Source organism: Acipenser ruthenus, chromosome 13 (assembly GCF_902713425.1).
Source record: "Acipenser ruthenus chromosome 13, fAciRut3.2 maternal haplotype, whole genome shotgun sequence".
NCBI classification, from domain to species: domain Eukaryota; kingdom Metazoa; phylum Chordata; class Actinopteri; order Acipenseriformes; family Acipenseridae; genus Acipenser; species Acipenser ruthenus.
Genome location: NC_081201.1, coordinates 10598081 through 10742259, shown reverse-complemented (window position 1 = coordinate 10742259; position 144179 = coordinate 10598081). Strand labels below are relative to the sequence as shown.

General features: G+C 40.7%; 4 protein-coding genes across 17 annotated transcripts in view; 2 read left to right on the top strand and 2 right to left on the bottom strand.

Annotated features, from left to right (window-relative positions):
- LOC117417980 (C-Jun-amino-terminal kinase-interacting protein 3-like) overlaps positions 1-17580 on the bottom strand; it is a 119799-nt gene extending 102219 nt beyond the window's left edge. For all 9 annotated transcript variants that reach the window (XM_059035659.1, XM_059035665.1, XM_059035662.1 and 6 more), the window contains exons 1-4: positions 16562-17580; positions 5225-5345; positions 2696-2766; positions 2019-2107 (exon numbers count right to left, since the gene is read on the bottom strand). In XM_059035659.1, coding sequence (XP_058891642.1) covers positions 2019-2107; positions 2696-2766; positions 5225-5345; positions 16562-16867 — 587 coding nt within the window. In that variant the 5' untranslated portion in view covers positions 16868-17580. The remainder of the gene's footprint in view (positions 1-2018; positions 2108-2695; positions 2767-5224; positions 5346-16561) is intronic.
- Positions 17581-34744: 17164 nt separating this feature from the next.
- LOC117417609 (jupiter microtubule associated homolog 2-like) lies at positions 34745-46908 on the bottom strand. Of its 4 annotated transcripts, none has more exons than XM_034029748.3 (5): positions 46754-46908; positions 42929-43077; positions 37441-37640; positions 35760-35802; positions 34745-35639 (listed from the first exon to the last, which is right to left on the bottom strand). In XM_034029748.3, exons 1-5 carry the CDS (start codon positions 46807-46809, stop codon positions 35494-35496), a joined length of 594 nt encoding a protein of 197 aa, XP_033885639.2. In that variant the 5' UTR covers positions 46810-46908; the 3' UTR covers positions 34745-35493. The 4 variants fall into 4 exon arrangements, with proteins under 4 accessions (XP_033885639.2, XP_033885640.2, XP_033885641.1 ...); XM_034029749.3 differs by having other exon boundaries at positions 34745-35636; XM_034029750.3 differs by having other exon boundaries at positions 37498-37640.
- Positions 46909-57041: 10133 nt separating this feature from the next.
- Positions 57042-106414, top strand: LOC117418376 (protein cramped-like). Of its 3 annotated transcripts, none has more exons than XM_059035656.1 (21): positions 57042-57242; positions 59752-60107; positions 68493-68680; positions 69474-69627; positions 69740-69823; positions 70287-70335; positions 71105-71202; positions 72425-72548; positions 73158-73239; positions 73699-74631; positions 74712-74877; positions 83721-83902; positions 85747-85821; positions 86338-86419; positions 89030-89134; positions 89947-90239; positions 91731-91902; positions 92695-92835; positions 94999-95144; positions 102150-102343; positions 106202-106414. In XM_059035656.1, exons 2-21 carry the CDS (start codon positions 59753-59755, stop codon positions 106206-106208), a joined length of 3630 nt encoding a protein of 1209 aa, XP_058891639.1. In that variant the 5' UTR covers positions 57042-57242; position 59752; the 3' UTR covers positions 106209-106414. The 3 variants fall into 3 exon arrangements, with proteins under 3 accessions (XP_058891639.1, XP_033887231.3, XP_033887233.3); XM_034031340.3 differs by lacking the exon at positions 57042-57242 and adding an exon at positions 58764-59349; XM_034031342.3 differs by lacking the exon at positions 57042-57242 and adding an exon at positions 58766-59349 and having other exon boundaries at positions 71105-71190.
- An 11195-nt stretch (positions 106415-117609) lies between these two features.
- Positions 117610-125492, top strand: LOC117417849 (RNA-binding protein with serine-rich domain 1-like). Its single transcript, XM_034030235.3, has 7 exons — positions 117610-117696; positions 119508-119657; positions 122166-122351; positions 122647-122749; positions 123021-123174; positions 124271-124412; positions 124501-125492. Coding segments are annotated over exons 1-7 (843 nt in total). The 5' UTR covers positions 117610-117694; the 3' UTR covers positions 124607-125492.
- The last annotated feature ends 18687 nt before the right edge of the window (positions 125493-144179 follow it).

The following is a 144179-nucleotide window of genomic DNA, read 5'->3' as shown; positions in this document are numbered from 1 at the left end:
GGTTTCTCAAACCATTTCTATGCTGATGATGCTCAGATTTTCCTCTCCTTCCCCACCTCTGACTCCACCATCTCCTCCCGTATCTCTACCTGTCTGTCTGCTATTTCCTCCTGGATGCACTCGCATCACCTCAAACTCAACCTCTCTAAATCTGACCTCCTTTTCTTTCCCTCCTCCTCCCCCTCCTCTGATCTCTCTATCTCTGTTCCTCTGGAATCTACCACACTCTCTCCCTCTTCCTCCGCTAAGAACCTTGGAGTCACCCTGGACCCCTGCCTCTCTTATTCCCAGCACATCTCCACTCTGGCACGCACTTGCCGATTCTTCCTGAGCAACATCCGAAGAATCCAACCCTTCCTCACCAACTATGCTACCCAGCTCCAGGTCCAGGCCCTGGTACTCTCCCGCCTAGACTACTGCAACTCACTCCTGGCTGGCCTCCCTGCGTCCGCCACCCGTCCGCTCCAGCTCATCCAGAACTCTGCTGCCCGCCTGGTGTTCTCTCTGCCTCGCTTCGCCCATGCTACTCCACTACTCCGTTCACTCCACTGGCTCCTGATCACCGCTCGCATCCAGTTAAAGACTCTTGTACTAGCCTACAGATGCCTTGACCAGACTGCACCCAGCCACCTCCAGACCCTCATCTCTCCCTACACCCCCACTCGACCTCTCCGCTCCGCCTGCACTAGAAGACTGGCTCTACCTCCGCTACGCTCCCCTGCCTCCCGAGCCCGCTCCTTCTCCACCCTTGCTCCACAGTGGTGGAACGACCTTCCTACAGATGTCAGGACTGCCCAGTCCCTGACCACATTCCGGCGCCTCCTTAAGACCCACCTCTTCAAACAGCACCTATAGAACTCCTCTGTTGTATTCTGGGACACTATCACCCTTCATTTGAATATGCTTTATTTTGCTCTTATCTGCCCCCTATTTTACTACATTTAATCCTGTACTTCAGAATATTGTAATCTGCCAAGTGTTTAACCTGTAGTATTTTGTACTTAGTCATATCCTGATGTAACTACCACTATTTAATCATATCCTGATGTAACTTTCACTATTATCTGCTGTATTATTGAATTGTGGTTTGTCACACTTGAAAAAAATTACTGTATTTCTTGCTCTTATTATATGACTTGTATTGTAACACTTGAATGTATTTGTATTTGCTTGCGATTGTAAGTCTCCCTGGATAAGGGGGTCTGCTAAGAAATAAATAATAATAATAATAATAATAATAATAATAATAATAATAATAATAATAATAATAATAATAATTAGTATTTCATATATTAGCAGTGTTGAGTGTTGTATTGTGAATGAAATACAAGTGCTTATTTAATTATAATGAACTTGATCTGGGGGTTAATGAAGCATTGATCCCTCTGTATACACTAGATGGCCATGGTCATCCACTTTTGTTATTATTCATATTATTATTATTACTATTATAATTATTATTTATTTTGTTTATTTATATATTTGGCAGATGCCTTTATCCAAGGCGATTTATAGGTGCAGTAAAGGGTTATAATGCAAGACTCATATTTAAATACAGTGTAGTTTACAGTAAGTGCAAGTAATTGTTACAAATAGCTTTCATTGTGTATTTTCAGTCAAGGCATTAGCATTAGCAGCAGTCTGGCAGGTTAAATGGTCCAAACCACTGCAGCGAAGCTGAGCTATACACAGATTTTGTACCAGGAGGCATCAGCAATTTCTTTAATATTTGAAATATCTACCAGTTACAAGAGTGTATAACTCAAGCAACAATGTTCAATAGAAGAACTGAAGGATCATAGTATTAGTGTCAATTGCTAGTTAACTGGTTTTAAAACCTTGGTTAGCAGTCTGTATAGTAACCATCTGGTTACTGAAAGCCTTTAAATGCTAATGCTATAGGGAAATCACACTCTTAATTTCTTGTCAGAATGTATAGACCTGTTGTCAGGGTTTCTCCCACAAAAAGTCCAGAGAATACCAATAATGAAATAAGAATGAAAGCCCTTGTTTCTTACGTTCTTCCGCTGCCAACTCCGTCAGTCTGGCTGTTAGTTCCAACCTGCATCTTGGACCTCTCAATGTGTTCCACATACGTCTGGATCATCTGTGGAGAGAAGCATGGATACAATGTTGCAGAAGCATGAACTAAGACTTGGATATAGCTTGTTATAACATGTATTCTCACTTTGACAAATGACAACCGGTACTACTTTAAATAAAGTTCTCAGTTTCTGTTTACACTTCCTGGGTCGTTTCACTTGATAGAAGGAAAGAATCCTTGAAGGGGTGGGAACAATGTCATCCTCCAGGTGACCAAGTAAGTTCCACACTAACCTTAAGCATGGCTTGCAAACATGTTTTACTATATAAGAAAAAAAAGGTTTTTACTATCTATCTAAACAGCAAATCAGAGTAAATTAGAACATGTTGCTTAAAAGAAAACAAAAATACAATCTATGATAAAAGTATCAGAAATGTTCTCCAGCTAAATGTTATATGTTTTTGTGTTTCTTGATTTTCACATTGTCATATTGTACAGTTCTACAATGCAATCTGAACCTCTATGTATAGCTCTAACTATTCAAACCCTATGAATAGCCTCCCTATTGCAAATTAAACTACAACTTTCTATCGCAGTCCATAGCCTACTGTATAGCTCTGATTGCACTCTGAATCTGTACTGCCCCGGTACCTCGGTGTGTCTCTGGTGGAGGGTGTTGTAATCCTTCTTCATCTCCGACTCGCGCTCCTCCAGACGGGTCACTGGAAGAAAGAAACACAGCTTTTAACTGCAGGATGAACACAGCAAGGACCCTGCGCATGGCACTGGTCTGCTCATCTGAACCTGGCTTACTTAAGCTGGCTCTACTGTATGGGAACACCCAGAATTGCATTTAATTGCCATAATTTGCAAATAATTATTGTTTCTTTTAGTTTTTTTAAACACTTATAATGGACAGATTTACAACAAATTCATGCAGTACCATGTTGTGCAGGAACAAAAAAAAGTGAGGACAACCACACATGTTTTTTGAAGGTTAGTAATCTTTATTCAATATGTAAATCGTGCAGCAGCCCCTGTCATTGCTTTAAAGTGTTACAGAGCACCCCTTTTACAAGTGTGATTAAAAATGTCAGAAGAGTCGGCAATATGTTTAAAAATATAACGCTGTGATATGGACAACATGGGACATAGCAAAGGTAATGTAATGTGTTTCTTGTAAACCCTGAAATGCAGCTGCCAGCACTACAGGCTTGCAGGTGAAAGCACCAGTTTACTGAGAATGTGCTTCCATGTGCACATGTCTTTCTTCCCTCTTTCTGCAGTGACTTTCCAGCTTCATTCCACATCTAACACTGGGCTACAGTACAGTTTCACAACTTTACTGTTCTGGTAATGCAGCAAAATAACTGTTCATTGAAATATAACAGATGTTATAACATGATTATCAATTTTGCTGGAATTTACAGATGTAAAACTGACATTTTTTAAATGGGTGTCTGCTAAAACACATGGGGTGCCTGGCCAGCAGGGGGCATTGTGGTAAGTGAGGTTTTGCCCTGAATCACAGGAGCACCAAAGCCAATGCAATGCTGCCCTGAAGAATGAAGAATGAAGAATGAGAGCTTCATACAGCCAGGACACTCCCCAGCGCTCCCCTGCGCTCCCCTGCACTCCTCTGCGCCCTACGTGCTCCCCTGCGCTCCATTGCCTGTATGACTCTCCTCATGGTCGTGCCTCAGGGACACACTTTGAGTTTTAAACAGACTGTCAGCTGTAGTTCTTTTCTGAAGGGTTAATAAACATTAGGGATTCAAACCAGATTTTCCGTTCCGGTTCAGCTCTGAACCAAACCGGAATTTTCGGCTCCAAACGGAACAAAATGAAATACCGGTTAATACCGGCTGAATTTTTTTTCTAGTCAAGTAGGCTATTGTATTGGTGTTCATAGGTCTTCATATTCTCGAATTAAACAAAAAAAAATGAAATACAGAAAACTGCATATAACTCGGCAACCAAAGGGAAAACGGTGCGTCTGTATCGATAAATGCACTATATAGAAACAACAATGCCTATGTTGCAGCCTTAAAAGAAAATGACAGCAGTCTGCTTCATTTTTTCCTTTTATCCATTGTAACTTTCTTTTGCCTCAGTTCGAGATTACACTTTTTTTTTTTTAAAACACTTAAAAACAGCGACAATCTTGGTGGGTTAGCGTCTTACGTTCAACGTAATAACTTAATGCGATGTTTGTCTGAAATAAACTCTGCAGCTAATCGAGATCATGGCTCCATCAAATATGCCACTTGATTTTTTTTCTCTGTTCTGTTTCACCTTTCAACTCTGTGGTGTTTTTAACATAACAAAAATTTTCCAGGGCTCTACACATCTGCCGTATATTTGAAAGGTAATACCAAAAAAAAATGTGACAAAACATCTCTTCAAAGCCTTATATATTTACCATAGCCTACATATTTCTTATTGCATAGATACTCTGTTTTAAACAGAAGATAAGCACATTTCACAATAAGACATACAACAAATGTAACATGTAACTTCTTTTGGATATAACAATGAAAATGAAACACTGAACAATTAAATCATGAATCGTTAAATGATTGAGAATACAACAAAATAAATTAGTTATACGACAAACACTGCTGTTTTCTCAAGTCGACGGTAAAATGTCTTAACTCTTAACATGCAGAATATAACTAGCAAACCTCTGATTATTAACAAAGCGCTTCACTTGCCATACATACTTTTACAGCTTGTTTTCTGTGTACGTAACTTAAAAATAAGTTAATAACAATACCTGTTTATTCTGAGCGATGTAACATGGATCCAGCAAGGTGGAAGCCTGAACTAAAGACAAATATAGTGCTATTTGATTCACTGGCTGCTCCGAAAAAGCAAGCTAAATGTAATGTTGAATTTTATTAGCTTGCTGTGATATAATGCTTTATTGTTGACCACAGAGGTGTAAGACCATGGGAAGAGCACTTTTTTCAAATTATTGTATGTCTGAAAACAATGGGAAAGATACAGAGAGAACAGGCTGAAAGGGAACAAAAAATATATATATAATAACCGATGTTATAACGGATAATCAAAATCTTGAATATCGTTTTTGTTCCAGGACGTAATAAATTAATTTTGCTTCGTTTTTTTGTTTCTGTTCCGTTTCAAATCGCTGATAAAGAGTGTGGCGGTACTCACTCTGGTCAGCATAGTTCCTGGTCTTGAGTTCCAACTGCCTGGTCTGCAGCTCCAGCACCTCCACCTGGGTCTGCAAGTCCTTCTTCTCCACCTCCAGGGCATCCTCGAACTCAATGAACTTCTGCAGAGACAGAGACACTCAGGTTACTACAACACTGAGCAGAGGCCAGAGGAGCCAGGCCTGTGCTCAACTGTAGGTACTGGGGTAGTGCATTTACTGGAGACACTGATGTTTCTTCTGGCAAACAAGCCCAGGTAACAGTACAAAAAAATAATCCCCTATCTGACTTACCTATGATGTGTGAATAAAACAAATCAGGATTATGTTGAAAAATATACTGCTGCGATACGGACAAAACGGGATATAGCAAAGGCAAAGTAATCTGTTTCTTGTAAACACTACACTACATTTTCTGCAAAAATGGAATGTTAGCTAATTTATCAACAACAGAATAGTAAGAAGCAGCGAAAGACTTCTGTATATTAGGATAGATACAGTATATCTCCACACTCCACACAGTTGGAAATTAAGTGGAAATAGGGGTAGGAGACACCTCTTCACACAGATGATGAGGGTATGGAATGGTTTACCATGTCAGGATGTAGAATCACTGGGTTCCTTTAAAAGAGTAAGTAGCAGGGTTCCGGAAAATATAGCATTATACGTCCCCACGTGTTGCTACAAAATAACGTACCTGTAATTTTTCTTTTCATGGTTAACATCCTGACAACTTTTTACACTTATAACTTTAAAATCTGTTTCAAAGCTCTTTTCAAAATGCCCGATCTAGTGTACTGGGGTTTGAGATCTGTCCTCTAAATCAGTGGTTCTCAATCTGTGGTCCGTCGGCTCCCTTCAGGTGGTTAGTGGAAAAATTATGGAAGGAAGCAGCGGCATGGTTTATAGATCCCATTGCAAACCCAAAATTTTAGACCTTAAACTCAGCTACAGAAGCAGGAAGAAAATGCACAGAATATCTCCAAGTTAAAAAGGTCTAAACTCTAAATACAAACATACAGTTTTGGATTGTCTAAAACACACTCTTTAGTTTGTGCACTGCGTTCATGTGCACTCAACACAGCAGCTTGTAAAGTAAGGGATAACACATGACAGGGCATGCATTATGTTCCATTGAATACTCTTGACCAGCCAAATTACGCACCGAAGCATAGAATTATCGTAACAGACCATTTACATTTTCAAGACAAACTGTTTTTCGACTACCCTTTCTTTTTGTTTTTTATTATTATTTAGAATCTCCAATTATTTTACCCCCGGTTTTCTCCCAATTTGGAATGCCCAATTATTATTATCCCAGCTCACCCCTGCAACACCCATGCCGACTCGAGAAACGGCGGCAGACACACGCGTCCTCCGAAACGTGTCCCGCCAAGCTTTTTTTTGCACTGTAGGTCTACAGCGAAGCCATCAGACCCATAGTGCCGGAGGACAACACAGATCTGAGTGGCTTCTACAGCAGACCTGCAGGTGCCCTGTCGGCCACAGGAGTCGCTGGTGCACAGTGAACCGAGGATTACCCTGCCGAATTGAGCCCTCCCCACACAGGCAGCGCTCAGCCAATTGTGCACCTCCCCCGGCCACGATCGGCAATGGCATAACCTGGACTCGAACCAGCGATCTCCAGGCTATAGGGCGCATCCTGCACTCCACGCGGAGCACCTTTACTGGAAGCGCCACTCGGGAGCCCAACCATTTCTTTATGTTTTATCAAATCAATAAAAACACCAGCGGTTTTCTTCGATTTCATAAAGTTGTTGCTTGTTAAATCTTTGTCTCTCTTGCTTTTTTTTCTCAACTGAGGTTTTGCTTTTTGTAATTCTAGCCATTCTACTGTTATGCCTCTGAAAAGATCAAATGTGACGAAAGGAATGTCACTCATTTTTAAAAACTTTAAAAGACCTCTCACAAGAATGTGTATATTTATTGCGAGTTTAATATGTTGTTGTGGAAGGGTGGTGGGTAATTCACTGACACACGGGAGACACGGGTGATCTTGACAACACCGCACAAGTGCCCAGTTTTATTATTAGTGGGGCAGTTCCACGTTTTGGCCCGCAGAGGGCGCTGTTGTCTGTGGTCTGCCTATCAGCGATGATAAAACAGAGCCACAGAGATACCAGAGGCGGTACCATTACATAGTACAGGCGCACTCCCAGGTTCTCAAACCAAAAATAAGCAAAAGGAGAAAAGAACAAGGAAAATAAAATACAGTAATCAAAAAACTACAAATAAAAGGTGCTGCACTCGGCAGCCACACCCCGACCGTCGCTACCCGCACGGTCCGGGTCTCCGTCCTACCCTCGCCGCTCCCTCAGACTGCTAAAACAAATACTGATGGGGTCTGCCCACGGTTTTCCCCGCTAACCCTGTTTTCTTTCTGTTCTCATTTCTTTTGGGGTTTTCCTCCCCGGCCGTGTTCTGGATCGGGACCAGTGCGTCCGTACGTCTGTTCTCTCTCAAAGGGGCAGACCTGAGGGAACAGCAGAATGTTAATTTTATAGGGCCAGCAATTCCCCCCGACCCGCCTCTCAGCCATTCAGAGAGAAGGAAAGCCTGTACACCCACTCTCCCACCTCTCCGTGTCACTGCCATGAATGACAGGCGAATATTGACGGGCTGCTGCCCTCTCCCTGCAGCACTTCGAACACATCAGAAGAGTCAGTACAGGTCTCCCCCTGTTACAGTTGTGTATTGATAATTTATTAATTGAACTGTGCTTCTGCAAAAATAATTTCCGCCGTGCATTGTACTATTTAACTGCAGAGTAAAAATATCTTAACAGCCAAGCAGTGCAGCATCCAAACATTCCATTTTATAAATAAAGATTATAATTGGAGAGTCAATTATCTCACCACAAGTCCTTCAAATGCTCATCTATAAGCCATGAATGCTTGTTTGAGAACTTTGCAAGAATCCATTTTTAAAGACGGCAACAAAGAAGAAATAAGAGGTCAGCAGTACCTCTGTAGCCCCGTGACAAACCACTTGCATATAAAGAAGATTATACACATTTTATGGTTTTAGTTTTATGGATTTATTTATTTATACACATTTTATGGTTTGTCTTGGTTTAAACTCAAACTATTTGCTAATATTGTACAACATAACCCAAAACAACATAAATGTGTATTGTTCATGTTTGTACATTTATTAAGAAACCGTGAAGAAGACAGATTACCAAATCAATTATTTTATCACAAGTTCTTCAAATCTTCATCTATAAGCCCACCAAAGGTCAGTTTGTTAACTTGTATCCCACAAGGGGTCAAGTAAATTATGAGCACACCTAAGCAATCTGGCAGTGATATTTCTTCTACTTTAGAAGGAGCATGCACTTAAAAATCACTCAGGAATTTTACAATTGGACACTTTTTCAATTTTAAGGACCCCAGCAACACAGAAATACTAAAGCGGTGGTACTTATTTTGCATGAATTCTACAAAAACACCTACCTACTATCTGTACAGAAGCATTCATACGGCTACTGACATTCTAAATATCATTTTTAGATCCTCAAAATCACTCCAAAATGTGACGTGTTTCAAGTATGACCAAATAAGCTTTAAGTTGAAGTTTGTGGACGTTGATTTTCTCTTTGATAGAAGCCGTGATCTGTTGATCACTTTAAAATAAACAAATCCCGAGGGCCTGATGGAATCTGTCCAGGAGTCATCAGGAAAACCAGACAACAGATTTTTAAACCAATATGTTATATATTCACCAAATCTATAAATAAAGCAACCATCCAACTGGACTGGAAAATTGGCAATGTTGTTCCTATATTTAAAAAGGGAGATAAAAATAAGTTTAACAATCGATCATATGTAAAATCATGGAAACTATAATAAGGACCAAGATGGAGGAATATTTCTATAGCAACAACATTACAGGAGACAGCAAACATGGCTTTAAGAAGGGTAGATTTTGTTTAACAAAATTTACTACATTTCTTTCAGGAGGTGACTACTAGAGTGGACAAGGATAGCGCGTATGACATCATCTACTTAGATTTTCAAAATGCATTTAACAAAGTACAGCACGAAAGACTACATCTAAAGATTAAATCAGTAGGAATAAATGATAAAGTAGCAGCATGGATTCATAACTGGCTACAATATAGAAAGCAAGTTATAATTAGAGGCCCGGCATCAAACTGGAGTAACGTAACAAGTGGGGTACCACAGAGATTTACAAAGAGATTTAGACAAGATTCAAGCTTGGGCAGACACATGGGAGATGAAATTTAAAGTGAATAAATGCAAATTCTTGTACATAGGGTGCAAAAACATTAGAGGCAAGTACAACATGAACAATACCGAAATAGAGGAGGCTATGTATGAAAAGGACTTGGGGGTAGTAGTGGATGAATCTCTTAAGCCAACAAGACGATTAATATCGACATTTATTTTAGAAAGAATTTACCGTTTTTTTTATTTTTATTTTTCAATTCAAGCAGAGAATGGGTGAAATCGACCTTTTTATGCCATTGAGAAATGTCTCATTTCAAATAACGTTTAGTCACAGCAGTGGTTTATCTTGTAAAGATAAATATCCTACACAAATTAAAAAATTGTCTCAAATAAAGCATAGAAAACACAGCATATAAAAGTGTATTACACAGACTTTTATAGCATAAATTTACGAGTAAAAATAATATGCACAAAACAAAACATTAGTTGAAGAAAACTAACTTGCACTGGAAGGCAAGGCAGACGGGCCGCTTCGTCCTTCCGCGGAGACGTCTGTCAGGGGATTCTGCACAATACTCATTAAGTGTTTTCCCCCATTTTCAAATCAAACTAGTAACTGTCACAGTATCCCTAGCAAAAGCCTACCTACACCTTAACCCGCTAAGGAGGCTGTGTGGTCCAGTGGTTAAAGAAAAGGGCTTGTAACCAGGAGGTCCCTGGTTCAAATCCCACCTCAACCACTGACTCATTGTGTGACCCTGAGCAAGTCACTTAACCTCCTTGTGCTCCGTCTTTCAGGTGAGACGTAATTGTAAGTGTCTCTGCAGCTGATGCATAATTCACACACCCTAGTCTCTGTAAGTCGCCTTGGATAAAGGCGTCTGCTAAATAAACAAATAATAATAATAATAATAATTTCAAAAGTAGGCGCTTTGATGATTGACAGTAATTTAAACGAATGAGAGCATTCTGGTGCTGCTTCAGTTAACGAGATCCATCATAACTCAGTGAAATGACAGTGAAACTATATTAACAGATCTCTGAGATGATTGACAGCGACCCCTAGCCATTCAGAGTGGAACAGAGACGGGACAGACAGTAAGTATAAAAACTAAACAAACTATAGATGATTTCTAAATTGTTATTTTTGGTACGAAAATAAAAAAAAGCTAGTGGTTTTACCAACATTTATCCTGCAGTGGAGGAGAGTACAGAGGAGAGCAACACGATTAATCCCAGGATTAAAGGGTATGTCATACGAAGATAGACTGAAAGAGCTGAATCTGTATAGACTAGAACGAAGGAGAGCCAGAGGCAAATTAATAGTATTTAAAATGGGATCCTTCAAGAATAGACTGGATGCTGTCATGAACAATACTGTATAACCCTTTCTGTGACCACAATATGACCTTTAGTGAGCCGCCTGGAGGAAGGGCGGTCCGTTTGGCCACGGATTCCCAGAGGTTTCATTGCCCCTGCTAACTTGGTTAGGGTTTTTTTGTTTTTCCTCTACTGAGTGTTAACGGATCACACTTCCATCAAAGCGAGCGAGCATAGGTGGGTCGAATGTCCTTTTCTCATTCTAGAATTTCTTATGTTCTTATGTATTAACTCAGTCTAATCTATGGAGAATGGTAGAAATATCTGTGTGAATGTGAGAGCGTAAGAGAGTCAGTCGATGCAGGCAGTAGGTAAAGGACAAACACTTGTGGGTTCGGGTCAGTTTGCAGGTCTTATTAAAGCGGGTCGGGTAGGTCGTGGGTAATAAGACGGTGCTGCAGCTGGTTGGGTCGGGTCCTGTAGTAGCGGGTCCAGGTCAGAAACGGGTCATAAAAATCCCCCAGGACTGACGTACTGCATTCCTTGTAAACTTTACATCGTGTTCTGTAAGACTATCATTGGAGATATTGACAGCAGCTTTGTAAAATTACAGTCGGCAAAGGGTTCATTTGTACTAGGCATTACTAAAATTGATCTAGAGGATCACAAAATACAATTGTGTACCGAATATGAAGCTGGTATCTAAAAGTGTTTGTGTTTGGAAACCAAAAAGTCATATGACTGCAATAAGGCAACCATCTTACCATGTTAAAATAAAAGGTTATACTTTGACGAAGGAGTTTCCTTAAAATCTGAAATAAGGCATGTGAGCTGTTGAAAACCATATATGGCCCAATGCAGAGATGCTTAATTAACTAGGAAGGGTTCTAACACAAAGATAAATGATCTGACAGAACAGCAATCTCTCAGAGCTGTGTACCCACCTAAGGTTGAGGTCACAGGAAAGCAATACTCTGTTTAATTATGTATTGATTTAGCCTAGCAGATTTAGCTGATCACAGTCTCAGTTCCAAAATACAGCAATGCACAGTACAGCTTAAATATCCCGCAGTGCATGCACTATTATGTAAGCATCCCCGTGGAAACTCTGCTAAAGTCACTAGCCGCTGCGTTATCAATCCAGTACATTATACCAACACAATACTCACTACAGTTCAACAAACCTCTGTATCTCCTCTTATAACACAGAGTTTGAGGAGGTCAACTAAATTCATGAGACAAGGGAAATAGGGAGGGGAAACTAGCTTCATTTAATTGACGGAGCAAAAGTGGGGTATTCAATTAGCTCTGTTCCTGTTTGCCCCTTTTATCCAACAGCTTCCAGTGTGTCCCCTTTTTTTCTTCCATTCACTAAACCTAATATCTATAGTCTTGCATTATTAATAACAAAATGACTCATACTGCTTATATTGAAAACCACAATTGGCCAGTGCATCAGCACAGGAAAAGGAATATTCTGGGTTTGCTGTGTACATTGGATTAGTGTGGAGTAGTGGTTAGGGCTCTGGACTCTTGACCGTAGGGTCGTGGGTTCAATCCCAGGTGGGGGACACTGCTGCTGTACCCTTGAGCAAGGTACTTTACATAGATTGCGCCAGTAAAAATCCAACTGTATAAATGGGTAATTGTATGTAAAAATAATGTGTAAAAAAAAAATAATTTAATTGTATGTAACAATTGTAAGTCGACCTGGATAAGGGCGTCTGCTATGAAATAAATAATAATAATAATAATTGTGCTTTCTTGGTTTAATATTTGTATTCAGGGCTCCTAGGCAGCCACAGTGGTCATCAGTGAGCCAGCAGTGATCATATGCCTCAAATGATCTCAGAGTTGACGGCACCGTTTTTAAAAGAGATGATTTTTATGACTACAACAAGAGATAAAAACACGTTTTGTTTTGGGGTTTTTTAACAATGAAAACAAAAAAGCTGCTAATAACAATAATAATCAGTAAACAGTAATTATCAAATAAAAATCAAACATCAAAACATGAGCCATTATCGACTTGCTATGTGCCATTTATTGAAATGTTCAATACAACAGAACCTGGGGTTGCCTTCGCAACCACTGCACATTTTTCTTGTGTCTTTTGTTTTCATTTTCGTAGCAGACCCTGCACCTTTGTTGCAGTCTCTGCTTCGCTTGTGTTGGAGGGATAGTCACAAATGTGTGTACACAGCTACTTTGCGTAGGCATTGTAATGGATCTTGCTGCCGCATTGCCTGTACCCAGTGCTGTGTTTTGATAGTATTTCGTCACAGCACTGCCATTTCAAACCAAACAGCTTCCCGTTTGCAACTGGCTTACCTGTAAAGTAGCTGCATGTTCTTTTGTTTGTACAGTTTGTATTGTTCTTGACTCCACATCCTCTTCATCATCATCGCTGAGTGATAAATCAGCATTACTGTCGCTGGTATCAAAATCCTCAGAACCAACTTCACTCCCGTTGCTCATTATAGAAAGACAGCATACGTTGCCATGTTTAGCTTTTACTAAAAACTATATAAACTACAACTAAACAAGTAGAACTAATAATAAAACAAAAAACAATACATTTAAAACACTATATATATTAAAATGAATGGCTTCCCACAATATATCTCAGTCTTCTAAACACCCACAGCTAGATTGGAATCGCTACATGACACGCAATTGGATACAAATGTCACCTGACCCTCCCCCGACTTTCAATGCACATTCCACAGTACTAGCACTGCCTTAGAGAATGAAACCTGAAACACTAGACTGAGAAACCGATCATAGAATAGAATGGAAAACTTGACGTACACAGGTACGGCATGGTACTGTAAGTGGGTTTTCAATTGACGTACGTGCATACGTCATGGTGTTGAAGTGGTTAATAATAAAGCAGTATATAAAAGTTATAGGATGCAAACATATAGCCTAGTGTAAACCACTTTCAGCCTCACTCTGTTCTACTGGTGCCAATATTTCACTATACACAAAAGTTTTCTGTCCCATATCCCTAAAATAAAATAGCTGTAATTGTCGGGTAGGTTTCAAAATCGCCACGCCCACCTGAGTTCAAACACAAAGCAGGTACTAACTGACTTCAATGGTTTCTTTAATGTTTTAAATAAAACGCTTTTCCCTTTTGAGTAGATTTTCGCTCTGTTGCCTCTTCCAGCTGAAGAGTTGAAAAGTCCCACTATATCATTATGTAGCAAGCTATTTGCAATGGGACAACACAGCAGAGTGTGGCACAGCCCTGAGACTACGTCTGAGTCCCTAGCTCTAAAAACCTGTCCAATTACAGTAATAACCCTCAGCATTGATGTATTAACATTGCTGTTGCACAAGCACCTTCATTATAATACAGTGTTCTGTTAGTGCCCTTTTGATGCTTGTCAAACACAGTAGTTTTCAGTGAAATGATCCTACAGCCGAGCTGTATACAGACTAGGTAACCCATTCCATACCCTCACCGCTCTCTGTGTGAAGCAGTGTCTACTTCACCACCATGACTAGGTTACCCATTCCATACCCTCACCGCTCTCTGTGTGAAGCAGTGTCTACTTCACCACCATGACTAGGTTACCCATTCCATACCCTCACCGCTCTGTGTAAGGAAGTGTCTCCTTCAGCACCATGACTAGGTTACCCATTCCATTCCCTCACCACTCTCTGTGTGAAGAAGTGTCTCCTTCAGCAACATGACTCTCATGACACTTATGAGGCAGATTGTTTCAGACCCTGTTGAGACTGCTCATAAATGTTGCTTGTTTTTGCATTTTCTTTTGTCGACGTCGCCCCCCAGGAACGATGTTGGCCGGTAAAATGTCTGTGTGGCCGGTGGATTTTTCCATCCACTAGCCATGGTGGCTAGTGCATGGACAATTTCAAGCCCTGTGATGAGATTATCAATATTAATAACCCACCTCCGCTCAGCTTCCGTTTTACAGCTGCTGGCGGGCTTGACAAAAACACCTATGCTAGAGTACATGATAATAAAAAAGTACTCTCTAATTATCAGTGTAGACACAAATTAATGGATGCTCATGTTTATGTTAGCGGACAATTTTCCTTAAAAAAAACAAAAAAAAAACAGTGTATCGATAGAGGGATCAAGTATCGTATCGTCAAGAAAAATATCACGGTTCACTGTGTGAATCGATGAATCGGCACACTGCTATTTATCACTGGTCCCACTCTTTTGTGTTGAAGATCTTTAAGGTTTTTAGTTTTAAAAATGTTGAATCTGCAGGTATTCCAAATGTACCACTTTGCATCACAAGTTACAGCTGTGCCTGGTACAGTGTCAATATACAATACGATTATAAAATTACTGTCAGGTCATTTTCAAATAAGTATGTTACCGACTAGCCTTCATCTCTTTAGAATAGCTCACCTTTTTATAAGTGGTTTGACAATATTTGAAAAATTGTAAGAAGTGAACCTTCACTGAACTGTTATGTTAAGTAAGTTTTCCAAGTACAGTATTTGAGTAAATGGTAGCAACATTTGTTTGAAATAATGAAAATGACAATGCACTACAGTCAGCACTCGGATATCCATTACCCAAATACATGTCAGTCGCGTTTTACTGCCCTTGTACTAAGAATAAAATCAATCCCCATTATATATATAACAAATTAATGCACTTACCCGTCACACGCAATTTCCGACTCCGTCACCAGTAGAAGGGGATTTTTTTTATTATTATTCTATCCAAACAAAATGATTTTTCCTCTTGCAAATACTAGTATGGTAACACTTGACATGGAATATCATGTATCACCCAAAGTCTTTTGAACCATTGAAGGCACCTGCTATATTATATAACTGAAGGTTTCCTGAATGGCACACCAATATTCATCCTGCCCAGTCCTCTGTGCACTAGTTTCTTGTAAGTTTCATTAAATTTACTTGTAATTTATGACAACCCTCAGTCTTTATTGGCAGCGTACCGCATGTTGTTTGTCTCTGTCTGTAAAGAAATGCTGATGACCACATACATTACAGTACAGGCTGCTCAGCAATTGTTTTTTTGGAGGTTTGCCACTCCTTGAAGACGCAGGATACAACAGTCCCAAGCTGCAGTCCACAGAATTGATGCACCAACCAGATGGATAGAAAAACAGCATTCACCTCAGCTCAGGGTCTTATATACTCTCCACCTCATTACATGATGAAGCAACTTTGCATTAATCCAAACTGAATGGGCCCTGCATTATCAGGCCACACGGAGCGATCTATAAGAACAGTCCAAAGATGTACTAACAACCAATACAATTGTTATCCCTGCAGAAAATTCAATCAACTGCTAGTTAGCTGGTGACCTGAGTTGGGAATATATTCTGCTTTCTTACTGGGTAAACAGCAGGTATATAAAATCACAGACAAGGTTTAAAGCAAATACATTTAAGAGCCTAGAGCGCACACAGCTGCTTTGGGACTTTCCAGTTAAGGGATTTGTAATGGTTTTGCTCTTCTAGGACCACCTTAACCAGCTCAAACTAGCATACACCAGGGCAGCACACTGCTGGGTTTACCTCAGGGAGCGCTCTGATACCACCAGGCTGTACCAAGAGCGTTTAATGACATGGTGGGCAGAGAAGACCCCCACAACTTTATTTGCATCATTATTTTTAAAGGCCTACAGTGGTACATATCTATTTTCATCGCTCTAATTTCATTTTGTTAATTACAACCCTAATGTATTCCGCAAAAGATGCTCTTAGCTTTGAACAACAACCGCTATAACACTGAACTGGGGCATATCAAATGTATTCCTCGTTGTTATTGCAGTATAGCGCTTACCTCCTCCGCTTGCTTGCGCAGCGCCTTCTCCCTCTCGTACTGTGTGAGGAGCTGCTCGTTGTCCTCCTTCAGCAGCTCGAGCTCCACCTCGTGCTCCTGGTTCTCCGTCAGCACCGAGTCCAGGTTCTCGAGCACGTTCACCACCAGCGGCATGAGCTCCTTCACCACCTCCTCGTCATAGCAACAGATCAGCCGCTCGAACTCGCGGTAGATGCTGTTCGCCAGGCCCGACACTCGCTCCGACATCACCGACACAGAGCCGTAGTCATCCTGGTACACCACCTCGTCTATCTGAATCTCTATCATCTTGGCTGGCTTTTGTGGCGCTGCTTCCCACAGTACAGGCGGAGACAAACCCTGGGCTAGCTAGGAGAAAATACACGAACTAGAAATATGTTGTTTGTTTTTGTTTTTAAATGATTTATTATACAATTTTGTAATCAAGTATAGTTCGATTAAATATTTTATTTTGCTCGAATAATTACGAGAGGCAACGGTTTTTCCTGTACAAAATCTTCGAAATCTTAAAGCCACGCGTATTTATTTCGTATATGCAGTAGTTGTAATATATTTAGAATGAACGCATGGGCGGTGACAGCAGCTCCAGATTCCCAGCCCTGCCCTAACCAGGATGCTGCCTTCGTTGGATTTGCAAGATGCTTCCCGTTGCTACCCGTATCGTCTTACCCCAAACAAAACTCAATCTAATGCGGGACGCATTCTAATCAGTCTGTTTGTGTCCATTTTAATGACGATTAAAAAAAAAAAACTAAAGAAAACAATGAAACGTGTCCCCGGATCTATAACAACGCACCTGCCGCTCAACCATGCAATCAAAACATGGACAACAAAAGAAAGAAATAAAACGCTTTCCCGCTTCCCCCTGTCCGAGTGCTCGCCTTCATATGCATTTTGATTTGTATGTCTAGTAAAGCGCTGGGTCAGTGACGATGCCTGTGTATTGTGTGGAATAACAGGGACCCTCCCAGGTTGGCGAGCACTGCCAGCTGACCGCTGCGGTGACGTCACCGAGTCTGCAGAGAGCAAGCTCGAGCAGGGGATGTCTCATCCTGCCTCAACTCTTCTGCACACAAATCTCGACCAGCGAGCGGTTATAAATACAGATACATTTCTGGGTATAAATATGTTTGGTAAAGAACTGAAGAGATGTCAACTGGCAGATGACACCACTATCTTTTTGAAACAGAAAAATACATGTGTACACTGTTGTTTAAATCTGTTTTTTAAATGGTTTGACTGTGGCAGTTGTATGTGTGACATGCTGTACAAATGTGTTGTGGTTTGTTCTTTTTTTCTGCTATGTACTCTACAGTGCTTTGCGATACTTTTGGATAAAAAATGATATACAAATGCCATAAATAAATAATAAATAAATATATCTGAAGTTGCAAAAGCTATTGAGATTGTCTCTATTGTCAATCACAAATTACATGTTCTCTTAGTTTTCTCTATAATGGGATGAAAGTTTAATTTAAGTAAAAATATTGATTCCAAGATATGTAAAATCCTTTATTGGAATATGATTTATTTATTTTAATTCACAATTTTTTAATGCAAATAATTCTTTTTTTATATCATTTGTTTATTTCTTAGCAGATGCCCTTATCCAGGGTGACTTACAATTGTTACATTATTTTTACATACAATTACCCATTTATACAGTTGTTTTTTTTACTGGAGCAATCTAGGTAAAGTACCTTGCTCAAGGGTACAGCAGCAGTGTCCCCCACCTGGGATTGAACCCACAACCCTCTGATCAAAAGTCCAGAGCCCTAACCACTACTCCACACTGCTGCCCCTATATATTTAAGGTTAGTCCAGACAGAGGAAATTGTATTTATACTCTCAATAGCTTTTGCAACTTCACATTTATTTATTTATTATTTATTTATTGCCAAGAAGCACATGACAGCTCTATGTAGTGGTGCTGCAGTTCAATCTGCACATTCTTATTAGAGATCAATATTTGGTTATCTAGATTGGAAGAAAGTTTGGAAGAACCCTATTAGGTATTGTCTCACCAATAAGATTATAGAAGTATCTTTGAACATTGTTCACAGGATCTACCCTACAAAAAGTGTTTTGGCTAAATTTAAAATGTACATAGATTATAATTGTGTATTTTGTAACACTGAAAGAGAAACTGTGCTTCATCTATTTTATCGATGTGTTTACACAAGGATTTTTTGGAACGATACACAGCATTATTTACTGAGAATGTTTGGTAAACAAATGAGATTTGATGGTGTTGATATTTTGTTTTATTTTTCAAAGGAGCATGACATGAAACAGGAGATTACATATGTGATTAATCTTTTGATTATTTTGGGGCAATACCATATTCATGAAATTAAATGGTTAAAATATAAACCAAACTGTACCTTATTTAAAAAAAAGAAGCAGAGAATTCCATCAGCACCATCAAGATGCTTAAAAACAAAAAAGCAAAAAAAAAAAACCTGATATTTTTAGTTTATTTGATTTATTTTCCAATTAGTAATGGTACCCCTGGCGTTGCCTTTGTATTTTAGTTAATAGTTAATATATTGCATTCTGAGGTATTGGATTCCTCTTGTTTTGTATCCCAGCCCATCCAATTGAGCAACACACAAACACGTGACTAATGACCACATCTACAACACATGTACAGGTTATTTTTTATTGAATCAACCTAACAGCCCTTAAACCAGGGGTGCCTAATCCTGGTCCTGGAGGGCCGATGCCCTCCTGGTTTTTGTTCAAACTGTACACTAAATTGATTAATTGGACCAATTAAGCTTCTAATACGGGCTTGATTGGTCCAATTAAGTAATGTAGGGCACAGTTGCAACAAAAGCCAGGAGGGACATCAGCCCTCCAGGACCAGGATTGGGCACCCCTGCCTTAAAAGAAAAAAAACACAACCAGCTGTAGGCTGTGGAGTAGTGGTTAGGGCTCTGGACTCTTGATTGGAGGGTCATGGGTTCAATCCCAGGTGAGAGACACTGCTGCTGTACCCTTGAGCAAGGTACTTTATATAGATTGCTCCAGTAAAAACCCAACTGTATAAATGGGTAATTGTGTGTGAAATAATGTGTATAATGTGATATCTTGTAACAATTGTAAGTTGCCCTGGATAAGGGTGTCTGCTAAGAAATAAATAATAAAAATAACAGATTACCTCAAACCATTCAGGGATACATTGTGATAATCAGCCTGCTTCAGTTGCTGCATATACACGATTTAACACATTTACAAAAGTGTCCATTGTGTGCACAAAGCATGACATAGTCTATTAGATCTGTATACTACCTAAGCCAGGTATACAGTACCAAGCTGCTGAAAGGGCAGCAGTGTGGAGTAGTGGTTAGGGCTCTGGACTCTTGACCGGAGGGTTGTGGGTTCAATCCCCAGTGGGGGACACTGCTGCTGTACCCTTGAGCAAGGTACTTTACCTAGATTGCTCCAGTAAAAACCCTACTGTATAAATGGGTAATTGTATGTAAAAATAAATGTGATATCTTGTAACAATTGTAAGTCGCCCTGGATAAGGGCGTCTGCTAAGAAATAAATAATAATAATAATAATAATCTTTTAAAGGGCCTGTAGCTACTGTCATATCTAAACGCCTTTCATTCACTATATAGGTTGGTCTCCAATGTACAGTTTTGAAAGACATGTTGTAACAAACGTGCTTTCATTTAATTCTGTGCCTTATTCTCAGGATATCTGTTACACTTGGTCCTTTCACCGCAGCAGTGTCTTCTGGGTCATGATACTGGCTAATATCATAATATATAATAACGATTCAATTAGGACCATTATTAGCATGAGTCTACTGTTCATGTAGCAGGACACTAAAGCATGATTGAAAATTGACAAGTCAATTAATGTTTACAATAATAGTACCTAACAAATAATTCCATACATTCATTCATTATATAGGTATCAAATGTGCAGTTTTGAAAGAAACACATGTTCAAGTAAACATATATTTAAATTTTAAAACCTGATATCTGGTACTACACTTGCTTTTAGTAATACTGAAAGAAACTTAAGAAATTCAGTGACAAATGCTTATCATTGAATTGTCATTGAATTGAAATGACCAAGGAAGTAAAACAGCAACAGACTTCCTAGAAGGCAAGGTAAGCAAACTGAGAACTTTCTTTAACCTGTAGCAGCAGAAGTCTGTTTTACAATGAAGGTTCATGCTTTCTAGAACATGCTTTTCTTTCCAAACTGCACATGTTAGACCTCTGTAGCTCATGGAAGCTCAAGTTGGGTACATGTATGGGATTATTTCGTTTGCTACAATTACTTCAATAATAAAGAACCTTGTGTTAGAGCTTTATGAATCTAACACTACATACAAATTAGTAATTCATTGCTTTTAAATAATTTTCAGACCATGTAGCTGTTTTATACAGAGCCGGGGGGGGGGGGGGGGGGGGGGGGGGGGGGGGGGGGTCCCCTCCCAGGCTCCGTAGTTTTAACCTAGCAGTCATGCATTAGTTCCATTCCACTTAAATTAGTATACAAATATAGCACATTGCCTTTAGGGGGCAGTAAAGTAATACCTGGCCATATGAAAAAATAACTGTATCCAAATATACTGCAAATGTATTTCAGATGTAGATAGGAAAATATTCTTTATCCTTTAAAAAATATTTTAGTTTAATGTATGTGAAAAAATAGTGGGGAAGCTATATTTCTCAGTGTGGTCATATTTATTTACATGGATTTCTGGCAAATATTTTAAAGAGTGAAACTATTGATTCAATTAATAATTGCCATTAAAATAATGTATTTATTTTAGAAGGCAAAACCAGCCCCCCTCCTCCCCCAGCCAAAGCCCGACACCTTGTCTGTGGGAACCTGTCTCTGTCGGGTGTGATCCTGTTTTTAACACCTATGCCCTATATAGGGAAAATAGCACCTTGAAAACCAGGATCTTCCACCTGAGTTTTACTTCAGAGTAACTCGATAATTGATTATTTTGACCTGGACTATTTGACTCTGTCAAATAAGTAGTCTTTCTACCCCTGCCACATAGCCCACCTGCTCTGGATAGTATAGAATAAGAAACGGCAATTAATAGTTTAATGGAAATTAGATAAGTGGTATTTAAGTGTTATCATGATAAAGAATATGAAAATAACAGCTTTACAGTATGTGGAATAACTTCTTGTATTCTCAAGATAGATGCAGAAATGTAAGTGTGACATACAGGTAGATGTACAGACCCCATATATCCCCCAAATCTCCTGTCACAAAGACGGCTGGAGTGGGTGGCGTCAGACCAGAGCCAGGAAATAAATTAACAGAGAGATGTGGTTTGGTGAAGAACAGAAAATAAAAGGTTTTAAACACAAAAACACAAGCACAAAACAGGACACGGCACTTGCGCCAAAATAAATAGACAAACAAAACGTACTAAACACTCAACAAACGGTGCACGGAGAGACAAACAAACACGGTGAGTACAACACTTATATTTACGCTTTCTTTCACTATTTAGTTTCTCCTTCTCCACACCCGTTCTCCACTCTCGAACACCCAAAACCTGACTGAATGCTTCGTGTCTCTATATATACTGTTGTGCTGGGATTCAATTACTAATTAATTATTCACTTGAATCCCAGCACGTGAATTAATTCTGTGCAACCCCGTGCTCACATATTACATTTAACCAGCACGTGAAGTGATTTGTGCCCTCCTCGTGCCTAAATATAAATCTACCTTTTTAAATCACACGTGAAACACAGACCCGTTTATATCCCGTGTACCAATCTATACACCAACATTTACACACGCACGCAACATACAACACATAATATGCATACAGGGGCGGGGCACATTGCCACACTCCCCAAAAGCTTATGCTAAACAATGTTAAAACCAAGATTCATCTCAATTTATCCAGCAAGACTGCATCCGCAGCAAGGGATAATAATGCATCAACAGTGGGGGATAATAACGCATCCACAACAGGGATAATAAAAAAAAAAAACGCTCAAGCATTTTGGAAAGTAACCGAAAACACTAATTTCATACAGTATATCAAAAACTAAAGCCCCGAAAAAAACGATTTACATAAAACTCGAAAAAGCCTTACATATGATTCATCGTGCCGGGAAAGACCACCAAAATGCGGATTATTTTTCCCCGAGAGGGGGATGTAATGGGAAAAGTAGATTTAACCGAGTGTTCCTTCGGCTCCACTCTGAGCTGTGGGATATGTGACAGAGAAAGAATGAATCTTGTTTATAAATCTCGCTCCCGACCCTTGAGGGCGCTGTGTAAAGGGAACAGTGTGCCCCGGGTTGGATGGTTTGGCAGTTCATTCCAGGGTCAGTCTTCAAACCAAACAATACTGTAGGTTTGACCGTACAGGACCCTTCAACGTCGTCAGGTGAGCTTCATGAAAGAGGGTCAAGAGTACAGAAATACATTTAAATAGTTTAAATAGAAGGCAAAACCAGCCCCCCTCCACCAGGATCTTCCACCTGAGTTTTACTTCAGAGTAACCCGATAATTGATTATTTTGACCTGGACTATTTGACTCTGTCAAATAAGTAGTCTTTCTACCCCTGCCACATAGCCCACCTGCTCTGGACTTCAGCCATAAGCCAAGTGATGTGTTCTGACAATCTGCAATGTGATCCATGCATTACAATACATGTCATTTTTTAATATAACATAAGATATTCTATTTTTTTTTGTAAATGCAGCAAACAAGACACGCCTCCTCCAAGCACACCTGTTTTTTTATATTTATTTCAAGCTTTTCTTTGTTTGTAGACTGACTACAAGACAGAGATTGCAGTGATTGTGGATTTGTCAAGATGCAAACTCAGTGAAAGCCTAGTTGCTTATTTCTCAATGTACCTGGAGACATCAATCCTTCGTTTTGTTCCACAAATGCAGCTGGGGATATATCAGAAGGAAATATTGAATCTTGAAAGTAGTCATTTTGATTGGAATATGGCAAGCTGCACTCAGATGCACACAGCAAACTAAAATGACAGGTAGGATAACAACTTATGTGCCTAGTATGAAACGTATGTTATATATTCTTTTTTTTATATTACTATTAGAAAAAAAAAAACATTTTGGTTTTACAGGTTTGTATGTACCAGTTTACACATGTTTACACAATAGTGTTCAATGGAACTGTGTCTGTGTATACAACACAGCTCCTGGATGCAGGCACAGTCAGCTGGCAGATGCATACGCTCCTCCATAGAGTACAATGCAGCCGTCATAGCAGAAGTAATGTTATACAGTGGTTTGCAGAAGTATTCACTCCCCTGCAAAGTTTTCACATTTTGTTGGCACCTGAGCGTACTCCACAATGCTTTCAAAATAGACTTTACATGTAGAATCTATACAAACTACTCCACATTGATAAAGTTAAAAAATGCATATAGAGTATAAATATGTAAGATTTACAGAGAAAAACAGATTAATCTCATTTGCATAAGTATTCAACCCCTTTGTTACTGCAGCCCTAAATCAGCTCAGGTGCAATTAGTGAAATGGTTTCAGCCTGTGTGCACTCAAAGTGGTTTAACTTGTAAATAATTTCCCTCAGCTATCAGACTTTCAAGCTGCAAATCACATAGTGATCCAACAAAGCAACCATGAAGACCAAGGATCTTTCGAAACAAGTCAGGGATAACGTGGTAGAGAGGCACAGAGCAGGAGAAGGGTACAAAAAAATTTCAAAGGTGCTGATTATCCCTCTTAGCATAGTGAAGTCCATCATTAAGAAGTGCAGGAAGATGCATCATACCACCCAGACACTACCCAGATCAGGTCGCCCTCCCAAACTGAGCAACCGGGCAAACAGGAAACTGGATCGGAATGTCACTCTGAAGCCAAAAATGACCTTGAGAGATCTGCAAAATTCTTTGTCTGAGATGGGAGTCAGTGTTCACACATCAACAATAAGCCGGTCCCTACACAAAGCTGGCCTGTATGGATGGGTGGCAAGAAAGAAGCCATTACTCAAAAAGCCTCATCTTAAAGCACATATGGAGTTTGCAAAAAAATAATGTAGATGATACTGCAGACGTGGAAACAGGTTTTGTGGTCAGACAAGACAAAAATGTAACTTTTCGGTCTAAATTCCAAGTGTTACGTCAGGCGCAAGCCCAACACTGCACATCACCCAAGCAGGTGCAAAGTACAGACGAATCCTTGAGGAAAACCTGTTTGAGTCAGCCAAGACTCTGAAACTGGGGAGGAAATTTACATTTCAGCAGGACAATGAGCCAAAGCACAAAGCCAAAGCCACACTGGAGTGGTTGAACAAGAAGAGAATTAATGTTCTTGAGTGGCCCAGTCAAAGTCCTGACTTGAATCCAATCGAAAATTGATGGCGAGACTTGAAGATTGCAGTCCATTGGCGATCCCCAACAAACTTATCAGAACTGGAGAAATGTTCCCGTGAAGAATGGGCAAAAATGTCACCATCCTACTGTGCAAAGCTATCCAAAAAGACTCATAGCAGTAATTGCTGCAAAAGGTGCTTCTACCAAGTACTGACTTAAGGGGCTGAATACCAGTAAATTTCATTCTGTTAATTTTCTTTGCAAGTTTTGCTGACATTTAACCTCCTCCTCATATAACAGTGTTCAGTTTAACCACTACAGCTTTGAATAAAAAAAGTTTGTTTGAAAAACTGTGCATATATTATTTGTAATTCAACAAAATGTGACATTATTGGTAGGGGGTGAATACTTCTGTAAACCACTGTATTTTCTTTTTATGTAGTATTAGAAACAACGATTTCAGTTTTATAGTTTTGTGTGTACATGTACCCGTTTACACTTGTACACGGGTATATGTACATACCCGTTTCTTTTGAAATGTATATTTTATTATATTTTTTCACTGTTTGTAGTCATGCTTTGTATGCGTTCATTTTAAAAAATAAAGCCTTTATGTTTAATTTTCCAATTAAATATGGTGTTTCTGCGATGCAAATGTTAGATATGATGTTCATGAATAAAACTTCTCAGTTGTATCCAGTAGTATGTCTTTCATTTTTAAAAATGTATGGGTCACAGTGACCCACGTGGCGGTTCTAGGTAGTTAGAAAATCTGGCGGTTCAAATGTTAAAATACATCCTTAGACTATGTCATTAACACATTATTATTATTCTTATTATATTTCAAAATATATTATAAATCAAATGTAAACAAAATGGCATCACACTTGCATTGCAGTTTTATTAGCATGTCAATGCATTTCAATTTCAGTAATCACATTATTAATATACTTCAAAATATATTATAAATCAAGTATTAATACTATATAAACAAAATGACATCACACTTATATTGCAATTTCAGTAATCGCATTGTTCATAGAATTCTAATTACATTTTAAATCAAAGCAGCGATAGGGTGCCAGTGCAGAGAGTGGAGCAGCGGTGTAGTGTGAGAGAAACGAGGAAGGGAAAAGACAAGGTGAGCAGCAGAGTTTTGGGTGAGCTGGAGCGGACGGATAGCAGGGAGTTGCAGTAATCAAGGCGGGACAGTACCAGGGCCTGAACTTGGAGCTGAGTGGAGTAGCAGTGAGGAAGGGGTGTATTCTGGATATGTTGCTGAGGAAGAAGCGACAGGAGCGTGGCAGAGAAGAGATGTGCTGAGAGTAGGAGAGGGAGGGGTCGAGGGTGACACCGAGGTTCTTGGTGGGAGAGAGGGTGGTGGATTCAAGTGGAATAGAGATAGAGAGATCAGCGGTGGGGGGAGAAGAGAGGGGAGAAGAGGTCTGATTTGGAGAGTTACCAGGATGAGATGGCCAAGAGACAGGTAGAGATATGGGAGGAGATGTCAGAGTCAGATGGGTAAAAGGAGAGGAAGATCTGGGCAGAAATGTAGAAATGATACGAGAAGCCATAGGAGGAGATGAGGGGACCTAGGGAATGGGTGTCGAGAGAAAACAGGAGGGGTCCCAGGACTGAGCCTTGTGGGACACCTGTCAAAAAGAGAGCAAGAGCAAGAGGCAGAGGGTGAGCCAGGACAGGTGGTGGATGGGGAAGGAGGCGAGATATTGAAGTTTGTGGATGTCTGAGTTTGGAGAAGAAGAAGGAGACAAAGTCGTCAGCTGAGATAGAGGAAGGTGGAGGAGGGGGGGGGGGGGTGAAGGAGGGAGTTACAGGGATTATTAGTGGAAGGCTGAATGATAGAGTGGAAGTAGGAGCGTTTGGCAGAGGTGAGTGTAGAAGAGAAGGAAGAGAAGAGTGAGCGATAGAGATCCAAGGCAGCAGGAAGATTGGTTTTCTTCCATTTCGTTTCAGCAGAGTATGAGCCGAGCCGAGCACGGAGGAGAGCCAGGGCTGGGGCAGGGAGGGGAGGGAAGGGGAGTGGCGGACAGGTCAAGAGGTGAGGGGGCAAAGGGAGTGGAGTCGAGGCAAGAGGTGAGGGAGCAGAAGAGGGTGGCGGTAGCTAAGTCTACAGAGAGTTGGGAAAAGGAGTCGATAGAGGGGAGGTGCGAGAGAGTAGCAGAAGAAAAGACATCGGTCCGTCTGTGCTGCTGAAACAACTGGGTTCTGGAAACGAAGTGGCCCACTCTAACGGCGATCGAGTGGATATCCGAGGTTGGAATAGGGTGCACTGCCTGAACAACAGGGAGTTGGTTTCGGGATAGTAGATCCCACCCAGTATAGCAGACAGTTGTGGAAGCGGGACCTCTATTGTGTTAGTGGAGTAACGCAAACTGTTTTTCATGGCAACTTTATTTTTATAGTTTTTGTACATTGTTTGTTTTGGTTTTTGTACGCTGGACTGTATCGTCACGTGGGGTTTCTCTGTGTGTGTGTAAATAAACCTGCACGCCTGCGGGGCGTGTCAAGCCCAGACTTCTATCTCCATCTCCTGTCAATCAAGCAGTGAACATGCATGCACATTAAATCATATTAAAATAACATTTATTGGATTTAAATTGCAATTATAGCATGTACATTTCCAGTAGTTCTCAAAGAAGAGTCTGCTTGTGCTTCTGCTCTGGGTAGGAGGAGTTAGCTGCTCACTGTTGCTGCTGCTTGTAAAAACACAGGCAGATCCTTTGGCTTTTTCTGCCAGCAATTGAGCCACTTCAGCTCTTCTTTTTTTGCTTGCTCGTCAAAATCCAGGGAAGCCTGGAGGCCAAAACAACGAGCGACACTGACAAAAAACATCAGGACTGAGGTTCACACATTGTGATTAAGCCAGTCAAAATGTCAATATCAGCAGGTAATGCTTCAAAATTTTTAGTTAGGTATTTTCTGCTTAACAAAGGTGAGAGACAGCTCCGGGCCTCTCTCAAGTCGCACCTTTGTTCTTGATTATTATAATTATAATCCAATTAAAGTAATTGCAGCAGCATTGTTCCATTAATCTTGCCTATGTTGCACTTCCATTAGCTATATAGGTCTCAAATGTGCAGTTTTGAAAGAAACACATGCTGTAGCAAACCTTATTTCATTTTAAAACATGATATTTGCTACTACTTTAAGTTAAATACATTTTCTCTGTTCATTTCACCTTAGCAGTGTCTTCTGGGTCATGAGCAGATCAGTCAACAGGGGAAGCAGCTGATTGGTTATTGGCAGGAAAGAATTGAACAATTTCCAGGTGGAACAAACATGCAAAACTTTATCTACAAGCATTGATATCAAACAGGTTTCTTTAACCAAGTGTAGTCCCACATATCGTGTATGGTCCCTGGCATGACATATATTTGTGTTGGAGATTTTCAAAGTAAGTGTACATCAGTGTGGAGGAGGGGCTGGGAACAAGCCCCTAGTAGTACAACCTGCTCTATACTGTCTATGCATGCACGTGAGTCACGCACACACTACAATCTGCTCCATACTGTCCATGCATGGACGTGAGTCACACACACACTACAATCTGCTCCATACTGTCCATGCATGGACGTGAGTCACACACACACTACAATCTGCTCCATACTGTCCATGCATGGACGTGAGTCACGCACACACTTCAATGCTCTACAACCTGCTTTACACTCAATACTAAACACATTTTTGAAACATGGTATTCCAAAAAAAAGACATCTCATTTGCTTATGTAATGTCCATCAATATATAGACATGCGTAGGGATTTATCAGACCTCAACATAAATAGAATGGTGAATTCAACGTATTTTATTCACCTACTGCACGCAAAAATAAATGAAAAATAAAGGCTTATATCATCTCTTTCACTTCTGGGTTTTAAGAGACCAGTGTCCTTCAACTTAACATGAATATTATTGTACTGGATTGGTCAAATAGTCCTTATCTATTCCTGATAGTTTAAACCAGGGGTCTTGAACCCTGGTCCTGGAGAGCCCCAATCCAGCAGGTGTTCTAGGTGTCTTACATCATCAGTGGCTAAAGATCTGAAACACATGTTAATCTAGACTTAGTAAAACAATTAAGTAACCAGCATTAATGAAAACCAGCAGACCCAGTAGCTCTCCAGCGCTGGAGTTGGAGACCCCTGGCTTAAACTGTAGGTTATACATTATGTTTAAACAGTTAGACTATGCAAATACAATGGAAAAAAGCAAATACTTTGTAAAATACTAATGATTACATCCATTGAGAGATCACAGACATTTTAATTGAAACACAAATGGAGGGTGTGAAAAAAAGGCATTCCATTGCTTAGCAGTGCCCACTTTGGGATGGGGTATAGGCACAGGAAGTTTTTATTATTATTATTATTATTATTTATTTTAATATTATTTAACACAGTCCTATCTCAAACTGAGCTGTGGGTGAACACAAAATGAAAGACAGGTTGTTTATAATTAGGCTTGCTACTCTCTACCTGCCTTTAAAGCTGAAATTAACATTGTTAAACATTCTCCATTGCTTGATTACATCACGGATATCTGACGATGATGAAATGAGCCGAAACATGTTTCTAGTTATACATTCCCTGGACAGAACTGATGGCTTTACATCCTGACTTTAGAGTCACTGTTTTTAAGATTAGCAAAGGAACAATATAGGGGAATAATTACGTGTTTGAATTAAAAAGGGTGCTATGTAAATCTGGTGATATGGAGCAATGAACCTGTTAGAGCACCGAACTGGTCAATTAGCGCATCGCCTTTTGTGCTGTGCATCATTTGCTGGAGAGAAAAAAAAGGCTCATTAAGTCAATCTTGCTATTAATCGATTAGATTTTTTTAAATGACATTTGAAAGCAAGTAGTTTTGTTAGGAATATACGTCAAAAACTACCAAGCCTATTTATAATGTCAAGCTGTTTAGAATGCCAGGCATTTCCATCTGTGGACTATTAGAAGTATGTACTGCAACACAGTATCAATCTAGACAGGTATTAGGTGGCACAGGTTGATACATCCAACATGTGGCGTTCTATCAATATCAGGACTGCCTATGGATTGTTAGAAGTATCAACTACAACAAAGTATCAATCTAGGCATGAAGTGGGTCACACAGATTGATACAATTAACTTGTGTCATTCTATCACTCTTGTAGTTAACCCTTTTGTGGCCAGTGTAAATGTTTCCTTGTGGGAAGGACTGTACAGTAAATGGTTGAGGGGCACATTGTTACATGTCACTTGTACTTTGCACAAGACTGTCTAACCTTTCACTAGATGGAATCATAACTATTTATTTTTTTTCCATTGTAGTTGCATAGTCCAACTGTTTAAACCAGTGGTCTCCAATCCTGATCGTGGAGGGCCAGTGTTCCTCCTGCTTTTTGTTCCAACTCTGCCCTAAATTACTTTCATACTTGCATTGAGATCAAAAGTGCACGCAAATAGTTCTATTTTTGTAAAGCTGATATGGTTCTTCAGCCTGAAGTGGGTGTGTATGTGTTGAAGTGTACATGTATATCCATTGCTACAGCACCAGAGGACCATGATGATGGAAAGAGTTGCATGTGGTGTGTCTCACTCGATGACGCCAGTCTGCGCTTGTGTTGTCTGGTTCCTTTGGCTGCTTGTGTTGTCTGGTTCCTTTGGCTGCTTGTGTGGGGGTGGGAATGGTGAGTTAGGGTTAAAAACCCTAACGCCACATTTCCTTGCTTTTGTGGTGATGAGTTCAACCCTAACTGCTGCATTAATGTAATGTTTAATTATTTATTTATTTAATATATATATATATATATATATATATATATATATATATATATATATATATAAAATTACACACACACACACAGACAATAACCTTTGTATGAATGTACCATACAATGTAATTTGCCTACACAGCTAAGCATTAGCACTAAAGTGACTCTCAAGTATGAAAAATGTCAGCATTTAAAAAAAAGTTTATCAAAACACAGGAGTTTATTGAGATACACAGCACACATAACAAACAGGTTTTTCTTACTCTGTGCCAGCCAGGCACATTTGTATGTTATAAAAAGGCACACAAAGTAAAGGCTGGCACTTCGATAGACAGAGAACAGGAACTGCTATTGGACAAATAAACCCCCAACATAACTAAGGAACCACCCTACCACAAAGAATCATTTTTTTGCATTTAATTCTTTTTTTTTTAATTAACAAACAAACAGTGTTTACATTGTCCTATAGGTTTAATGTGTTTGCAGTTTAATTTCTAATACCACACTCTGTGTCTAACCAGCAATGGTAAACAAAACAAAAAAACTAAGAATAAAGTCCTTGCTTAGGGCTTCAATCCTTGAACAGACTACAAGAGAGGAATGAGATTGTTCAGACTGGAAGCATTGAGCCACTTCAGCTCTTCTTTTTTTGCTTGCTCGTCAAAATCCAGGGAAGCCTGGAGGCCAAAACAACGAGCGACACTGACAAAAAACATCAGGACTGAGGTTCACACATTGTGATTAAGCCAGTTAAAATGTCAATATCAGCAGGTAATGCTTCAAGATTTTTAGTGAGGTATTTTCTGCTTAACAAAGGTGAGAGACAGCTCCGGGCCTCTCTCAAGTCGCACCTTTGTTCTTGATTATTATAATTATAATCCAATTAAAGTAATTGCAGCAGCATTGTTCCATTAATCTTGTCTATGTTGCACTTCCATTAGCTATATAGGTCTCAAATGTGTAGTTTTGAAAGAAACACATGCTGTAGCAAACCTTATTTCATTTTAAAACATGATATTTGCTACTACTTTAAGTTAAATACATTTTCTCTGTTCATTTCACCTTAGCAGTGTCTTCTGGGTCATGAGCAGATCAGTCAACAGGGGAAGCAGCTGATTGGTTATTGGCAGGAAAGAATTGAACAATTTCCAGGTGGAACAAACATGCAAAACTTTATCTACAAGCATTGATATCAAACAGGTTTCTTTAACCAAGTGTAGTCCCACATATCGTGTATGGTCCCTGGCATGACATATATTTGTGTTGGAGATTTTCAAAGTAAGTGTACATCAGTGTGGAGGAGGGGCTGGGAATAAGCCCCTAGTAGTACAACCTGCTCTATACTGTCTATGCATGCACGTGAGTCACGCACACACTACAATCTGCTCTATACTGTCTGTGCATGGACGTGAGTCACGCACACACATTACAACCTGCTCTATACCGACTGCATGGACGTGAGTCACGCACACGCTACAACCTGCTCTATACTGACTGCATGGACGTGAGTCACGCACACGCTACAACCTGCTCTATACTGACTGCATGGACGTGAGTCACGCACACGCTACAACCTGCTCTATACCGACTGCATGGACGTGAGTCACGCACACACTACAACCTGCTCCATACTGTCTATGCATGGACGTGAGTCATGCATACACTACAATCTGCTCCATACTGTCCATGCATGGACGTGAGTCACACACACACTACAATCTGCTCCATACTGTCCATGCATGGACGTGAGTCACGCACACACTTCAATGCTCTACAACCTGCTTTACACTCAATACTAAACACATTTTTGAAACATGGTATTCCAAAAAAAAGACATCTCATTTGCTTATGTAATGTCCATCAATATATAGACATGCGTAGGGATTTATCAGACCTCAACATAAATAGAATGGTGAATTCAACGTATTTTATTCACCTACTGCACGCAAAAATAAATGAAAAATAAAGGCTTATATCATCTCTTTCACTTCTGGGTTTTAAGAGACCAGTGTCCTTCAACAACTTAACATGAATATTATTGTACTGGATTGGTCAAATAGTCCTTATCTATTCCTGATAGTTTAAACCAGGGGTCTTGAACCCTGGTCCTGGAGAGCCCCAATCCAGCAGGTGTTCTAGGTGTCTTACATCATCAGTGGCTAAAGATCTGAAACACATGTTAATCTAGACTTAGTAAAACAATTAAGTAACCAGCATTAATGAAAACCAGCAGACCCAGTAGCTCTCCAGCGCTGGAGTTGGAGACCCCTGGCTTAAACTGTAGGTTATACATTATGTTTAAACAGTTAGACTATGCAAATACAATGGAAAAAAGCAAATACTTTGTAAAATACTAATGATTACATCCATTGAGAGATCACAGACATTTTAATTGAAACACAAATGGAGGGTGTGAAAAAAAGGCATTCCATTGCTTAGCAGTGCCCACTTTGGGATGGGGTATAGGCACAGGAAGTTTTTATTATTATTATTATTATTATTTATTTTAATATTATTTAACACAGTCCTATCTCAAACTGAGCTGTGGGTGAACACAAAATGAAAGACAGGTTGTTTATAATTAGGCTTGCTACTCTCTACCTGCCTTTAAAGCTGAAATTAACATTGTTAAACATTCTCCATTGCTTGATTACATCACGGATATCTGACGATGATGAAATGAGCCGAAACATGTTTCTAGTTATACATTCCCTGGACAGAACTGATGGCTTTACATCCTGACTTTAGAGTCACTGTTTTTAAGATTAGCAAAGGAACAATACAGGGGAATATTTACGTGTTTGAATTAAAAAGGGTGCTATGTAAATCTGGTGATATGGAGCAATGAACCTGTTAGAGCACCGAACTGGTCAATTAGCGCATCGCCTTTTGTGCTGTGCATCATTTGCTGGAGAGAAAAAAAAGGCTCATTAAGTCAATCTTGCTATTAATCGATTAGATTTTTTTAAATGACATTTGAAAGCAAGTAGTTTTGTTAGGAATATACGTCAAAAACTACCAAGCCTATTTATAATGTCAAGCTGTTTAGAATGCCAGGCATTTCCATCTGTGGACTATTAGAAGTATGTACTGCAACACAGTATCAATCTAGACAGGTATTAGGTGGCACAGGTTGATACATCCAACATGTGGCGTTCTATCAATATCAGGACTGCCTATGGATTGTTAGAAGTATCAACTACAACAAAGTATCAATCTAGGCATGAAGTGGGTCACACAGATTGATACAATTAACTTGTGTCATTCTATCACTCTTGCAGTTAACCCTTTTGTGGCCAGTGTAAATGTTTCCTTGTGGGAAGGACTGTACAGTAAATGGTTGAGGGGCACATTGTTACATGTTACTTGTACTTTGCACAAGACTGTCTAACCTTTCACTAGATGGAATCATAACTATTTATTTTTTTTCCATTGTAGTTGCATAGTCCAACTGTTTAAACCAGTGGTCTCCAATCCTGATCGTGGAGGGCCAGTGTTCCTCCTGCTTTTTGTTCCAACTCTGCCCTAAATTACTTTCATACTTGCATTGAGATCAAAAGTGCACGCAAATAGTTCTATTTTTGTAAAGCTGATATGGTTCTTCAGCCTGAAGTGGGTGTGTATGTGTTGAAGTGTACATGTATATCCATTGCTACAGCACCAGAGGACCATGATGATGGAAAGAGTTGCATGTGGTGTGTCTCACTCGATGACGCCAGTCTGCGCTTGTGTTGTCTGGTTCCTTTGGCTGCTTGTGTTGTCTGGTTCCTTTGGCTGCTTGTGTGGGGGTGGGAATGGTGAGTTAGGGTTAAAAACCCTAACGCCACATTTCCTTGCTTTTGTGGTGATGAGTTCAACCCTAACTGCTGCATTAATGTAATGTTTGTTTATTTATTTATTTAAAATTATATATATATATATATATATATATATATATATAAAAATTACACACACAGACAGACAATAACCTTTGTATGAATGTACCATACAATGAAATTTGCCTACACAGCTAAGCATTAGCACTAAAGTGACTCTCAAGTATGAAAAATGTCAGCATTTAAAAAAATGTTTATCAAAACACAGGAGTTTATTGAGATACACAGCACACATAACAAACAGGTTTTTCTTACTCTGTGCCAGCCAGGCACATTTGTATGTTATAAAAAGGCACACAAAGTAAAGGCTGGCACTTCGATAGACAGAGAACAGGAACTGCTATTGGACAAATAAACCCCCAACATAACTAAGGAACCACCCTACCACAAAGAATCATTTTTTTGCGTTTAATTCTTTTTTTTTTTTTAATTAACAAACAAACAGTGTTTACATTGTCCTATGGGTTTAATGTGTTTGCAGTTTAATTTCTAATACCACACTCTGTGTCTAACCAGCAATGGTAAACAAAACAAAAAAACTAAGAATAAAGTCCTTGCTTAGGGCTTCAATCCTTGAACAGACTACAAGAGAGGAATGAGATTGTTCAGACTGGATTGTTCAGCGCTGGGGGGAAGATGAAGGAGACAGGGATGGCGATGCAGACTCCCTTCCAGCAGGGCTACAGCAGGTCCTTTCACTATAGAACATGACCTGAGGAACCTGCCTCCACCCTCCCGGGGTCACACGCAGGCAGGCAGAAACCAACTGCTTCACAAACCTGCTCTTTACATTACATTTATTAGGTCACACAGAACTAAAGAGAAGGCATAGGGATACAGAAACACAGTGAGAGAGAGAGAGAGAGAGAGAGAGAGAGAGAGAGAGAGAGAGAGAGAGAGAGAGAGAGAGAGAGAGCGAGCAAAGGCAGTGGCTGGTTCTCGTTAGTAGAAGACGACACTGGACTTTCCCCCAGGAGGCTGGATGACCTTGTTGTGAGCCCGGGGTCGAGGGCCCAGTCTGGGCTCGTGCTCATCTACACTAGGCTGAGGAGCTGCCTCCTGCTTCTTCTGCACCACACACTCCACTGCTGAAAAAGAAACAGTGCTCATGCTCAGGAACTCACTTGTGGTCCTATCAGAAGATCTAGAACATTAAAGAGACATGTATCCTTCGTCTACCTGTATAAAATAAGAGATATTGGTCTTACCTTTCTCCTTCTCGGCTGATTTTCCGGCAAAGATGTTGGTATCCTGTAAAAGCAGAGGTACAGTCATTGTGGCACCCATTTCTATTCCGCTGCTACAACTTCAAAATGACCCAATTTCACAAAGTGGAGACCCTCATTCATTTGAGCCAAACAATCCAATTGCTCACTGATCTCTTGAAATACATTTGATTCCTACCACAGTGCACAGATTTAACTAACAAGCTGCCCCTTGTAAACTAGTTACCGATGGGGATATCTTACGATTGTGATGTATCTCTGTTTGAGAGGATACCTTTGGTTTGAATGCATGTGTCTCGGTGTATGTAAATAGGTGAAAATATCTAAGGTTTCATCAGAAAAAAGGGTTTAAAAAGGGGTCCCTAAGGCAGGGGCTCTCAAAGTAGGGGTCAAGTGGGTTACTCTATTGCACAGGTTGCAGACATAGCATTTGGGAAATCTGTCTGTTGCAATATATTTTTTGTTTGTAGTTCTTGTTTATACAATACACACCTACATTTAGTTCTTTCTAGAATTTACAACTAAGGGTTGAATGTACGGATTAAATAAAACTCAGTTTAGTGCAGCGAGTTCAAGCATAAGAAAACATTACATTACATTAATTTTACTCATTATATACTATTTCTCTGCTCAGATGAGGTTTTAAATTCATTATGAAAAAGCGACAAAATAGGCCCCACATGGAGCCTGTGGCTTTCCTACAACTGTTAACCCGACCTCTAGTTATGCCGACCGGGTCGTCCTGCATTCATTCAGAATATCAATTAACTGCAAGAATAGCTTTGTTTTACTTTGCGTAAACTGTAAAATATATATTTTAGTGCGAAAGTGTTTATAGGCTACCTAAAGTAAAAGTCTAATATATTTTATTGTTGTACATTATGTTTCAAGACAAAAAAGCTACAAAGTTACAGAAAGTGTTAATTTATTGGTGACAATACATTTGGAGTGAGCATTAATTTAAGGCCACTAAAGTTTGTTAGTATGCAGGGGTTAATTTGTAGACATGTAAACCTGGATTAAAATTAGTGGTGCAATGTGATTATATTTTAATCTTGGATTAAGACATGTTTAACCTTGGATTCATTTTAAACAAGGATTACATATACAACCTGGTTTAAAGTTTTGTGCAACACGATTAAAATATAAACGTTGATTTAATCCAGGTTAGTGGCTGATCCACGTTGGTGAAATCGACCCTAACAATTGGGCCACAAATTTATTTTAAAAAGGAGTAATAAACTCTGCAGGGGCTGCACATTGCTTTGTCTTGGTAAATTCAAACTAATTTATAACGTCATAGGACTGCACTATGATATGAATAATGGAATATTGTGCAAAGTGTAACTTCGTATGCAGCCTGTTGTGAAGCACAGCCTTGATGGTACAGATATACAGAAGAGCATCACTTATTGCAGGATTTATTCCTCAAACACTAAAAGAAATCAAACATTTCAACTAGACTTTAGTGGAAACGTTTCACCTGTCATTGAGTTGTAGTACTTATTAAATCAGCACTATCGAGTGAGCGGATTCATTCCTGGCAGTCTCCCTGGCTCTTCTGTAGTATTGTATACTCTGTCACAATCAATGAAAATGCAGCAAACCAACCTTGCCAACTTCACACAAAAATCATTCCCAGCAGCGCCAGGGACCCACTTACAGCACTGGGAATTTGATAGCTTATGTGTGAGCGAGTGTGTTCTGCTGCTTGTCCCACCTTTGGCTTGTTGGGATGGATGGGTGCGGTGGAGCTGCTCACTGGATCTCCGAAGATGTTGCTGGTCTTTCCTGCGGAAGGACGGGGGTGCTGCGGAGGCTGGCTCGGCTGTGCCCCTCCGAATATCCCGCTATCTTTGCCGCCTGCAGACAGAGGTACGTTACTGACATCATTGCCACATGGCTAGTTTACCATTTAAAGTGAAACAAGTGAAGAAACAGCTGCTTGGATGTGTGTGGAGGCTGTTCTCTCAAGCAACAATCAACACATATCCATGCAGCTTTCAATTCCAACTGACAGGCACATGCAAATGTGATTTCAATATCTAGGAAGAGAGAAGGCATAACCAGGGAGATGACAGACCCACCAAACTCCAGCACATGTAAAATAATGCAATCAATCAGAAGGTCTAAACTACTATTTATTAGTTTCCCATGGTATATCGATACCTACGGAATATCATGATGCCAAAACCCTACAATACTTAATATCGGGGTAAAAGAAATATCGAAGTATCACAGTTTTTCAATACTCTTAATTGTGTGCTTTAAAAACAACATTAACTAAGCTTACTCATTTTCTCTTAGCGGAAGTGACCAACTACCCTGCGCCTTCTGGGAAACTACTGTAGAAGTAATGGCGAATGTCAGCGAAAAAAGCTTGGTGTGGAACTATTTTGGATTTCAGCCAGATGACAACGACAATCTGATTGAAGGCGGAGAGTCAAAATGTTGAAAGTGTTTTACAGAAGTGAAAAACAAGGGATTGCAATCTCTTTGCTGAAGTTGACTTTTTTCTTTTACTGTAGATTCTTCAGTTCTTTTAGTTTAAGTAAGTGAATCCCCAGTGTGTATTACAGCTTATAGCAAATGCACTGTAATGACGAAATAAACAAGCATCAACTCCCTTTTGATCAGCTTCTAGCGCATTCCTGTTTTACGTGTTTTTTTTTTTGCTGTGCCTTTTTTTATATAAGTTTATATAAACGTTTATAACTTGTTTATAGTATTGTTAAAGGGCTAAAGTTTTCTCAGTGTGGCTTAAAAATGTTGTTACTTTAGCCACAGTGGCTAACTAAATGAAAGTCTTAGAGGGAACGTAGAGAGGTGTAGTCACCAATTCCAGACACAACATTTGCAAAATGTTTAAAATATAAACATGCTGAGTTCATTGCAGTCATCAGCTGCATAGATTAACCATTGAGCAGAATGAGGCTACAAACAAGGGAGTACAGACATTCAGTTACTGTTTAAGTATTACATCGTTGCTATTTTTAAAGTAACAACATAATCATAGGAGACAGGAAACAGATTCAGAAAAGGAAGCAGTTACAGCAAGGAAGGATAAAAAGAGAAGGCCATCATGAGGCACATTTATTATTGTCGTCAAACAAAATGAAGCATTTCTTGCAAAAAGTAAAATAAAAAGGGCTGTGGTTCAAAGACCTTGTTAAATCCGGGCCAAAGTTAAATGCTCAGAAAGCTAAAGGGTTACATTCTAATCACAAAAACGTAGAATTGAAATATCAAAGGGGTAGTACAGAACTACAACAGGCCTGCCACTGCCTGAACCCTAATACTGTCCTGGAGATGGCCTGTAAATAGGAGGGTGATGATCAGCCAGTCTTACTCGTGAAGAACTCCACCAATATCTTATGGAGTTATTTTCCCAGGCAAAGGCAGCAATATAACAAGAAGCATTTGCAAGACCGCCACCCTGCTCTGTTGAAGCAAAAGCCTTCCACGTTTGTAATACGGTTCCAAGCTGAAATACTTGTGTCTTGTGATTTCTAAATTAATCTCAACGTGCAGTGTTCCTTTCGATTGTTCACCATTCTATCACTGTGGTGGTGTCGAGTTAACCACGGGTGCACGAGGCATGACATTAATATGCATACAAGTAACAGAACTCACACGTTTACAAGTTTATTTTCAGTTAAACGTCCTTATGAAAACGGTTGAAAACTGAAGTGAATGAATCAATTACAGTCAGTATACAGTACTGTACAAACTCAGAACAACTCATAGTTAAATTAAAATAAGAATTAATAAAATGTCTACAGTGTTGTTTTTACGAAAACAATCCAACCACAAATTGTGCACAAACCGTTGACTATACTTTTAGGTATTGGCTTGTACTGTCTAATTTGATGGCTTAAATAGCAAAGTTAACAAATGTACATTATACAGAATTAACTTGGTGAACAAAAACAATAATAAACAACTTAGTTTCACACAGAAATCAAGCATTGTCGATTTGTTTCACATGCAAAAACACGTGCTTTGAAAGTTCTGCTGACAAGTAGCTCTAGTATCTTCAATGCCCTCTTATTTATTTATTTAATTTATTTGGATTCGTATTTTCTCCCCAATTTGGTAAGCCCAATTATTGTTCATTTCAAACTGTCTCACCGCTGCCACCCCCGGTGGCGGACCAGAGTTGGCGGACCATGCAACTCTGGGCAACTTACAGGCAGGCCCGCAGGCGCCCGGCCAATCTACAGGGGTTGCTGGTGCGCGGTCAGCCGAGGACATCCTGGATGACCTACGCCCTCCCCCCCACGGTGGCGCTCGGCCAATTGTGCACCGCCCCCCGGGAACTTCCATCCACGGTCGGCAGTGGAACAGCATGGACGCAACCTCCAGGCTATAGGGCGCATCCTGTACTCCACACGGAGTGCCTTTACCAGGTGCACCCCTCAGGAGCCCTCTTCAATGCCCTCGAGCCAAAAACATCTGAACCGGGTCCAGGGCGGCAATGGCTTTGTAAGAGGTTCTGGAAGTTTACGGAAGGGAATTTGAAACATTTAAAACTGGTGCACTGTGTGTTCCTGCAGTAGTGGGCATGGTATAGTTCAGTACACACGGGGTAAGAAAAGCGTTTTTTCTGATTTGTAATATTTTTTATAAAATTGCATCTCTAAACAAAGGAACGAGGCAAAGCCACGTTTGGAATTATTTTGAGGAGCCGAACGAGAAAACCATGGTATGTAAATAATAAATGTCAAACAAAATTGCTGTACCACAAAAACACAAGTTCAATGCTTCACCATTTGAAATGAAAACATTCAGAATGACTGTGGATGGAGTTACTGAATGCAGTAGAAAGCAAACATCCATAATATTAATAAACAGCTCACTCTAGATGGCGACTGTGAATACGTAGAACACGATTTTAAAAGGAAGTTGTTTATCAATACTATTTCAGGAGAACGTGTAAGTGTAAATTAATTATGTTTAGGCTTTCAATTTACCAGTACACTTTTACACAAATCATTTGTTTAAAAAAAAAATGTCCTTGATATCTATGCAATTTGTAGAAGGGAATATTTAAAAAATAAATAAATAAATGGATTTCCTGTTTGTGGCACCGATCCCTGAACAGTAGTTAATATAACAATGTATTGGAATCTGTGCATTTGATAGATTTTGTAATCTGTGTTTTATATTGTGAATATAATTTTAAAAAAAGTTTTAGTTTAGTTTATTCACTTGTGCCCACAGGGCCAGCACAGGTACATCTCAATAGTGCAGTACAAACACAAAGAGAGCCATTTACTAAGATAAAAATAATAATACAAATGCTTTTAAAAAGACCAAATTCCCATTGGGCTTCTGTTTATTTTTTTTAGATTCTATTGATTGTTTCGTATTACATGCAGGACAGCCGCTATAAGAGCACTACCTCTACCGGTTAATCAACTAATCAAAAATTTGGTGTGTGCATTTTGTTTTTTTTTCCTTTTTAGTTAAGTCTTTACGATGTTAAAACGTTATTTGCTTATTTAGGGGTTCTTTACTTGGAAAATACTAACCAGGGCTGTCAGTATACATCAGAGTGTAATATAAAGAGTATGTGTAGATGTGGTTTAAACACTGACACTGCATAGCATTTAAACGTTCATAAAAATGTACTGAAATGCACGTCCTTTGGTACCAGTAATAAGTGTTGAGTTACAAGTAAAGCGTGGTGTCGAATTCAGTTAAGAGACAGGATGCATAAGTTTTGTATGGTGAAAATCATGTGTACAAATGATTTTTTCACAAGCAAACCCGCAACTAAGCTGTTACCCTATGGTCACAGCAATGCTAAAAGGTTAACTGATTTATACCAATTCTAATAATAAACACTATTAAAACAATAAATCATAACAAAAATAATAACAATCCTTTTCAGACCGTTGTCACTTGTGTAGCCTTCTCCCAAGTCAGCACCAATCCTACTGCTGATACAGATTCCTGGAAAGATTGTGAATGGCATTTCTGACCTGAACACATAGTATTTAATATCAAAAGGTTTGACGATTCAATCCTGTTGTCCAGCTTCCATGGGGCATATATGGGTATCCATCGGTGCACCTTTTTTTGCTACAATCACAGCAGACAAACACCTGCTACCTTGTGAACTATTGCTGTGAGACTGGATGTGAGGGCAACTAAATGTTGAATTTCCAACCAAAAAGCTTTTGTTTTATCTGCAGGTCTGGGAAACTGACGGCAAACAAGACAGAGCACAATATTTTTTTCACTGTCATCATGAAGCCAGATTACATCTTTCTTCCACGCCACTCTAAATTTGTTTCTTCATTTTTTTTATTTTTATAATTTCTTTATCATTGATTTCAACATTTTACTTTTGGCTTATTGGTGCAGTTGGTTGCTTAGTTGTAAAAAAAAAACCCTGAATTGTAAAAATGTGCCATGTCGTGGGAATGAGTTACCAATAGCACTTTGGTATGTAGTCTCAGATTCTGACTGTACAACAAATAACGTTCCGACTAGTTCAATTCCGCAGTTATCGGAGGGGGACTTGTAAAATGTTTTTTTCAGCTTTTTGGCACACTGGCACATTTTCCTGGGCTCATGAAACTGAAGCCATGTGCACTACACTTATACATTATACAGTTAAATGTTACTGGCCCAGGTGGGCCTGTAGTGCATCATAACTACCGTCCCCGGGCTGCTGGGCCATGGTTAATGTCAAACCCTGAACTACAATACCAGTATGTCTTCACTAGAATTCCCATTCAAAGGAGATATAATGGAAGCCATTTTCCATGTTTTAGAGAACTGTTATCCAATTTTAATGAAACTTGGTGTTACCATTACTTAGTATAAATTATTGAGAATATCAAATTCTAGGGATATATCAAATTGCGCGGAGAACGACCTCTCAAGCTGTGATTAAACATTTAATTGCCAATTCTCATTCTCTACTATCTGTACACACTGTTGATATAGTGCATGCCATAGCCGACACACTGATGGCTCTAGTTTTGAGTTTGCAGCTGTAACGATGGGGGATGTTTGTTACCGACAAACATGTTTGTCTATTTTCAGAGAACTAAGAAGTTGCCAAACCTTCATTAACACCACTTGAAACTCAAGAACGTGACTCACTGGACATGAAGGAATATAGAATCCACGCTCACCTGGTGGGTTGGTCTTTTTGGGGTGGCTCTGGGGCGCCTCCGGGGCTGCGAATATACTGGAGGCCATCTTGTGGGTTCTGTTTGGACTGGCGTTCTCCTCCGCACTCCCAAACAAGTTACTGGAGCCCCCTCCTGGCGGCCTCAGCACCCTGCAACAAAAAGAGTACAGTTTGCTTGCTGCATTGTGATTAAGGTGATTTTTATATAGACTATATATATTATATATATTTTGTTCTGACTTTGTTATGTGGAATGTAATAAACGAGAAACAAACAGTTTTTTCCCCCTTCACTTTACAATGACATTTCCAAGTTTGTTTTACTTGAAGTGTTTAAAGTTGAATTTCAGTTTTCATTTGCTTGTTCAGCTACAAAAAGGCACAAGTAAACCTCATGTTATTACTTTATGAAAACGTGTCGATGGCCACTGTTTACTGTGAAGAAACAGCGACGGCAAGGAATGAAAAAATAAAAGAAAATAAAAATGTGTGGTGTCAACTTTACGTACTATTTACTTTGGGAATAAACAAAACATTTAACTTGAACTGCTATTTGGCATCCTTTGTTTTGTAGTTAATTCACTGGAGTACAGTAAGTCCTACACAACGCATTCTTTACTCCTGGGATATTTTTCTATTTTAACGTGTTACATTTAAGAACATAAGAAAGTTTACAAACGAGGAGGAGGACATTCGGCCCATCTTGCTCGTTTGGTTGTTAGTAGCTTATTGTTCCCAGAATTTCAAGCAGCTTCTTGAAGGAACCCAGAGTGTCAGCTTCAACAACATTACTGGGGAGTTGGTTCCAGACATGCCTTTTAAACCCAGAATAATTCTGGTCTCTCTTCTTTGCACTCTTTCTAGAGCAGCAATATCCTTTTTGTAGCGAGGTGACCAAAACACAATATTCTAGATGAGGTCTTACTAATGCATTGTAAAGTTTTAACATTTCTTCCCTTGATTTAAATTCAACATTTTTCACTATATATCTGAGCATTTTGTTGGCCTTTTATAGCTTCCCCACATTGTCTAGATGAAGACATTTTTGAGTCAACATAAACTCCTAGGTCTTTTTCATGGATTCCTTCTGCAATTTCAGTATCTCCCTGTGTGCATTTGTGTGTTATATGTTGTATGTTACGTGTTGCATGTAAATGTTGGTGTATAGAGATGGTACACGGGATATAAACGGGTCTGTGTTTCACGTGGTATTTAAATTGTATAATTGTATTTAAGCACAAGGTTGCACGTAATTAATTCACGTGCTGGGATTCAAGTGAATAATTAATTAGTAATTGAATCCCAGCACAACAGTATAAATAAATGCACGTTTCATTCACTCGGGGTTGGGTGTTCGTGAGTGGAGAACGGGAGAGAGAGAGGAGATAAAAGGTTAGAAATAACAATTGCTACAGCGTGCTGGAAGTGCCAGCACGGTACTTGTTTAAACGTTCGTCCGTTTGTTTTGTGTGTTAGTACGTTTTGTTTGTCTCTTTATTTTGGCGTGAAGTGCCGTGTCCTGTTTTTGTGTTCGCTTATTTTGTTTATTAAATGCTAAGCACAACCAAGTGCTCAGCTTCCCCAACCTCACTGTGTGTCTGTTTCTTCCGGGTCTGACGTGTCACCACTCAGCCAGCATTGTGACACTCCCATATGATATTTATAATGCACATTTTTATTGCCTGCATGCAGTACCTTACACTTTTCTCTATTAAATGTAATTTGACACGTGTCTGCCCAGTTCTGAATCCTGTCTAGATCACTTTGAATGACCTTTGCTGCTGCAACGGTGTTTGCCACTCCTCTTTTTGTGTTGTCTGTAAATTTAACAAGTTTGCTTACTATACCAGAATCTAGGTCATTAATGTAGATTAGGAATAGCAGAGGACATAATACTGATCCCTGTGGTACACCACTGGTTACCTTGCTCCATTTTGAGGTTTCTCCTCTACTCAGTACTTTCTGTTTTCTACATGTTAACCACTCCCTAATCCATGTGCATGCATTTCCTTGAATCCCTACTGCGTTCAGTTGATAATTAATCTTTTATGCAGGACCTTGACAAAAGTTTCCTGAAAATCTAAATAAACCATGTCATATGCTTTGCAATTATCCATTGTCGATGTTGCATCCTCAAAGTCAATCAGGTTAGTTAGACACGAGCTCCCTTTCCTAAAACCATGCTGACTGTCTCCCTGCGTTCAGAGCAATATAATGGCTTTTATTACTTTTTCAAAGTGAACGAATATCCAAACAAATATTTAGATTATGAGCGAATATCCAAACATGAAAATCCTGCATTCATCCCAGCACTACAGTTTTGTATACCTTATTCTTAGGATATCTGTTACACCTCAGTCATTTCACCTCAGCAGTGATGTCTAGGTCAAAGCAAGTTACTTGCTGAAAGCATGCCTGTAAATAGGGGGAGCTACTGAAGGGTGGGGTCAGGTGAAATGACCAGGCAAGTACAACACAAACTGAAAGCATGACTTGGGAACAGATTCTTTAACAGTGTAGCACCAGATGTTTTAAAATACAAATACAGGACAGAAACAAATAACAAACGTAAGTGCACAGGAGATAGGGTTTATGGAATTATTTTGTACAATACATTTAAACTCACAGGCCATATAATAAGTCCTAAATTAAAGTGTTTTAATCTGCTCAAAAAAAATAAAAGGGTGCTTGTCAGTTTACATGGAATGGCTCAAAGTAGCTGTGTCCTTCAATCGTGTTCAAACTTACAGCACAGTATGAATCCTGAATGTTTGTTTAAGACAGTTCCTAGTTTACACATTCTTTTTATAATTTACATTACAAAAAAAAAGGTATTACATTTAGTAAGGGGCACTTTTCTGGGAGACTAAGCAAACCCCTTTGAGTGCATTCCAATATAAACTATGATGGCGACTCAATTAAAACATCTTGAGGCTAAAGAGGAGGAAGAAGAATTAGTGAACTGTTTGAGACGCTGCACTTTCTATTGAGAGATTCGTCCCGTCGCTGCGGAGACATGAACAGCGCTTTACTTCCAGAACTGCGCAGAAAGGGAGGTCACTGCACACACATCGCCATCTCAGCAGCACTACTAGCATAGCTGGAACACAGCTGTAAGTAGGGCAAGGCACAGCCTACACGTCTTGGCGCTCGGTTTCCTAGGTAGTCTCACATTCTTCACTGTTCTATGACATAAAGCAGTTTTTATTTTCAATATGTACCGTAGCTTGGACACACTACTCTACAACATGTCGGTTTCTAAACACAACTTTAAATTAAAACTACGCGTACAAGAAATAAGAACAATGAACACAACCCCCCCCCCAAAAAAAAACACCAGAACAAAAGGCCGTACACACCAAGCCGTAATGTTGTCGGTGTGAACAGCTAGCGAGTACTAGTTTCCTTAGAACAGAAACTTCCGCACGACTAAAGTATTACGTCACTGCTTTAATAAATCACAAAGTAATAAGGAAAAAAAAAAAAAAAAAAAAAAAAAAAAAAACGTTTTAAGACAATAAAAGCAGTCGGTGAATTAAAGATGACTGAGTAACTGCCCCGTACCATGTCGGTAATTATCGAACAATATTGAGATTATTGTAAGTCAGTTACGACAAAAAAAGTCACAAATCACACATCTTAATTCATTAAAAAAAAAAAAAAAACTCAAATATTGCCAGAAAGCTATACTGGATTGAACTTGACCAGGCCTGGAATGGGAAAGTAACATTGCCCCGTCCGCTTTGACGTGGTCTATTATATTAAGCTTAAGATCCTAAATAGCCATGTTTCCAAAATGTACAGGTGAGCTTTGGTGTTTCACTCACCTGGAACTGGATTTTGCGCTGGTATCCAAACCCTGAAACATATTAGTTGAAGTCATTATTGCTTTTTTCCCCCCCCCAACTCGAGCACTACCACAACGTCTCCCTTCTCCGCTCTGCTACCGAGATAACTGATTCTGCCTACTTGGCTACTCCCTTGAGCGAAACCATAACAACTGTCAATCACACTTTACTGTTACCTCATTTGTGAAACCCCGGACATGCACCGCCCATTGTCGTGAACAACGTTATGATTTGTTATTTGTGATGTCATTCACCCCCTTTCATTGCGCTGGAGTGAGCTGATCAGTAATATATTTCTGGGGCATTCCATGCTAAAGGCGTACGCTCTGCCTCAATGATACAACAGATAAAGTATGTTTCAATATATAGATGAACCTTACAGATTTACTAAACTTAGTATTATAGAAACATATAATCTAAAAATACAGTTATGCTATACATTAAGTATGCCCAGCATTTTCGATAGACTGGTAAATGGGACATTGTGCTGGAGTGACTCTTTAGACTCGCGTTTTGCAGTGCGGAGTTACACTGTGTATCCCTGACTTTATTTGTATTACTGGTCAAACTTTTCAGCAGCGATACGGGTCTGTCAGGATGTGAGTGGTGCGTGAGGGTTAATCAATTAATGTCCAGCCAGCACGTGCAATTATTAAACCCCTCGGTGTATTTTTATTCTGCCAGAAACAATCCACAAATAATAAAACACTCCTGTACCACCAATTGTAGGGAATGCTGCTCAGCTCATCTCTGCAATTATATCAGGGCGCCCTGTCTATCGACTCGCCGCGAACCCCACAGCTGATCCCAATGGATTTGTTTTGCAACCCTGTTGCTATGCGACCTCCCCAAGATGGCCGACTTTGGGTTTCTACCTCCTACCATCCTCTCTCCCATCAGTCCGACCTCATCCTTGGAAAGTGTACAACCAACCTTACACAGCGCCTTCTCTGGCCGGGAGGGAGATTTACAGTTCAGATCCCGTCTCTCTCTGTCACACTGTCCAACACAAATCACGTATTTAACACCATAGTTCCTGTGCATTTATTGAACAAATGGATTTGAAAGAGTCAGAATGCCACATGTATTACATACTTACACAGTAGTATGTGTGACAGCATAAAACAAGGACTTAGGGGTAGATGTAAGTATAGGCGCAGTGCAAATAATTGCCAATGCAAAATTCAAATTGCCTAGCGGCCAGGCATGGCTTCACTGATCACTTTGACAGGCTTGCTTAAGTCACGTTTGTAACGCAGACAGACACTGTGGCCCTGATATTAAAGGTCTTTCAACATTCAGAAACTCGCTGTCTCTGTCTGTTTTAACCCGACTCTTATCCCGAATGTTGTTTGCATCATTATTATTATTATTATTTATTTCTTAGCAGACGCCCTTTTCCAGGGCGACTTACAATCATAAGCAAATACATTTCAAGTGTTACAATACAAGTAATACAATAAGAGCAAGAAATACAATACCTTTTGTTCAAGTGTGACAAACCACAATTCAATAATACAGCAGATAATAGTGATAGTTACATCAGGATATGATTAAATAGTGATAGTTACATCAGGATATGATTAAATACAAAATACTACAGGTTAAACACTTGGCAGATTACAGTATTCTGAAGTACAGGATTAAATGCAGTAAAATAGGGGGCAGATAAGAGCAAAATAAAGCACATTTAAATGAAGGGTGATAGTGTCCCAGGATACAAACAGAGGAGTTCTACAGGTGCTGTTTGAAGAGGTGAGTCTTAAGGAGGCGCCGGAATGTGGTCAGGGACTGGGCAGTCCTGACATCTGTAGGAAGGTCGTTCCACCACTGCGGAGCAAGGGTGGAGAAGGAGCGGGCTCTGGAGGCAGGGGAGCGTAGCGGAGGTAGAGCTAGTCTTCTAGTGCAGGCGGAGCGGAGAGGTCGAGTGGGGGTGTAGGGAGAGATGAGGGTCTGGAGGTAGCTGGGTGCAGTCTGGTCAAGGCATCTGTAGGCTAGTACAAGAGTCTTGAACTGGATGCGAGCGGTGATCGGGAGCCAGTGGAGTGAGCAGAGTAGTGGAGTAGCGTGGGCGAAGCGAGGCAGAGAGAACACCAGGTGGGCAGCAGAGTTCTGGATGAGCTGGAGCGGACGGGTGGCGGATGCAGGGAGGCCAGCCAGGAGGGAGTTGCAGTAGTCTAGGCGGGAGAGTACCAGGGCCTGGACCAGGAGCTGGGTAGCATAGTTGGTGAGGAAGGGTCGGATTCTTCGGATGTTGCTCAGGAAGAATCGGCAAGTGCGTGCCAGAGTGGAGATGTGCTGGGAATAAGAGAGGCAGGGGTCCAGGGTGACTCCAAGGTTCTTAGCTGAGGAAGAGGGAGAGAGTGTGGTAGATTCCAGAGGAACAGAGATAGAGATCAGAGGAGGGGGAGGAGGAGGGAAAGAAAAGGAGGTCAGATTTAGAGAGGTTGAGTTTGAGGTGATGCCAGTGCATCCAGGAGGAAATAGCAGACAGACAGGTAGAGATACGGGAGGAGATGGTGGAGTCAGAGGTGGGGAAGGAGAGGAAAATCTGAGCATCTTCAGCATAGAAATGGTATGAGAAACCATAGGATGCGATGAGGGGGCCCAGGGAGCGGGTGTAGAGAGAGAACAGGAGAGGACCCAAGACTGACCCTTGGGGGACTCCACTTAAGAGAGGGTGAGGTGTGGAGGTTGCTCCACGCCAGGTTACCTGGTAAGTGCGGTTGGAGAGGTAGGAGGAGAACCAGGCCAGAGCAGTGCCAGATATCCTCAGGTCAGCAAGAGATGATAGTAGAATAGAGTGATCAACAGTGTCAAAGGCAGCAGAGAGGTCGAGGAGAATTAGGACAGAGGAGAGAGAGGCAGCTCGGGCACACTTAAGTGAGTTGGTGACAGACAGGAGGGCCGTTTCAGTGGAGTGAGCAGAGCGGAAGCCAGATTGGAGAGGGTCAAGCAGAGAGTGGTTGGACAGGAAAGCAGAGAGCTGGCGGTGTACAGTCCGCTCGAGGGTTTTGGAGAGGAAGGGTAGGAGGGGGACAGGACGGTAGCTCTGGAGGGAGGTGGGGTCAAGGGTAGGTTTTTTGAGGAGGGGAGTGATAGAGGCTTTTTTGAAGGCAGAGGGAAAGATACCAGAAAGTAAAGAGGTGTTGAGGAGGGAGGAGATGAAGGGGAGTAGAGCAGGAGCAGCAGCTTGAAAGAGGTGAGTGGGGAGGGGGTCCAAGGCACACGTGGTGGGTTTGTGACCCTGGAGCAGGGAGGAGAGGTCAGAGTCTGAGAGGGGCAAGAAGGTGAAGAAGGAGGGCGAGTTAGTAGGGGATGTAGTGGGTGTAGGGGTTGGAGCAGGAGGGGGTGTTAAAGAGTTTGCGGATATCTGAGATTTTAGAAGAGAAGAAGGAGGCAAAGTCATCAGGGGAGATAGAGGAGAGAGGAGAAGGGGGGAGGGTTTAGGAGGGAGGAGAAGGTAGAGAATAGTTTACGTGGGTTGTTAGTGGAGGCTTGGATTACAGATTGGAAATAAGCACATTTAGCAGAGGAGAGAGTAGAGGAGAAGGAGGAGAGGAGAGTGCGGTAAAGGTCTAGGGCAGCAGGGAGTTTGGTTCTCTTCCATTTCTTTTCAGCAGATCGCAGTGTGATTCTTGCCGAGCGGAGCGCAGAGGAGAGCCAGGGATGGGGAGGGGAGGGGCGAGCAGGTCGGGAGGTGAGGGGACAGAGGGAGTCGAGGGAGAAGGTGAGTGAGGAGAAGAGGGTGGAGGTAGCAGAGTCTACGGAGAGTTGTGAAAAGGAGTCGATAGGAGGGAGGTGAGAGAGAGCAGTGGAGGCAAGGACAGAGGGGGAGAGAGATCGGAGGTTACGGCGAGAGGTGACAGTGGGGGTAGGAGGAGCAGGGAGAGGGGGGAGAGACAGAGAAAAAGAGATGAAATAGTGATCAGAGAGGTCCAGGGGGGTGACAGAGAGGGTGGAGGGGCAGCAGGCCCTGGCGAAGGTGAGGTCCAGTTGACGGCCAGCTTTGTGGGTAGGAGGGGACGGAGAGAGACAGAAGTCGAAGGAGTGAAGGAGAGGGAGGAATCCAGCAGAGTGGCTGGGGTTGGAGAGATGGATGTTGAAGTCACCCAGCAGGACAGTCAGGGTAGACAGAGAGGGGAGGGAGGAGAGTAGATAGTCGAGTTCATCCAGAAAGCATCATAAAATGAAACACTTTTCTGCTGTTCTCTGACAGTTGGAATGGGTGCAATTTACATAAAGGTGGCGGAATAACTATTCAGTATTAAAATGAGAAACCTACTGTATATGTTAATTATGCAAATGAAAGTTTTTACGTCATTTCAGGATTTCAATCAATGGACAGGTGTGATTGAAAGGTAGTAAATGCGGAGAAAAACAAAACAGGCGCGTGTTTCAGGAGATATGGAGAAAGTACAGAAGATACATTTAATAGAACATAATAATAAAGCAAGTCAGGAGAGAGAAAGAAAAAGGAGTTAGACAGCACATTTTAATGTAGCCTATTTTGTAAATATATTCTGTATTAATTAAATTATAGTTTCATGTACTCGGTTTTGGTGGATATTGTATGCCAAAATTAAAATGAAATGAATACATAAATAAATAAATAAATAAATAAATAAATAAAAAATGTGTTTATTTGTTAATTTACTTATTTATTTATTTTTCAATTTGGCATAAAATATCCTCCACACTCGGTTGCACTTTATGAAAATGAATAACACGTGACTGTATAATAGGATATCATACAAACAACCGTGGCAAAGCATGACAGGGCTGTGAGTGGTGCTTGACTCTAAATCCTCTTTAACTTCATCACATAAATACAATATCGTAGCCTTCTGCATTCGTTATCTTCATAGCACCTGCTCTTAGTGTAAACAGGCGGCCCTTTGACGAGACACCGGTGGGGTATACCTTCGGCTCCGATTTCATACTGGGGAGGGGGGAAGGGCAGCCACATTATCCCTTTCATCCTCTAAAACTGCAGCAATCCCTAGTAGCACATTGGGCTCCATCACCATTAGTACAGTCAGAGTCCCTCCACCCACAACAGACCTTTTTTATTGTAGCACGGAGCCTGTTTGAAATAGGTTCCCACCTCCATTTGGACTCTTTGAAACAAAATAAAACAAAGTCCCGAGAATTCTCAGCTGGCTGACTTCATCTTTCAAAATACTGCTTGTCTCAACTAATCATGTAGCACTGATGCACTGATGACAATAACACCCCACGCATCCAAACTGAAGGTTATAATTTCAAATCCCACGCATGCCAGACCTTTTTTTTATATTTATATAAAAAAAAGATATTTTTTGCAGGCAAATGTTACATTTTAAAACATAAATAAATCATTTAATATACAGACGTGCTCAAATTTGTTGGTACCCCTCCACAAAAAACGAAGAATGCACAATTTTCTCTGAAATAACTTGAAACTGACAAAAGTAATTGGCATCCACCATTGTTTATTCCATATTTAATAGAAATCAGACTTTGCTTTTGATTTTTTATTCAACATAATATTGTAAATAATAAAACAAATGAAAATGGCATGGACAAAAATGATGGGACCGCTAACCTAATATTTTGTTGCACAACCTTTAGAGGCAATCACTGCAATCAAACGTTTTCTGTAGCTCTCAATGAGACTTCTGCACCTGTTAACAGGTAGTTTGGCCCACTCTTCCTGAGCAAACTGCTCCAGCTGTCTCAGGTTTGATGGGTGCCTTCTCCAGACTGCAAGTTTCAGCTCTTTCCATAGATGTTCGATAGGATTCAGCTCAGGACTCATAGAAGGCCACTTCAGAATAGTCCAATGTTTTGTTCTTATCCATTCTTGGGTGCTTTTAGCTGTGTGTTTTGGGTCATTATCCTGTTGGAGGACCCATGACTGAGACAGAGCTTTCTGACACTGGGCAGTACGTTTCGCTCCAGAATACCTTGATAGTCTTGAGATTTCATTGTGCCCTGCACAGATTCAAGGCACCCTGTGCCAGGCGCAGCAAAGCAGCCCCAAAACATAACCGAGCCTCCTCCATGTTTCACTGTAGGTATGGTCTTCTTTTCTTTGAAAGCTTCATTTTTTTGTCTGTGAACATAGAGCTGATGTGACTTGCCAAAAAGCTCCAGTTTTGACTCATCTGTCCAAAGGACATTCTCCCAGAAGGATTGTGGCTTGTCAATATGCATTTTATCAAATTCCAGTCTGGCTTTTTTATGTTTTTCTTTCAAAAGTGGAGTCCTCCTGGGTCTTCTTCCATGGAGCCCACTTTCGCTCAAAAAGCGACGGATGGTGCGATCAGAAACTGACGTACCTTCACCTTGGAGTTCAGCTTGTATCTCTTTGGCAGTTATCCTTGGTTCTTTTTCTACCATTCACACTATCCTTCTGTTCAATCTGGGGTCGATTTTCCTCTTGCGGCCGCGCCCAGGGAGGTTGGCTACAGTTCCAAGGACCTTAAACTTCTTAATAATATTTGCAACTGTTGTCACAGGAACATCAAGCTGCTTGGAGATGGTCTTGTAGCCTTTACCTTTACCATGCTTGTCTATTATTTTCTTTCTGATCTCCTCAGACAACTCTCTCCTTTGCTTTCTCTTGTCCATGTTCAGTGTGGTGCACACAATGATACCAAACAGCACAGTGACTACTTTTCTCCATTTAAATAGGCTGAATGACTGATTACAAGATTGGAGACATGTGTGATTCTAATTAAAGAAACTAATTAGTTTGAAATATCACTATAATCCAATTATTTATTATCTTTTCTAAGGGGTACCAACAAATGTGTCCAGGCCATTTTAGAATATCTTTGTAGAATAAGCAATAATTCATCTCTTTTCACAGCTTCTTTGCTTTATTCTATGACATACCAAAGGCATGCAAGTATACATGATAAAATAGCTTTTAATTTCATCACTTTTCAGGAGGAATGAAGCATTATTTCAATGAGCTGTAAGGGTACCAACAAATTTGAGCACGTCTGTAAATGATATAGACGTCACAATAAGTGCGTTCCCTAGTATATTTCCATGTTGACAAAACAAGTTAATTGTCATTAAACTCGGATGTCCTGTAATATACATATGCGTGGGTAAAAGTGCCCGGGGTCTGCAAACAATTGCAACAATGGCAATTCTCACGCTTCGCTGATAACTTGGTGCGAGGAACTCTGTTCTTCTCAATACACGCATTTTAACATTTATGAATGAATCACTTTCCTCCGGTGTAGTTCCCTCTGCATTTAAGGTTGCAGTGGTAAAGCCCTTGCTCAAAAAATAAAACCTCGACCCTAAAGCCCTTAGCAACTATAGGCCAATATCCAATCTGAGAGTTGTTGCTAATGAATTACACAAGTTTCTAACTGGTAATGCTGTATTTGAGAAATTTCAGTCTGGATTTCGTGCTGCACCGAGACGGCCCTTGTTAAGATAGTAAATTATATTTTGATAAGCTCTGACTCTGGCTTTCCTTCAATTTTAATTCTAGATCTTAGTGCTGCTTTTGATACCATTCCATTCTATTGAATCATCTTGAAAGTGTAGTGGGTTTGTCAGGAGGTGTGCTATCTTGATTTAGGTCTTATCTTTCTGGTAGGTTTCGCTTTCTCTCTATCGGAAATTAAGTAGGATTTGTCAGAAGTTGCCTGTGGTGTTCCGCAGGGATCTGTCTTGGGTCCTTTGTTGTTTTCATATATGCTGCCATTAGGTGATATTATCCGCAGGCATGGAATGAATTTCCATTGTTACGCAGATGACACTCAGCTATACTTGTCTTTGGATCCAGGCAATCCTTCTACTGGGGTGCTATTAGCTGCTTGCCTTGCTGACATCAAGTGCTGGATGTCACAGAGCTTCTTAATATTGAATTCTTGTAGGCTCACAGCATCTACTGAAGAATATCAGTTTACATAAGCTAGACCTTAGCAGTCTCTCGTTGGAACTAAAACTAGAAATGATGAATTTGGGGGTCATCTTTGATCCTGATCTATCATTTGAGAATCACATTTGGAAAATTACTAAAGTATCATTTGATCATTTGAGAAATATAGCTAAGCTAGACTTATTATTTCCAAGAGGCTAATGCATGCCTTTGTTTCATCACGAATTGACTATTGCAATGCACTTTTCTCTGGTATACCAAAACAGGTGGTTTCTCGCTTACAGCTTGTTCACAATACAGCCGCTAGAATTCTGACTAAGGGAAGGACCAGGAAGTGAACACATTACCCCTGTTTCGGCCTATTTGCACTGGCTCCGGTGGAGTATAGAATTGATTTTAAGAATTTGTTGTTAACTTATAAAGCCCTGAATGGATTAGCACCCAGTTATTTGCAGGAGTTACTGACACTGTATCTTCTGAATCGCACGTTGAGATCACAGGATGTATGGACGTGTGTATGTAAGTATATTTATCTATGTATGCATGTGTGTGTATATGTATATATATTTTTATTATACTGTTGTTTGAGTATGTTTTTTAAATGGTATGATTGTGGTATAGCGCTATAAAAATGCAAATAAATAAATATTCGGGGCAAAATGTAACTATTGGATCTGATTTCTAAAAACTATAGCTTTTAAGGTACGACCTATTGCTTTGTAAAAAAAAAAAAAAAAAAACCAAGGCCCACCTGTTCAGCTGCATTAGGCACTGCGGCCCACTATTAACACTCCTTGGGAAAATGTCAAATTAAAAACATTTTATATGTTTAAACCTGTAACATTATAAATAACCCTAATCTAAACTGTCCTTTATTAATCTGAATAAATATTGTGAAAGATGGAAATCATATTGAATATGCACTGAGTAAAAATAACATTTTTGTGAAACACTTTAATTTTAGTAAATAAAATTGCAAAAACTAAACAGCAGTTTTTATCAAACCTTTAAATTAGGTACCTTTGTATAATTGAAGATTTTAGAAATGCAGTTATTTTTCTTGGTCATCAAACAAGAAAGAAGTGCATGTCTCTTATTATTCCCATTCATAAATACCTGAACAGGAATCACTTTGAGTAAAACCAGTACAACGTGCACAAAAACATAACTCTTAAATCCTAATTTCTGAACACTGTGTGACTAAAACGTCCAGCCGTTACCTCTCACGCTGAACTGTCATGCACAAAAAAGACGAATGTGCACACTACAGAAGGAAACGAGATCCTTGCATAAGTTACTTTTATCGCCACTCTGTACAACCAAAACAACTTGAAAAAACACATTCAGTTGGCTTGCAACCCCCCCCCCCCCCCCACCAAAAAAAAGCTGCGTCACTTAACCAAAAGAAAACTTATGAAAATAAATCCATCTGTAGCAAAATTTCAATTAGTCAAAAAACGTTTTTTATTACTATTTTCCAACAAAACATATTCTAGCGTTATTTTAAGATGACTGTGAACGAGACAGTAATCAATAAAATAGCAGTATATCCACAAAAAAAAAAAAAATCAATTACCGGTATAGATTTATCAGTTTGATTAATAACTTGATTTAGTTAATATTGAAACATACAGCAAAGTACTCCATATTTTAAATGTTAATACTGTAGCTAATTTGTCACAAAAACGTATTCACCATAGGCATCAATTGAATTTTTAAATGAATGTTATCAAGTACAAAAGTTAGTATGAAAACGTTTCTACAAAAGAAAAAAAAAACAAAACATTCCAGCACCTCAAAACTGAGCCCACGGTACAAATGCATTCAAACTCCTGTAGCTGCCTTTTTGTTCTTTATACTTTGCAAAACGTATTCTTTGGCAGCGGATTCGACATATTGTAATTGTATAAAATACACTGTTTACATCTGCCAGCAGAGCGATCACATGACCTTAACATCCCGCCTACGGGTAGGCAATCTGCTAGCTCTGATTTGTTCATTTCTGCTTTGATTGACAGTCCGCCAATACTGCCTTGCTACACTTTATTTTTCTAGTTACAGCAGCCGGCGGCGCCTGCTTTTCGCTATTAATAGAACAAAACACATAAAATGTCATTGCTCCCGCCGCCCACCCGGGACTGTGTCGAGGCCCACCTTTGGGCCGCGGACCACAGTTTGGGAACCCCTGAATCAGGGGACCCTGCCTACACCTGTGCCATGCTCCGAACACGTTCGCTTATTGACCAGCTTGGTTGTCAGTCTCCTTTGTTGCCATGCTGGAGCTATCAGCCAATCAGTACCCTAGGGGCGTAGCCAGGGACATCCATGATATGAATGAAAGTGGGGATCCGACTGGTTAATCATACGTATGGGCAGGCTTCATTTGATTGGCCAACTAGTCGTTGCCCTGGCGGCAGCTGTTTAGCAGCCAATAGCAGATTTTGTTTGTGGGCTGTGGTTAGTGCGCCGGCGCACGCACTGCTGGGGATGACTGAGCGGGTCGCGGAAATCGGTTCAGTTTAGTCAGTTGTATACGAGAGCTGCGAGTCAAGGAGAGGAAAAGCCTTCACAGCAAGGGTAGGAAAGCTATGGATTTCAAATATTATACGTTCAAACAGCACAATAATCAAATACCGAGGTTGTGGGGTCGAAGCGTTAACCGGTGTCAACAAACTGGATAGTGACTGAACAGAACTGTGACAGGACCGGAACTTCTCTTTCAGGTCCAGTTATCGTGAGAGAAATAGAAACAGATACACACACCCAGAAAGAACCTTAGTGAGACACATACTGTAACGTTACATGATAATAGTCGTGTACTTTTGTGGATGTTGTTTAGATTTAAGTGATGGGGTGGCGATTCAGGTCGGGGCGGCTGCAGTTGTGTTTCCTTTTAAAAAGTAAAGATGACCGACTGGATCTGAGTGTCGGGAGCAGGTGATTGTTTCCGAAGGAACAGCTGAAGGGACAAGTGTCTGAGGGGAAGTAGGGCGCACAGTGTTTAGAGAATATTGCCTTGGCAAGGGGGTTCGGCGCGGTAGAGAATTGAGTTAGGGGACACACGATACACCCTGTTTGGCGGTGTCCCAGCTAACTAGTCAAAGATACATTTACCTCGTGTATTTAAACTGGCCCTGGAGTTGGCTTAGTTCAGGGATCTCCTGGAAAGCACTCGGGTTTTATAAGTGTCTATGTCATTAATGGTAAAAGATCTGGAGCCAATAATTGGTGCAATTAAGTAACTGAGAGCTCATTTGGAACAAAAATCAGAAGATCCTGTAGCTCTCCGGGACCAGGGTTGAAGATCCCTGGATTATCTGAATACTGATACCAACGTTCAAACCATGCATACGTTCCACAATCATTTTTATTTGTCATAAAGATTTAAAATTGTACCCTTATATATATATATATATATATATATATATATATATATATATATATATATATATATATATATATATATATATATATATATATATATATATAATTTAAAACAAATAAAATACACTAACAACGGATAACATGATGTTTGGTTCATCTTATGTTATCCTTAGTTAATAATTCTTAACTGTGGAATCCTGCAAATACAATGATTCTTTACAGTGCAGACATTGATCAAATGAGACTGCAGTTGTGTTGCTGTGTAAATTGAACGCATTGTATACAAATTGTGGTCATATATACCATTCAACCTTGTAGCCAAATAAATAATTTAGCACTCTGCCTTGTCGAGTATATACATTATACAGACAAGTGCGACGCATTTCTTAAATACAAATGGCGGTTACACATTTCATAATTATTGTCTGTTACCCTATAAACATACTAGCGATGACCATGTAATATATGAAACCCACATTGTAAAATTCTGGTGTAACAATATGAAGTTATGGTAGAAAAAACTGTGTAATTATACAATTATGTATAGTGTTTAAAATATTAAAAGCACATATGAACCTGTGCAAATGAAATGCAAGCCATTAGTCTTAATCGCATTTTGCAAAAGACCACACAGAAGTACGACGGTGGCTTTGTTTATTATTTTAAAAATATATTTTTGGTTACTTGTGTGTCCATGTTCATATTGTTTGTGTGGTAACGTTTTTAACTTGCAGTTGTCACTCAAGTTATTCGATGTCATTCCAACTATATTCTGATGACATCGAACAATTCTAAGTGAAGACAGTTTATAGAATGAATAAATAACAATCAATTTTATATTTACAAGTTTTGAGTTATGTAGAATTTTTAATTCCATCAAGTGATGACGTAGCAGAAAGCAAAGTTCAGCGAGCAGCAAGGGAAAGTGTGCAACGCAGTTTTCATTTCTGTGTGAAAAAGTATGCAACATTGTCCAGACGTATGTTCTTATGCAGCGACCTCTTAGAAAGCCCAGGTTGTGAGAATTATTTTGCCCCAATTGTGGTGTTTCTAGCATTTTTCGATTTAAAGTTATCATTAGTTGAAGCAGAGTGGGTTTTGGAGCGGATCAAAATATTTCCTACATGAGCAGCTCGGAGCACCAGCCCCAAACAACAGTACGAGAGAGGACACAGTCACAGCCATAGCCCGATCTCGTTAAGGAATATGCTTAACTTAACCGAATATTTTACTCTAAATACCTCGGATCCATGGTGAAGAGAAAGAAGATAGCATCCGCTCCAGAGGAACACCAAAATGGGTAGTTTGTCTTTTATTACAAGCACTTTAATTTGCGGTTGATTTTTAGCTAACGCTTTGTGTTCCAGAGAGAGGTAATGCCGTTTTGGTTTTTGCAGGGCGCTAAACTGAAGCAGTTTGTTTTATCAATTGATCTTCAAAATAACAGTAGACGGGCTTTCAAAGCAAAACAGTCTTTAATGAAAGAAGCTACAAACCGCATTTAACTCGGCTGAGGGGGATTCAAATCAAAGTAAATGTAGAAGAAAGATTTTTTCAGGTTGTGTCGGGACAGTGAAAAGGGATTTGAAACAAACAACGGCGGCCATGTTGAGAGAGAGAAACATTATGTCGCCCTTTTTAAATTGTTGGAATTAGAGCTGTTTGCAAATATTAAACTATTGTTTTGGCGTTGCTTTGACAGGATGACAGTAAAGCTGGGGGAAGGCAGTGGGGATGAAGGGGTGAAACAATGGAGCAAAAAGCTTGAAGGTTGCGGGGAAGAGGAGAGCGCCGAGCCGGGGAACGAAGAGAGCAGCCACAGCACAAAGAAAGACGGAGAGGATAATCTTAATCCATCACCAGCGACTTCATCCAGTTTGACACCAGCATCATTCCCATCACCTTCCTCGTCCCTGTCACCGTCCTGCTCGAACCTGCAGCTACAACAGAGCCAGGACCAGCATCACTTCCTAAGGTCCAGCGTCCGACCACCGAGCAAGCGACTTAGGAAGGATTCCATTGCCTCTGTTAATGGCCATAGCAGTGCCAGGGGGAAAGGTATGTGCTTCAAGACGGGGGGGACACGGGACCACCTGTTTTTGGAGACCCACCCTGATGTGCTCTAAGGGGGCAAACCTAGGCACCTCTCATGGGTCAGAGCTGTTGTGGTTTATTTATTATAAAGGAATCTTGTTCATGTTAGTGGAGTTTTGTAACACTTAGATAAATTATTGTGCTAAATCTGAATAGTGTAATATGTATCATTTGGTTATACATTATGCAGTTTGACTGACCATTAAGGTTTTGTGTGTGAAACACTGTACAGTATTTCAGAATAGGGTCTGGAATACGTTTCTTTGTAGACCAGTGCATCTTTCAGTGCTTCTGGGATGTGAGTTGAGTGGGTTTGCACCCATGTAAGTCCAACATTAAGTTTTAAAAACACCTTTGTCATATGTAAGGTGGTTGTTAACAAATAACTATATCATAGTGAACAGGTTTACTTCCTAGGCTATAGCATGAATAGTGTATTAAACCCTCTACTGTTGCACATAGTAGCAGACTCATGTCTATTTTTTCAAAGGGGCAGGCAGGGTTCAAGACCAAGGGATATAGTTTGGTGGCCCCACGGATACTGTAAAACTACCAGGTTCGGAACAAACACTACTTTCTGATATAGTGCACAGGAACAAACATTTTTCAGAAGAATGTACATTATTGTGGTGGAATACTTAAGCTTTGAAAGGTCTGAACCAGTTACCTTTGAGTATCACTTTCCTCGTTACATGATACAGGCAGTAGAATGACTTCTGATTTAACAAAGACAAATAGGTGTACTAGTCGGCACTTAAAAACATGTATTAAAAGAGTCTTCATTTTCATTTAAAGTAGGAAGTTACAGATCCTGAGTAGAAGGCAGGGAGGTATGGGGGTCCTCCCCCAGCGCTGGTGCAGGGGCAACGCCCCCCCACCCAAAATGAATTTCAGGGTTTTGCAGGGGTTTAAATCCAGCATGTCCTGGGCCTAAGTATGTGCCTTAATAAGGCACCAAAATTCAAAATAAGTGTATAACTGTGCTTTATTTTTAAATTTATTTTAAATGATTTTAGGTGTCCAAGTTACTTGTATGTAGTGTTGGGACGAACACAGGATTTTCATGTTCGGATATTCGCTCATAATTTAAATATTCGTTCAGATATTCCTTCGTATTTCAGAAATTAATAAAAGCCATTATATTGCTCTGAACACAGGCAGAGACGGCTTAGCAGCAGGGGCAGGGGGCGTGGCCCCTGTGTGTGTGCTTTTATTTTACAGCAAGACCTACAATATGTACCACCTTAAAATAGAAAAATATCCCAGGAGTAAAGAATACGTTGTGCAGTTACTTCACCCCAGTGAAATAACTACAAAACAAAGGATGCCAAATAGCAGTTCAAGTTAAATGTTTTGTTTATTCCCGAAATAAATAGTACATAAAGTTGACATTTTATTTATTTATCTTTTTAATTCCTTGCCATTTTCGTTTCTTCACAGTAAACAGTGGCCATCGACACGTTTTCAGAAAGTAATAACATGAGGTTTACTTGTGCCTTTGTAGCTGAACAAGCAAACAAAAACTGAAATTTAACTTTAAACACTTCAAATAAAACAAATGTGGAAATGGCGTTTTAAAATGAAAGGGAAAAAACCCCAGTTTGTTTCTCGTTTATTACATTCCACATAAGTTACAACAAAATACATATATATACAGTCTATATAAAATTCACCACACCATGTTCAGGAAGTTGCCCTTTTTCTGTCCCATGAGATTCTGACTCGCAAAGCAACACAATGCATTTTTGATCCAAGTGGCTTTCCATGGAGATCACTATGGGGGTGTGCGCATAATCTGGTTTATTTACTTTTTGCTGTCTAAAACTTTTAAACAGAGGCTTAAGAGCTGCTGTGTTGATCCTGTGTGTTTATATATATATATATATATATATATATATATATAATTACACACAGTATATTCTGTTAATCTCACATACCACACAGAGCTCTTTTTCATTTGACAAATTCTGGTAAGGTGGTAAATAAGTGCAAGGTATTTTCGTAATTTCTAGCGAATATGAGCATCTGATTTTTGTATCCGAATACATGTAAAAAAAATATTCATTCAAATATTCGAATATTTGTCCCAGCACTATTTATGTGTCTATGAAAAGTAATTACAAAATAATATATTTATATTATAATTTTAAAACCACAAACTTGTCTTAGCACACAGCAAATTTCAAAGTAAATAATTTACATATTTAAGTAAACTGTTTGACGTTGTCTGTTTGAAGAGTAATGTTGAAACGGAAAATCACTTTGGTCTATAAATTACATTTATACACACAAATAGTTTTGGATATTTCTTATTAATTTTATTAATACAGATTAGCACAAACCGACATACCACTTCCTTAGGAGATCAGCATGAGCTACTATAGGAAATCTGGAGAAGCTTCCCATTTTGGCTGCAGACTGCCACAAAACACTGCAATACACGGCTAACTAGCATTAATTTGTATTAAATTTATAGTATGACCACTTATTGTCGAAATCACATTAATGTTTATGTAGTACCCTGGACAAGGGTAAAAGTTAACATAGATTGTATACACTCTATTTAAGACTTTCAATGTAATGCTGTTGTAGCTCAGTTTTGCCAGAACATGTCGCCACGAGAGGCACTCAGATCAATGAGCCAACTATACAGCTGGTGAGTGCGTAGGAATAAAAAGTTTCAAAGTGAAAGCAAACCAATATGCATTAATAGGTTAAGATATTTTGCGTTCAATATAAATTATGCTGTAAAATATAAAAATATGCATAGTTAAATCCATAAAGAATCAGTTTTAACAAAACAACGGTTGATGCAGCTAAAAGGAGGAATTTAAGCTGCCGACAACGGGATTCAACTGAAGTCACAGAAAATGACTGGGTATGAAATACTAAAACAAAACCGCGCTTCGTTTTATAATTTAAAATGGCAAACTGGATTCTCAACAAAAAAGAGCAAAACTGGGGGAAAAATTTACTATGGAAATCTGGTAACCCTAGTTTTGATGGCAATGAGAGACCGTGCACTCAAAAAGAAGAGTCAATGCATAAGCTTAGTTACAGCTACTGAACGTTGGCAATAAAAATTATGAATAGCAATAAGTTGTGGCATTACTTTACTCTCCTCCACTTTCCTTTGTTTTCTTGGGGGGGATGCGATGATTGATTTGATAACCGCTTCTAACTGAGCTCGAGCTCGAAACTGATAGAAGTCCAGAAAGGAAATGCCCTCATTCAAAATACGCGCCGGTTATCGGAGACTATCGAATCGTACACCATCAGAAGTGGCACGAGGGAATCAGACACTGGTGACTTCACCTTTTTTAATTATTTATTTATTTATTTTTTATAATAACTACATTAGCCGGCTCATCTGGAAAAGTAGACTGCAGTGTTGCCAGATCAGATGTTTCACCTCCAGATCTAGAGGTTTCATGTTTCTGTTCAGGGCAGTCTGGAGGTAAGAAATGGGCAGAGGTTTTTTTAAGGTACTCTTTTAATTTTAAAGGATTTTCTAAAGGTTATTCTCTGTCCGAAGACATTTTGTTCTCTAAGACTATGAGCAATCTTAAACGGCTGTTGTAAAACCGAGACATAGCCCATTACAACCAGTGGTGTAGTTTTAAATCTGAAAGTACTGGAACACCAATAAAATATAGTTTTTGTTAAATAGCAATTATACAAAATCACGTTTTATTTGTTCATTGAGCTTGAGGTAACATTTATAGGCTACTCCCCCAGTCAGTGCTGCCAGATTTGTGGTTTTCCAACCAAATTTGGCTTGCGAGTATATACTATCTTTGGTTTGGTTATTTTTGTTGTGTTTTTTTCCTTTTCCTTTCGATTATGAGGTCAACACCAGCGCAGAACTTCAATCACCACAAAGTCCTGTATAGTATATCACGTCGTCCCCTCGTCTTATCTGGAGCTCTGCATCCAATAAAATTACGAATCACACAAAAGCTGTTATTTTTTATTTGTTACCAATTTAAGAACTTATCGGTACAACTAGAATCGTTTTTCAATTTATTTTTCAAGACTAGCCGCTGACAGTTATGGAAAACTAAATTTTGCGCTACATTCTGAATACATTTTTCTGGACCTACCGTATAAAAAAAAAGAAAAAAAAAAAAGAAACACACAGCAGTTCTGGTTCTGTAAATTGTGAGAAAAAAAAGCAAAGCAGATAAATAAATGAATAGTTTATAACTTTTTATTTTTATTTTTAAATAAATGTGTAGCTCTTATTTATGCTTTTGTAATATATATTAAATCTTAAATGTAAGTGCAGTTTTTGGCTACTGCCCTTGATTAACCTCCCCCAGCTAAGTCAGAGACGCGAGAAAAACATGAACACACATTCCAGCCCACCGGCACCTCATTCCTACCCCACCAAATCATAGCTTAACATACACTTTTTTCCCCTGCAGATGTACAATGTTACCCCCAGGGTACAAAGTGCCATACTAAGCCAGTTGCAAGGGCAGCCGTTCATTCCAGTACACAGGACTCTGCACTGACCGATATACAAAGCAGCTTTAAACCCGTGTTTATGTCCACAGTCGTAGGATGCACTTTTGCTGTCTTCGTCAGCATTTTTACTAGCTTTATCAAACATTAGTACTGTAGTTTGTAATGTGTGTTCATAATGTTCTCTTCATTGCATCACAAGGACGGCTGACTCAATCAGACAGTTGTGCGGGAATCGGGAGATGTGTGTGACTTGACTCTGCAAACATTTAAAATACGCGCCGGTTATCAGAGACTCTGATTCATGTACCATCAGAAGTGACACGTAGGGAATTGGACACTGATTTTTGTGTTCCTAGTGTATATTCAATGGCATGGTGCAGAAAGACTTGATTTCCACACAAAGAGATCGCTTCATCAGTGCCCATGCATCGAAAGTACTGCAGTCGGGCGTTATACAAGCATTTTTGTTAAGAACATAAGAAAGTTTACAAACGAGAGGAGGCCATTCGGCCCATCTTGCTCATTTGGTTGTTAGTAGCTTATTGCTCCCAGAATCTCATCAAGCAGCTTCTTGAAGGATCCCAGGGTGTCAGCTTCAATAACATTACTGGGGAGTTGGTTCCAAACCCTCACAATTCTCTGTGTAAAAAAGTGCCTGCTATTTTCTGTTCTGAATGCCCCTTTATCTAATCTCCATTTGTGACCCCTTGTCCTTGTTTCTTTTTTCAGGTCAAAGAAGTCCCCTGGGTCGACATTGTCTGTACCTTTTAGGATTTTGAATGCTTGAATCGGATCTCCGCGTAGTCTTCTTTGTTCAAGACTGAATAGATTCAATTCTTTTAGCCTGTCTGCATACGACATGCCTTTTAAACCCGGAATAATTCTGGTCGCTCTTCTTTGCACTCTTTCTAGAGCAGCAATATCCTTTTTGTAACGAGGTGACCAGAACTGAACACAATATTCTAGATGCGGTAAGTTTGCTTACTGTACCAGAATCAAAAACATTAATGTAGATTAGGAATAGCAGAGGACTTAATACACCACTGGTTACCTCGCTCCATTTTGAGGTTTCTCCTCTAATCGGTACTTTCTGTTTTCTACATGTTAACCACTCCCTAATCCATGTGCATGCATTTCCTTGAATCCCTACTGCGTTCAGTTTGACAATTAATCTGTTATGCAGGACTTTGTCAAAAGCTTTCTGGAAATCTAAATAAACCATGTCATATGCTTTGCAGTTATCCATTGTCGATGTTGCATCCTCAAAAAAGTCAAGCAGGTTAGTTAGACACGATCTCCCTTTCCTAAAACCATGCTGGCTGTCTCCCAGGATACTGTTACCATGTAGGTAATTTTCCATTTTAGATCTTATTATAGTTTCCATAAGTTTACGTATAATTGAAGTCAGGCTTATTGGTCTGTAGTTACCTGGTTTGGTTTTGTCTCCAATTTTGCCACATTCTGCTGAATGGTTAATCTATGCAGCTGATGACTGCAATGAACTCAGCCTGTTTATATTTTAAATATTTTGCAAGTGTGTGGAATCGGTGACCGCACCTTTGATTGTGTGCAGTTGTAATATGGGAAGTAGTGTGCTGCTGCTCCCATGCTCAGTGTTAGTGAAGTCTGACAGAATCTGAGGTCGCGCTAGCTTTTCTGTTCATGCGTTCCTGAAACGCACATGCCCAAATTTTTTGTGTCCCATCCATGTTAACACAAAGGCTAAGAAACTCCAGGGATGTGCATTTTGGTAAATTTTTCTGAACGTTTAAACTCTGGCATGTAGTAGTTTAAATGTCTGTGTGTAGATATACTACCACTAGTTTATTGAAAATTGATTTGTTTGTTTCAAGGACTCAGACTCTAACTCTGACTCGAATGATAGAGACTCGTTGTTTACTGAGGCACGCAAGGGAAGCTGTTCCTCATTGGTCAGTTCATTAGCTGCTGCGCTACCAAATTGCAAACGTAGATACCAATCCTATTGCCGCTTCAGTGTCGCCCGTCTCATCGCAGGCAGTGTGAACTTCTTGTATCAAATACTAGTTTTATTATTTTTGTGTTTGTGTCTTACGACACATTCACTTGTTGTGTCGCTTACGGTGTGTGGAGACTTATCAGGGATAGAAGTTAACTTTTTGAGGCAGTAGTTAGGATTTGCTACCTGCCTGAAAGTAGCAAAATGGTCTTATTCAGTAGCGGTTTAATTGACAAGTAATTTATATATAAAAATAATAATAAAAAAATAAACACCTACCTACTGTTTTAAATAGACTGAATATCTCAAACTATCACATAGTAGACCTATATTTAAAACAGGGTTAACATTATAACAAAACTGGAGCCACCATTCTATAGCATTTTAGACACTGAATAAATGTAATAAATCTGTTAGGTCATTGCCGGTTATCTTTTAAAATCATAATGTTTTTAACAGTTATTTCATTTTAGATTTGGTCTATAAAATAAACTTACCTTAATTGTATCCACGTTGTTCTGGTACTGTAGGTATTTGTACTCCACTGTCCAATACAATTTGAATTGTGGGCCTTGCGCTTATCTAGCAAAATGCTACCAAATATACGTTAAGTTTGAACGTTGCCTTTATTCTCCTGTCCCCTCCCCTAGTCGCTGCCATTTCTCACACGAAGTAGAAATGATCAGTTTAACCTTGAAGTCTGTATGAAAGGTGATTGTGTAGTCTAGTTTGTTTATAGCCCCTTGCCGATGTCTAAAATGCAAGCTTATGAATTTGCAGCAGTAGGAGGTTAAAGATGGCCTTGTCAAGTTTTGTTGTTTTTGATAACCGAAGAACGAGAGGAGGCCATCCCACTCAGCTGTGCTCGCCCGGTTCCTAGTAGCTGGAGGCAATTCTGACCATTTATTCTTGTCCAGGTCCTAGTAGCTGATAGATCTCAAAACTATACCCTCACCACTGTCTATCCTAAATCCATCTCCACTTAATTTCCAGCTATGTCCTGTGGTCCTGGATTTGGTGCTGGTTGGGGTTAATTTTGTCAGGGTTATTTATTTATTTATTTATTTTTTTGCAGAGTAGGACTATTTAAAAAAAAAAAAAAAAAAAAAAAAAAAAATCACTCGACACGGTTCTCTCTGTCTCCACTTTCGCAACTAGCCATGATGGTTGGCTATTGGTGTCACAATATGAACATCAGACTGTGAAATTGCTCAGTGTGGGGTTTTATAACATTGCTGATTGTGTCTAAACTGAGCTCAACTTTTTAATAGTATTTACAAGTAAACACTCAATTGCGCTAAATTTAGAAATGTTAAATAAACTTTAAGTAATTACACAACAATACATTGAGAGACTTACGACTTGTAAAAACTGTGCCATTACTTTAAGTGGTCCAGAACCCCCTGCAGTGTTTACAAGAAACTCATTACCTCTGTATTCTGTGTTGTCCACATCACAGCAACATATTGTTTTTGTTATTTTTATTCATACGTCATAGGTGAATCAACAAGGGAATTACTTTTCTTTTTTTTTTCTAACATTTACTCAAGAACGTTATCCAGGTGAAAGAATTGTTCTTCTAAGCATCACAGTGTATCCAGTTCATGCTCCCTCCTGCACAATGCTGGTGCTCTAATTGAAATGAGTGCCGATTGTGGGAACAGAAAAGCAGCATTGTTTCAACACTTTGTAAGAAACATCTGAACTGACCCCAAAGGCACTGCTGGCGTGAAACAACACAGGAAGTAAAGCAGGAAAAGACTTCCTGAATGGCAAGGGAAGCAAATGAGAGCTTTCATTAACCCGTGGTACCAGATAGCCTGTGTTAGCACAGTGTTGTAGTCCATGTCCATGTATTTGGTTTGTGTTCCAGTGAGTGATGGGTGCTGTCTGTGTTGCAGGAGCTGAGAATGGGGCTGCTATCCTGGCAGGGTGTGGCCCTCCTGGGGTCTCAGTGGGAACCTCGAAGGCGGCTCCTCGGAGCCTGGGATCCGCTGACAAGGAGGAGGGGAACAAGAAGAAGGTGCGACGGCAGTGGGAGTCCTGGAGTGCAGAGGACAAGAACTCCTTCTTTGAGGGGCTCTATGAGGTATTCATTATAGAATTAGAAGACAACAACCAGCTCTCCCATGGTGTTCTTTGGAGGTCAGCCATTCTGTTATTATTCAACAAAGCATTTCTGAGAAGATGACCCAAATGAATTACATCTGTTCTAATACCACTGCTAACCGAGGAAAAGCTTCACCGTTAACCTTGTCATTGAACTAGGTGATTCATTTAGACAAACGACAAAGTAAATATAGTGATATTGGAATAATAGTGGCATTGCTGTGGTGTAAATAATGCCCTTTACTTCCAGTCTGAGGCTTCCAATCTGAGGCTTTATTGACTCAGTAGTTCCATTATTACCTTGTAACAAGCCACAGCAATGCTGTTCTCCCTTAATTATACATCAACCTGTTTCCTGTGGTTGTCTATTGAGGTCAGCTGTCCTAATAAAATGGCCCATTTGGCCTGTTTTATAATTATCCGCTTCCTAGTAGCTGATTGATCTCAGACCTTGGTCAAGTTGGGTCTCAAAGGATTCCAATGGTTCAGCATCAACAACATGACTAGGTAGCCCATTCCATGTTGTCACCAATCGCTGTGTGAAGAAGTGTCTCCTCTCCTCAATCCTTGGTCCACTTGATTTCCAGCTGTGGTCCTTGGTTCTGTGCTGCACTTGATATTAGTGATAGTAGCACCAAGATACTAGAAACTGTATCGGTGAATCATCATTTCAAACACATTGTATCAGTGTGTGTTTGAAATGATGCTTGTATTTAAGATGGTGACTAACCTGTTGTACCTCCCTTGTGCTGCTTCTATGTTCTTCCGTGCAGCATGGCAAGGATTTTGAAGCCATTCAAAATAACATTGCACTGAAGTACAAGAAGAAAGGCAAACCAGCCAGCATGGTCAAGAACAAGGAGCAGGTTCGACACTTCTACTACCGCACCTGGCACAAGATCTCAAAATACATCGACTTCAATAACGGTGAGAGAGGGGATCGGAATGGAGGTGTAACTTTCAAATGTCCGGATCTCAAATAAGGTATCTCCTGAAGTGACGCCAATTTTAAATGTCTTTTGAACTGTCTTCTTGTCAGTGTTCTCTCGTGGGCTGAAGAAGTCGTCTCAGGAGCTGTACGGATTGATCTGCTATGCAGAGCTCAGAAAGAAGATTGGGGGCTGTAAGTGGAGGGGCATTCACACCTCTAATTTGATACGTTCTTTCAACTTTAAGGTTTTATACAGTACTACAGTGCTTTATTTTACATCATTTTACAGTTAAGATCGAAGCTTAAAGTATCTGTGCTTGCACTACATACATTATCATGTCATCTACATTTTGACAATAATAATAGTTTAATATTTTTTTATGTACTGTGTATGATTGTTGATTGTTTGTCAGATACTTTTATCAAATTGCACTGAGGAAAGCAGGGAAGGGCACTATAACTTTGGATTCTGTTATGTATTCTCTGCATGGAATTACTTCTAATTACGAGATAACATATCCTGGAATGCTGATGATTCCTGCACAGTTATTGGTTCATTTATTCATTCGTAATTTCAAACATTCCAAAACTGTATTTGCACAGATGAGTAAAAGAAGTACCAACAGGGACTGATACAATGTTGCTCTTTTTCCAGGTATGGATGATAAGAACGCAGCTAAACTCAATGAGCTCATTCAGATTGGGTAAGTAGGGCAATAGCTGCAGACAAACTTGCATATGGATAGTCTCATTTTAGTGTGTTGTAAGTGCAGCATACAGCAAGGTACTATGAAGAACTACACAGATATAGTAAGATACCCTGTGTAGTTTGAAAACATCATTTCACTTAACCCACCACAGGGGAGATATCGTGGAGGCAGTCATACACTTACCCAGTTCCCATGAAACCTTAGTATTCATATTATTTAGCATAGATTATTGAGACTGGTCAGATTCTTGGGATATAAGGGGGTACCAGCTTTTTTTGGTGAAAGTAAATGCTTTCCATATGCTTTAAACACTGCACATAGTAAATTGAAGTGCACAAGGGATACATTTTTCATTATTTAATTGTCTGTAATATCAAGGTCTTATTTAAAATGTCTTTAGGGGTGAAATGATTCATTGTGTATTGATGATTCAGGATTCTTTCCATATGTGATACAGGACCAAAAGCATAACATCACACAGCTCATTGCAGTTCATGTAGTTATTGAATATATACATGTGTTTTGCAGTTGGTAGGAATACATACTCTCCCTATCTTATTTATTTAGTATCTTTTAAACAAAATAGTCCATCATTATTGTGCATCATACAAGTAGCCCATCAGGACCATCTCATATTGCAATGATGTATCCCTACACCCCTAGTCTTTATATCTTACTCTTGTCTTTTTCTATCTCGTATTGCGATGATGTATCCCTACACCCCTAGTCTTTATCTTACTCTTCTCTTTTTCTCTCTGTACAGGGCAACCACAGTCCGTTACAAGGGCAGGAATTTGAGGATTAAGGCCCCCATGTGTCGGGCACTCAAGAAGCTGTGTGACCCTGATGGTGCGTATACGGGTAGGAAGAAAGTGGGAGAGGGAGCTGTGCTGGTGCTAGTGAAAGGGAACAATCTGGAAATCTTTCCCTTTTTAGACGGAGGAAATGTCATCAATGTTTACGTTTACTATAAATGCGATATCAGTAACAACACTGTGCTCCCTGAACTCATTTGAAGGTACTGAACAGTAATTATTACTTTTAACACGGCGGTCCGGAGCGTGTCCCTTCTGTCAGCTGAGCTCAATGTAGAGAAGTGCCTTCAGACCTGTGTCTCTCTGAAATACTTCAATGTTTAAAACAACCTCATTGAAGTAAACATTTAGATCTGACTTCCGTCTTTAAAATATTTGGTATTTTCTGTGATTCTCACTGTTGTGTAAATAGTTTGATTTAAATGATACACAGTATGTTTAGCAGTAGAAGTAGTCTGTCACAATAAAAATATATTTATAAAGCCCATAACAAGAAACAATATACATTAAAATAAATGACAGTATTAATGTATATAAGACATATATATATATATATATATATATATATATATATATATATATATATATATATATATATATATATATATATATATATATTGCACTAAATAATAACCCCTTTTTTATCGCTACTACTGAAGAAAACACTATAGCCAATTTAACTACAATTAACACTGGTTCTAAGTGCTCGCATCTCTACCTCTGTATATAAAGTTACACAGTGGGTGTTTGGAAGGTGTGTTGGCATAGTAACAAGTCAGGGCTGTGAGATTATGTAGAATTTGCCTCGAGCAGACTAGTCACTGCTTTTAAAATCTATTAATCGTGTCTGATAATGTCTGGTGCTCTATTTGCTAATATACTGTTTTGTGACACTATCTGAAAAGTGCTTTAGTAATGTTCTGTCATTTATATGTAATGGATTGCAAGCACAACTGCACTTCCATACATATGAAATTGTACACCCCACAATTACTTTCTGTGTAATTCAAACTGCTGAATACAATTCACGTATTGACTTTGGTAGTTTGCTACCAGTGTACACTAAATAAAAAAAAAAAAACATTACTATGTTGCTGCACCTTTGAAATTGAAGGATGCGATTTAGTCACGATCAGTTACTCTAGTCGACGCTACCCCTCCTAGAGAGAACTTCTGAGAGCCAGCCCCCATTGCTGCTGAGAGCCAGCCCCCATTGCTGCTCAGACAGCCCTGATGTGTGTGTTCTCTCCCTCTCTCCGATCGTTCAGGGGTCAGTGACGAGGAGGACCAGAAGCCTGTGAGACTGCCCTTGAGGGTGCCTGTAGAGCTGCAGCCGCGCAGTAACCGCTCCTGGGCGCGAGTGCAGAGTCTGGCACACAACCCACGCCTCCGGTAAGACACCGCGGCACAGCAGGACCCCAGACCAGTTCACACAGCTCAGACACAACACCACCACACGACACCACAGCCCAGCCCAGCCCCGACAAGATCTAGCAATAAAAAAATAAATGTGGCCTTAGATCAGATGTTTTTATTAAGTATCATCATGCATTGTCATTCTGTTACTGAGTAATAATAATCAGTAGAAATCAATGGGAGAGCAGTGCCATCTGCATTATAAGGTTGTAGCTTTCTGTTTCTAAAAAAGTCTATTTTCAGCAAAAACAATTGAAAATGCAAACTCTTTTGCATTATAGACAAGGCCCTTTTAATTTTGTTTTTTTATTTCTTATAAAATTGTATTTATGTAAATCTACTGAATGTAAAGTCATTGGTTTTCTTGGTGTAAATCGGTGTTTTCACATGCGGGACAGATTTTTTGGTGCTGATTGGTAATTGCAGATCTACAGCTTTTGTCAAACCCAGGAATTGTGGTTAAAAACTAAGAATAAAGGGCCTTTATTATGGAAAAAAGAAGCCAGGGGAGCTGTGTTTAGCGAGCATGGCTTCCCTGGATCATTGTTTTGACACTTGCCTGCCTGCCTCTCTTTCTGTCCGCAGGATGGTGGTGGAGCTCCACAGGAAGGTGTCCAGTCTCATTGAGTTTCTCAAGCAGAAGTGGGCAGTCCAGGAAAACCACATTGTATCCTTTCAGCTCTTTGGATTTAATACAGATGTGACGCATTAATAAAGGGGCGTTAAAGCGTACAACGCTTGGTTAAACGTGATATCTGGTACTGTATTAAAGTGATTGCAATTAACAAAATAATTCCATGAATCTTACCTGTTGTGCACTACCATTAACTACATGGGTCTCAAATGTGCAGTTTTGAAAGAAACATATTGGTGTTTTAAAACATGATATCTATGTACTACACTTGGTTTAACAATACTCTCCTGGAGAGTGAAATTGTCCCCACCCCTTCAGGGCTGGCTTTTCTGTCCGGAACCATTCAGCTTTGTAATGGGGAACGTGAGTTTCTTACCCTCGCTGCGAGTGACGGAGAAAATGTGCGTCTTTGATTCAGTGTGACCGCAATTAGAAAATGTTTCGAGATGTCTACTATCTTGGAGTTCTTCCTTAACAGCCCTGGCTTTTCAGCGGAAGACCCTAGAGGAGCGCCAGGTGCAAGACGGCTCCCCAAGGCTCCCTTCCATTGAGAAGGAGGATCTATACCTCTACCCCACCGAAAACTGCACCCTGACAGCCCTCCCGGACGTGGCCCGTGTCGTCCACTCCAAAGCCTTCTGCACCGTGCACTGGCAGGAAAGTGGTAAGTGCCGGCCAAGCGCAAAGGAGCTCCCCCCTGCGCAGATCCTGGGGATCCACAGGGCCCCCAAGGGGCCGAGTCGAGCAAGGACAGACCCCCGCCAGGGGGAGCTGGAGCTGGGGGGAGCTGAGGAAGGGAGCAGTAGGGGGCGGCACAGTTCCCCGAGTGACAGGACTGGAGAGCCGATCTCCCCTCCCAGAGTGAGCAAGGAGGATGCACTTTCAACAGACCAGCAGGGGGAGCAGCGGAGCTGTGTGTGTGGAGGAATGGATGTAGAGGAGCTGTCTCTGTTGGACCCTTTCCCCCGGTACATGAGATCCTGCCAAGACCTGGTCGTGCCGGATAGCTGCCTCTGTTCCCAAGAGCACTTGTCAGCAGGGAAGGAGGGGGCCGGACCCCAAGACCCTGCCAGGAACACAGCGGCAGAATATGTGGAGGAGCAGTCTGCCGCCCCCAGCAGTGAGGGGGTGTCCTGCGAGTCGCCCGCGACAGACTCTTGCACTAGAGAAGAGGGGGCTGCAGAGAGCTGTGCAGTAAAGGATGACGGGGGGTTACTTCAGCAGATCCGCCAGGAAGGCTGGAGCAGTCGCGGCTCGGAGAACGTCACGCTGGCCCAACTCTATCTCATGCTGGGAAAGCCAGGGAAGCTGCAGCTGGAATATGACTGGATTCCAGTCCACAAGGGCGCCAGCACAGACCATCACACACAGAGAATGCTCAAGTGTCTGCTGAGGCTGGTCTCTAGCGAGGTGAACCCTAAGCCGGTAAGTTCCCTCTCTTCCTCTCCTCTTCTAGCTCGTACCTCCACTCCACTGAGCTCACCTCACCTCTCTTCTCCCTGCAGGTCCCGGAGTTGAGTTCCACTTCTCCCCAGAAGTCTGTCCCTGAGGAGCAGTCCTTCACGCCGCCGGGGAAGGCCCTGATTCTCGGCGCTCGCAGTCCCAGCTGCGGGCGAAACCAGGCAGCTGTGCGGGGCAGCAAAACCTTTTCCCCCACTGCGGGGTCCCCAGGTGAGCTCAGTGGGGCTGCATTTAACATCTCCATTTGGGGCAGGTATTGCTTTAGTTGTTGATGGGAAATTTCAATATAGCATTGATTTGGGGTGGGGGTTTGTGGCAAAGTGGATGGTAAGGGGAACAGGTGTAGCGGTGATGCGATGCAGGAGTGACAGACAGACAACGATAATTCGGTGAACAAGTGTTTATTGCGCTGTTTCCAGGTCTGGCGACCGTCAAATAATAAATCCCCGGCAGTACACAACAATGTGTAAAGCACGGGGAGCGTGAATAATCCCACACAGTCCTGAACAGAAAACAAATGCACGGTCACCAGTCCTGGGTGAACTCAGTCGTGCAGGTGCTCTGTGCAGTGGTGCTCCGGATAGTGCTTTTGTGGCGACAGCTCCGGAGGTGTGCTTTAACCCTTTGCAGACCATTTATTGTGCGGCTGTCAGGCTGGTCAGGTCCAATTAATTTTTATGAACAAAATAAAATTTCAGACCATGTGCAGTTTAAATTGAAATAAAGTGACTTTATTTGCGTAAAACAAGGAATAAAGCAGTGCAAATCCAAAGGGTACCCTATACAAAGACACCAGTAGCAAAATTTTGAACAAAAAACATGTTTTTATTATTTTTTTATATATATATATCAGGCGAACATTGAAAAAAAAAGTAACAAAATTTCACAAAATTTTTGTTTCTGCTTGATTATAGTACCTTTAGAATAATCAGACAGGTGCAACACTTTTTACAAATCAATTACACACTATTGCCAAACAAAAAAACAAAAAAAAAATAACTAAAAACAATTTTTCAACAATTTTATAACTATTTATATCAGGCGAGGTCTGCAAACAAAAAAGCATTTACACTGACAGAAATTATCTGTATGTGTCCATGGTATGGTACCTTTCAAAGCAGTCACCTGGGTGCAACCCTGGCTGCCTTGAGCAGGTTTTGCAGAACCATACAGTCTCTCTCCTCCCCCCTTTTGTCTTTCTGTCACTGCACACTGCACAGTCTTTGGTGCTCTTTCCTTCATTTTTTGCAATGAAATGTGGCTTTTCATTCAGTCTTTCCTCTCTGTCTGTGGATGATGGACGACCACGTTTTCTGGAGCCAGGGTTGCGCACATTTCCCACCAGTTGTACCAGTAAGGCTTTCCTGAAGGTTTTATGGCGAACAGGTAGCTGTCCTGATTCCACCTTCATCAAATTGAACAGGATAGCACTGTTCACAATTGCAACCTCCAGCAGCCAAAAGAACATCTTCCTCCACCACTTCAGAGATTTCCTTGTAAAAGCATAGCTGGCACAGTAGTGATCCGCCCGGTCCACTGCACCCATCTTGCTGGTGTAATCGCAGATCACTGAAGGCTTCTCCAGCTCTTGAATTTCTCCTCGCTTGATGGTGCGTTGTACCTTCTCACAGTCACTGCCATGGAAGGTGCTCAACATGAGCACTAGCCGTTTGTCCTTCCATCCCAGCACCATGACCTTGTTGTCCTTGCTGAATGAAACCGACTAATTTTTTTTCAGTTTGAGGCCTTGCTTCACTGGTGCTGGCAATCCTCTTCTATTGGCCATTACTGTTCCAGTAAGATGGATTTTGATTTTGAGCAGTTCCATGGCCAGGTCGTAACCTGTGTAAAACCTGTCTGTAAACAAATGAAAGCCATGTCCATTTGTTGTCTGCAGCAATGTTTCACACAGGTGAAGAACAATCCTTGATGAAAACGGCATGTCTGGTCTCAGCAGGGAGTCTGTTGTTGGGCTACCAAAGTAAGGAACAATAGCAGAGACATAACCAGTTTCACAGTCAGCTAAAACAAACACACGCATCCCCCACTTGGTAGGCTTCTGAGGATTGTAGCATTTGAAGATAATCCTTCCTTTGAAGCCAACGGTGCTCTCATCTATGCAAATGTCTCTGCCTGGAATGAATAGCTCACGGCATTTTGCGTCTATGTAGCTGACCACATTCCTCACCTTTTGTCCTCTGCTAACAAAAGCAGTCTGAGGCACCTGGGTGGGGGGAGGGGAAAGGTGCAGCATCCAAAAGATCTGCAAGAAACGCAATCTCTTGAATACATCTTTGAAAAACGGCATTCTGTCGGTCCATTCCTCAGAGAAATATTCTTTTATGTCTGTTTTTACATTCAGTCCCATATTCAGCAAAACACCAAAAAATGCCTTCATCTCAGGTAATGTAACAGGTTTCCAGGTGTTCCAAATAGAATTGTGACGCCGCGGTCCTGTTAGCTTTACGTTTGCATATCTATTCGTCTCATTCACAATTTCAGTAAACAAAATGTCAGTAAAAAAAAGTTGAAAAAACTCCAGTGCAGTTCTCAACGTATTACTACCTTGAAATCCCTTATTTCTCACGGTAAAAGGGATTTTTGTGAAAGCATCTGCCCCTACAGATGCGCGTCTCCATTCGCCCTCCGGTTGCGCGTCTGGTTCTTGATCACTTTCCTCCGATTCCTGAGATTCATCAGAGTCCTCAGTAAGAGAAAAATGTACTTCCTCGTCACTAGATTCTTCAAAATCATCCTCCAAACTGCTTTCATCTGTACTTTCTTCTTGCTCCATCATCTGAGCAAGCTCTTCAGGCTGCATTGCTTTTCTCTGTCTCCTCTGCGCCATTATCACTTTGTGCGTCTTTTCTCCGTCTGTTCAATTCGGCTTTGTTCAGCCTGTATATAGTCTATTTGGCTGTCCCCGCCTTCTTTCCGATCAAAGACGATTAGGGAACACCTTGTCTCGGTTTTTTCCGGCTTAAACGCAACATAGGCTGTGTTAGATCATGGTTTTCGTCAATGTCGGACTGAGTCCGACAATGGACTGGAATGGAATTTTCGCGATGTCGGACCAGGTCCGACATAGGACCGCAAAGGGTTAACTGTCTAGTAGTGCGACAAAAGACAGACAATTATAGACAGACAGAAATAACACACAACACGTAACACTTATTCCTTCTTTTATATTTCTGAGAGCTCCCCTCTCAGTCCTTCTCTCCTCCTGTTTAACCCAAACGAAGGAAAAGAACAGCGTTACCCTGGCCCCTATATGTAATCCCGCATGATATCTAGGTAAACGGTTGCAGCTGCCTTATTACTTGCAGCTGCCCCTTGTTTACCTGTCAGATCAGTACGGTCTTACAACAGAGTCTCGCTTCCTTCCAGGCTGACCCACTTTCCGGTCCCGGAAACGAACTGTCAGGCCAGCCCTTCCAGATACTTCTCCTCCCGTTCTTTAGCGCCCTCACAGGTCGGGAGGAAGATTTATCACCAGAACTCATTGTATTTCTGTCACATATCCCACCGCTCAGAGTGGAGCCGAAGGAACACTCGGCTAAATCTACCTTTCCCATTGCTCCCCCCTCCCGGGAAAAATAATCCGCATTTTGGTGGTCTTTCCCCGCACGGTGTACCATATGGTACATGAAGGGCTGCAATGCCAGATACCACCGAGTTATCCGGGCATTGCTGTCCTTCATTGTGCTTAACCACTGGAGTGGGGCGTGGTCTGTGACCAGATCAAATGAGTGTCCCAGCAGGTAGTATTGTAAAGAGTGAGTAGCCCATTTAATGGCCAAACACTCTTTTTCGACTACGGAGTAGTTACGCTCCCGAGGTAACATTTTTTTGCTCAGGTACAATATCGGGTGTTCTACTCCAGCTACTTTTTGGGACAAGACTGCACCCAACCCTACATCCGAGGCGTCGGTGTGGAGGATGACTCTCTTGGTGAAATCTGGGGTAATAAGAGTGGGGGCCTGGCAAAGTTTACGCTTAATCGTATCAAACGCCCCCTGACACTCAGCTGACCATTTAATTAAATTTGGCGCACTCTTTTTGGTGAGGTCGACTAACGGGTTAACCACTGTGGCGTACTCGGGGATGAAGCGGCGGTAATAACCGGCTAAGCCCAGTAGTGACCTCACCTGAGTCTTGGTTTTGGGGATCGCTGCATCAACCAAAGCCTGGATTTTGGTGACCACAGGTCTCACCCTTCCATTTCCCATTAAAAATCCCAAATATTGAGTCTCTGTCTTGGCAAACGCACATTTCCTCAAGTTAGCTGTCAGCCGGGCTGCCCTTAGAGACTGAAGAACGGCTGCAACCCTAGCCAAATGCTCTCGCCAGGTGGAGCTGTAAATCACCACGTCATCAATATACGCTGCTGCATATTCATGATGTGGGCGTAAAACCTGGTCCATCAGTCTCTGAAAGGCAGCGGGCGCACCATGTAGCCCAAACGGCATGGTTTTAAAGTGGAACAGCCCCTCTGGTGTTGAAAATGCGGTTTTCTCTCTGGAGCTGCGGGTTAGAGGGATTTGCCAGTATCCCTTCGTCAGGTCCAGAGTGGAAATAAACCTCGCTTTTCCCAGTCTGTCTAAAAGTTCGTCGACCCGAGGCATGGGATACGCATCGAACTTGGCAATAGCATTCACCTTTCTGAAATCTACGCAGAAGCGGTTGGTGCCGTCCTTCTTAGCCACTATTACAATAGGACTGCACCACTCGCTCCTGGAAGGTTCAATTACTCCAAGCTCGAGCATATCCCGTACCTCTTTGCGAACGCCGCTTCGTCGACTTTCCGGGATCCGGTACGGTCTTTCTCGCACTGTGACACCTGGAGGAGAGATAATGTCATATTCAACTAAGTTCGTCCTGCCGGGCACATCAGAAAAAACATCACTGAACTCCTCAATAAGCTTACGCAGCTCTCTTTGCTGATCCGGAACTAATTGCTCCCCCATTGAAATCGCTCTTGTGCTCGGGGTCTCTGGACAGGGACCTAAATCATCCTCCATATTGCCTGGGGCTATAAATAAGACCTCTCTTGCCTGCCAGGGCTTCAACAAATTAATGTGGTAAATTTCACGTTCATTCCGGCGATCGGGCTGTCTAATTTCATAATTTACTTTCCCTATAGCCCGAATCACCTCATACGGCCCCTGCCATTTAGCACACAGTTTTGACTCTGATGAGGGAAGTAGCAGCATTACCTTGTCCCCTGGTCGAAAGGTTCGAATCCGTGCATTTTTGTTATAATGCTGCTCTTGTCGGTGCTGAGCCGATCTGAGGTTGTCTTGGGCCAAACGACCGACCAAATCCAGGCGATCTCTGAGTAGGAGCACATACTTCACTACATTTTTGGACGAGCCTTTGTGCTCCTCCCACCCCTCTCTCAGCAGGTCGAGAATGCCGCGAGGCTGCCGGCCGTACAGGAGCTCAAAGGGGGAGAACCCTGTTGAACTCTGCGGCACTTCTCTCACTGCAAAAAGGAGGTAGGGGAGAAGTGATGCCCAATGTTTCTGCTCTTGTGTTACAAATCGCCTCAGCATCGACTTTAAGGTCTGATTAAAACGTTCCACCAGACCGTCCGATTGTGGATGATAAACGGACGTCCTGATGGGACGTATTTTTAATATTTTGTACACCTGCTGTAACGTATTGGACAAAAAATTAGTTCCGTGATCGGTCAAAATCTCCTTGGGGATCCCTACTCTGGCCATAATCTGGGCTAACTCGGTGGCTATTGCAGCGGCACTAGTGGACCTCAATGGAACTGCCTCCGGGTATCGCGTTGCATAATCCACCACTACTAAAATGTGCGTATACCCGGAGTCAGAAGGTAGCAAAGGGCCGACTATGTCCATTGCAATGCGCTCGAAAGGAGTGGAAATAATCGGCAGTGGGACCAAAGGGGCGGGGCGCACTCGACCCGGCGCTACTCGCTGGCAGTCTGGGCAGGTGGCTACATATTTCGACACATCAGTATGAAGACCTACCCAATAGAATCGAGCCAATATCCGCTCCCTCGTCTTCTCGGCTCCGAGGTGCCCCGCAAAAGGGATATCATGCGCCAGCCTCATGACCTCCAGCCGACAAGACGGGGGAACCAATAATTGTGTTACAGGCTGTCCTGTGCCCGCGGCTAGGTTTACCCTATACAGTAATTGCCCCTTGATACTGAAATGTGGATATACTAGCGCCCCAGCGCCGTCAACATCCTTACCTTCAATGGACCGGACCTGTCCCCAAGCGTGCACCAGTGACGGGTCGTTTTGTTGGCCCCACACTAGGTCCGCGCTTGAGTACCACGGGGCTGGAATAACATCTGCTCTAGTCGGTCCAGTAACCTCGCTCTCTCGGTCACACTGCGTTCCCACTCCCTTCGACTGGCGTTTGTTACCATTGCAGCACTCTCCCACCAGACCCCAGCCTTGTCTCAACAACGCTCCCTCCCATTTTGCGGTCCGTCTCTCCTTATTCGTTTTTCTAGGACGGAAAAGAGGGGAAAACATTTCAGTGTGAAAAGGAAACACATCACCAATCCGTTCCTTTTTTTTTTTTTTCTCTGCCACGTTTACGTGTGTGGCTGAGACTGCCATTTCTTTAATCAATTCTTTGAATTTTGGCCAGTCTCGGCCCAGAATAACTGGGTGTGGCAACCTTTCCGCCACCCCGACTACAAGGTGACGTTTTATCGGTCCTACCGATAAATATACTTTTAATGTGGGGTATGCCGCCGTGTCTCCATGGATACAGGAGATGGCCACCTGACCTCGTGGCCGCCACGACACACCGCCCAGGAGAGCTGTCTTAATCAAGGTTTGCTCACACCCTGTGTCCACTAACGCGTGGGTTTTCACATTCCCTAACACCACATTAATCAGACAAGGCCCCTCCCGACCATTTTCCCCCCGCTTACCAGTCTCAGGTGCCCAATTGCACGCGGCCACGTCACACTCCATGGCAGCGGGGCATGACCTGGCCAGATGTCCCGGCTGGTGGCACCTAAAACAGATAGGAGGGACAGAGGGGGCATGGGTTAGAAATCTGTCCCGCTGCTGGTATGGCAACGGGGCAGGGGCAGCACCTCTACCCCAGCTGGGGCCAACCTTGGTCTCCATGGGGGGGAGGCAAGGGGGCCCAATGGGGTCGGTGCTCTGGGAGGTCTGGGTCCCGGGAACGAGGGGGGTGGTGGTGATGACGTTGGAGGAGAGGGAGAGTGAGCGCGGCTGCTTCGAAGGGCAGGGGCGGACAGGATCCCAATCCGGGCAGAGGTCAGGGAGTCCTCAAAATCTTCGGCCAATTTGACCGCCTCCTCCAGGGTGTCGGGGTTGTGGCGCCGTATCCACGCCTGGGTCTCGGCGCCGACCACATGGCAGAACTGTTCTACCACAATGGCTTCCCCCATCTGCTGGGCGGTCTTCTTCCCGGGGGTCAGCCAATGCACCATGTGGTCGCACAACCTCTCCGCAACCACCCTGGGGCGTGTCTCCGGGGCTCTCCGGTACTCCCGAAACCGCGCCCGGTGGGTCTCGGTAGTAATATTGAGCCGGCGGAGGATAGCCTGCTTGACTAGGTCATACTCGGTGGCGTGCTGGTCGCTCATAGCCTGGTAAGCTGCCTGAGCCTCCCCAATCAGGCAGGGTCCCAGCTGGCTGGCCCAGAACTCCCGCGGCCAAGCCGCCGCGGTAGCCAGCCGCTCGAATGCCACCAAGTACGCCTCCGGGTCATCCTCCGCCGACATCTTCATCGCCCGTGCCTTCGGGGGCGACATCACCGGTATTGTCGTCGGGGTCGCTACTGCAGCCACGGCCAGTCCTACCCGTTCAATGAGCGCTGTATAGCGCTCCTCCCTCCTTCTCTCCTCTGCGTCCCGTCTGCTCTCCAGTGCCTGTAGCAGCTCCGCCAGCGCGTTGCGGTCCATGATCCCGTTTCTGACACCACGTGTGGCAAAGTGGATGGTAAGGGGAACAGGTGTAGCGGTGATGCGATGCAGGAGTGACAGACAGACAACGATAATTCGGTGAACAAGTGTTTATTGCGCTGTTTCCAGGTCTGGCGACCGTCAAATAATAAATCCCCGGCAGTACACAACAATGTGTAAAGCACGGGGAGCGTGAATAATCCCACACAGTCCTGAACAGAAAACAAATGCACGGTCACCAGTCCTGGGTGAACTCAGTCGTGCAGGTGCTCTGTGCAGTGGTGCTCCGGATAGTGCTTTTGTGGCGACAGCTCCGGAGGTGTGCTTTAACTGTCTAGTAGTGCGACAAAAGACAGACAATTATAGACAGACAGAAATAACACACAACACGTAACACTTATTCCTTCTTTTATATTTCTGAGAGCTCCCCTCTCAGTCCTTCTCTCCTCCTGTTTAACCCAAACGAAGGAAAAGAACAGCGTTACCCTGGCCCCTATATGTAATCCCGCATGATATCTAGGTAAACGGTTGCAGCTGCCTTATTACTTGCAGCTGCCCCTTGTTTACCTGTCAGATCAGTACGGTCTTACAACAGAGTCTCGCTTCCTTCCAGGCTGACCCACTTTCCGGTCCCGGAAACGAACTGTCAGGCCAGCCCTTCCAGATACTTCTCCTCCCGTTCTTTAGCGCCCTCACAGGTCGGGAGGAAGATTTATCACCAGAACTCATTGTATTTCTGTCACAGGGTTGGAAACACCATTTTTGTTATTTATGCCAAATTGGATCTGATTTTATTAAAACATCTCGTATATGAGCATCTAACAGCATTCAACAACTGCTTCCATCTTTAGACCTCTTCAAACTGAAGATCTAGTATAAGTGATTCACAAGTGATCTATGGGGATCACTGTAATGAATGGAAAGACAGCACTCTGACTCTATACAGGTCCAAACACATGGGAACATTGTTAGAATAGACAGATCTATACCTCAGTGCGTCTCTAAGCTTGAGTTTTGTGATCCATCATCTACTAGTAACTAGACCAGCATTGATGGTCTGAATGGCCTCTCTGGTTCTTGATTTTCTTCTGTTCTAATGTTCTCCCATGACATTTGCCTGCAGGTGTGCGGAACCTGCCCCGGTCTCTGGTGGTTCCAGGCAGCACTGGCACAGGCAGTGGAGATGTGGACAGCGGCGTGTTTGCGGTCCCCACCACACTGCCTCCCAACAGCCGGCACGGCAAGATGTTCTCCCCCAACAAAGAGGCCGAGCTGGCTTTCAGGCAGCAGCTGGACTCCATCAGCGTAAGTGTGCTGACTTTACTTCATCTGCCAGGGCTGCCTCCCAGACACTGTACCTTGAAATGGGATCGATTGGAGGCGTTTCTAATGACACACGTGAAGATCCGTCATCCATTTGTACCGAATATTAGATTTTAATGCCAACGAAGGCCCATACTGATTTAGGGATAGGCTCTCAAAGTTCTAGTTTTGAAAAGCAGTTGGATTGCAAGCTAAGTGTGGGGGGCAGTGACCCATTTAAAGACATATGTTTTAGTAGCAGACTCTTAGCTTTATACTATGTCATTTATATCCTTTATAGGGGGATTATTATTTACAGTCAGCGTTCACAGAACTTCTTCAAATTTGGTAGCACTTGCCCTACAAGTTCTGAATTAATAGTGGGGACATAATTTAATTTGGCAGCACCACATTTCAGTATTTATTGCAAATCTATAAAAAAATATACTTAAACTAGTTTTTATTTCAACCATTTCTTTCAAAACACAGAAGAAAATCCAGACCATAGTCAAACCGTCTTTTCCTTCATTCAATGTAATGAATTCTCTCAGAAGAATAACAACTTGGACAGAACCTAAAACCAATTTTGCAAATGCCCGCAATGAAGCACAATATATATAAGCCTTGTGCTGTTATCACAAATCTGGCTGTTTTGTTCTTTTAAAGAGCACTGTTTGACAGCCTATAATGGGTTGTTTGAAGAGCTGGTTTTAAAATCTTTGGACGATCTCCCCTTTTGTATAGATGAATCCTCCAGCTCTGTCCTGCTTAACCAGTCCCTGTGCTTTTACCACACTTCCCCTTGTATTTTTTGGTTAGTACAGGGTTTGTTTAGAGACATTTTTTTATGAAGCTGATTAATGACGTCAACGGTAGTGGTAGTGTTCTTTACTGAATGCAAATAGTCCCTCTGTCTGAATCACTGCACTAATATGAAATATCAAATACAGTACTCTGTCTCTCTTTCATTTCAGCGACGCTGCTCTCCAACCTACACACTTTTCTCCATTGTAACAACATATGCGCACACGCACTGTTTGCGCAATGTCACGTGACCCACTCACTGAGTGTGACACCCGTACTTCCCATGCTTGTGCACAGTCTACACCAATAAAACTCATGGTGTGGGATTGCAAGAACGCACATCATCGTGTCAGCCCCTGGTTTAGTGCTTCTAAATTTAAAAGCAAATAGATGTCCTATAATATATTATTTTCTGATGTTTGCTATCATTCTGGGTTATATTGCTTATATTTTTCTCTCTATCTGCCTTGGCTGAAGAAGTGCTTCGACTGAACTTGGGGATAGTGTAGCTTTGGGCGATACACTGATATTTTTTAATGACAATAAAATATTGTAGTTTTGTCAACCCTTATCCTGTGCATAACACGAACTGAAAGCATTAAGCTTTGGACTGATCCATTTGCTAACAGAACACTTCGCTTGCTTCCCGAGGGGTGTTCTCTTAGCCGGAGACTACTGTTATACAAATAATATTTTTAAGTAAAGACTAAAACAAGGGTTAATAAAACATTGGTAACTTTGGGAATACATAACTCGTGTCTGGCAAAAAATGTATAACATAGTATGTACAATTGCAAAAAAAAAAGCTTGATCAGAATGTTAAATATATTGACTTGATATCATGGTATCTTTTTACAGGTATGTTAACCCACCCCTACGATTTATTCTTTTCACCCCACCCATCAGTTTTTGTTCATGAAGATCCATCCCAAAGTAGTTCACCCCAATTGAAATCTATTGGCTTTGAACAGCATGTTGGAGAATGGACTTTTACTTTTTAACTGCATTAGACACGTTGTTCTAAGAAGTGTGTTTATTTCCAGATGCAGTCAGACATCTTTCTACCCAAACAGAGGAAGTTCAGGAATCGTCACCTCCGCAAACCCTTGGTGGTACAGGTATGAGAGAGAGGGGGCTGGGGGCTGGGGAGCTACAGGAGAGGCTTATTGGTTTTGGTTATCCAGGGGATGAATACATACATAGGTCACGCTTTAAAGTTCTGCATAATATGTGGAGAACTGCTTTTTGAATTTTTTTTGAACATTCTTGAACGGAAGTTATGGAGTTTATCAGAATTGTAAAATGTATGGGGGCACCCGTCCTATAGATACAATGTCACACAACATGTTTTACATAGTCACTTTTTTACTTTTAAGAAAATCGGAATCTGGGTATTTGTGGATGCCTGTCTGTCTGTTAATCATAGTCACGTTTACATTATTACATTATGTATGTGTGGGCTGATGGAATGGTTTACCTAGTCATGCTGAAGCAGATTCACTGTGTTCCTTTAAGACCCAATTTGACACAGCTCTGAGATGGATTGGCTCATAAGAATGGGATGAGCACTGATGGGCTGAATCGCTGCCTCTCGTCTGTAAATGCTCTTGTGTTCTTCTGTCGTCTTTCAATAGAGAACTCTGCTCCCCAGGACGACTGGAGACCCCTCCCAGCATGTGTGCTCCTTCTCCATCCTCTCCAACTCTTCTGCCACAGGTAGCCTTCCCCCCACTTCACTTTCATTGGCATTACATTGTAGTTTATTTTAGGATTGCTACATTTAGCTCTATTGATGTTTAATGGTTATGGATGATAACTTTTTCAGCAGCCACTTTTTACCTTTTTCAGAAGGATCTGTAGTGTTTACCAAGACTTTTAACAGTAGAACCGCCGCGGTTATACTCCTACCTAGAACCGCCGCCAGCAGTCATTATGACGGTACATTTTAAACAACATCAATATTAAAATGAAAGACAAAGTCTCGGATACAACTCAAAAGTTTTATTCAGGCATGTCATATCAAACATATCATAGCTGTAACACTGTATTTAAATTAACAATTAAACATAAAGGGTTTTTTCTAACTTACCACATATAAAACACTACTTCAGAAAATGAAAAACTATAATAAAATAAACATTTCAAAAGAAACTAGTGTGTAAACATACAAAACTGTAAACGAAAGCAGTTTTTAAGTAACATGTTTTCTCTTGCGTGTGTCAGTCGGTGCAGTACTGAATCCAGGTTGAGCTGCAGCAGCCTGCTGCTTTGCAGTTTTCTGATCGAGATGTTTCTGCCGAAGCACTGTGGCTAGCTTCAAGATGAAATCTCTCTTACTGATATTTTCCCTGGTGCAGTCCTTATACAAAACAAAGGAATTGATGGCTGCCAGGTCCAGTAGAGATAATGGGCTTGTATGTAAAAATAAAATACAATAGTGTAGGTTATATTCAAAATAAAAACATGTATTGTAAAAGGCAGTCAAAATGACGGCTTTGGCAGTTCTAGGTGGGCGGGATTATAATTTCCTTATTTTCATAATCCTGCCTCTCAAACGCCGTCAGGGTATTTAATACATGTATTTAAACCCATAAACGGACAACCGCATAACTTTCAGACACGCAGAGTAATTTAAATTTCAAAACCTCGAACTGTCAAAATGACTGTCGTGGTGGTTCTAGTGTTAATGAAGACATGAAATGTCTCAAAACCTCAATATAAAAAGTAGAGTTCCATATCCATTTTCTTTTTTTTCAAATAATTATTTTAAACAATTTTGATTGTTTTGTTTTATATATTGAGCAAGACAGTTTTCAAGTAGACAAAGGCACTTTTTTCACTTGGAAGAGTGATGTGAGATGAGGACAGAGTTACTGTTTTAAGCGAGGCATTTCAGGTTGACATGCTTGCCTTTTTTCTGTCCCATGAGATTCTGGCTCGCTCTAAAGCAGCACCGTGCGTTTTTGACCCAGATGGCTTTCCATAGAGATCACTATGTGTGCACGCGCATAATCTGGTTTGTTTACTTTTTGCTGTCTAAAACTTCTAACTGGAGGCTCAAGAGTTGATGTGTGTTGTGTGTGGGTTTTTTTTTTATATAAATATATATTAATCTCAAATCACACAGAGTTTTTTTTCGTTTGCCATTTTGAAACTAGTGCAACTTCTGGTGAGGCAGTATGTGCGAGGTGTTTTTGTCATTGCTAGCAAATACGAACATCTGATTCCCAGCACTAATTAATTACGGTGTGTGTGTACTCATGTGTATTCATTACGGTGTGTGTGTGCTCATGTGTATTCATTACGGTGTGTGTGTGCTCATGTGTATTCATTACAGTGTGTGTGTGTGCTCATGTGTATTCATTACGGAGTGTGTGCGCATGTGTATTCATTAGTGTGTGTCTGCTCATGTGTTCATTACGGTGTGTGTGTGCTCATGTGTATTCATTACGGTGTGTGTGTGTGCTCATGTGTATTCATTACGGTGTGTGTGTGTGCGCATGTGTATTCATTACGTTGTGTGTGTGTGCTCATGTGTTCATTATGGTGTGTGTGTGCTCATGTGTTCATTATGGTGTGTGTGTGCTCATGTGTATTCATTACGGTGTGTGTGTGTGCTCATGTGTATTCATTACGGTGTGTGTGTGTGCTCATGTGTATTCATTACGGTGTGTGTGTGTGCTCATGTGTATTCATTACGGTGTGTGTGTGTGCTCATGTGTATTCATTACGGTGTGTGTGTGTGTACGCATGTGTATTCATTACGGTGTGTGTGCGCATGTGTATTCATTACAGTGTGTGTGCGCATGTGTATTCATTACAGTGTGTGTGTGTGTGTGCGCATGTGTTCATTACGGTGTGTGTGTGTGTGTGTACGCATGTGTATTCATTACGGTGTGTGTGCGCATGTGTATTCATTACAGTGTGTGTGCGCATGTGTATTCATTACGGTGTGTGTGTGCGCATGTGTATTCATTACGGTGTGTGTGCGCATGTGTATTCATTACGGTGTGTGTGCGCATGTGTATTCATTACGGTGTGTGCGCATGTGTATTCATTACGGTGTGTGTGTGTGCTCATGTGTATTCATTACGGTGTTTGTGTGTGTGTGCTCATGTGTATTTATTACGGTGTGTGTGTGTGTGTGTGCTCATGTGTATTTATTACGGTGTGTGTGTGTGTGTGCTCATGTGTATTTATTACGGTGTGTGTGTGTGTGTGTGCTCATGTGTATTCATTACGGTGGGTGTGTGTGTGTTCATGTGTATTCATTACAGTGTATATGTGCTCCTGTGTTTAACTGCTGTAATGATTCATGTTTTACAGGCACGGGTTCATTCCGTCCCATCCAGCCCCCTCTGTCCAAAGCAGCTGTGTCCTGCCCCCTCTCCTCTCACGGCGCTGCTGCACCATGTTCCCACCAGCTCTCCAGTAAGGAAACCCTGTCTTCAGCATGTTGGGCTTCTGTATGTTTCAGATTAGGAAACTATTTGATTCTACAGAACGCCCTGCAGTGGTTACAAAAAACCCATTCCAATACCTTTGCTGTGGCCCGTGTTGTCTGTATACATTTTCCAACATCCAGATCCAGCTCCCTCTTGCAACAGTGCTGGTTTTCTGTTTCAACAACCTGCCACTCATTTCAATCGGTGTTGTTTAGAAGAAAGATTATCTTACTCCTGAATGTTCCCAAATGTTGAAAAAACAAAATTCTCTAGTTGAGTTACATATGCTGTGTTTGTGAATAGAAATATCAAAACAATGGGATTATGTTGAAAGATTAATATTGGTGCGATATGGACAACACCGGATACAGCAAAGGTAAAGTAATGTCTTTCTTCTAAATACTGCAGGGGGTTCTGGAACACGAAGCAAAAAAAATAATCCTGTTTTCGATTCCACGGGTGTTGTCCCAGCTTTCTTTTAATTACCACCAATCTATGAGATATATATTTTTGTTCTAAAAACATACGTGGATGATTTGTGATACTTTCTGTGCTGGATGTGTTGTATCGTACTTGAAGTATGTATCTTTAGTATAGTGATACAAAAACAAAAGCACAACTTAGCTCAATGTAGATCACTAAGTGGTTCTTGAATGAAGAATAAGTGCTTTTATAGTTGGTGTGGGTACATACTGTCTGTATCTTATTGTCTTAACAAAATGGTCCATAATTTATGTATCGTGAGATTACTGTATCGTTTCACCCCTAGAATATACGTATTATGTGCCTTCTCCACAGGTGCAATCGATTTGGCAGCTAAGTCCGCAGGCATCATCCCCAGAAGCGATGGTCCTCCACTGTCACCAGGCACCATCACCATGGAGACAGGGCCAGAGCCATCACCAGGCACCATCACTGTGGAGACAAGCCCAGAGCTATCACCAGGCACTATCACCATGGAGACAGGGCCAGAGATATCACCAGGCACTATCACCATGGAGACAGGGCCAGAGCTATCACCAGGCACCGTCACCATGGAGACAGGGCCAGAGTTGCCAGAACAGAACAAAGCTGATCTCAGCCCATTGGAGGTGAGTGCTCCGGACCGTTGTATTGCACTGGTTAGACCGCACTTCATACTGGATTTAATTTTGGTCACTAAATGACTAAAATTACACTGTGGTTTGGTTAATAGTGGCACTCTGGTGTACCTAACTGCATGATTCTGAGTTCTATTGAGGAGTGCTCTAAACTTCTGATTTGTGAAGTCACGAGGACTGAAACTGAACCCTCAAGAACCGGTTTATAAAGGCACTTTTTACTCCTGTGATATTGCAGATTACAAATAGATGAGCGTGTATAACACTCATTGTTACGTTGCAGATCACAAACAGACGTGTGCGTGTGTAACACTCGTCGTTACATTGCAGATAGCAAAAAGACGTTTGCGTGATACATCACTGATTACATGCAGTGCTCTTCTGCCCTGCCACAAACCTGTTTTTGTCACAGTTGTATGAAGAATTATTCTTCCCTGCAATATGACGAAGTGAATGATACAGCATACACAGGGAACCCCCCCTTTTGGCTCATACTTTTTATCATGCAAAATAAATTAAGTCTGTCACAAAATAGTGCATTAGGGGAAAGTAACATACTGTTCTGGCTTGCTAAAAGTAGTTGTAAACTAAGAATAAAACACTTATCTTATTTGCCAAAAAAACTGCTTTAGGTTTTACAAAAAATAGTAACTTAGGCTATGATGCACAGCAATCACTGATGCACTTGTATTATTAGTATTATTATTATTATTATTATTTATTATGCACTTTGTTCTTTCATTTATTTTCCAACCTAGGTACATAGGCTCCATGACAAAACTCCTGTTCCTATTCAAACAAAACAAAAATTTAGCTATAGTTTTTTTTTTTTAAACTAGGATGTTAACGTTTCGTCTTTGTAAACTGTGATAGTTAACGCTAGGCCTACTGACAAAATAATAGACCTTGCAGTACTCCAATAATATTGTATGATTGTATGTCATTAGAATATATTACTAAAACATTTGAATTTCGATTTAAAGATTGACAACATTTTGACATGTAAAACCTTTTAATACACAGTAAATAAATCTTTGCGTTCACACATCAACTACATCTGATTAACAACGACAGAAAAAAGCTGACAAGCGTTTAACACTAGGCCTAGTACAAAGAGAGACGCAACTTGCAGTATAACTGAACACTTTGCATTGCACGTGTATTTTACAGACCAAAAATAAATAGTGGTGTGTGAACACATTCCTACGATCTGGCAAATAAAATGACCAGATAGAAAATGTTGATTCATGTAGTTAACCTCCCCTTTAATCAAACTGCTGCTACGCCTTTCTTCCTTGCGCAATCCACTTTTTCCCTGGTCTACTAATTCCTTAGAACACCGGAATGCCATTGAGCTAGTTTGGGATTGCAATGGAACACATAAACCGAAAACTAACAGCTGACAGGGCTGTATCATTTATGGATTTAAACTAAACCCTTTTCTTAACAGTCGGAATGATTTAGTTGTGTTTTGTATTTCAGTCCACACTGCACAACGGGCCTGTGCCCAGCTCTCGCCTGTCTCCTCCCAACGTCTCATCACTGCTGGACATCTCCTTGCCAGGACCCCCAGAGGATTTGCTGTCACAGGGGGAGCCGGCCACACACATCAGCGACTCCATCATTGAACTGGCGATTAACTCTGCACAGTATGGTGAGTCAAAAGCCAGTGGGTTCCAGCCCCCTCCATCAGTGGGGGTGGGGGTGGGGATGGGGGTGGGGGAGAAGAAATGCATTCAATGCAGTTGTATTACTTCCAGCACTCCCAAGATCATGGGACTCGAGCTGAGCTTCAAGTGACATTATACCCCAGAGTAAGCAATCAAAAGGCAAACAGAATGCTTGAGTGTGTAGCTCAAAAATTACAAATCTAAGGAGGTTGTGATGAAGTTGTTCAGTGCACTGGTCAGACTGCACCTTGAATACTGTATCCAATTCTGGATTCTGGTCACCACAGCACCAAAGGGACATTATGGTCCTGGAGGGAGTCCAACAAAGGGCAACCAGACTAATCCCAGGGCTTAAAACCTTGCTGTGAAGATAGGCTGAAAGAACTGAATCAATTTACCCTGAAACAAGGAAGCATTAGGGGGAACTTTAAAAAAGTAGTTGACTTTAACCAACACTAAGTGCAGCACAAAAAAACAGGACCCCACACAGTTAGAAGTGGAGGCTTGGAAGACCTTCATAAAGTGGTGAAGGTATGGAATGGGTTACTTTGTCATGTTGCAGAGGCAGAATCAATGGGATCCTGCAAGATGCAACTTGAAAAGGTTTTGAGATCAATCAGCTACTAGGAACCGGACAAGCTTAGATGTGCTGAGTGGCCACCTCTTGTTTGTAAATGTTATTGTCTGGGTGATTGCTGAAGTTGTAAATGACTGGTTAGATGTGCTGAATGGCTACCCCTCGTTTGTAAATGACTGGTGTCACTTCCCCCCTCCAGCAAAACTGAATGGCAGTGACAGCTCCAAGAGTCTGCCCTCTCCCTCCAGCAGCCCCCAGAGGAGCTGGATCGCCTCCCCCACCCACGACCCCCAGTGGTACCCCAGTGACTCCAGCGACTCCTCTCTGGGCTACTTGCTGTGTAAGTATAGGGAGCCTAGGACCTCTCCCTTTTAAATTATTATTATTATTATTATTATTATTATTATTATTATTATTAATTATTTCTTAGCAGACGCCTTTATCCAGGGCAACTTACAATCGTAAGCAAATACATTTCAAGTGTTACAATACAAGTAATACAATAAATATTACACCTTGACTACATAGGTCTTAAATGTGTAGTTTTTTAAAGACATTTATTTATAAATGTGTTTTCTTTTTAAAACAGACATCTGGTACTACACTGGGTTAAAGAAAGTTGGCACTTTGCTTGCCATGCCTTACAGGAAGTCTGTTACTGCTTTACTTCCAAAGTCATTTCACCCCAGCAGTGTCTTTTGGTTCATGTTACTGGCTGAAAGTAGTCAATAGGTGGAAGCAGCTAGTTATTGATGGGTAAGAAGCCATAGAAGGGTTGGGGACAGTTTCACCTTCCACGTGATCAAGGAAGTGCAAGACATTCTAAAAGCATGGCTTGCAAGCAGAGATTTATTTAACCCAGTGTAGCACCAGGTACCATGTTTTTAAATGAAAATACATGGTTATGCAGCGAGATTTAGTCTGCTCTCTGGAATTTGTGTGCTTTGAATCCATGGTATACCCCAATCGATACCATAGCTACTGAAATGCTGCACTGCATCAAAAATATATTATCGCTATGGCTTGTGGCTTTAGTGAAATGCGTTTTGAATGGGGAGTCATCCCTGAAGTTTCTCTTCTGGATATTTCACTACAGTAAATATTAATTTAATTTATGTTTGGGTTTCTAAACATTCAGGGGATTTAGTGTGATTTCAGGTAATCTTGGTACTTTTTGATTGTCGAATTTCCCGGCAGAAAACCTATAAAAAAATTAAATAAACCAGTGGTTTATAGACCTGACTAACTGCATTTTGGTTGATTTGTCTAAAATCTGACAGGCACTTATGCTGATTTTGCAAAAAATAAAAATAACACACTTGTCACCGCGCTGTATGGAATTATGTCATTGATCTAATTCGACCGAAATTCTAATGGGCCATCAGCAAAGGGTTAAAGGATCCCAGTGATTTCATTAGCAACGTGACCAGGTAACCCATTCCATTAAAGCATCCCAGTGATTCATCAGCAATGTGACTTGGTAACTTATTCCTAGTGTTCCGCGTTTCCAGTTTATACCGAATTTTACCGAAAAATTATAGAATTTTTTTTTTAACTGGACGTTGGTTTTTACTGATTTATACCGGATTTTTGTCTTATTCAATATTTTTCTGGTACTATTTTCTAGGAAATACACAATATTTTGGTTTAAAATGCTGTTTTATTTTGAGTCTGACATTGTGATAAGCAACCCTACACTATCCTAGGATACAGCAGACGTTTAGACTTCAGAGGACAAATAACATTCAAACGTGGTTCTCTGTCACTTCACAAACACATTATCACCTGATTATGTTGGCCAATCAGTCTGATTATTGATGCAATTGCTGGGCGTAGTACCTACTACCTTGATCAAAAACGAAATTGAAATGCTTACACTAAAATATAATAATTTTAGTGGATGAGGAATGGGGAGAAACCTAAATCAGTTCATGAATCTTTAAAAGAAAGCAAATGTTTCGAAGTATACAAAAAGCAAAAATAGCAGAAGTGAGGCAGATGAGGCAGAGGATGCATAGCTGCAGATAAAGATGCATTGAAGTACATGTTCACGCTGACAATAAAAGAACATACTGAAAAATAAACAACACATTAAACTAAAACAAGAAAGTGAACAGAGACAAGCAATCCATTTATGAGGCTTTTACACACACTTTAATAAAAAGAAAGCTTTTTTTGGACAGCCACTGTTTATTGCAGAGAGGTATATATTGGTGACTGCAACAGTGTGTGTGTGTATATATATATATATATATATATATATATATATATATATATATATATATATATATATAATATATATATATATATATATATGTATGTATTAATAATAAAAAATATATAAATATATATAATTAAGCAAAGTTCTGGGATCACAGAAACTAAACCGCGGGATGAATGGCCTTTTTTTTTCTTGTTTTCTTCCTGCAGCCTGTATGTTCTATAAATGGTGAATATTTGTTGGCTTGTGCAATTAAATTCTCCCATTGTCTCCCCTCTCCAGCAAGCCTGATCTCTCCTGATAAAGGTCGCAAGATGCTGTTGGCCTCGTCGGGACACTCCAGCGGGACCTCTCTGCTGGGCCCCAGCCTGCTGGACGGGAGCTCCCGTGACTCCTTCGTTTCACGCTCGCTGGCAGACGTGGGAGAGGTCAGCTGCTTGTTTACTGTTGTTTTTAATTTTAGAACAGGATGTGATGCAGCTTGTCTAACAGCCAATTCAGTTCCAGTGTTACAGCACCATGTTTATTCAATGAACCAATAAGTTTTCATCATGAGAGTACACAGGTGCTAAAAGAAGACTTCCTTTGAATAACCATGATCACATGAACAAAACTGACAATCTTCTGTTCTACAGGAAACACCTGCATCGTAATTGCTACTACAAAAGGCATGTGTGTTTTGTGAGGTATAACCTAAAAAAAAAGAGTACATTTAGAGTAAAAGTTAGATCATAGAAGTAAACCACACTAAATAATATGGTTCCCTTTCAAATACGAAATGTAACCATTGCCGCATGGATATTTACCTCTTAAAGACCCAAAGCCTGAATAAGATATATCAAAGCTGCTCGGCCAGACCCGTCGTGCATTCATGCCCGCACCCAAGGGTATAAAAGGACTACACGCACAGATCTCAGCGTCGTTTTTCCTTTCACGATCTGATAGGGGAGCCTGGTATCAGATAAGTACTTGTTGCTTATGACTATGTATAATTTTTGCTAATTATTGTGTTTTATATAATTTATGCGATATTACATTTACACTTTTTTTTATGAATTACGTGTATATTGTGCAGTTCAGCCTGTTACTTCCCACAGCGGCCTTGGGCCCATCGTGAAGCGAGTGGCTTGAGTCACTCCTTCCCAGGCTGCTTAGATCCGGCTGGAGTTGAATTCAATTCTTGTTTTAAATTACAAGATGTTTATTTTGTGAACTATAATTGTGGTTTTACTGTTTTCTGTAGGGAAATATATTTTTCTCCTGTTTTGTATTTTGTGTTTTTTTTTTCCCCCAGAAATACTCACACAGCTGCTGGGACAAGATTAACGCTTTGGTTGAGGTAGCTTGCAGTCTCACCCCAACAGTATCTTGCTGCCATTTTGGTGACTACTTTTGCATCATCATTATGAAGGCTGTTAGTTCCTCAAGCAGACTTCCCTCAGTGTCGTGTGTACTGACCGAGTGGGTTTGCCAGTGGCATCCCTGTACATTGCTACCCATGATAACTGCGAATTGGTGGACCCTTACTGTAATGGTACCTAGGTCACCGACCAGCTCCATTCCCAACCCGGTACCGTACCGGGACAGAGGTACTAAACCAACCCGGTCTTGACTCGCCTGGTTGCGGTCTATAGTACCCGAGTTTTATCCCTGCGAGACATGCAAGGCCTGTCTGCCTGTTGAGAACAAGCACGGCACATGCTCTTCCTGCCGGGGCCAAAGCACGCCAGGAGGCTCTGACGAACCGCAGTTTCTGTGAGTTTTGTGCATCTTATTCCAAGCGCATCCTGGAGAAATATCTCTCCTGAAGCTCTACAGAATGCTCTGCATCCCTCACTCCTGCACAGTGCTCTTCCCCATCGCCCTCTGTTAGAGAGGTGTGACCTTACGATGCACCCAAGAAAGTAGCCCACGCAGGAAGCAGTCTTCATGGTCTTCCTCATCCTCATCCGCTTCTCCTCCTCCCCCATGGAAGAAAGAGTTGCCGTTCAATGCGATTGGCAGACTCGAAGCAGATGGGAAAAGCCCTGGGCGCCGCCTGTCCCCCTGGGGCCTGATCAGGAGTGCTGTTGCAGTCTTCCAATTGCCCTGGCCTACACAAGGTGAGAAAAGGCACGCCATCTTAGATCTGCCTACCACCTCTCCCGTGTCTCTCCCCCCCCCCCCCCACCCCCCCCCGATATAGGGCGCATGATGCAGAGAAGCTGTGTCTGGCCCAATTTCTGTTGGTGGAAGCTTCAATTGCCGCTTTGGTACAGGCCTGTCCAAGGACGCTATCTGCCCCAACAAGCATTAGTGGGTCTTGGAGGTGATCCTCAAGTGTGCCTATTCAGCCAGTGCGTTCGCCGCACGGCTGGGCAACTATGGTAGTATTCTGGTAGCCTACCAGTCCTATTTGCTAAGGTCTCTCTCTGACAGTCACAGGACCTCACCAGAACAGCTGGGTGAGCTGCGCCTGGTTAACAAGAACATGCTCCATGTGTCAAAACTGAAATGGCAGGCTGTAGGCAGGAGCCTGGCTGCGCTGATAGCTGCACATAGGCAGCTTTGACTTTCCCAGGCACACGTGCCTAACTAGGACAAAGCACCACTGTTGGATGTCCTATTACACCAGGGCATACGTTTGGTCCCGCGGTGGATTAGATGCTGCAGCGCGGGAATCCACGAAGGAGCCAATTTGCCTGCTTCCCAAGCAACCACCTCCAGCGCACAAACCAGTGGCAAACTGGTGCCCAAGGTCCCAGCAGCCTCAAAGACTGGCACAGCTGGCTGCACCTGCTGCCAGAAGTGGTGTTCAGGAACGGCTTCAAAAGGTTTTCGCCACCCGGCGCAGAAACAAAAACCTCAAGCCAAGCCACAAGCTGAACAGCAGCCCTAGGACCCCTTCTCAGGAAACCATGTGGAGCATTGGCGTCAGTGCACCTCGGACATCTGGGTGCTTACTACCGTTCAGACTAGCTACTCACTGCAGTTCAAGCACGGTCCCCCTCCCTTTTGGTGCGTGATGTAACATCAGTTAGACACATAGGACGCTGCAGTGGTGTCTTAGGAGGTAGCAGCTCTGCTGCATAAACTGGCTATTCGGATGATAAACCCCCTTCAGTTGGAGGAAGGGTTCTACTCCAGGTACATCCTGGTGCCCAAGTGAGATGTCAGTCAGGCCAGGCGACTGGTTCATCACGGTGGACCGCAAAGACGCCTATTACCACATCCCCATAAAACCAGCGCACAGATGTCTTGACATTTGGCCTCTCTGTAGGTCCCTGTGCTTTATCAAAGTGCATGGAAGCTATGGTCAATGGTCAAGTCCTGCCGAAGCAGAGGCTGTCCTAGTAGATAGCAGACCAACTTGAATTGGCCAACTTGCCACCTCCAGAAAAGCTCACTACCCATTCCACCAGGGGCATGGCAACTTCGTTGGCTTTATTCCAGGGTGCATCTGTCAAGGACATTTGCAATGCAGTGGTGTGGGCTACTCCCCATACCTTTACTAGGTTCTTAGACTTAATGTCGTGGATCCTCAACCCTGGTTTTGGAACTAGATTAAGGACTGCTTCTCAGTTGACCCCTTACAACACAGGTGTAAAGGTGAGTGTCTCCCTAATTTTTTTAGCCATAGCTACTTGTTCAGCATAATAACGCACAAGGCAGCCTCTCGGTTTAGCCTTGTAGCTTTCCAGTCATTCTGCAATATTGCTCTTGTGACGGCTTTAGTACACTCACCCATGCGGTAATGCTTACATTTCGTACTTCAAAGGGAACGTTAGGTTATTATCATAACCCTAGTTCCCTTAAATAGAAATGTAACCATTAACCTTCAAGGTTGCTGCGTCCATGACTGCAGCAGGCTTGAAGGAAAAATGAGTTTGAGATCTGTGAGCGCAGTATGTTTATATCCTCGGAGCGGGGCATGACTGCGTCACATGCTTGTCAAGCGGCTTTGATATATCTTATTCAGGTTTCGTGTCTTTAAGAGGTAAGTACCCAATGCAGTAATGGTTACATTTCTATTTCAGGGAACCAGGATTATGATAACCTAATATTTCTTGCCTTATATGATGAACTCCACACACAAAGTGAGCTCCCGGTCTCCATGTTGTTTGGGTCAGGAGGAACAAATCGATCTCCTACCGATCTCTAATCCTTTTTGGCACCAAAGTCAGTGTCCCTCTTCCATAAAACCCCACGTCATTTCAGTATCATTGTCCATATTTCTGCTGCCGTGTGGATTTAGTATAGACGTTCACATACTCGGTTTCGGATTTATTTATTTATGTATTTATTTATTTTTATGGTTTGAAAATAAATAAATAAATATATATATATATATATATATATATATATATATATATATATATATATATATATATATATATATTTTTTTTTTCTTTCTTTCTAGCGTTGAGCTAGTTTCTCTCTTTTTTTTTTTTTTTTCTCCCTGTTATGTTGTTGTCTTCCCAATGCCTTCTGTGTTTTCTCAGCTGCAGCCATTGTGGAAATTGAGTTTGAGGACTCAAAACAGGCTGTAGCCCCTGCAGCGGTTTCTGGTACAGCAACACCCTTGAGTGCACAGGAGCAGTATTACTAATGATGACGTCATTGAGTCTGCCCCAGTATGATGACTTTTCAGCAAGTGTAGAAGGTCCTTTACCTTTATACACAAATGCAGATGCTGTTCTGAGAAGGATTTCATCCTCTCTCAGTGTTAACACTCAGACCTGTACCATAGATGCAAAGCAAAAGCCTTTTGAAGGGTTCCCCTTGCATGAGGCAGTCTGGAGGCCTGGCGGGACTATGGGGGGGGAGATGTGCTTTGTCCCCAGGGTAAATACATTCTACAGGATGCCAGCAGGCCACAAGGATAATCTTTTGAAACAGCCCAAGGTGGATACCATCATGGCTACACCAGCTGCGGGTGCGTCCTACAGGTCCTTCACGCTGGATCAGGCAGATAAGAAGATTGATACATTTCTGAAGGACTCTGCCTCCACCTGCAGCATGCGCATCAACAGCTATCTGGTATATGCTGCTAAATATCAGCACAAGTTTCCCTGCAGATACGTACCCCTGATAACATAGAACTGGCCATGCAGCTTGCAGAAGAGAGCAAGAACGCTTCAAATATCAAGCTGCAGGCAGCGTGCGATAGCATTGACACCAATGCTAGGGCTGTGGCAAATGTTGTCTCTGAGGCGGTGTCTTTGGCTGAAGATATCATATTTTACCCCAGATACACAATCAAAAACACTGGAGTTACCCTTTATGGGGGGGGGAACTCCTATTCTGCACTGCTTAAGGATTCTAATCACATATGAAGGAGGGAAGACAGGCCATCAGTAGGGGGAAGGGTTTCTCATTTTCTAGCAAGCTGGCAGAAGATAACATTATATACCTGGGTTCTGGGGCTCGTACAGTACAGCTACAATATACCGTTCCGGTTTCAGCCACCATCAACAGGCATCATCTGGACACTGTTGGACTGGTCACCCCTGCAGGAGGTCTTTCTACAAGAGGAGATTCATGCTTCTTTTGCTGTAGAATAAGTGCCCTAATCTTTTCAAAGCCAGGGCCACTGCTCCAGGTATTTTCTAATTCAGAAAAAGAACAGGAAGTTCAAGCCATTCTAGACCTCACGGGTCTTTCAGAAAGGTTCCAGATGGTACCAGGAGACTGGCTGATTTCTATAGACCTGAGTGATGCCTACTTCCATCTCCCCATACACAAGGATTTCAGGAAATACCTTAGTTTTTCCAGAACCATTTGTCCCAGTTCAGGGTGCTTCCTTTGGGAATCTCCACAGCCCCCAGGGTGTTCACCAAGGTGATGGCCAATGTGGCAGCACATCTCTGGGACATGGGCATCCACGTTTACCCTTACATCTTTTCCAAGACCTGGGCCTGCTGGTCAGCAAAGAAAATTGATCTCTTGCCCCATCAGTCTTTAGTCTTCGTGTGGGCCCAATGCAATCTCAGAAAGAATATCTCACAGAAGAGAGAGTGGCCACAATTCGTCAGTTGGGAGGTCACTTCAAAGTAGGAGCCAGGCCAACAGCACACTCTTTTCAGCAGTTTGCCTTCTATCCATAAGAATCTGGAACTGGTGCAGGACACAGGATATCACTATCCAGGCAACCTACCTACCCAGACTCAACAACAGCATCGCAGACCTGCTCAAACTAGGTCATCCAGAGGTAGATCTATTTGACACAGAAACCAGTTTCAGGACCCATCAAAGCCCACTTGGTAAGGGGAGTGGCTACTACATGGGCAAAATTTAAAATCTGTCCTAATTCAGGACATCTGCAATGCTGCTGTCTGGGCCTCTTTTCAGACCTTTTAAACATAACTTAAATGTGTCTTGCTGTCAGCCTACCTGTGGCTTCTTTCACTGACATCTAATCTACCACCCCTTTTTTTCTACATCTTTTGGTATGGGTCACTGTGTGTGGAGTTAATCATACGAGGTAAGAAGAGGAAGATTACCTGTAATATGGTTTCTTCGTAGGATGATGAACTCCACACACCTATAACTCACCCTCCTCCTCCCTTTTACTGTATTATTTTTTACTCTTCTAAATTTATTTTTTTTTTTAAATTCAGTCGTTGCCAATTTTTTTTATTATTATTTTCTCCCAGTTTAGAATGGCCAATTATTTTTTTTAAGCTCAGCTCACCGCTACCACCCCTGCGCTGACTCGGGAGGGCGAAGATGAACACACACTGTCCACCGAAGCGTGTGCCGTCAGCCGACCACTGCAGCCACCCAAGAGCTACAGTGTCGGAGGACAACGCAGCTCTCGGGCAGCTTACAGGCAAGCCCGTAGGCGTCCGGCCAAACTACAGGGGTTGCTGGTGCACGGTGAGCCGAGGACCCCCTGGCCAACCTAACCCTCCCTCCCCCCGGGCGACGCTCGGCCAATTGTGCGCCTCCCCCTGGGGCCTCCCGTCCACAGTCGGCTGTGGAATAGCCTGGATTCAAACCAGCGACGTCCAGGCTATAAAGGCGCATCCTGCACTCCACGTGGAGTGCCTTTACCGGATGCGCCACAAGAGAACCTTCTCTTCTAAATTTGAACAATTGTACTGAAATGATCTCTGGGTAAGAGAAATTTGTTTCTCCTGACCCAAGCAACATGGAGCTCGGGAATTTGCTTTGTGTGGAGTTCAAAATCCTACGAAGAAACCATATTACAGGTAATCTTTGTCTTAATTCAAACAGCACTGTGGACTACCACTAGACTTTCGTGTTTGGTTCTCAAATATGGTTCTAAAAATGCTACTTGTATTGAGCAATTTCTAAATGGTTTAAACCACTAGTCCCATTTTTAAAATGCATAGTGTGGACACGGTATTGATATTGAAGTGTTTTCTGTGCAGGAACATCTAGATAGGCAATTAAACCCTTTCTGATAACTGTCCCTTGTGTGGTTGCAGATGGACTCTCAGCTCGCATGCATGATGAGTGAGAGCAGCGTGGACTACATTGCTCGCTTCAACGACCTTGCACAGGAACTGTCCGTCTCAGAGACCCCTCCCCCACCCTTGCGCAGGGAGGAGCTGTCTGTCACAGAGCCCCTGCGCAGGGAGGAGCTGTCCGTCACAGAGCCCCCTCCTCCGCCCCTGTGCAGGTAGGAGCTGTCACAGATTCCCCCCCTCCTCTGCCCCTGCGCAGAGAGGAGCTGTCCGTCACAGAGCCCAGGCTGCTTTGAGGGCGGGGGGCCGGACCTCACTCTGTGAATGAGATGGAAGTGTGTTCAGTCCTCCAGACCTGCAGGGGGATCCTGGGGTTCTGCCAAGTGCAATAGACAGTCTACTAGCTGAAGGGTTGGAGTCCCTGACCTTCCAAGCTGTGTCAGCAGGTTCACTGAGCTCGGTGTGCTGGCCCAGATCAATCCAAATACAAGCTCATCCTATTGCTTTGGAGTTCTGGGAATGAGTGGAGTTTAGTCTGAATTGGTCCAGTTGTGACTACCCAGGGAAGCAAATTGAACTGGTGGTTTTAGCTTACAAAATAATTCCATAAATATTTAGTTTTGAAAGGAACAAATGTTTTAGCATTTCAAAACCAGATTACTGGCACTACTGTAGGTTAAAGAAAGTTCTTCGGTTTCTATGCCTCACTTCCTCTTCCTAGATCACGTCCACAGTGTGGGTCACGTTACTGGCTGATAACAGGTCAGTCAATAAGGGAAGCAGCTGACTGGTTATTGACAGGAAAGAAGCCAGTGGGGACAATTTCACCCTCCAGGTGACGCAGGAAGTGCAACACTATATGAAAGCATGGCTTGAAAACGTCTTTAAAACAGTGGCATTATGTTGCTCGCTACAATCAACTTGAAGTGCTCTGAACATCTTTACATTTTCTGGGAACCCAAAAATGAAGTGCCTCTCCTGACAGGCAGCCCTTATTCAAGCTGTGGATAGAGTTTGAACAGGACAACTCTGAACTGTTGCAGGCCAGGTTACTGCTAGGACCTTCATTCCACCACCATCCTCCATGGTAAACAGGCTTGTTATTGAGCAAACTTCATACAGCTCTCCGTGTACTAGAGTGCAACATTCAGACATTTTGTCAGCAATGTTTCTACATAAATGACTGTGTGCTCATCCGGTCATTTTGACCTAATTATTGACTCGCATTTAAGTCCTTATAAAATTCACTATGTTCTGTCCCCAAAAATACATTGAATCATTTTTAACCCATATTGACTTTTGAAACCCACTTAGGTCAAACATACGCTTATGAACGGGGTCTAGTCTCGAACATACTCCATGTAATTGCAGCAAAAATGCAGAGAATCACATTAATTTTTTCTCCCTAAGTTGCCTCTAATTCTCGTTTTATTAATGTCATCACTACCCTCAATTTCAAGGTGTTCAATACTGTTTTAATTAAAACAACTTCTTTTGTATTTTAAAAAATGTTGTTCAAAAGGCCCATGGTGAAGATTTTAGCTGAAGTGTTTCCCATTAAAATATGTAACATTCAGAAAAAAAGGCAACCCTTGTAGTTTCTTTATAGTTTTGAGGTCAAGCACTTTGAAAAGAGGAGAGGAAACTCTTTGGTGAATATAAATATGTGTCACCAATGTCTACAGAATAGTTGTAGAAATAATTTTAGTATAAAATTGGACACGATATTGTTAGTTATTGTTCAAGAGTTGTGCTGGAAGAGTTACTATAAATTACCAAACTTTGAAAGTTGTTTTGTGTCTTCGCACTGGTCGGCAGTGCCACTTAAATGAGTGAAAATCAAGATTGACTGAGCTAGAAGGGATCCAAGCCTCATTACGCAATCTGCAAGCGGAACTGCGTCATTCCTTTAAGGCACAGATTCCACAATTTCTTAAAGGCAAATTACAAAATAATACATCTTTTAAAGATAAACATTACTTGTCATCGCTACGTGTGCATTAAGAACATGCACACATTACCTAACACAGTCACCTGGCAGTAGTGAAAGTTGGCTCAGTTTGGTACCTGCTGCACAAGGAGGAGGAAAAAGGGGCTTCACCCAAGGACAGAAAAAATAAAGTGTTATCCCTTTGAAATATGGAGTTTGCTATTGCTAAAAAGCAAACCCTGAGGAGAAGGGAAAAGCCAGGTCTTGTTCATCTGTACTCTGAAGGTAATCATGCAAAAAATTCAAACCTCATTTATAGTCGGGTGAAAAGAGCTGCAGTCATCCTACAGTACTCTGTGCTGTCTCTAAGTTACCTTCAAACAACTATATACGATCCACTGCAAAACATTTAGAAAGACAAATTCCATCAGTGTTCCGTGTGTATTTGACTTTAATTTTAAAATTAATTGAAGTTGGGTTGATTCAATTATCCCTTATCGTTACTATCAGCTATTGGCCTTTGTTACAGTTCAGTGATTTAAGAAAATGTGTTTCGCGTGCCGCATTTGAACCACCTTCCTGAGGATAGAGACATTTTGTATTGTACATTTTGAACTCCATGAAATCACTGTAGCAAATTTAACATTGAAAGACCATTCTAACATTGAGCATGGGACTTTTTTTTATTAGTAGCCTAGTTTTGCTTGGAGTAAATTAAATTCAATGCAGTAAAAATTGTACCTGCAGTTGCCTTACCCCATAATGGCATTTTTGCAGTGGCCAATAAAGTGTGTTTTAAATTTAGAATCCATAAAAATGTACACAAATTCCCAGTTTTAGTTTGAATCAGATTTTAAATTAGATTACATTTGTTCCAGAAGAGAAAAAATATGGTAGCAGTGTGCAAGGTGTGTAGTTTCAGTGTGTGCTTTCTTTACCAGTAAAATCCTTCAGCTCATAAAACTTAGAGCAGCTCTCAGTGTCAGGCTGAAGTATTTCTGTTTTTCACATTTCAATACATCTGGCTTTCCACAGTACATCCTTCCTGTGCTAAGAGGGCTGGTTTTCCTTTTGGAGAAACTATTTTGGTTCCAAACTGCACTATTGCTTATCCTGGTCATCATGCATTTAAAAAGAGGAAAAAACTACCAGTCAAGCAAATTCATCTAAAAATGAAGCCATTCTTTCAGTTTCCACAATTCTCAAAAGTGCGAATTTTGTTGAAATATTCGAAAAGCTTAAGTAGATTTAAGCAGTTTTGAATGTTTTATCTGGCAGCTTTTTTATAATGTTTTATAAAAGACCCTAATAAGTATTCACGCAGGTGAATACATATAAAATGACTGGGGGATGCATTTGTGACCCCAATAATATCCCTTGCTTACCAAATATTTTGGTATCCTTGAAACAAGATTATTGTACATCTTCAAAAGCAATCTGTACCAGATGTACCATAGCTAGTGGAGTGTGGAATGACTGGAAGGTATATTTTGCTCTCTACAAAGATGTAATGGTGAGTGCCGCAGCCATAGTTGGCCAATGCTTGAAACTACAATCTTCTGAATAGGAAATTTAAGAACAGGTGCCTCAACCTAAGTTGTTCTGCAGTTATGCTCAGTGCTTGGGTTGTGTCATTTTCTTTTTATGTACTGATAAAGCTTCAATTGTAAGCACTACAGGCAAGTGTAGATGAATAAATGATGGCAGTGGAGCTTTGTACAGCAGCATTATTTACAGAACTGAGAGAAAACCTTTAACAGCAATTGAAAAGCCATATCCGTCCCACAATTTGGACGTGTGTGTGTGTGTATCTAGCTATATTTATCTGTATATAGAAAAACACAATTCCAGTGTTCTCTGACAATTTGTATTATACTGTAAATTATTTTGACTATTTATTGTTTAACAATTTTAAAGTGTTTTGGTTATTTATATATAAAAAATGAACCTTCAAGAGTTCTGGACTTTGTAAAGTTGCTTTTGTTCATTGTGTATAAATACGGTTTTACATTTAGCTTTTCCTGTTTTTGTTGTTTTCATTTTTTGTGTATTTTATTCATTGCTTACTTGTTATGAAGGGGGGGGGGGATTAAAAATAAGCACATTTTTTTAATCTGCCCATCTGTGCTTGTCCATTTCCTAGGAGCTGATAGATCTTAAAACTGTCAGGTCGGGTCTTAAAGGATCCCACTGACGCATCAACATGACTTGGTAGCCCATTCCATACCCTCACCACTCTGCGTGTGAAGAAACATCTCCTACCCTTTGTCTTGTATCTCCATTTAATTTCCAACTGTCCTCTGGTCCTGGTTTCTGTGCTGTGCTTAAAGTATTGATTAAAGTTCATTTCAGTTTTCATGAGTATTCCTTTCAGGGCTTACAATGCTGAACGTAGTGCAAAGTTAACTGCAATGCATAACACTTATAACTTCTATAACTCCCCGTGAAATTATTTTAATTTTTTAGAATTTTTTGTTTTATTAGATACACATTAATAAAACAACTCGTATAGATGTATATCAATAATCGTATAGTATACATCATGTTTTAACTACATATTTTTTATTAAACATCTGCTTTTTAAAAAATATATATATATATATATATATATATATATATATATATATATATATATATATATACACACAGACGTGCTCAAATTTGTTGGTACCCATCCACAAAAAATGAAGAATGCACAATTTTCTCTGAAATACTTTTGTCAGTTTCAAGTTAATTGGCATCCACCATTGTTTATTCCATATTTAATAGAAATCAGACTTTGCTTTTGATTTTTTTATTCAACATAATATTGTAAATAAGAAAACAAATGAAAATGATGGGACCGCTAACCTAATATTTTGTTGCACAACCTTTAGAGGCAATCACTGCAATCAAACGTTTTCTGTAGCTCTCAATGAGACTTCTCCACCTGCTAACAGGTAGTTTGGCCCACTCTTCCTGAGCAAACTGCTCCAGCTGTCTCAGGTTTGATGGGTGCCTTCTCCAGACTGCAAGTTTCAGCTCTTTCCATAGATGTTCGATAGGATTCAGATCAGGACTCATAGAAGGCCACTTCAGAATAGTCCAATGTTTTGTTCTTATCCATTCTTGGGTGCTTTTAGCTGTGTGTTTTGGGTCATTATCCTGTTGGAGGACCCATGACCTGCGACTGAGACAGAGCTTTTTGACACTGGGCAGTACGTTTCGCTCCAGAATGCCTTGATAGTCTTGAGATTTCATTGTGCCCTGCACAGATTCAAGGCACCCTGTGCCAGGCGCAGCAAAGCAGCCCCAAAACATAACCGAGCCTCCTCCATGTTTCACTGTAGGTATGGTGTTCTTTTCTTTGAAAGCTTCATTTTTTCGTCTGTGAACATAGAGCTGATGTGACTTGCCAAAAAGCTCCAGTTTTGACTCATCTGTCCAAAGGACATTCTCCCAGAAGGATTGTGGCTTGTCAATATGCATTTTAGCAAATTCCAGTCTGGCTTTTTTATGTTTTTCTTTCAAAAGTGGAGTCCTCCTGGGTCTTCTTCCATGGGGCCCACTTTCTCTCAAAAAGTGACAGATGGTGCGATCAGAAACTGACGTACCTTCACCTTGGAGTTCAGCTTGTATCTCTTTGGCAGTTATCCTTGGTTCTTTTTCTACCATTCGCACTATCCTTCTGTTCAATCTGGGGTCGATTTTCCTCTTGCGGCCGTGCCCAGGGAGGTTGGCTACAGTTCCATGGACCTTAAACTTCTTAATAATATTTGCAACTGTTGTCACAGGAACATCAAGCTGCTTGGAGATGGTCTTATAGCCTTTACCTTTACCAGGCTTGTCTATTATTTTCTTTCTGATCTCCTCAGACAACTCTCTCCTTTGCTTTCTCTGGTCCATGTTCAGTGTGGTGCACACAATGATACCAAACAGCACAGTGACTACTTTTCTCCATTTAAATAGGCTGAATGACTGATTACAAGATTGGAGACGTCTGATACTAATTAAAGAAACTAATTAGTTTGAAATATCACTATAATCCAATTATTTATGATCTTTTCTAAGGGGTACCAACAAATGTGTCCAGGCCATTTTAGAATATCTTTGTAGAATAAGCAATAATTCATCTATTTTCATAACTTCTTTGCTTTATTCTATGACATACCAAAGGCATGCAAGTATACATGATAAAATAGCTTTTAATTTCATCACTTTTCAGGAGGAATGAAGCATTATTTCAATGAGCTGTAAGGGTACCAACAAATTTGAGCACTTCTGTGTGTGTGTGTGTGTATATATATATATATATATATATATATATATATATATACAAACAAACCTCGCACAGAAAAATAATTTAGTTACCATAATTTCTCATTAGCGGCAGTAACGGTAACTTACATTTCCCCACTCTTTAATTAACTGCCTATTTACAGTAAATACTGCCCATGCCTTTTATAAAAAATACAGTAAGATAAAATAAACATACATACAAAAACACTATAGGAATTGTACTTCAATCCCATTGCACTGAAGCAGGGCTCCAGTATACAATAAGCTTGGCGTTTGTCAGTATTTAAACACTAAGCAAAGCAGATTCATTCATTCAAATCCATTAAAAACTAAAACAGCATTTGCTCCAGTGCAAAGTTTGCACCACTTGAAATAAAACTAAGAATTAGCATAATAATGCAAAATACAAATGAACACGTTTTATATCACCTCGCTTAACATCATACCCCGTTTATCACGATTTTATATCACCTAACTTAACATCATACCACGTTTATCATGATTTTATATCACCTCGCTTAACATCATACCCGGTTTATCATGATTTTATATCACCTCGCTTAACATCATACCCAATTATCACTTTTTCTGAAAAACCACTCACCCGGATGCACCGTAGGCTCTTTGAGAAATTACCTCTCAATATCATCTTACAAACCCGCTTATTGTCACATTTTGTGCAGCCTGTCAGATGCTGTGTGGCCGGGCTTTACTAAGTAACCACAGGATATAATTAATTTCCAATGCAACTAACAACCAATAATTATCACGGCTGATTAATCTGATGTTTTGTGCAGCCTGTCAAATGCTGCGTGGGTGGTCTTAACAGTTTACAGGTCAGTTACAAAACACCAACGTCACCAAATTAAGTCAGTCTTATACAAATGCACACAAAAAAAAAAAAAACACCAGGTATTGATAGCTCTTATCAGTCGACAATTCATGCCTTTTTTAGATAATGACAACATTTAATTCCAGTTAATGATACCAAACGTATTTGTCCTGTAGTAAACTATATGCATGTGTTTAAATGTAAAGAACGACGAAATGTACAGTATTAAAACACTGCTCTTTAATTCACCGTTAGTCTAATTGTTGTGCAGTTTAGGCATTTTAGAAACAAACATCTCTTCCATCACAATTTTAATTCACAAACGTCTCGCTCTAAATTATACATGTGCGCAACTGCTAGTCAGAGCTTCCGTTTCCGTTCAGACCGTGTCCATGGTAACGACTGAGCCTTCACAACTACGGTTAAAGTATTTTTTGTATAAACCTCCCAATTTAAAAATGCCATTCTATGTTTGCATTATAATGACTTCATTTTATTTTGTTTTATATTACATTTCGTTTTATTTCGTATTTGCGATTAAACACAGGGCTCTATCTTGAACCCAAATCTTCCTACACTATGGGCATCCAGTTGGCTCCTGCTTCGCTCCTGCTTCTCTCCTACCAGCCCCAGCACAACCAGGTGCCCCACCTTCTATAACACATGTACACTACCCATTCTCTCTCAGTCCACTGCACTTCAACAACATTCCATTTACCTCCAAATGCATCTGCTGGGTTATTTCCCTGCCCCCTTTGTGATAACACTTCAATCCCCAGCTCCCCCTCTCATTCTCTCGTGTATTATTAGTACGGACAGAGGCCAGAAGTGACGAATATATTGTAACAATTCGATCCATGAGGTAAAAATGGAGCCAAAACCAAATTTCTACATTGAGTGAAACAAGAACCTCAGGGAGTGGTGAGGTTGATGGAGAATATATAATGTTAAGGATACAGAGTATATAATGTTAAACAAACGTCAAAGATAAAGAAATGACTGCCTGCCCTGAATGAATCCTGTTTGGTCTAAGGAGATGATGATAGATGGAAGAATGGACTGGAGGCGGTGTGCGAGGATTTTTGGTAGAATCTTGACGTGTGAATTCAGGAGAGAAATAGGTCAATATGAACCACAGTCTGGAGCAGAGGTTTTCAAACGGGGGTGGGGGGGCCAAGACCAGACTGGAAAATACTTCTTTCTGACTTCCTGGCGATTGTAAAGCGGTAAATGGCAGACTCGGTGGGCCTCCAGGATGATTGAGTCAATCAACTACCCAGGCAGGGATCACATTTAATCTGACCAACCTCCTGTTAAATCTGACCAATCCCTGTCCACAGAGCTTGTGTCGTTTCACAGCTATCGTAGCTCAGCGCCTCTATCACCCGGCCCTCCTTCATTCGAAAGTGCGACAGGTTTTAATATCCAATCCATTTTGTTCATAAATAAAATAAACTAGATTTAAATACACTTGCAGTTTATAAATAGAGAGGTCTTAGCTTTGAGTTTAATTTACAGGTTTTACTGTGGGCAGAATGTAGACAACGGAGAAACAAGGTATTAAATAAATCTTTTATAAAGTTATAATAGTCACTTATTAAAATGTTGCACCCTCGTTTTCGTGGTTTTTATTCCACTTTTAAATACGAAAATAAGGATTGGAGGATTTAAGTCCATTTAGTTTCACAGCAAAACACTGTAAATTAAACTGATTTTACTAATTATTATTATTATTATAGTATTAATACAGTATACCTTTTATTTCACAAAGATAAACAAATTGAAATGCGTTTCAATGATCGCAGATTAAATGCATTAAGGGAGTTCCTACTAGTAAGAGCAGACTGTGATATAAATCAGGTATACTGTAATAACAATAGTAAAATCAGTTTAATTTATGCGGTTTTGAGTTCAACAAACCCTTTGGCAGAGAGTAAAAGCCAAGGCTGGCGGGGCACAATTTGGCCCCAATAGCAAGGCGCCATGGCCAGAGATACCAATGCTGTGGTGAGCACAAGAGCGAACAGAAGGCAGCAGTATGAGAAAAAGGGTGATGGACAGGAGAAAATAAAGAGTACTGAGTGCTGGGAAGAGAGAACGCCAGGGGTCAGTTAACCCATACAAATAAAAAATTACAGATCGCATTAGTGGAATAAGATGGCAAGAGGGATTTTAGTGAAGACCGGTCCATGTCTGGGTTCTGGATACAGTTAAAGTGCCCCCCTGGAATGAGATGGTGAGAATGTAATGAGGGCAGAGAGGACAGAAAGTTACTAATTAATCTGCTATCATCCCAGTTAGGCACATAAACATGTGTCAAAATTAAGGAGGTATTGAGAAGTTTGCCCGTAACTATAATAAATCACCCATTTGGATCTGCTGTAACTTGGGAAGCAACAAAAGGAATGGCTGTATGTATTAAAATTGCTGCACCCCTGGCCTTCCCATGAAAGTGAGTGGAACAGCTGTCCCACCAATCTCCTTCGTAAGTGGCAGTGGTCAGACGTACAGAAGAAAAACTATTCCGACTGAGCTTCTGGAGGTGGGATAAGACCTTACTATGCTTCACTAGGTGGTTAACCGGACACCCTCCAGTGCAGGTATTCCTATAAAACATGTATAAATGTACACAGAATAGAGTCAAAAGTGACCACTTGCTCCTTCAGAGAAGACAAAGAACTGAGTGAAACGAAGAGTGAAGACCCACACCACCTCCCCACGAGGTAGTGAAATCCCACACAGCTTCAACTCTGCTTGCACCTATTTTGTACTGAGTCTTTTACTAAGTGCTCTGCAGAAAAAGAAAAAAAAAATCCACTATGAAACATCCCATTAGAAGCAACCACAATAATGTAGTTTCTTACTTCATCTGATGAACTCCACACAGAGTGAACTCCTGGTCTCCATGTTGCTCGGTCAGGGCCAAGCAATTTTCAGTGGGATGCTCCCCCAGGACCAGGTGTTTTTTACAGTAGCATCTTGGAAATAGTGTCATTTTTTTCAGAACACTCAGGGGAACATTATAAAGTACTTCAGAAACTATACAAACTTTTCGCTTTTTTTTTTTCCAACACAATAAAGTTTTTTTTTTTCAAAGTTAAGTATTTTGTTTTACGTATTCTGCTTAGAGATAATTGTATGAAAACGTGTTATTCTATGACCCGAGGGACCTTACAATACTTCCTGAAAGTTTTGTTGAAAAATATTAATGTTTGGGCAAATTACAAGACATTGTTTCACCTGACTGATTGTACTCCTGACACGTTTATTCATCTGACACGTTTATTCTCAGGGTCTTTATATGCAATACACTACTCTAGATTATTTTCTCAAAATAAATATTTATAAATAAAAATAAGTTATTCATTCCATTATTATCAATAAGGAAAAAAAACTTACCTGATACATTGAGTTCATGAAATAGTATCTGCTCATATCCACTCGTTTCTTGATATTTATATAGGTTGTAAAAACACATATATATTAAAACAGATGAGACAGAATAAATGTTCTAATATAACTATGTAAAATAGCGTTTTTCCATGTCTTTCTTAACTTTCTACAAGTTTCTCTGAAGCAGGCTGTGATGTATTTTCTCTCCACGCTGCCAAAACTTTGTCAGTCCTTTAGATACTAAATACCCCTCTGTGACGTCACACGGAAAAAAAACTATCAGGAAGTGAACGTCAGTCCCTCCCCTATCCAATGATGTGTGTTTCATGCCTGTACTGCAAAGTATGGTGGCATGTAAGTCATCAAAACAAAGTGCTTTTTTTATCGTGTGTACACGATCGCAGTCCTAGAAGCCCACTTCAGTATGATCATGTTCACATGGTCCCGGTCCTTAAAGGGTTAAGAAGGATTTGATCCTCTCTTTTGCAATAGCCAAACATAGATTTGATCTGAAACCCTAAAGGCGCCTTGTTAAGGCACCTGCCAAATCAAATAATAATAAAATATTGGTAAATCATTGCATACAAATACTGTTTTAGAAGGATTTCATCCGCTATTTCAATAGCCAGCACTAAACATATGAGGACATTTTCCTTAACATCTTAAGGTGTAAGTTCTACTTAACAGCCAAAACTGAAGTTCTTTCTCTCTACACCTCCTGAGGGTGGATTGGCACCTATATGGAGAAGTTTGCACCATCTCCACATGCAACAGGTATGTTAACAGCTATAAGGTAGGTCACCGAATATCAACACAAGCTTGGGGACATCAGCACCAACTAGTATATACTAGCCACCCACATAAGGGTTACAGGGTATTTGACACAAATGTCACAGCTTCTGACGCAGGTCAGCACAGTAGGAGGTGTTATCAGATGCACAAATCAAACTGCTGTAATTTGCTCCTCTTAGCACTAGTAGGAAGGATCCCCTGTTCAATAGGGAAGACAGCCGATCTATACTGCTCTGCACCTAGAGGTGCTTTCCCCAGTATGGGACTCTTAACAAACAATTGCCTTTTAGACATTAGCGATTCTACTTCCCTTTGGAAGGAGAAGCCACTTCCAGCAGACTAAGGAGGTGTATCTTTCTAAGGCCATAGTAACAAAATAGATAAGTTTACTTCCTGATATTCATACCTCTACCCCACTTTCTACAAAGCGGGCAAAATATACATTTACCCCTACAGTCCTGGAAGTGGAATTGACCCGGCTACCCCACAAGATAGATAGCCAACAATACTGAAAACAGTTTACACCAGCGACGGACAGGTTACAAAGAGATTTAATCTATGCTCTTATCCTTTTATAGGGGTCCATGGACTCAACAATAGCATTCTGAATATACTCGACACAGAGGGTACCCTATGTGTAAGAGATCCAGCCTACGTCTATACCACCTTGAGTAATCCTGATCTCGTCTGATCTCAGAAACTAAAAGAAAAAAACAACAGATGCGCTACAGGGCGTATTCAACTACTAGTTTACAACACCATCTGCCACTTCAATTGCTCCAGTTTTCAGCGGGGAACAGCTATGGTTTATTGCCATACCTCAGCTACCTGCTTCACAGGGGTTCTACCTATCCTCCATCAATGTTCACATTGCTGCAGTCGCCAACATGCTACCTGGCTGGGAATGTCACTCTGTTGGTCTGACCCTACCACCTAAGACCCCAAGGAAACACATCGTGCTTCAGGGGAGCCTCAGCTTACATTTAACTATTCAGGTTACCACAGTTCAGACCTTGGTACAGGAAAGAAGCATTTCACTGCCTTTCTAGTGATCTCTGTGTATTCAGTAGAGGGATCACAAAACCAGGGCACATCTGTCTCCAAACAAAGACATTTAATCTGCATCTCGCCCTGCGTCAAGTTCTGTTGCAGCCTTGGAAGGAAACCAGTTTCAGTATCCATCAAAGCCCATGGGGTAAGGTAAGGTTAATATAGGGGCAAAATTAAAATCTGCCCAATACAGGACATCTGCCATGCTGCTACCTGGGCCTCCTCTGAGACCTTTATTAGCGTTACAACGTGAATAAGTCTTGTTTCCAGCCTGCTTTACTCAATGTATTGCATGTCTTCCTCTACTAACTTCTGCCAGCCATCCTCTTGTCTTAAATACTTTGGTATGGTTCACTCTGTGTGGAGTTCATCAGATGAGGTAAGAAGAGGAAGATTACCTATAATATGGTTTCTTCGTAGGATGATGAACTCCACACACCTATATCCCACCCTCCTTTCCCCTCTTTACTGTTCTTATTTTCAAAATTTGGACAATGATTGGTTGTGACGTGGGCATTGACATCAATGATCTCTGGGTAAGAGATCCGTTTATCCCCCTGACCGAGCAATATGGAGACCAGGAGTTCACTCTGTGTGGAGTTCATCATCCTACGAAGAAACCATATTATAGGTAATTTTTGTCTTCTACAGATCAATACAATTACCATACTGTAATGTATTAATAAAATACATACAAATTAATAAATTAATTAAATGTATTAATTTATTTATTTTTTCAAAAAATCCAGTCCCAAAGGATTAACTCTCAAAATGTACGGGAGACAGAAAACAGGAGATTCTCATAATCAGAAATAAATAAAATAGTCAAAAAAATAATATATCAATGTGTGTGTGTGTGTATATATATATATATATATATATATATATATATATATATATATATATATATATATAAAATATTATATCAAGGAGTAGGGTACAGTAGTACATAAGGACTGTTTAAAGAAGTTTAATTTAGGGGCCCCGGAATGCAGGATGCACCCTATAGCTTGGAGATCGCCAGTTCGAATCCAGGCTATGCCACTGCCGACCGTGGCTGGGAGTTCCCAGGGGGCGGCACACAATTGGCGACACCTGTGGCTGGCCGGGCACCTGCAGGACTGCCTGTGTGCAATTCAGAACTGCGCGGTCCTCCGGGTGGCTGCTGACACACGTTTCGGAAGACGCGAGTGCTCATCTTTGTCTCTCCCGAGTTAGTGTTGGAGTTGCAGCGGTGAGTCAGGATAATAATAATTGGGCATTCCAAATTGGGAGAAAATCGGGGGTAAAATAATTGGCAATTCCAAAAAAAAAATAGAAGTTTAATTTAGTTCTCCAGTGTGGGGATAGGTTTCTGTTTTGCTCTTTTCATTTTGGTTCATAGTGAATGTCTTTGTTTGAAACTGACTGCGAAGAATAAACATACGAGCCCTGCCACGTTTGCACCGTACTTTTTGGTTGTTCTGTAACTTTCCTTCTCGCACTTAAAGGCCATAATAAAGAGCAGAAAACGGTGACTTAAACATTACACTTTATCACACATCGTGGAGAATGCCAACACCACACTAAAGGTCTGTGTGTAAGGAAATATAAAATAAATACAACTGAACTATGGAAGACCTGGTGAAGGCGCTTGTGCAAGCCACTGCTGTACAACAACCAGAACCAGAGCAAGCCAGCGACTACAGCAAGCTGAAAGCTGAGATACTGGCCCGGCTGGGGGTAACCACTGCAGTTCGAGAGGTTTCACGCTTGGGTTTACTGCCCGGATAAAGCACAGTCACTGATCTATGACCTGCTTCACCTGGCAAGAAAATAGTTACAGACGGAGATGCAGCAGCTGCTAATGTTGTCGAGAGGATAGTTCTCGACAGGTTCTTGAGGGGGCTACCCTGTGGGCAGGGAGACCCCACCCATGCAGATCAACTGAAGGCTTGTGTTTCCCGCGGAACCGGGAGGACTGTTCCTGGGTTAGGGTGTGCAGAAGAACGGCCATTGGCTGTGAAGGGACTTGGGAACTCTTGGGGGGCCAAAAAGGGCATTATAAACCTGAAGGGTTTGAAAGGCATTTCTCCTACGCTACACTGCTACTCCGCTCTCTACAGTGGCTCCCTATCGCTGCTCGTATCCATTTCAAAACTCTTGTACTCGCCTATTGCTGTCTTGACCTTTCTGCTCCCTCCTATCTCCAAACTATCATTTCTCCCTACATCCCCTCTCACCCCCTCCACTCCTCCACCACCAGCAGTTTAGCTGTACCCCCCCATTCGCTCCCCCGCTTCCAGAGCCCGCTCCTTTTCCACCCTTACCCCTCAGTCGTGGAATGACCTACCCACAGATATCAGGATTGCTCAGTCCCTGACCACCTTCCGGCACCTCCTCAAGACACACCTGTTCAGACAGCATCTGAAAAACTCACAACTCTCGACTACACTGGACTACATGGCACCCAATTGTTCCAGTACTTGCATCAGCTTGTACTTGCACTGAACTGCTCCATACCTTGCCGTATTCTACTACTGCTCTTAATTATAACTACTTCCTGTATCTTGTATTTGACTTTACTCTTATAGGTATCCTTACTCATGTTTTTTGTAATTGCTCTTATTTGAAATCATTCTCATCCATTCATCGCACATACTATATGTTCATACTGGACTTTACTCGTATAAGCAAATATTTTTACTATAAGTTAACTGCTCTTAGTCAAACCCGCTCTTACATGTAATTATTTACTGTATTCTCTATTTTTTGCTCTTATTTTAATTGTATCTTTCGCTACTGATTTTATTGTACTTTACAATTGCTCTTATCTGTAATGTGATATTCCGAAATGGGATACTTTACAATGTGATACTTTGTACAATTTGTAATACTGGGTCGGGATTTCCCCAGCTTTTGAGCTTTTGGGAAAAAAAAGGTATATTGGCAATGCCCACCAAAATGGATATGGAGAACAATGAACTTATTGTCAGTGATCGACACAATTTAAGATAATTTAATTTGGAGTATGTTTTAATAAAAATACCTAATATGTATGTAGTAAAATTAATCTAATTGATAATTTAGTTTTAGTTTGAATTAGAATATTATCATTAATTTACTATATTTTACTGGAGAATTTTAATAAAAATTATCTAAATAATATGAATCTGGGCGGCGGCGCCAGAGGGCGCTGTGACATAGCCAAAGACTTCGACCCATTTATTCTATCGCCGGAAGCTTGTGTGTGTGTCATCATCAGTCAGCGTCTGGTGAGGGTGGGAAAGAGGTTTGATCCGTTGAGCGAAGATGTAAGTTTGTTTTTAATATATGTCGAATACAATCTGTGTCCATCCTTTGTGTTACAGTGATCAAATAAAAAGCTGATGGTTTGTAGCAGTAAAAGGGATGTGGTAGTTACAGGGGTTGGGTTTCTGTTTGATTTTAATGAAGAAAACAATAACACAGCAGTACACAAAGTGCTAAGTCCTCTCTTTGATACCCAATAAGTGCAGTGTGTTTTTCTTTTAATTAATTTGATTTGTAAACCCCTTTAGACCACCAGATATTAATTTGGAGTGCCAGTTTTGATTGCATGCTTTGTGCGTTTGTTGTGTTCTCCGATGTAGTACAGTTTGGGTGTTTGGCTAATTGTTACGTACTCTTTTATGGATAAGATTTTTATTTCATTAAGTATTGAAACACCAACAGATCTCTGTATTTTCGTCTATCGGAAGAACCATGTTATATGCGCCGTGAATTCTCTTGACTGGAGTATTTATTTTTGCAATCTATTAGTTTTCATGGTTAAATCAAAAAATAAAAATAAATCTAATTTCATTAGTCAGGGCCTAATACTAAATCTCAGAGTAATAGGTTAACACAGTGCTCCAGATAAGGGGCGTACCGTCGTAGTTCCCGACTGAAAAACACCCATTTACACCCCATTAAAAATACTGAGGATTTGTTTTACAGCCGTGGAAAAACAGATGGGACCCCTGTCGCTAACGGTAGTACAGAAAGGAAGTGTTTAGTTTCTCTGCGACCGCAGAAGCTTCTTTTGGTGAACTCGAGAATGATCTATTCATGTCACAACAAATATAACGGTCTGGTCTGTGTAAACGTTAGAAAGAAATCCCACCAGTCAAACCCTGTTTCTTATTACCGCGCTTTGAAAGACTTACAGAGGGTAGAATACCGTTGCAACAATTTAAAACTGTCCATATTAATAATCAGTCATTTCAAAGCAAACGCAAGTTTTATACGTAAGAACACTGGAGTCTCGCTCGTAAAAAAAATAACTAATGATTGAAAAGCCAAATTTAGTTGGCTAGTTGTTGATTTCAATACGATATGTACACTACTTACATTATCGTTGTTTTAAATAAATAGCAAAGTAAATGTGTAGTTTACGGTAGCTTCAGTTTGTCTTTCATACGATGAGCTATAATTACATCATAATTATAATTTTCGGTGTTAACTCGGGCTTTACCGGTTATATGGCACTTATTTTTTTAGCAAAACGAGTCAAGTGTAATTTTTTTTTTTTGTAAATACTAATGAGCAAAAACAAGGTCACAACCATTTAGCCCAGATGGATACAGTCAACACAAATATGAAGAAACAAACAGAATAAAAATATGAAATGTAAAAAATAATGTTTATATAACTAAATAAAATATGTAATGCACTCTTTCACAATATTGGTTAAAAAAACAAACACACAAACCACATCTTAAACATTTTGGATTGATCACCCACCTCCTTTCTATCAGTGTAGCAACTATCAGCGTCACACACTCCTCCTTAGATTGTGTACTGCTTAGCAGCTGTTGTGTCACTGATGTATCTGATGCTGCACGCCGATTTATTATTTTTAATTATCAGGAAACTGGTTTGAAGTTCACCAGACTATGCCTTTGTGGTGTTTTACAGGTGTTTATAACGTAAAGCCCGTTTTATTTTTTTTAAATTTACAACAAACATTGCCATCGTAATATATTGTACAGTTTAATTGCATTCCTTTTGTAATCGTTGCAATTTGACTCAACACTTGTGTGTTGGTGTTGAGGTAAGCCCTATACCTTCATCATAACTTTGCCCTTTTCTCTTTTTTGCACAGGGCGCCGTCACCCACAAAAAAAAAGGATCGCTCAGACGACAAGGTGAAGGAGCGGGGGACCAAGGTGGGGGTGAAGGAGGGAGGGGAGAAGGACCGTGGCAGAGAAAAAGCACACAAGCGTCGCAGTGCTTCAACTGGGAGCAGCAGCAGGTAGATGTTCCTCCCAGGAGGAGGCTGTGACAGCACACACGTGTGTGTTTAAGACAATACTCTTATTGTGTGTTGTCTTTTTGACTAGCTATTAAGATGGTTGTGTACATATTCACACCTCTTACTGAAGCATTAATCACACGCTATTTGAATATCCATGATTCTTCCATCAGTGAAACGGTCATACAGTGACTGTTCCGCGGTATATCAATACCTATGGTATGTCATGATACCAAAATCCTACAATACAATAAATGAAAATAAAAATATCAAAGTATTTTTCTGAGCTTTTAAAACAAAACTCTGTAACTGCTTTAAAAACAATATGAACTAAGCTTACTGGTTTCCGCTTAGCAGAAGTGACCAACTACCCTGTGCGTTCTGGGAAAATTAAGGTATGGCAGCAGTCATGGCGATTGCCAGAGAAAGAAGCTTGGTGTGGAACTGTTTTGGATTTCAGCCAGATGGCAAAGGCAATCTGGATGAAGGCAGACTGTCAAAATGTCAAGTGTTTTAAAGAAGTGAAAAACAAGGGAGGAAACACCAACAAACATCTTTCAGATCGCCACCCTGATCTCTTTGCTGAAGTTTTTTTTCTTTTACTGTAGTTCCTTCAGTTCTTTCAGTTTAAGTGAATCCAAAAAGGCACAGCAAAGATAATAAAACATAAATGCGCTAGAAGCTGATCAAAATATACTTTGCATTAAAACTGAATGTCAAATGTTAGCAATGTTTTTACTCTTTGAATTTTGTGGTATTCTGTATTTTACGTGTATGTAAGATAGCTGTGAAATTCCTGTGTTTTGAATTGCATGCAGATAACAGATCAATGTGATGCTTCACCTGCAGAGGAAAGCACAGGACCTTTAGAAGCTTCCGAGTCACACTGCAAAAGTCTGCCAATGTAGATGGCTGCAGGTTCAGCATGAACACAACAAAAAGCACTTGCAGGAGCCACAGTGGTTTTCTTATCTAATTTACTTTCTTTGCAAGATTTTTAACAAACGAGCGTGATGGGCTGAATGGCCTCCTCTTGCTAGTAAATGTCTTATGTTCTTATTAAGGTGCACTGGGACGTTGTTTTGACTGAGACATTTGGCTTGAATGTGCTTAAACAGAATTCTGTTCTAATAGCACTAAGAGGAAGGCATCTACATTAGTAGCCTGTTTGTTTTAGAAATGTAGCATTAAATAGAATGCTTATCTTTGAGGTTTTCACTGTTAAATTGCGTATGTTAGCACTGCTTTTAGTACTATCAGAAGCAGTTCTCTGTGGAAGAAGCTAATCTTCTATTGGTTACAAATAAACCCAGAGATGGCTGCCAAGAGAGTCTCTGGCAATGCACGGACTGATCTTTTAAACTTAAGGTATTATTTACGTCTTTTGTAAATTAGCAAATAAATGATGCTGCTTTCTTAATACATGGACCTGACATTTAAATGCAGCAATATAGTAAAATGAAAAAAGAAACACCACAGTGGTTAAGGTATTAGCGGGTTAGAAAAAATTGTGTTGTGTAATTTCTAACACTTCGTGGTCAATGTACTTGTTGGGATGTTTACGTTTTTTTTTTTTTGTTTACTGCTTAGAAGCATTTCAAGAAACTTTCCCTGGCAAAAAATGTATTGAATTTCAGTATTCCTAACCTAGTTTGCTGTTACCATATTTACTAGGGATGTAAATCTCATTTAATAAGAAATTAAAACTAATTTTAAAGTTAAAGTTTAAACTATGTGATTTCTATTGGTTAACCGTAGTTACGCTGTCACACTAAATACCCTTTAAATAAATACACTTTCCACACATTTACTCTTTGTCATGCATTGACATTTGTTTATCAAACATAAGAAGAGCCAGCTTAGAGCACAAATCCTCTTTAATTGCATCACAATTGTATCACATTGATGATATGTGTACTGGTACACCTTGCTAAGTTTCTAGTATCTCCGTCATAGTTAATCTCGATCCACTACAGGGGACACTGGTTTCACATAAAATAAAACACCTTTTAAAAAAATACACTTTAACATCCCATCAACTTAGCGTAGCAATCAACAATTCATTTTTCAAGATTCTTGAATTAATGCAATGAATCCTTTTTAAAAGCATGTACGTAAAATATATGATTTTTTCCTGTTGTTTGAAATGACCACAGATAAACTGCAGCTTTAACAAACTGCCCACAACTACTGAACTAAAACATATTGGTTTAAAAAAAAAGTGGTTTGTACGTAACCGATTTACAGTGGAGAAGCCGTTCTGTAGGCACAGACGATCCTGGAATGCACAGGTAACGTTTTGCCAGTTTTGCCAGTGTAGTAAGGCGGTGTGCATTGGCCTTCCACCACTCCAATGGATTGCAATAGTGTGTTTTACATTCCTGCACTGACCTGATATATATCATTCGTATAAATATTTGAATAGACAACAATTGTATTATAAGATTTCCATAAAGCGGTGTACCCCTATAGACCTGTCTACACCCAGTCTGTTTCTCTGTTCCCCAGGTCTCGCTCCAGCTCCAGCTCCAGCTCCAGTTCAGGATCCAGCTCTGGCTCCTCCAGTGGTTCAAGCTCCTCGTCTGCGTCCAGCCGCTCCGGCTCCTCCAGCAGTTCACACAGCTCCAGCTCCAGCAGCACCTCGGTCTCCCCCAGCCGTCGCCGCCGTGACAACCGCCGCAGCTCCCGCTCCAAGTAAGAACCCCCCCCCCCCGTCACTCCAGGTCAAGCAGGGTTACCGCAGACCCTTATTTCTTGTTGGAAAGCCCTTGAAACAAGAGATTTGTCCAGGTTGTCCACATTTTTTGTGATGGTCTTGTTGCTTTACACTAATCTAAACCATATTAGGTCAAGTGAGTGATCCAAGATCTACCACAAATTCATCCAAGTAGAAATGGGTGAATTGTAGTTCAGTTGCTCTAAGGTACCTGTTAAAGCTTTTTGAGAGAGAAGTGCACACTGTACAACTACAACGCTTGTGTTTGTGCAGGTCCAAATCTGTGAAGAGAGAGGAGAAAGAGAGGAAGAGGAGGAGTCCAAGCCCCAGGCCCTCCAAGGTTCATGTCGGCCGGCTTACGAGAAACGTCACCAAGGTGAGTCAGGCAAGGGGATGCTATTGAAAACATCCCGAGTCTGAGAGATACTTCTGTGATTTGCTACTAAAAGTTATGTAAAAGGTGCTATTTTTTAGCATAACCTGCTCAACCTTTTTATGCAGTTATTACCCTTTGCTTGTCTTGTGTGATTGTTTATTAAATGAGTATTAATGATACAGTAACACTGCCTTCAGCTTGTGCCTCAATTGTGTATTACGTCCTGAGCGAATTAATATAATCAACATAATATTGTCTTGTATTGTTGCAGGAGCACATCATGGAGATTTTTGCGACTTATGGGAAGATAAAGATGATCGACATGCCTGTAAATAAACTCCATCCCCACCTGTCAAAGGGTTATGCCTACGTTGAGTTTGAGACCCCAGATGAAGCAGAGAAGGCACTCAAACACATGGATGGAGGTACCGTTCTGTTCATGCTGTCTCCTTCCCTGTACCACTCTGCACACTTTCTGGATAAATACTTGATTACACTAGGAAGCATTTAACCCTTTGCGGTCCATTGTCGGACTGGGTCCGACATTGCAATTATTCCTCTCGGGTCCTTTGTCGGACTGGGTCCGACATCATTATAGCAACGCAAAAAAACGGGTTTCTAGTCGTTTTTTCTCCGGAAAAAGCCGAGAAAACCATTCAATTGCCAAGTGGGAGCGACAGGAGCCGAGACAAGTCGAAAAAAAAAAAAAAAAAAGCGTATCTCATGAATAGTCATACATGGCCCTGGTATCAGATAACGGGGCGGTCATAGTAAACAAGCTGGCTGAGTGCGTCAGCGCACAGAGACTATCATGGACATTTGCAGAGCTTTTTTCAGATGTTATAGTAATAAAATAATGACTTGGATCGCATTATTGAGGAGTTTGGTGATAAAACAAGTGATAAGGAGATGATTGATCGGTATGTACGACTATTATTATTTTTATTATTATTTATTTCTTACATGGGTGAAAGCGATAGCGAACGAAAGGGTGGGGCGGGGCTGGAGATGCTTAGTGAGTGCTTTGTTGATATGCAGGGACATTTAAACCCGTTTGACTGTGGAAAAAAATACTTTTAAACAGCGCGTCTAAAATTAACTGCGCGTGTGAAAATAAATTAGACCTGACGTGCCTGACGCGCAATTAATAAATGGACTGCAAAGGATTAAAGACAGTATAGTATTATAATATAAATGCCTGCTATCGCCAATGTCAAGGTATATTCACTATCTTGTATTATAACCAGTAATTATCCCCCAGAGGGCATATATGCCTGTTTACTTGGAGGAGAGATATACTGGATGTGCCTGTATTTGTTAGAGTTTTAAATATGGATAACTGCTTATCCTGTAGTGATGAAGCTTGTCTTCAGTTATGAAAAGCATCAGAATCTGGGAGGCGTATGGAGGCTTCTTTCAGTCCAGGCATCTGTACACCCTGTGGCTGAAGGTTGTGTGAATTGCTCACGTGTTCTGCATTTCTCTGGCTTGCTGTGATCTGGACGTCATTTGTTTGTTTAGGTCAGATAGATGGTCAGGAGATCACAGCGTCGGCAGTGTTGACCCCCCGGCCTAGGCCACCCCCTCGCAGACTGACCCCCCCGCGTAGGATGCCTCCTCCGCCCCCCATGTGGCGCCGCACCCCACCACGCATGAGGAGAAGGTCAGTGTTTGCCTTTAGGGATGAAACATTTAAAGATTTAACCGTGCTGAAAAGTCCCTCCATTGACTCTGTGTTCTCTGTATTTCAGGTCTCGCTCCCCGCGCCGCAGGTCTCCTGTACGCCGGCGCTCTCGCTCCAGATCCCCGGGACGCAGACGCCACCGCAGCCGCTCCAGCTCCAACTCCTCCCGCTAGAGCCTCGCCAGCGCCCTCTACTGGACACTCCTCACAGCTGCTGGAGAGACAGGATCCTGTGACTCTAGAACAGGTTAAATCTGCAGGAAAAGAGGGAATCCTTCTAATGATCCCAGAGGGTGTCCCAGTGATTTCTCAGTTACGATTACGAGACAGATTTTGGGAAACAAAGCCTGAAGACTTGTCATACCACATTCTCACGCATCCTAGACATGCCGTCTGCTCTTTTCTGATAGGTTTTTTTTGTTGTTTTTTTTCTGCAGTAAATGAATATTGCTAATGTATTGCCCCCGTGCCACCCCCTTCAAATGAACTCAAGTAATCTTCAGGTAGTACAGAAATGACCCATTAACCCCAGCCACAGGAATTCTCTACATAGGTGGTGTCTTTTTTTTAGGCAGTGAAAGCGTTGAGAGAAAAAAAAAGAGACGACTTAACATTCTTATGATAGGAAGCTGTTGCTGCCTTCTGTGTATAACCTACAAAATGACTTAACACAACTTTAAAAAAAAAAAAAAATCTATGGCTTGTACTATGTCTGCACCCTTTCTCTTTTGAAATAAGTCCCTCTTCCACCTCATTTGAAAATGAGTGGGTTTTGTATTTGTCACTGCTGTAATATACAGTTGTTTTCAATAAATTGTTTAAATTCAGGACAGTGGAATAATCCAAGCCATTAGTATAAAATGTGTTTTAAAGTACCAGGTAATACTGAGTGTTCTACAAGTAGGAAGGTGGTGTTTGCTAGTTACTGATTTCATGTAAATGATTCATTTTGTTTTTAATAAGGTTCTTTCTGCCACTAGAAGCTGAGCATATTTACCTGGTTTAAAAAAAAAAGAAAGTTTGTGTTTTTGATTGTTTTTAATAAACTTTGGAAGTCTCACGAGTTGTGTTTTCTGAGAGCCACCTGTGTTCTCTACATTACCAGTGTAATTGTAGGCACAATACTCAAGGCTTTAAAATAGTAAAAACATAGGATTATGGGAATTGAAAATATTCATAACAATCGGTGACACCGGTATGTATCCTCTTTACCTTTTTCTTCTCTTGAAGATCCCTTTGGTCTCTGCTTGTATTTTGTACTTCAGTTTGGAAAATGCATCCTGGTAGCTAATCACGTGTAGTTTAAACTCCCTCAAAACGTCGAACATCAGTTAGGCCATGTGACGAGAGGAGCCAGGATACAACAGGTTATCAATAGAGTGCTATTGGAAATATAGAAAATAAATGTGTAGGCATTAGTTATCACTCCTTTAAAGTAATAGGTGGTACTATATAAACGCTTTGGTGAATACATATTTTGATAAACTATTCTAACACTGGAGAAGCAAAAACAGCTTAGACGTGTATAATGGTCAGGGTTGTCTGATTTATAAATAGTTTTTGAAAAAAAAAAATCATTGATTTCACTAATTTCTTTTACCTATTTTTATACAGTTTCTCAAGGAAAAGATGTGCAGTGTATGTTTTAAAACCTTTTATTAACACACAAACAACATTTTACTCTTGCTGTGTGAACTAAAATGTGCTCTGAAGTTTATAGTTAGGCCTAATTTTATTCATTTCAATTGCACGTTATTACAATGCCTTAACAGCAAGTATCAAAGTATAGAAACATTTTACTGAATTTCTGAAGTTTAAGGATTGCTAAAGTTCTGTTATGTGTCAAAGTTGTACTGAATTGTATTCTTTGATTTTCAAAGTTTGGTATATGGTACGTTTAATTACAATATTTAATTACCTTAATAATAATGATTTAATTATTTTGTAAAGCGTTGTAATTTTGTATGCTTAATGTGATAGAATAGGTTACTAGCTGTATATCATCAGTAGGTACTTGTGTACTAAGTACAGGTGAACCCGCTTTATATCATGATTGACGTGCAGGCATAATTCGTGATATAAAGCGGGTCATGATATAAAGCGGGTTTCACGTTTGCCTGTGACAGCACATTACGAAAAAAAGAAAGAAAACTAACAGTGAATTAAAGAGCAGTGTTTTAATACTGTACGTTTAGTTATTCTTTACATTTAAACACCTGCATATAGTTTACTACAGGACAAATGTTTTGTGTCATTATCTAAAAAAGGCTTGACAAAAGTAAAGGATATTGAGTCAAGAGTGCACAGATTATTAAATCACACAAAAAGTCTGGTCATTGAACATGCTGGTACACTATACAAGGAACAGAAAATGTGAGATTTGAAAGAGGATTTTAAATCATTAACAAGACCGTAGGGATGGGAATTATAAACGTATAAACTCCAAAGACGTGGTTAAACATTGAATAATATGCTAGAGGTTAACCAGTCACGTGACAAATTTCACCAAACGCATATTTTTTTATTGTATTCATTTTAGTAATGCATCATCATATACAGTGGTGCCAGAGTAAGGGTGGATATTATAAAAAGGAAGGGGTTTCGCAATTGCCTCCACGTAGTTTTTCTAATTGGTGCTACAGAAAGATTGACACTGGGGCGGGTTTTATTCTCGGTCGATCTGGCACTTCATTGGTGTTCATGCTGTAGTAGGTGTTGTATGGTATCCAATCCACGTGGTAAGAGTTAAGAACTAGCGTTCTTCTTTCTGACCTTTGTTATATTTTTTATAAAATGACATCTCTAAACAAAGGATGCCCTGTAGCTGGATTTTGGACTGAACAGACTGGAATGCTGAAATGTTGGAAGTTTTTGTTTTTGTATTATTTCAAATCAGGTAAAACAATACGAACTGCTCATTTTATATAAACATAGGTTATTAGTATAAAGCAGACATAGCTAAAACTTGCGATTTACATTTTATTATATTTTTTTATTGACAATTGTATTCCCCACATTAACTTGAAATGGTTCTTTGTTTGGATTTTGTACCGAGCAGACTGGAATGTTAAAGACCTTTTTTTAAAGTGGAATCGGCGGAAATATGGACGTTGTGTTCCAACAGAGTTCTTGTCAGTGGGCTTCACATTCCCCAGTCTTCCCTAGGCAGATGGCTTTTACGCAGGTGATGTAAAATGTATATTTGTGTTCAGGCACAGGGAAATGCACAACCACTTCACGTGCAGATTAAAATGGGTATTTGTATGGGGGCACGGGGAGTTCACAATTAGTTCACGTGCTGGGCTCAAGTGAATGATTAATTAGTAATGGAATCCCGGCACAGCTGAATATATAGATGCACGAATCACTCACTTACAAGGAGGTACAGGAGAGATACAGAGGAGAATTAAAAACGAAAATAACAATTGCTACTCGTGGCTGTCTGTGTTTCTTCCTGGTCTGACATCACCAGCAGCCATCCGTGTCACACCTCCATATTGTGATGCTGTCAATTGATTCAGCTAATGTATGTGGATGAGCAGTTAAGAATAACCATCATGAGGCCAACCAATAAGGGGAATGCAAGGTGCCAGGGAATGCCCATACCAAAGAGCTGCTATAGATGTAGTTAAGAATGTGTGTACATACAGATGCCTTTATTCCGGTCTCCAGGGATGCCAGAGGGCATCAGTGCAACATCAATATGCTTCTCCACCTCACTTCCACTTTTTTTCAGAATATTTCAGATTCATACAGAACAGACAAAACAGGATATTTAACAGGTTAGAAATTAAATGGAAAGGAGGAAAAATGCAAATTATTATTTTAAACTGTTTATAAAAATGTGTATGCATTACTTCAGATAACTGTACTGTTGCTACCTAACTGTCAACGTTATTGCACATTTTGTACTTCTTAAATTAAAACAAAAAACCGAAGAAGGCTTTTAATATCAGGTATATGTGTATATGACAAATTAAGACCCTGAAATGCAATTATTTTCAGAGCCCAGAGAGGCAGCTCGAAAGATCCTTTGAAGAAAAGCGTGTTCATGTGCCGTGTAAGGTTTGAATGTATTAATTTTACTGATAAGGTGCAGTATTGCCCTCTTAAAAGTCTCCCCATGTTATTTGCATTTGAAAGATACATTAAATAGCTTCAAGGTTTTATAGACAGAGGCTGGACGTGTGCCAGTGACCACACACACACCCAAAGCAATGCATCTTACCCACTGTACAACTGAGCCTGACTAGGTTAAAGGCTTAATAACTGTGTCTGCAAACTGTCTGATCAAATAAAACATGCATATTTTGCAGCCATTATGAAAATATGAACATCAAATATCTAAAATCTAACTGCAAAAATGAATATTTTCCACAACAAAAATGAGGAGAAAAAAGGACAGATGACACTAATCAAACATGCATGGTTAACTATGTCACAGTATGGCTTGAGGTGAATCTTTAAAGGAGATACCACACCCTGAAAACACACTTTCTAAATAATACAGAATGATCATGTTTTGAAAACACGAAAAGCAATCACTTGCTTTCAATGTGTGTTGATCGCAGGCAGGGGGCAGCAGTGGTAAACATTTCACACCTGAAGCTTCCCTTACATAGACAAGAGATTTCTAAAATGATGGTCTTATTCCCTTCAAGCTAATTCTTGCCTCTCCCGTCAATTTTGTTTCTATTCATCTGTAACCCCCACCCCCTCCCCCTTGTTATTACCTAGAAAAGTAGACCTTTACAAATACCTCTTTTCATTCTCTTAGGGAGGAGGGAGTGTGTTTTTCCTCAATGGTCTCCTGCTGGGTGCTATAGCAAAAAAAAGACAGCAACATTATTTATCATGCAAAGTGAATAGCAGCAAATGCACGGGGTCTGAACCACTTTCCAGCAGCTCTTCTTAATGACGGGTGATTTGAGAACACAATGAAAACTACAGTTGAAGACAGCAGTCAATATTAATAGAGACATTTTCACTCTTCTTCCAGTTGATGTGCCAGTTCTGGAATAGCTTGAATAGCACCACTTCCCTTTTGTAGTTTAATTGCCCACATTTAATTGGTCACTTGGTCAATCTCTGCAAACCCTTTTTTTCATAAATCATTTTCACTGTGTATTTGAAAAACTTCCACTATGTCAGACATCACTCTTCTATACACCATGCCCCCAGTCAGAGGCATGGTGATTCAATCAACATGTAACAAGCAGACCTGAGAGGACACACAACAAACACAGACGCACTAGCACAGTGCTGCCCAAACCCGGTCCTGGAGAGCCTCTATCCAGCAGGTTTTATAGTAACCTTTAATCATCAATTTCTTAACACCTGGAACAATTTCATTGTGATCAATTAAGCAGGTGATTTATTAAATTAAGTCATTTAGAGATCATTTGGTACAAAAAATGAACTACCCTTTTCAGCCCTCAATGGCCTGGATTACATGCTGGGAAAATGTCATGACTTATCTGTCTACTGTCATGATTTATTTAAGGTGGTACGGCTGAATTATAATTTTAGATAGTTTTGGTTTGTTTAATTTAACAATTCCTACTTTGAAACTTCATGTTGTATTTGATTTTTGTATAATGTATTACATTGGTATTCAAACATAAACATACACCAAAACGAACTAAAATTGTAATCCAGACCGTACCACCTTAAATAAGCATGTAAACTGGCCCAATGACCAGAGTTCGCTTAATTGAACAAGTTATTTGCTTAATTGATCAATAACTTCCATGTGTTCCCAGTCTTTAGAAATTAGCGATTTAGGGTGACCTACAAAACTTACTGGACAGGGGCTCTCCAGGACCGTGTTTGGGCAGCACTGCACTAGCATAATCTCTTGTGTTAACATTCATTACACAACTATAACAAACACTTGTTCCAGTAGTGATTTACCATCGTCAGTGAGATTAAGTTAAAAACTCTCTAACCAGGAATGCAGACGAGCCTGTCTCTTTAACATTGTGGTGAAGACGCTTGCGGTGTGTGGGGTTGTGGTTTCGCCCCCAGCCTCTGCCCTGTTACACAATGGAAATGATCTGCACAGTGCCCAGCATCTAGACAGCTCTTCACCAAAGTGGACGTTATCTTCAAAAACATGTTCAAGTCTTCCACAATTCCTGTACTCTGAAAAACAACTTGCTACTTTGCCAACCAATGATTTTAAATTAACGTCTTTTGGTTCTTCACTTGTTTTATGTTAATTTAAGATATGAACATATTTAAAAAAATATATAGAAAAAAAACTGCTGCATCCTGGCATATTTGCTAATTGCATCTAGAACTTTTGAGTTAATTTGAGCTATAACACATGAAGTGATTACGTACCAGGAAGCAACAGCAACTTTGCATCTATAGCATTGTCTTTGAAATATCTGCGTATTCCAAACCTAAAAGAAAAATCAAGCAAAGATCCAAACTATCTTAACAAAAGAAAAGTGGAAAATATATGGCTTGAGCTAATAAGAGGTAAGCAAATTAGTTTAGTTTGGTTAGTGTTCCTTTAGTTTATTCCCTAAAGCGGTCAGGAGAAGTAAATAGTAGGTTTGTTTTTTGATGAAAGAGTTAATGTTGTTTTCTGTTCTTTCAGAGAAGATTGAGGAAGCACTACTCACAAAATAGGACCTATAAATACATTACAGAGCATCATTGAATTCAAAGACCGGGGAATTATAATCTGTCTTCAAAGGCATTTGAAAGACAGCTGTTTGATGCCTATGCTTTTGTTAGTGCTCTGTACCTGTGCTCAATGTGGGTCCTGATTCCTGCAGCCTCCCGTCTTTGTCTGCGCAGCCCAATTCCAGAGTCCACTGTTTCATGCACAGCTTGCTCTGGGGATAACAGAAAACGCATTCATTCCCAGTGGAACAGGCCTGTGTGCTGAGAATATCATGATACATACAGTAGTGTGCACATTTATTACAGGACCTCAATATCTGTCATTTATTGAGCTTTGTACACAAAAACATTCATTTACTACAGAAATGAGTTATTCATTTTTGCAAACTCATCTTACATTAAACTAATTAAAAACTAAAAACACAGCTGTTTGAAAGTGTCTTTATTGCCCACATTTGGCATAAATGTCAGTTTGGCACCATGTCTATGTACAAAATCTCTGGTAATTGTATTCCATTTTACTTGAAGTTGTGCCCACAGACTTTCTTTTGTACAGATGGTACTTTTGTCAAGCATGGAGTTCAATAAACTTCAGAAGCAAAGGATTGTTCTAATAAATTTGCACACTGGTGTATGTCTTTTAGAAATGTTGTATATATGCAGCAGATGTTCTAAGCTTACATTTTCATTATTGGGATAATCAAAGAGGTATTGAATATGCTTTTACTGTATTGGGAGAAATTAATTTGAACATGCTTTCAATAGGTTTTAGGGCTCTATGTGAGGACCAATATGCAAGATGTGTAAATTGTTCTGGTGGATAGGTGATCATTCCTCAAATATTACTGTCACTAATTCCTTCAGGGAAGTTGGGTTTGTAAATCAGCAGCAAGGTCTGGCCTCTACAATCATGCAGCTTTGCAGGGAAGTACCAGATACCTGAAGGTCTACTGTAAGCACATTGCTGTCTTGCCCATCAAGACTCAAAGTGACTTGCAACAGGAAGAATGAGCGACTTCGTTATAATAAATGTCAGAGATTCCATTTTGCACCAAATGAATCTGTAGTGTGTTATATTTACACATGTGTGCTACTGTACATACAAGGACACGTTTCCTCTGAGCATATGGGCTAGCAGATAAGTTTGAATAGGGACCAGTATGTGATGCGTAACAGCTACTGTATGGTTCAGTATCTCTGATCACACAAACAAGGACTGTCTAAAGCCACAAGTTTGTTATGTTGGGCCATTGTCACGTGTGAAACATGTTGTGAAAAGTGTTGAATTTAAATCAAGGGAAGTTATGTTAAAACTTTACAATGCATTAGTAAGACATCATCTAGAATATTGTGTTCAGCACTGGTCACCACGTTACAAAAAGGATATTGCTGCTCTAGAAAGAGTGCAAAGAAGAGCGACCAGAATTATCCCAGGTTTAAAAGGCATGTCGTATGCAGACAGGCTAAAAGAATTGAATCTATTCAGTCTTGAACAAAGAAGACTACGTGGTAATCTGATTCAAGCATTCAAAATTCTAAAAGGTATTGACAATGTTGACCCAAGGGACTTTTTCAACCTGAAAAAAGAAACAAGGACCAGGGGTCACAAATGGAGATTAAATAAAGGGGCATTCAGAACAGAAAATAGGAGGCACTTGTGAGAGTCTGGAACCAATTCCCCAGTAATGTTGTTGAAGGGATCCTTCAATATTCTGGGATCAATAAGGCAATATAAACCCATTTAGTAAAAAAATATATATATACTTATTTACATTATATTTACATCAGTTGTACATTTTTGTAAGTATATGATATACCTGTATATACACATATTTATTTTCAAATATTTGTTTATTTTATTTGTTACTGTTTTTTGAGGTTGCGCTTTATGTAATATGTCTGTATATAAACACATTTCTGTTCAAATGTCCGTTTACATTGTTTCGGTTGTGTAGATTCTTTATATGACGTTCCTGAATAAAACTACAGCTTATATTCAATTGTTTGTCCTTTCGTTATAATATTCATGTTGTTTTTAATACGCTGGTCTAATTGACCGGTCACGGTTTTTCTAGGTATGCGTATAAACGCGGTCGTTCTAGTGATAAATCTGTTCAAGTTGGCGCTGCATCACTTGTAACAAACAGCATTGCAGCACACAGGAAGAGGAAACCATTTGTTGTGTGGCTTCGCGTTGCATCATGGGACATGGAGTCCTGAAGAAAAAGCTATCTTGTTTTTTTCTTCAAAATCCTTTAACTGTGGAGAGGACTACAAACTGAAGATCTCAACTTTGAACCAGGAGGAGAAAGCTACATACAGTAAGACTTCACTGTGAGACTGTTTCAAAGTTCTTCACTTTTAAGGACTGGTAACTAAACAACTTATGAATTCCATGGTGCAAAACTAATTCTGTTTAAATTGAGTATGAATTAACACTAGAATGGTATTCAAAAATGAATAGACCAATGGTACAGCTGTATCTTGTATTGCTATATTTTGTATGTGTAAATATTTAGGAATGTCTTTATAATCAACATAAATCAACAAATTGTACTGATTATATCGACTTAATAAAGTCAATTAGTTCTGTTGAAGGAGAAAAAAGAAGGTTTTAAAAATATGATTTGCCAGAGATATCCCATTTAAGGATAGTTGTTTTTTCTAGTTGCTTTTTTGTTTGGGTGCTTTAACAAAAAGAATCTGCGCAAGCGTAACGAGGGCCGTAGTTGTATGTATGGTACAGCTGTACAGTATTTAGTTTGACTATATTTTTGTAAATCAGTTTAGAATTGTTTTCTTTTTTTTCTTTATATTAATATAATAAAGGTAAACGATGAGAAATTTGGTTAAGTGTACCCAGGGCTGGATGAACCTATACGCAAATTATGCTATACAGTAGGGCCCCTAGCAGAATTGGGCCCCACTCAAGGTCGACGTTTTTGGGACATTTTACAAAAACTGCATGTGGGCCCACACATACAGGAAGAGAGACGCACAGAAGCTTGCTTTCGGTTTATTTTCTTTCTTTTATGATGGCTAGGCATTTCTTTCTCGATTACAGCATACCTGCTCTGAGTCTCTCACGCAAGCAGCTTCCTGCTAATGTACAATACCAAATGCTCCACGCCCTCTACCTCCTGGGAGAGATCCCTCCCTAGTCCGATAAAATGTATGAATCGTGCTCAGTTTACGCATTAATTTATTTCAGTTTTAGAGCCAATTTAAAAACCTGTCCGGTCTCAAATTTGCACAGTATGCTTCTTTACATTTTAGAAACTTTCCTTTTTAATTAGAATTTTAGAAAAAAAAGGCAGGTGAATGTAACCGTGTATAATGCGGGAGGCTGCCCTTCTGCAGCCAGCAAGAAGGGTTTAAGTCCATAGCATTTGTTTCTCTTCCTTCCGGAAATCGTGAAAGTAGCCCAGTACCGCAATTTTTGTCAATATTCTTAAGAAATAAAAGTACACTATTTCTTAATTATTTGTATTTCATTAATAAAAATCAGATTAACTAAACTGTACAGATCTGCTGTGTGTCTGTGTGTAATATTCACCATGCACATAGTGCTGTGTAGTGATTATGTCATGTGACTACAGTATATGCAATCTAGGAACGAAATTAAAATACTACACACTGTAAACAAGGAAGTGGATGTCTCTAAAAATGCATCTGCAGCAGATCGCATAAAGCAGTATCCAGCAGGAGTTTACACAGCAATGGAGGTAAGCTCTTCTGTACATCATGCAACGTTACTGTAGATCACTACCGAAAATCATCTATTGACAGGCATTTAGATTCAAGTATTCACCGAAAGAGAAAGGTGGAAATCCGGAGCAGTACTGCGACTGCTTTACTTGCAAAGAAACAAAAAACGGTGACTTCCATATTCCAAAAGTCCACTGCAACACATTACATTTTGACCTGACAGAGGCGTTTGTTTGCACAAATATTCCTCTTGAAAAATTGAACAACCAAAAGTAACGTAAATCCTTCAGACAGAGTGTAGCAAATGGTGGAGTGATTCCTTCATCAGACCAGCTGAGACGTGAATACTTACCTAAAGTTGCCGAGTATCACAAGCAGGAGATTATGGAATTGGTAAAACAGTCTGGTTGCTTGTCAGTGGTCACACTGACGAGTCGACTGATGCACAAGATCAGTATGGGCTACACATTGTATTTGTTTTGCAAGGCTTTAAAGGTGAACATGCATCTTTCCTTGAAAATACACTTTACCTACAGGCTGTTAATTACAACACCGTTTCACAAGCTATTGTGCATAGGGCCCCAAAATATCGGTTAGCGTAGGGCCCCCTCGTCCTTTAATCTGGCCCTGAGTGTACCAAACCCGCGGTTTACGTCCATTTGCTTCAAATCATCAGAAATTCAGAACTAAACTTTCTCATTTCTGATGCATGACTCCAGATCTTCGTGAAGTAACACACCTGCCCACAGAGAAACTACAGTCTGCACTTCCTCAGCATCCCAAGGCTGTACTTTTCTCTCATCACACTCGCTGCACACATGTTGTTTGTTGGTTTTCTTTCTGGAGTGTACTGACTGATGCAACGTAATGATGAAAATCCTTAACCCCGCCCCTGGCTCGGCTAGGTTTGCAGTCGGATTCAGATGTCTCGTGAGGCCGGAGTTTCACAGTTTGGTTCTCGCTCGGCTCATCAAACAGCCAGTGGAGAACTACCCGTACCCATACCGTACCGAGCCCTCACGGGTCGGATGTTCCAGTGGAGAAGGGGTAGTAGGTCACTGTGCAATCCACAACAAGCTGCTGTCCATGGTCCTGGATTATTTAAGATCATTGTACAGTAAAACAGGAGTTAATTAAAGAGTAAGTAGCAATTTTTTTTTTTTACTAATTTTGATACGTCTGTCTTTAGTTGCTTTAACTTGAGTTTAAGTGGTGCGCTTCGGTTGCAGGTTGCCTGCCATACAGTAGCTACATCTATAGGCTAGATCTGCCAAAGTGTCTTTATAGAAGTAATCTACTATCTAGTGATCTGCTATTTTGGCCCAAGTTTCCTTTTGTTTTGCTGGCATTACACTGTTGAGCACTAGATGGTGCTGGTGCTTATTACTTTGAGACCCCTTGGCTGATCTAGCTTACATTACATATGTCTATGGCAGGCAACTAGGACTGAAGATCGTCTCCTGAACTCAGTCAAACATCTTAGATCAAAATAAAAAAGCACATCATTTGAGTCATTGAAATAAGGACCACTCTGAATGATTGCAATTATCATAAAATGGAGGTGTAAAAATGTAATTTGAAGTTCCATAGTCTTTAAAGACAAATGTTTCAGCTAGTACCTTCTACAGTGTAAATTGGGTTAATTATCTTTAAAAACTAGACAAGATAATCTCTTCAGTTGTTACATGTGTAAATGCGGAACGTGCAAAAGTGGAACACCAACGAAAAAAAAAAATAAAAATGACAAAGATGGGGAGAAGCAAACACAGCCGTGTGAGGAACCGGCCTGTTAGGTGTCTTGGCAGACTCACTTGATTTGGTTGCCATGGCAACCCATAAGCCACACTCTACCTGACCTATTTTATGTTCCCGGTGTATGTGTAAGGCAGTTTATTTTACTGTTTTAACAAGGCAGCCTGAAATCACCTGGCTGCGACACCAGGAGCTGCCAGCCACATTAATTGGCTTGGAACAGCAGGAAGGAATGCCTTTGGTCCTGTAGTTAATGGGGCCTTACTTTTAAATACATGGGGCCTTACCTTTAAATACATGGTGCCTTACCGTTAAATACATGGTGCCTTAGCTTTACAACATACGTATGTGTGACATTGCAGCTCCTGTTTTAAAGCAGAATAAACTGATATTGTGTGTTGTGTGATACGAGGCATAGTCTCGCTCTCTCTCTCTCTCTCTGTCTGTCTCTCTTCTCTCTCTCTCTCTCTGTGTCTCTCTCTCTCTCTGTCTGTCTCTCCTCTCTCTCTCTGTCTCTCTCTCTCTCTGTCTGTCTCTCTTCTCTCTCTCTCTCTCTGTCTCTCAGTTGTGTGGCGTTGGTGGGGCTCGGTTCTGAGGTTGCTAGGTAAGAAATCTACTATCATGAGCTGGGCCTCATGGGAAGTCCGTGTCTGCTCCAGTTCTTACCAAGAATAACCACCTACGTCAAGAAGGGAGCGGGAATCTGGGCCAGCCAAGGACACTGGCTTCAAATCCAAGATACAACATCCCATTAAAAGAAAATTGTACCAAGAATATATCAATTGCAGCCAGCAGTCCAAGTAGCTGTTATCAGAAGTTTGCTTATCTTGTAAGTACAGTACATACCTTAAAAGGTAGGCAATAAACTGCTTCAAATGATCAAAAGATTTATGGTTTCGTCCTGAGCAGTCCTGAGCAAAAACCTTGCCACTTTGATGCATTTTAAATCGAATCTAATCACAAACTGTGGTTATAAACTATACATATATTCAGTTTCCTGGTGCCTGTGCTGGATGTCACATGGTCTGACTGCAGTGTAGATCACTAGAGTGAGATTTGTGTACTGTAAGATCTGCATAAACACATCAAGGACTGTTTTAAGGAATATTTTGTTAGGATTGTGTGACAGAGAGCGAATGAATCCTAGTCAACGATCTCCCTGAGAGGGCACTGTCTAACAGGAACAGAGTGCCTCGTACTGGTTGGTCTGGCAATTCATTCCAGGGTCAGTCGGAAGCCAGGAAGGGGGCGGAGTCACAATGCCTGAAGTCATGGATTGGAGGAGACGTGACTGAACTAGCTATTGCAGAGGGCGTGACTAAGAGTATAATTGGGGATGTGACAATGTAATCAGTTCCTGTAACACGAGGCCAGCATGAAGCCCAGACTTCACTACACACTTTCACTGCGATTACCTTGCACCGCACCTGCACTCAGAGCACTCGCTATCAGGAGAAATGGGTGTGACTATGTTTTGTTTTGTGTATTATTATTTCGGGACTGAACCCTGTGGTTTAAAGGCTGGCAATACCCATTGTTGGGTAGAGTCAGCATTATTATTTCACGGTCTCAGACAGAGAACAGAGATCAAATAAAGAACTGTTTTGAATTGTTACTTTGTGTCTGTCATTGTTGGAGCACCTGTATCACCTGTACACCTGACCACTGCAAGCCACAAGTTCACAGATTGTTTTTTAAAAGTCCATTAAAAAAAGGTAATCAAGTTTGTAGATCATTAACTCTTTTTCAGCTGTTAAAGAGACAGGGCCCTTGAATTTACACCCAATAAAAAATCTCTACAATGTATGATGCTTGTAAGGTAAGGCTTATAAATCCTTGCTTATCACTCATTTAAGATTTTGTTTTTAGTTTTTCTCCCAAGCTGGAATGCCAAATTTAAATCAAGCTGGCAGAAGATCAATGGGCAAACTCAACTGTTGCCTTTAGCTAATTGTCTCTTTTTACCTGATGAACCTGAGAAAAGAATGTTAACAAGCTGCTGAACTTGGAGGCCCAACCTGTCTAGTTTCTGTCTGTCTGACCAATGTGATGAGGAGATGTATTCCAAGACATGTGAGCACAAAGATCGATGCCAGGGCCGAACAGGATTTGAACCATGTTCACACAACTCACCCTGTAGTTGAAGTGGTAGAGCTTTTACTAGGGGAGCCACTGGAGACAACACTCTTCATACGTTTCTATTAAGTGTACGGGTAATATTTAGAGACAGTCAGGTCTCTCAATACATGAAGCAGGGCAATGAGGCTGGTCACAGTTCAAAAGGAACCAAATTCACTGAGACACACATTCAAGCAGCAGACAGTTCAATGGTCATTCAGGTTACATGCATTCAGATTTAAAGGGTTTTGTTAAAAATTTGATGGATTGTACATTTAAATACACTGAATCAAACCAGATATACAAGGTAGACTTTAACTAGAGTATTAATAGTATTTATTAGTTGTTTTCCAAATTAGTTCTAGCTGTGCATTAAAAAGGTCCTTACTAATGTATATTTGAAACAGATTTTTACATTAAAACAGTCAAACTACTTGGCTGCTTTACAGAACCAGATAAGCAATCAGGTAATGTAAAACAGTCTAAGTGCTCCAATGGTTGTTATTCTTAATCTGAAGAACACACTGTGGGGGTGATGTAAGGATACGGACAAAGTGATTTGCGGGTACAAAACCCCCATAATTCTGCCGTAAATCGTGTTATTATTATTATCTGTTTATTCAGCAGACGCCTTTATCCAAGGTGACTTACAGAGACTAGGGTGTGTGAACTATGCATCAGCTGCAGAGTCACTTACAATTATGTCTCACCTGAAAGACGGAGCACAAGGAGGTTAAGTGACTTGCTCAGGGTCACACAATGAGTCAGTGGCTGAGGTGGGATTTGAACCGGGGACCTCCTGGTTACAAGCCCTTTTCTTTAACCACTGGACCACACAAGTGTTGAGCACTTGTAAAGTCTGCTAAATCACTCACACACCAATCCTCCAGATCAACAAACCATCTCAACGGATCCAATAGATCATTTTGGAAATTTGGAAATGACGCTGTGGGACATTCAAGAATCTTCTCCAACATTCAGGATACAAATGATGCTGCAGGACATCTAAAGACCTAATTCAACCTTCATCTTCCAAACCACCCATCACTAAGGAGTTCTGGAGTCCTGTCAACACACTGCACTCCGTATGCTTCTCCCCACCCAAAGATGTCCTTCTAGAAACAACGTTGGCTCTGCTACCGTGGCTTCCTCCGGCATAACAAAATCACCACTGAAACCTTGATCCATTACCTGACCCTTGCATCGGAGACCTTAAACTTCAATCTCAGGTCATGTATTCCATACATTTTAATATTGTAAAAATATTGTACTAATTGTATTAATTTAGATAACCAATTCAACAGATTTCCAAACGTGAAATAAATACATCTTGCTGAATGAATTGGTTATGAAAATGTGTTTGAACGAAAAAATCTGACAGCAAGGGCCATTTAAGTTAAGACTGTTCACTTGGTGGGCATATCCATAAGTATACAGGCACGGTTTCAATCAATTAATCAACAACTTGCTGACTGTATTTTATAGTACAGAAATAGGCAGATATAACTAGAAGCAACTTTCCTAGCACACTGACAAAAAAACTCAATATCACAAATGTAATATAATGTAGGAAATAGAAGTATTTTACTTTCAGTGAAAATCTCAAACAGTAAAAAAAAATATGTCTTAAACAACCGTTTTAAACAACCTCAATATTAAAATGAAACTATCGGTATCAACTCTAAAGTGTTATTCAAGCACGTCATATCAAACATCTACACAGCTGTAACACTGTATTTAAATGAACAATTAAACATAAAAGGGTTTATTTTCTAACTTACCACATATAAAGAACTACTTCAAATAATGAAAAACTGTAATAAAATAAACATTTCAAAAGAAACTAGTGTGTATACAGGTAAACATGTTTTTTTTATTAATATAACCTACAATATTCGCTATCCTAATCAAAATTATGTGTTCTGTGCTGTTACGTGTATGCATGAGGAAACGGATCCTGTGTGCTATTTGATTGGCTATTTTTCTACCTCTGTGAGCTGTGATTGACTTAATGAGAATGTCACTCATACAATGCAGACTGCACATGTTGAATATATTAGAGGCGGGTTGTTTTAAAGAAGAATTCCGAAATGATACAGTACCTCAATCCAATTTTAGAAACTAATGGGCGGGCCGCCAAAAATTTCTCCGCGGGCGGTATGTTTGACACCCCTGCTTTAGAGTATGAACTATTTATTTTAAAGTGTCATTCAGCTTTAACTGCAACCTATTTAATAAACTGCGATTTACACAAAAAAAAATCCTTGCTAAAGCTCACTGGGATTATATTAAATTTCCCACACAGAGGACAGGTTTACAGGATGTATGCTATTGATTTGTACTCACATAGCACTGCCACCCCGATCCATGGAGCCTCTGCAGGGTGACAATGCTGACAAGGAAGAGAATTGAGGCTACGTCTCATCAATCAATATATCTCGAGTAAGCAGAACAAAAAGAAAAATATGCCATTGCACAACATGACTTTTACTGTATATGCATTAAAGGAGAAAGGAAAAATGATTTTTTATTATTATTATTATTATTATTATTATTATTATTATTATTATTATTATTTATATCAGAAAAGGAATAAATGTTAAAATTCAAAGGTAAGCAGTGCAGTTTCACTTTATGTTGCCTCTGCCTGTCCCCTTCTGAGTGCTGTGTCTGTTGATCGCTCTTTTTCAGTAAGTGCTGGGGTATGAGGGGCCGTTTCGGACAAAAGTCTGTCAAAAACTGATGCCTGGCCTCTAATTATAACTCTCTGCTTTCTATCGTGTAACCAGTTATGAATCCATGCTGCTACTTTATCATTTATTCCTACTGATTTAATCTTCAGATATAGCCGTTTATGCGGTACTTTTTGAAAATCTAAGTAGATGATGTCATATGTGCCATCCTTGTCCACTCTAGTAGTCACCACCTGAAAGAAATCTAGTAAATTAGTTAATCAAGATCTACCCTTCCTAAAGTCATGCTGGCTGTCTCCTATAATGTTGTTGCTACATAAATATTCCTCCATTTTGGTTCTTATTATAGTTTCCATGATTTTACATATGATTGATGTTAAACGTATAGGTCTGTAGTTCTCAGGGTCACATTTATCTCCCTTTTTTTTAAATATAGGAGCAACATTGCCAATTTTCCAGTCCAGTTGGATGGCTCCTTTATTTATAGATTTGTTGGATATATAACATATTGGTTTAAAAATCTGCTCTCTAGTTTCCCTGAGGAATCCTGGACAGATTCCAATCGGGCCCTGAGGATTTGTTTATTTGAAGTGCTGCTAGCTCCCTTAGTACTTCATTCTCTTCTATAACAAACTGGTAATATCTGATATCTAGAATATTGTGACTTGGCTGTTTGAGTATACTCAGCATGGACATAACAGCAATATTCTCTGGTATTTTCTTCTATATTAGGCTCACAACTTTTCAAACCACCCTCATGTGTGTATGAACACTATGCATGCATTGGTTAGACTGAGGAGGCTGTGTGGTCCAGTGGTTAAAGAAAAGAGCTTATAACCAGAAGATCCCTGGTTCAAATCCCGGCTCAACACTGTGTGACCTTGAGCAAGTCACTTAACCTCCTTGTGTTCCGTCTTACAGATGAGACATTGTTGTAAGTGACTCTGCAGCTGATGCATAGTTCACACACCCTAGTCTCTGTAAGTTACATTGGATAAAGGTGTCTTCTAAATAACATATATAAATCAAACAAATGTATGTAATGTTATAGCTACTAGATTGGATGCATTCATTTAATAGACTGTTACATAATGTGTATTTTCTTAAGAATGTATACGCCTCATGTATTCAGACATAACAGCACAAGGCATAGAGCAACAACATTACATTCCTTCTCACATTACTCAATAGAAAACTCCGCAGGTTGCTCAAGGAAGATCATTATTTTATTCCACAGATCTCCATTTTTAAAATGTATTGTAGTACTTGTGCAATAAAAAAATACAATTAGAAAAAGTTTATTAACAAGCACACGCTATGCTGCTAGTAGATAATATAGTGCTTCCTTGTGATAACTTGTGTATCGAAGAACAAGTCAAAGACGTTTTAATGAAAACAAACCACAGCTGATTATACATCACACACACGTATTCAGGATGTTGGTAAATGGGAATTAAGAAGACCTCCACCATCCCCCTTCACCCCCAAAGTGGCGGTTTAGTTGAGTGATTTAATCACACGCTCTCCGCCCAACTGGCCATTGCTACCAGTCACCACCAACGAGACTAGGACCTTCAGCTGCCCCTTATCCTCCTGACATACCGGATAGCCGTGCAGGAGTCCACGAACTGTATGCTGGCCTTGCTTATGCTGGGTAGGGAACCCCCGCTGAGCTTCTGTTCGGGCGCCCACCGGACACGGGGGCACTATCCACCGGGGCCGGAGTATGCCTGTCATCTGCAAGACCGACTGGACGCTGCACACCAGTTTGCTTAGGACCACTTCCTGGCTGCAGGAATCCGTCAAAAGCGGAACTACGAAGTGCGGGAGAAGGGGAGACACTTCCGAGTCGGAAAGCTTGTCTGGGTCTATGGACCCAAGAGAAGGAAGGGACCCTGTAAGATCATCAACCAAGGTGAAGTGGTCTACCAGGTGAAGCTGCCCCCCACCAGTCTCCATCTCGTCCTGCACCGAGATCGCTTTGCCCCCTACCAAGGAGACAACGTATCTGGCGAGTCACCGACTGCTACTTGACGCCAACCAGCGACCCCCCCGGACTGCTCCTTCGCCTTTCCCCGAGCAGCAGCATAGGAGATGGCGCCATCACCGGGCCCTCTATCAACCCCCGCGCACCCCCCCAACCCAAGGGACCCTCTTCAGCACCCCCAACGCCCTCCCCCGAGCAGCAGACCCCCCAGGCAGGGAACCTCCTCCCCAGCATCCTCAGCGTCCGTTCCCGAGTGGCAAGGCAGGAGTACACTGCTGCCTGGTTTTCAGCAGCGCGGCCTCCCCCACGGGGAGACATCCCCCCTGGCCTTCACGACCGACAAACTGGGTTGAGACCCCAGCGGCTGATCCGGCTATCCCTTCTCTTCACGGCAGACGCATACTCTGTCACAAGCATTAATACCCTGTATCTTTCTAAACAAGGGATTTAGGGGAGCTCCCTAATAAAAGCTGAATCTCAAAACAATAATTGTGTGAATATAGTAATTGTTACAGCTGTGTATAATGGTATTTAAAACAGGATTCATTTATTCGCCTTTTTACATACCCGCCCTTACTCTGTCGGATACGCGACGGATTACTTTATTCTCTGTAGAGCTGACGTTGGGAATGTGGCATTAGATGGTCGCAGTACTAGTCTGTTAGTTTTCTCTGTAGAGCTAACGTTGGAAACTCAGATGCAAGCTAACACAGGGTTAATTTGGCTGAGATCTAGTGGGTTCAGGCTCTAAGCATCTTCAAAGAAGAAAACTCAGCCCCACGAGAGAAGAGAAAACTCAATGATGACTGCCAGCATTTCTGAAAGGCACCGAACCAGCACTGGGCACAAGTTA

Coding starts and splice junctions, on each gene's coding strand:
- LOC117417849 (XM_034030235.3), top strand. Junction 119,658..122,165: donor TCAACTGGGAGCAGCAGCAG/GTAGATGTTCCT, acceptor TCTGTTCCCCAG/GTCTCGCTCCAGCTCCAGCT. Junction 122,750..123,020: donor TTACGAGAAACGTCACCAAG/GTGAGTCAGGCA, acceptor GTATTGTTGCAG/GAGCACATCATGGAGATTTT.
- LOC117418376 (XM_034031340.3), top strand. CDS start 59,300: ATGGTGAAGAGAAAGAAGATAGCATCCGCTCCAGAGGAACACCAAAAT. Junction 71,203..72,424: donor CCCTGATGGTGCGTATACGG/GTAGGAAGAAAG, acceptor CCGATCGTTCAG/GGGTCAGTGACGAGGAGGAC. Junction 83,903..85,746: donor AGCAGCTGGACTCCATCAGC/GTAAGTGTGCTG, acceptor GTTTATTTCCAG/ATGCAGTCAGACATCTTTCT.
- LOC117417609 (XM_034029748.3), bottom strand. CDS start 46,809: ATGACTTCAACTAATATGTTTCAGGGTTTGGATACCAGCGCAAAATCC. Junction 37,641..42,928: donor CAAAAAGACCAACCCACCAG/GTGAGCGTGGAT, acceptor CTCTGTCTGCAG/GCGGCAAAGATAGCGGGATA. Junction 35,640..35,759: donor ATCAGCCGAGAAGGAGAAAG/GTAAGACCAATA, acceptor TTTCTTTTTCAG/CAGTGGAGTGTGTGGTGCAG.